The 144,179-nt window shown below is 43.2% G+C and overlaps 2 protein-coding genes across 3 annotated transcripts; one reads left to right on the top strand and one right to left on the bottom strand.

The window, feature by feature from the left end:
• Positions 1–3,337: 3,337 nt before the first annotated feature.
• SERTM2 (serine rich and transmembrane domain containing 2) lies at positions 3,338–3,616 on the bottom strand. Its single transcript, XM_075161820.1, has one exon. It carries the CDS (start codon positions 3,614–3,616, stop codon positions 3,338–3,340), a length of 279 nt encoding a protein of 92 aa, XP_075017921.1.
• Positions 3,617–41,438: 37,822 nt separating this feature from the next.
• Positions 41,439–119,731, top strand: DCX (doublecortin). 2 transcript variants are annotated; one of them, XM_075161819.1, is made up of 7 exons: positions 41,439–41,540; positions 43,088–43,478; positions 54,044–54,384; positions 99,222–99,324; positions 103,293–103,415; positions 113,878–113,972; positions 116,567–119,731. In XM_075161819.1, exons 2-7 carry the CDS (start codon positions 43,115–43,117, stop codon positions 116,621–116,623), a joined length of 1,083 nt encoding a protein of 360 aa, XP_075017920.1. In that variant the 5' UTR covers positions 41,439–41,540; positions 43,088–43,114; the 3' UTR covers positions 116,624–119,731. The 2 variants fall into 2 exon arrangements, with proteins under 2 accessions (XP_075017920.1, XP_075017919.1); XM_075161818.1 differs by having other exon boundaries at positions 41,473–41,540; positions 103,293–103,430.
• Positions 119,732–144,179: the final 24,448 nt, after the last annotated feature.

The raw sequence follows: 144,179 nt of genomic DNA, 5'->3' as shown, positions 1-144,179 counted from the left end.
ACTTGTCATTTTTGTGTTAGAAGATAGGGCTGCCTTCCTTTGCAGTATTATATAGAAATACACAGTCTGTCCAAAGATACAATGTGATATAATGTAATGATATATAAAGTGATTGCTCTTTTATTTACAGTATATTTACTGAATAAGTTTTAAAGGGTTGTGAGACTCTTCTGAATTAACATTCTTTAGTATGAAGGAAAGAAATGCAGTCTTGACACCTACCTCTGGGGGGCTTTTCAGCTGAGATCAGAGGAATCAGAATTTGTGTCCCAACTCAGGTTCTGATACTGTCTTTTTCTGTTAGTGGATCTGACGTTTTATGTCAATATTTGAATCTGTCCTGCAGCTTCTTGGAAATAAGGCTTTTCCACAGATAGTTGTGCTGGAAGGCTAATGTGGTTTAGTTGCTGATTTAGTATGTTAGAACATTTATGGTCTAAGTAAGTTGTAGCTTTCGAATGGCACATCAAGAAAATTGAGAGGCTGTACAGGGCAAGCCAGATGTTGAGCCTGGGCTAGTCTGCCTCATGATGGCTGAATGAATGACACATACCAAGCCAACTTGATCTGCATAGGTTTTTGTTAAATTTAAATGTCATTGACTAACTCCGTAGCAGTCTGTCTTAGTTGGATTAATGTCCAAATGATCACACAGAATTTGGGCTCTTGTGCAGTACGGAGAGTAGCACTCCTTGAGGAGCCAATCTTTAGATGGTGTTGTGAAGCCACCATCCTGCCTGGTGATATCTGTGTGTTGTCCCCGTGGCAGAAAGCTTGAAGGCAACCTGCCTCCTGCTTTCTTTTCCAGGTAAACACAGCCAAGCATGGCATGGGGAGATATTGCTGAGAGTGTATTGCTTGCTGTCACCATGCTATTTCACAGATTAAACCTGCTTATAGAATCATAGAATTGTTTAGGTTTGAAAAGACCTTTAAGATCATCAAGTCCAACTGTTAACCTAACACTGCCAAGTCCACCACTAAACCATGTCCCTAAGCACCACATCTACACGTCTTTTAAATACCTCCAGGGATGGTGACTCAACCACTTCCCTGGGCAGCCTGTGCCAATGCTTGACAACCCTTTCGGTGAAGAAATTCTTCCTAATATCCAATCTAAACCTTGGTGCAACCTGAAGCCTTTTCCTCTTTCCTATCGCTTGTTACTTGGGAGAAAAGACCGACTCCCACCTCACTACAACCTCCTTTCAGGTAGTTGTAGAGAGCGATAAGGTCTCCCCTCAGCCTCCTTTTCTGCAGGCTAAACAGTCCCAGTTCCCTCAGCCACTCCTCATCCACGCCCTTCACCAGCTTCGCTGCCCTTCTCTGGACACGCTCCAGCACCTCCATGTCCTTCTTGTAGTGAGGGGCCCAAAACTGAACCCAGTATTCGAGGTGTGGCCTCACCAGTGCCGAGTACAGGGGATCACTGCCCTAGTCCTGCTGGCCACGCTATTTCTGATACAGGCCAGGATGCTACTGGCCTTCTTGGCCACTTGGGCACACTGCTGGGGGTTAATGGAGTATAAAAGGTGCTATTCAATATAAGGAAGCAATTTTAAAGTAGTTTTGTACTAAATATATCAGTGAGAAAAACACTAGTCCTGCCCGTGGACCAACTGTATCCAGTATGGATGTTACTTGTCATTCTGCTCCCCCCCGCCACAATCAGCTGTAAAAGCCATATTCCTAGTCCAAATAGCTCACCCATATGCAGACCTTTAAAGGTAAATAAAGAACCTGTTGTACATGGAGCATTTGAGAAACAGTTTCCTGTTACTATCACGAATCCATGGAGTCAGTGTCATCTCTAATTTTAGCACTGTTTTTGTATAGGGAGTTTACACTTTCCAAGCCCTTGGAGAGAGGAGAATTGGCAAGTAAGTGTATATAAATGTGGAAAGCACCAGGGGATTTTCTTGCTAAGCTAGAATTAGACTGTAATAAAGAAGATAAGCTGGGTAAAATTCGTGCCCCTTTAGAGATGTAGCTGAAACAATCTCGCTCAAGGTTTTTCTGTAAGAGGCAGTGGCTGTCCCAGAACTGATATGCCATATTTGATTCCGTTTTTCCCATCCACAGAAGCAAAGTCTATCTCTGTATATAATTCATAGGTAAGAGGATTGGGTCAGATTGTTGCTCCATAAATTTAAGTAAACATTTTTTTCCTTGCTGTTCCAAATGATCCACTAGGATATTTGAATCCAGTCCTACCTTTTAGTGCTCAGCGAGTTTACTTTCTGCCTGTTAGTCTATGTCCAAAGCTGTTCACACTATTCATTATTGCAGTGCCAGGCTCTGGCATTTCTTCAACTTTCTTTGGAATAAAACAAATGAAAAAGCTTTGGAAGAACTAGTCTGTCTTTTGAGAAAGAAAACCCAATATGGATATGAGAGGAAATGTTATTATGAATTTGAGTTTGTTAGGAGAACAGTGTCCATTTGACTCACAAACTTTACACTGCATTTTAATTACTGAGTGATACTGGGAAGGCTGAAAGGCATGAACATGTTTGTATTCCGCTCAGTTAATGTAATGGAGAACAAAGGAAGAGAGGTAGAGTGTCTTTTAACATTTTTTGCCTCCTGCTGCTCATTTCCTGCTGATGCTTTCTTTTTATTTTAAACCTTTGTTAAATTTTATCTTTATTTTCTTTCCTCTCTTAAAAGTTCTGTCTCTTTCTGATATCTGGAATGCAACTATCCACTGTATGGTTTTTAATGTCAGAAACCAGTAGTTCCAGCAGGTGATGAAACATTTGTATACTTCTGAAACTCCATTGTGTAAATCTGCCGTTCAAGTGGAAAAAAGCAGTTTAAGGTTTCCCTTCTTGAATGGGAGAAATGCCTGAGAATTTCCAAACCACTGATAATTTCTGTATGTGCCCCGTAGGCTTTTCCCACTTACGCCACTTAACTTTGTTGATTCAACTCTTTTCACAAGCAAGGAATTTAAGGGCAGAGAGACAGGTCAGCAAATACAGGCTCCAGGACACATTCTGGTAAGTATCTCTTTGGGGTTTTGGCTGTCATTATTGTGGCTTTTACCATTTTCTGCAAGGGCTTTTAGAGGGATATGAGTCTTTCTGACAGCAGTAGGTTTCTGTAATGTAAATTTTACTGAGGGTGTTGCACACATGTTGCCTATAGTGTCAACAGCCAGTGGGTCCCAGCCAGTCAGTCTGAGTTGCGTGACACTCTCCAGATGCTCTGTGCTGCTGTTGATGGTTATGCAATAAGTTGTAGGGCTCAGTAGGCAGGCAGAGATTCTTTCCACCACCATTTTGCCAAACAAAATGTGCCTCATAAGCACAGAGCCCTCTTTGCTTTGGGGTCTCTAAGTGGTAGGAATCCTGCTGTGCATTTCCACATCTGTGAACTGCTGGACGTTCTCAGTGCTCTCTGAAGACGTGGTGATTGGGGAAATAACATGCTTCAGGCGCAAGAGCATGGAGAAAAGCAATATGAGAAGGATAGCCAGAAATGTTAGGAACAGTCCCACGTACATGTAGAGGTTGGAAAATTTATCTGCTGTTGTGTCTACTTCTGTAGCCAGAGTTGGAAAGTGGACACGGTCAGTCAGGTTTCCACGGAATTTGAAATAAATCTCAGTCATTGCTCTCTGTCAGCTTTGGTCCATTTTCCCTATACCTACAGATTTCCTGTCTTCCCTCACCAGACTCATAAAGGAGGTCAAGAGAGGAAGCTTAGGACAGATGGCATGATAGCTTCAGCAAGAAATGCTCCATCCTCTTGGTCTCAAGACTGCTGGTTCACAGAGTTAAGCAGACTGCATGAGACAGGCCTTTGCAAATCATTTTGCAAGTTGCTATTACAATGACACCAAGCATTAGACTTGTGTTTTACACTGCCATCTGGCTTTTATTTTGTCCTGAAAATGCTTTGGTCCTTCTTTTGGTAGGTCACCTCCTTTGGTAGGTGAAAAGCTTTGGTCCTTCTCTCAAACTGAGCTGCAAAGGTTAGCACAGCTTTGGTCTTTGCAAGTGTTGTTTTCCAAACAGAGTCAGCTTTCTGTCAGCTTCTCCCACAGCAGGTGGTCTATCCTTGTTTGAGCTGAGGAAGGTTATTTTCTGCTTTGCCAGACTGCTGGGGGTTCTCCTCTGTCCTAATCCAGGGCTATTGATACTTGCTTAAAGAGTATGGAGTTTTGAGTTTCTCATTAGGAACAGTCAAAAAGTCAGCTTTCTAAAAGGAAAAAAATGAGAGAGAGAGAGGGAGAGAGAGAAATGAAACCAGGTACCAAAATGGCCTAGCCTAAATGTGGTATCTTTAGAACAAATAGATAAGAAAACCCTTGTCATGCTCCTGTGAGACACCTTGAGATCAGGAGAAGCACTGAGTATTTAACTTTAGAGAAAGACCGTGCAAATGTAATTGTTAAGGTCTCTTCTGGTAACACCCACTACTTACTTATAGGTAAGAGAAGGCCCCACAATCTATGGAATTAGATGTCACAGGGGAAGGAAAGATACGAATCCAGCCAGTGTCTTCCACCATGTGTCTCTCATTTATTGTTTAGCAGGACCCTCTGTTTCTGAGGCGGGATGCATCTGGCAGGTGTCCAGAGCCCTACCTGTCCCACTGGGGCAACTCTGCCGCAGGGTATGACACTTGACTCACTTCTTGGGAGCAGAACTTACTAGAAATGGGGGGAATCTTAACGTTTTAGCATTTTCAATTATTCTGGAAACAGAAGACATAAATGCTGAAATTTCACTCTAAATGGTGCATCCGAAAGCATCATGTTCTGCTTTGATAAGACCAGAATTTTGGTTTTAGCTGAAGCAAAAATGATAGCACTGAAACAAAGTGAGGCAGTCATTTATAACATTCACTACATATACACCTACATGAGATGTAAATAGAGTAATATTAATATGGTAATATACTATGGTAGTCAGATTAAAATGAAACATTAGGTCAAAATGATAAAAGCTCTGATGCTTTTAGATGAAGATTTCACCTAAAAGACATATTGCTGCAAAACATTTTGACTTTCATGGCCCTTCGATTTGTAAAATGTAGCTGGTTGATTGACAATGTTTGGTTATGTTCTCCCCATGCACCAATGGGAACAACACCTTGCTGTTCTTCAGAGAGAGGTGCTTGAAATCTGGAGGCCTGAGTCATCAAGGAGCGGATATTCAGGCTTTCATTACAAGCAAGACAGACCTACTTTGGCTCACGTGATGGGGAAACATCTGACGTGCTGAGTTTTTGGAGAAGGGACACTGGGGATTGTCTACACTTTACCTCCCAGCTCCTGCAATACCTTCTTCAATATCAAAGCATTTGAGAGAACAGTGATCTAGTTTAGGGAATGTTGGGCCAGATCCTGCTGAGTAATAGGCTGGCTAAGCTGGGCCAAATTGCTGATGGAAGAAATTGCCTGGGGATTTGACTTCTGCAGTCCCTGCGTGAGTAGTGGATTCTGTGCTGTGCTTCATGTAGGAGGGTGTGGGCAAGCATGGTAGAAAAGGGCTGCTCAGTATTTTTCCAGGCGCTGACCCAACCCCTTTGGAGCCAGTTATTCTGGCAGCAGGTGTGGTGCTGATGCAGAAGCATGGGACATGAAAGTGAAGGTTGTGTTGCAGCCAGGCACTTCTGCTCTCAATTATAGGGCAATAACTGTGATTTTCACACTTTGAACCTATAAATGGAAATTCTTCCCCCATGAAGAATATTCTTATGTTACACAGCAGGTGGGAAATAGAGGGTGTGAAGGTCACTGGCCATATTAAACCTCTGTTTTTACAATATGATTTCTCTGTTGATAATGAAATGTAATCAGTCTGGAATTTGACACTTGTGTGAGTTAAAGTACAGAGCAATGTCTTTGCCCATCTCATCTGCTATCTTACTGAGAGCAAAAGCCAGAGCTAGTTTCTCTCCTTTAAGGAGCAGAGAACCTAATGGCTTTACATACTTCATAAAATTAGACTGCAGAATGCTAAGGACATTAGTCTGAAGTTCAATAATTAACTACAAACCAAGACGCTGAATTAACAAAGCTCAGCTGGGCATTTATTGATAAAAGAGGCAGATTAATAGTAATAAGTATTAGCGATGGGGAGTTGGCACAGCTTTTTTTTTCAGTCTCAACTATAGAATTGTCAGGAGCAATCAACTATTCAGACTGTTGAAAGCTGTGACATTAACTACATCTTTTCCAGAAATGAGCCAGAAATAATTCAGTAGCTCCAGGCAACCCCAAAGATTTTTGCTTTTCGATCTACCAATTACCTCATTGAGCACATCTTTTTGGATATTAGTAGATTTAGCTTTGCACACTCCCCTTTAAGGAATAGAAGCTTGAAGACCTTGTAGAGACCAAGGTCATGTGAAAATAAGTGGTACACAAAGATTCTGAAAAAACTGTGTATAAAGCGGGTCAGCACTATAATTTTGTATGACTCAGATTACAGGAGGCAAAACCTCACTGGTTACCCTGAGAAACCCTCAAGTCCTTAGACAGAGATAGTAAGTAGAAGTTTGCTACAGAGCAGAGCAGCATAACTAGAGCCCACATTCCCTGTGATCTAAGTTGTTGATCAAGGCTTAGTCATTCTCTGGCTGGACAATACTCCCATTTCTGAGAGGTGCGAAGCACCATTAGTGTTCACTGATGCTCAGTGGGTACAGACTGATTCCAAGCAGACACTTCTTTTTTTATCAGTTTGTGGTTGTTTTTAAGCAAGGATTGAAAAAAAAACAAACCCAACATATTTCATGTAATAAAAATCAGTAATGAAAATAGAAGCCTCATACAAAACAACAGAAAGGTTTATTCTCAAAGTGTGTCACTGAGATAGGAAATTCATGAGCCAAAACTTCATGGGCACTGAAATTACCATCCTTCCACTGCAGCTATCAGGGTTTGGGGAGCTTCAGGTTTGGGGAATTTTTATGAAGCCTACATGACCCTACTCTGCACCTTTGTAGGTCACAGAGAAGCACAGAGAAAGAAAGATTTTCCCCAAAACCGTGCAGACAGACAGTACAAATTGGATCTCGCAACTGCAGTAAATGTCTTGTCTTGCCTACTTGCTTTCTTTTACTCCCATATTCGGTTTAAGTGCCACTTGCCAGCAAGGCATCTCTGAAAGTGCAAGCAACTTTTCTGAGTTCTCTTTTGTTTTTCCATCCAATACTCTAACTACTACAAAGAGGTAAGTGGGACAAAATAGAACAATTACTTGCGTAGCTTCTCCAAGGCTGTTAATTTAAACTGCACTGAACTGGCTGGCAAGCGCAGAAAGGTTTGGTTTTGAACACAGACAGTACCAGGTGTATTCTGTCTAGGTGACCTTTAGAGAAAAAAATAGCATTGAAGAAATGCAAACAAAACATTAAAGTATCAATTCCATCCATGGAAAGGGGGGGTGTCTCTTCTTTCAGTGGCGGATGGTATTTTTTGTTCTTATGCTGAAGTGCAAGATAGTATGTCAGTGTCTCAGCTGTGGTAGTGCATAGGAAGAGAACAGAATAAAGCATAGTTACCTTTCAGAGCAGACAGGGGTGTTGGGACTAGGCACTAGAGCAGCTGTTCAGACCATGAGCTTGCTGGTGATTCATCTAGGAACATCTCCTCCCAGATAGTGGGATTTGTGCAGAAAAGATTTGCTGTCTTATTGCTGGAGCCAGGATATTGTCTTTTCAGCAACAGGCATGCCAAGTGCGCTTTCTTCTCCTCTGTTATTGAATTCACAGGTTCGCTGACAGGGATGACTCTTACTCTCGGTCTTGAGATGTCAACTGACAGTCTAACTGAACAGCATCACTGCTGATACCCTTCCTTTGCAGGCAATAGGAGAAGGGGGCGAGGAGCCTTCTCTTCATGAGCTTCACTGCTGGGATGGAAACAGCCAGTCCACTCCCTCAGCAGCGGTAGGCAACAGTTAGAGCGGAGAGGATCGGTAGTGCTCCAACGCTGCTGCGTCTCGGCAGCAGGCAAGGAGGGAAGGGAGGGAGGCTGTGAGCTCAGCTCGCAGCAAAGTTTGTGCAAGGTTCGTCTTAACCCTTTCATGCTTGCAAGTGGTAATCAAGACTGAGCTGCCTGCTAATTGTGGAGTAAGACATGAGCCAGGAGGACAGGTTATCAGTTTCTCTCTCTAATTTTCTGGAAGGTGTAAACATTTTTTGTTTTGTGCCTCTTGGGAAGGGTTACCTGGTGAGAGCTCCCAGCTGGGTTCCTGTCTGGAACCATGGACAAGTGGTCACTTTTCAGCTGAGACCCTCAGGATAGTCCTCAAGCATTGCTCTTTGGTATTGGAGCTTTTGATATATTTTTGTCCCTATGCTTACTGTTTGGTGGTTTGGAAAGGGCTGTGTGGCTGGTTTAGTTTACAGGTCCTCTCTCCCCCGAGTAATTTGAAACTCTGCATGAATAAGCATAACCCCAACTTTGCAGTGTTGTGGGCAAAAATTATTTTCACCAATTTATGAATGTGTGAAGCACAAATCTACCTACAAGGCACCACAGAAATGAGGCAGAAGGAGCCAAAGTTGGGGTGAGAACCCAAACCATCCTGATCCCTCTGATTACCACACCTCTTGACCTGCATTTCTTAGCTTCCCCCTGGCTGACAAAGTAAGGATGTTTTGTGATCCTGTTCCAGTTATGACACAGATTAGGGTAAACTGTATCAATGAATCATGTGTATGTTTCAGAAGTGTGATGGGGAACAAGATTTCCTTTGCTTTACACAGGGTGGCTCAGTCTGTTGGGGATAGATGTCAGTTTGGGATGCATTGCAGCAAGCCCCAAGGTTTCACCAGCAGTGGAGCACAGCTGGAGGTGACCAGCACATAGATGGAGTAGCTGCAGTGTGGCAGCTCTAAGCACTGAGCTGTGTAGATGTATTTCACATGTCCATGTCCCTTGTGCCCCAGCAGGTGGGTTGGCTGGAGGCACCTCATGGAGTGAACCTGACCCACAGGCCCACACTGGCCACTTGACCTGTGGTAGTTCCCAGTGTCTACAGGTTGTCTTTCATGGCCTGCGTTTGGGACACTGGGCGCAAGATTCCCCTCTGAAAAGTGGGTCCCACACAGGGGGTTGGGAAAAACAAGTTCATTCTCTCTCGGCGGCTTTCTGTGTGACAAAATCGAGACATTTAATCTCAGAACTGTCTCCTTAGAATAGCTCTCCCTCTCTGGTCCCCCATGGCCACAGCCTGAGCAGAGGGGCCAAAGGGTAATGAAAAGCAGAGCTGCACAACTCTTTCATCCTCCTGGGGTGGAGGGCTGTATTATAAATCCATCTCTCTAAGGGCTTCAACCTCTGAAGCTCACAAGCACAGTGTATTATTGCAATGCAGCAGTATTTAGATAAATAAAACATAGTCCCTGGAAAAAATACAATTCCTCCACGCTTCTGTGGTGGGATGAACTCTCTGAAAACCAAGACTTATAAGGCAGCTTTGATTGCTGATTTTATTTCACATTTCCTTTGTCATAATATCATGTGCAGTGCCCAGTATTGCAGTCTATGCCGCAATTCACTGCTAGGCACATAGGAATGAAAGTACAATGATAAACCAGAAGGAAGACTATGTGTATTTTTCCCTGGAATCTGTACAATTACTGTTTTACCAACAAAGCACCTGACAGCACTTCCAAACCCTGGGTACATGTCCTCTTATTTAAGAAGAAACAAGTGAGAGCTCTATTTAACCAGGAATTACATTGCTGGTTGAGTTATGAGACCGGGAAGAGACAGACGTGTTGAAATCCTGCAACCCTGCTTTCTGTGTAATGCTAATGAGCAGTGCTGAAATGAAATGCTCTCTCTCCCTGTCCATGCAATCCAGCTTCTCTGCTCAGCTTTTTTTCCCTTTGTTGATTTTGCAGTAAATTATCTCTCGCTTTTGTAGGACCAATCTGCTGTTTGCTGGATGGGTACACTTAGATTTCTTGTTTCTTTTGTAGCAGGGTATAATAAAGACAGATGAATTTTAGATAATGCCACAATTTATACCAGCTGAGGCTGATGAATGCTTGACTGAATGATTGCTGAATTCCTGAATTGTTGAGAAGTATGTAAGGCTTTCTCTCTATGTAAATTTTTGGGCCAATCAATGACAAATTTGTGCTACATAAAATGAAGGTGTACAAATTCCCTCGGAAATACACAGAGATATGAACCCAGTGAACGTAATTTTTCAAGCAGCCATTAAGAATTTGGGGGCAAAAGACCAGGGAGCTTGTTAGGTTCTTTCCTTTGCATTATTTGACCTGTGCCTCAAGCTTTGTATCAGGTCATTGTACACATCTTTCTCATAATGGTCCCACACCAGTCTTAGAGTGAAATTTGGATTTAACAAAGAGCAGATAAGATCTCTGAATGATTGTTAGTGAGTATAATCTATATGTTCCTATAAGGATTCTTCTGTTATCCAAATTCATGAATCCTATGAACATAGTAAATGCATACTTTGGGTCTTTAAAAATTGCTTTCGGCGTAGCTGCAGTTAATGGAGAAAGAGCTGTGCACTCCTCTCCCCCACATCCCTTTCATAGCAGACACATCCCAGAATGGTTTATTCAAGCCCTCATCTGTAAAGACCTTCCATCATTTGGGGCTGTTTGCATGTGGGAGGGCCAGGGCCAAGCAGAGATCTCTTTTGCTGATGTAGATGCTGTATATTGAACTCAGGAAAGAGCCACAACTTGGTAGGTGCCCATGCACATGTCAAAGATGACAGAGAAAACAGTGGCTGAGTGTTCAGTATTAAGGGCAGAAAGTGTGTTAAATTAGAGCAGACTTTTAACTCAGAGCTGTTAAGTCTGAAGCGTATTCTGTGTTTGGACATATTTTCCACCTGTTGTTTAGAGGTTACAGTTAATACCAACTCACCATTTCTCCATTACATCCTTCCCTTTCCTCCTGTTAAAACAATTTATCTCCTTCGCCTACGTGGTTAATCCCTGCCTGGATGAGAGTTTGGCTGACTGAGCTGTTGTGCTGAGCCAAGGCAGCCTGGCTTGCCTGGAGTTTCACTAGCTTGCAAAGGGCTTAGGGGGAGTTCACCCACTTCTCCCCTGAGAGCACTGCTAGAAACCTGCACCAGATGGCTTAGAAATCAACTCAGCACTGTGAACTTCTAGTAGTATTCATTAATTATGGCAATAATAATCATACTTAGCACTTCTGTAAAGACACTTCACAGTTACACAGTCCCTCAGTGAGGTACAGTCAGACAATGTTGAAGAGGACTGCCAAGCATCTGATTTTTAACAGCTTTTGTGGCTGTTGCAGGTTTTGTAGCTGTGCAGTGTAGCTACCCATGGGACACCTCTTGAAGAGGTGCCCAGCCCCTCTCTAGCCTTAGAGGCCACAAGGTCCAACTCCCGAGGTGTCCAGCTGATATTAGACATGTTACATGGAAAAAGTCCTGTCCTTTACCTTTCCTGCCTTCCCCACCCCTGCCCTGGCCATCCACAGAAGTACTAGAAGGCCCCTTGCTGCTATGAGGAGAGTTAGACAACTGGAACTGCCTAAGGTGGTTGCTTGGGGAGTTGTTCTTCCAAAGATCAGGATGGTTCCTAGTCTCCACCTAGAACTGTAAAAGTGCTATGAACAAGAGGGTAAGTCACTCTGGAGGAGATGCTGAAGCAAGTGACAGCACTTAGTGCTGTTTGTCTTGGCAGAGTGGAATCTGTTGTAAATATGGGGTTTTTTTAAATATGTTTTGTCTTTATAACCATTACTGAGTGGCAGACGATCTGTACCACAAACAGGCTTGTGGAACACATAAAAAATGTTTCAGTAGGTTTTGAATCAGGAGTCTCTAATGAATGTTTGGACTTTCAAATATTTATTGCTTATTCAGATTTGTGTGAAATAGGTCTAGCTGCCACCAGCTTTAAGGGAGAAATACCACAGTCCGTGGGATGGCAACCTTGAAAGCAAAGAAAGTTGCCTGGAGCATGTTTCTTGCTTAGACCACTAAGGGCCTCCCCAAAATGTACTGACTTCTCTCTGTCTCATTTCTTTTTCATGAAAAGGGAAAAATTATTAGTACCTCGCCCCCCATAAACAATCTGTTGATACTAAATGCTATGCAAATGCATGTGGTCATGTGCCCACTGCAGATCTGAGTGCCTTTCCCTCTGCGCATTCGCACACAATCTTGTTTTGTCCAGTACAGCATGTCTGAAAATGCTCATGTGTTTGGACTAAAAGAGTTTTGTTGCTTTGAAAGGCTTTGGGCTGTTTTGACAATTTGGCTTTGTTTTGAACTTCCTTCATCAAAAATACTGCAATGCTTCAGTTTATTTATATAAACTTATTCTCCCACAGATAACTGAAGAAATTCAGCCTAGTCTGATGTTACTGCTAATTTTTAGGAACATTTCTAATTTGATTTACTGTTGTCAGTGAAGGGCTACATTGTCCTGCACGGAATTCTGTCTGAAACAGTCCTAAGCTTCATTTTTGTGTGTGAGCTTGTGAAGAAGGCATTGCAGGTCCCCAAAATAGTGTTAACACCACTCACAGAAGAGACTTCCAGTGCTTTAGGTAAATCAATGAGAGCTAGCTCAGGTAGGGCCAGCTGGCAGTGAGCAGGGTTGTATGGACACCCCTTGGAGCAAGGGATATCTAAAAAGCAAGTTCCACCTGGATCCAAACTGCAAGTACATGTCAGCCACCCTCCATCAAGGTCCCACACAGCTCCTTGTGGGCCTTGGCAAAAATTAGTTGAACAATGAGTCAGGGATAGAACTTAAAACAGATCCTGTGTTCTCCAGCCCATGGTTCGGAATATTATTATTTCCTTTGAAGTAGGACAGTTCTTGCAGCAGTGCCTATTCTTAGGGAGTTCAGCACAATTTCTAGACTCAAGAGCTTCAGGTAAATCTGGAGAACCTTTCAGATATGCTGATCGTCTGGTTTTGGCTATATTCTCAGATACAACTTGAGAGGTGCTCACATGACAGTGAGCCACTCTGTTTTAATCACCTAAAATGGGCGCTTGGTTTTAACACTCAAAATCAAGCTTGTCTTACAGCCCATCTGCACTGCTTACCAGATGATCTTAACATGACTGATGACAATCCACAATAAATACTAACAACTGGGCCTTATTTTAGCAACAAGATAGCAGGCTGGCTTCCAGGAGAGTAGGTTGTTTCTCTGCATGATGGACAAATAATCCATGTGGACAGTGCAGCATTTGCTGGAATTGGGTTACTCATGGAATTTTCTTTTTCCCGTCTGCATGGCAGGGCTGGTGCCCCAGGGGAGACTTGGCATGGACCTCACTATCAAAACCAAGTGTGTATATACATGAAATGTGCATGGTTTATGCTTTGGTGCTCTATCTGTTTTTTTCTGAAACTCTGGACATTGTTGATGGAGCTTGAAAATCTACTTGTTCATTTTTTATTCCCATTTTATTTCCCCACTGCCTGGCTCCATGCTCTGGCTGTGGACAGCATTGCCTTCAGTGTTACTTAATATTGGTCCATGGGCAAGTGGGTGAGTCACTCCTGAGCCACTGGACACGCTGTCACCACAAAGCCCATCTCAGCCCACCCGGAGCTGGGCCTGTCTGTGTGCAAAGAGCCCTTTGACTCCTGTGGGCTTCACACAGATTTCTGCCACAGGAACAGCTTGTAGGGTTAAGGCTTAGATGTGATTCCCTGAAAGGTGCTTTTCACAGCACAAATGATGTGAGGAAGGTCTCAGATAAAATCACACATGTTAAAACATGTGCCTCTTGTCCCGTTACAGTCAAAGGTTCCACCTGAACTTGCCAGGCAGCACTGCGACTACAATGCTGATCAGTAAAAGAACTTCTTCAGAGTTCAAATCCTGAGCAGAATTGTCCTAAAGCTGGAGTTCACTGTTATGCAGGATGGTATTTTGGTCTGAGCCCAGAGCTCATAGACTCAAGTATTCATTAACTCACTACTGGCAGGGACCCATGAGGCATAACTTCCAGAATTTTAAAAATATGAACAGACAGTCCCTGAATTCTAACCAAATCCTCCCAGCCAGACCATAAAGCTGAATGCACAGTGGGTAGAGTATGGGGAATGCTAGCTGCAAAACAGTTAAACCCTCCTCTGAAGTCTCCGATGTCACATTATTTGCGTGATTCACAGTTAACAGATGGGCTCATGCCTGTATTGAGGGGGGACCAGTTCTTCAATTGCTATCATTAAATAATAATTATGACAGTTTATACTGAAAGGAAAACAATTTTGTGATGACCCCATTACATCACTTTTTGTTTCTTTGGTTTGTTTGTTTTAATTCTGGTCTTAAAGAAGAAAATCTCTTTTCTCAGTTCTCATTTACAAAATATGCTGCTGAGAGAAGTCTGCCCACCCACACACTTCGGCATTTCAGATATCAGCATTTCCATCCAGGGTTGAATGAACTCTTTCTAAACCCCTTTGGAGGAAACATGGTTGAAATCTTCACAGCAGGAGAGTGAAAAACAGTCATAGATGCAAACACTGCCATCTCTGCTCTGCCACCAGTTTTCACTGCAATTTTGATGAAACCTTCCCTTTGGATGTATCTGTTCTGTACAGGAATCCTCAGCTGCTGCCAATTGTATTAAAAGAGTTATCATAGTTTAAACTAAAAAAATTCTTCAAGTGATACAGAAGCCCATGTTGCTGTACCTGACTAGCATGGCATTGGATTAAATCTTCCAAGGGTTCAGCTTATCCTGCATCCGTCTGCTTCAGAGCTTCTGACACCTTCCTCAATATGGCCTTGCTCAAGCAAGGTACTTGATGTACCATGCGTCTGAAAGAGTGTGTTGAATCAGTGCTGCTCAGCCCCATTGTCTTTGGATGGATGGCTGTGGTTACCTGTACAACATAGGAAAATTCATCTTACAGCTAAGATGTTCCTGATGGCCTCTGTCTGCGTGGGGATTCTGGTGCAGAGGGGCATAGTGCCTCTTGGGACAAATACCAACATCGCAGATGTGTCTGGGAATAAGACCTCATTTGTATTTAACCTGTGGGTGGGCATGAGAAGCCACTGGTGCTTATCACTGAAATAGTCAGGGACATCAGAGTGGGAAAAATAGCTGCACTTTCTTCCTTCGCATCATAAAACAGCCATTCAGGTGTTTCTCTTTAATCTACTTCCCAGGAGTGACCCTTCCCAGTAGAAGGGATCCCTCTCTTGCCATGACTCCCTAAGCACTGCTTTTGCTTCTACCCCAGAGCATTTGTGCCTTAACATCTGCCATTTACTGCCAAAGAGCCCCATAGTTCTGTGCTTTGACGTAGACCCCATACATTGCCCTGACCCTGTGCAATGCTATCCCACTTTATTCTACTGCAGTGAGGGAGTGGGAAAAGAGTTATGTCACATAAAACAATTTTGAAATCCATTGTGATTCATTGCATGAAAAGATGCTACACTATTGTCACTCATCTCAGGTACAATATTTACCAGTGAATTCTGAGTAGAGATGGATCTTGAATCCTAGTTCCAACCTTTAACCCCCAATTGGCACTTTTAGAGTGCTGAAGAGGAGGAGAGCAGACAGTATCAAGGCAAATGAAGAACAACTGCATAGTATCTGTGTTTGAGTTCCCACTCTGTTTCACTGGAGGCTTCTTTATACAACAACTTTTAGCATCTACTGCTTTCCACCAACAGTGGAGACAGAATGTCAGCCTAGACAGACTCTCAGTCTGAGTCGTGACAGCAGTTGCTATACATCTATGGTAAAGCCAGGGGTGATTCCATTTGATGCCTTTGTTTGTCTAATAACAGTCACAAGTTCCCTCTTCCCCAACCTCTGGGTCAGTAACAGAACAAGCTGACTGGCCAGTTCCACTTAATTATTGTTCATTTTTAGTGAAGCAAAGAATAAATGTCACTATGTGACTGTGCTTAACTAATGTGCCTGGTTATTAATAGACAGTTTTGTGCCAGCCTGTGTGCCACAAAATACATTTCCCTTCTGCCTCTAGGATCAAGTTGTCTGGGAAGATACTGTTCTGTGAAGAGACTGGACAAAAAGCTTATTGAACTTCCCTTCCTTTTTATCAGAAGACTGATCTCTCTTTTTATTTTTAGCATGTTATCAACAAAAGTTGCTTTATTGCTTCACTTTGCATAGATGAAGACATGTTTTCAATACGGACAAAGAGCTCTACCCAGAAAAATTCACCACATGGTTCTCCTGCATGACAGACATGAAGTCCACTGCTTGGTTGCCTGGTCCTTTTTTTCTCAGACCTCAAATGCACACCACACCATGCCTTGCTCTACACAACCTCACTTAGTTCTCACTGAAAGCAGGAGGTTTTATCCATTTAGGATGAGAGGAAATGGCCTCAAGTTGCACCAAGGGAGGTTTAGATTGGACATCAGGAGAAATTTCTTTACTGAAGGAGCGGTCAGGCGTTGGAACAGGCTGCCCAGGGAAGTGGTTGAGTCACCATCCCTGGAAGTATTTAACAGACGTGTAGATGAAGCGCTTAGGGACAGGATTTAGTGGGCATGGTGGTGTTGGGTTGATGGTTGGACTCGATGATCTTAGAGGTCCTTTCCTATGATTCTGTGCCCCAAATTGACTTTGCCAGCTTCTCCCAGCTTCTTAAACCGCAGGCTTCTCTATTGCCTAGGCATCAGCTCCAAACACTGACCATTTTGCCACATAGATCTTGTACTGAAATCAGGTGATGCTCTTTTGAAGAGAGAGAGGCTTCTTGTCCTGTGAAGCAGTAGGAAGCCTCCTTGCTGGGCAGTAGTGGCCAAATGAGATGTGCATTGCTGCACGGGAGGATACTGAAAAGAGACACCTTATAGATGCCATGCTATTGCTGAAGACTAGCCTTTTCTCTGGCAGGTCCCTGTTGTTATTTGAACAGCAGTTCCATGTTTAAAGGACATTTAAACATTCTGGGCCAGGTCTACTCTCCATACACACATGTGGCTCCCCACTCGAGATGCAAAGGCATTTGACCCTTCCCTGGCAATGGCTTTAGGAAATGCTAAGTCTGTGTCAGTGCTAGTGCTGCTCTCTGTACAGCTTTCAAATGCTCTATTTCCACTTCTGGAAGAGATAGTAATTTGTTATCTTACCCGCTAATGCCAACAAAATCCCTGTTTCCATTTCCTAGGATTTTAGTCCTGTGCAATAGGGAGGAGAAGGCACATTATCTGCTTCTGCATACAATTTATTATCAACATTTCTTCCTGCTTCAGCTCTACTTCTAATGACAGGCTCAAAATAGTCAAGAAAGAGTAGCAAATGTAGCAATAATGCAATAAGCTGCTGATCTCTTTCTTAAGCTGTAACAGGAGCATGTACAGTGTGTGTGTGATGTTCTGGGACTCTCAGCAGGGGTCAGTCCTGCAAAGATTATCCTGGGAATAAATGTATGCATTTAAATGGGATGACAGTGTAAGAGATTAGACCGCTAAGGGCCACTGCTTTAAAATGAGGAAATCTCAATTTCCATGAGCTTGGAGCAGACCCAAAATCATCAGCTCTAAGATTTTTACACTACTCTGTAGAGATTTCTGTATGTGGACCCTACCAGACTGCAGTGAGTGGTCTGCCTAGTTTAATGCAAACAGTTGAGTTAATCAGACAGATAACTGAAAAGATCATTCACATATTGCCCAGATGCAAAGTCTCTATATTGATGATTGAAGCTTGTGATGGGAATGCTCTGCTGAGCTGCACTACAGTCACTCCTTGGTGAAGCCATGCTTTCCCCAGGCACTTTCCTACCATTTGTGTGCTCACTTCCCAGAGCTGGGCTCCTTGGAGGAGCTGTTTGTGAGTGTGATGTTGGCAACTTCATCACTGACATTGCAGCTGACTCCATACCCCATCTGCGTACTGAGAGTGCAGTCCTGAGTGAGTCCTGAAACAAACTTTGCTGCACAGTAACATCACCAATAGGGGCTATAGCTACCCTTCTTTAGCATCTTCTGCGCATTTGGGCTGATGTTAATATAGGCACTGGTTCTTTGAGTACTAACCTAGCCACCAACGTTTGATGTACTCCCGGTCCCTTGGTTGTTTGCAAAAGCTGAATTGCTCAGTTGCTGGAGGCTAAGAGATGGCTTGCAGCACCTAAAGATGCTGTGTTCCCTTGGGGGCTGAATTTGCCTACCTAATGTCATGTAGGTGGCAGACCCTCTGGAATTCACCGTATCAGTGTTGGACGTTACCACTGCCAAAGCTCTGAGCCTGCAGCCAGGAGTGGGCTGGTGTAACCCACTGACAAGTTCTTGTTGCTCAGCACAGAGCAGAGATTGGTCTGTTACGTTTCACAGAACCTGGCTTTGTAGCTTAAAATATAGAATCATAGAATCATAGAATCATTAAGGTTGGAAAAGACCTCTAAGATCATCGAGTCCAGCCGTCAACCCAACACCCCCATGCCCACTACACCATGTCCCTAAGTGCCTCATCTACACGACTTTTAAATACTTCCAGGGATGGTGACTCAACCACTCCCCTGGGCAGCCTGTTCCAAGGCCTGACCACTCTTTCCGTAAAGAAATTTCTCCTAATGTCCAATCTGAACCTCATAGCAGCTCATGCTTGTGACACTGGAGAAGCCTTGTTCAAAACCTGCTGGCAGTCAAGATAAGTGATCTTACAAGAATGGAGACACCTTTTACAAAGTCTAGAATTTGGTTAGTTCCTCAAGTCTGAGCTACCCCTCGCTGCTTTAGCAGTATTTGTTTCTGCAAATACAGTCCCCCGCCCACCACTTCAATTTCTTTCCTATTCCTTATGGCTCTTTCTGTACGCTGTCCATCCTTGTCCTTCCCAAGCCATCCTCCCCCACCCCCAGCCCACCTCAGGCTCACAGAAAGCTTGCGGGAGCAAAGCCAATTCATTGCGATGTTCATATTTCAGTGAGTGGGTCATATTGGACAGGGCTGCAGTGGAAAAGCAGCAGTGGGCAGCTGTTTCCCATTTATTCACATGTAACCTCCACAGCGCTGTCAGCAGAATATTAAACAAGGTTTTAGCATCTGCTTTTTTGGTTGGTTGGGTATCAGCCAACTGCTCCTGAATTTTGAGATTGACTAAGTGTCTGCATAACTCATTAGCAGGGTTAGCTAATCTTTATCACTCACTGCCACAGCAAAACCTCAGCAGCCCTTAGCTCCTTTGCAGAACATAATTGTTGTCTGCAAGTGTTTGATTCTGGTGACTTCTATTGCCAAGGCACAGCATGGGTTCTCCTCTGTTTCATACGGACTGTAGGAAAGCTCCAGGCTGTACTGGATGAAAAGAGCTGGTCACTCATAGGAAAATGAATGGGCCTTTTCTCTGGTAAAAAAAAAAAAAAGATTTAGCTTGCTTCTCTGCTAGGTTTTAAATTGCAGTACAGAATTGAGGACAGTACAGAAATTTACTGGCTGATTCACTCTTGCTGGTCCAGAGTGACATCCAGGTATTCATGTTGTATTCCAGGCAAAACCTCAAGGACATCCCAAGAGGTCACCATTTGTGGTGGGTTGCAGCTCCCTGAAGCTTTCTCACACCAGTCAGTTCATTCTCAGCTCTCTCACCCGCTGTATGTTCTGGTGAGCAGAGGCTATTCCAAGAGGTCAGCTAGCAGTAAGGAAAAGCGAGTGTTAAAAAACAGAAGGGAAAGATGCAGTCTTACAAGTCCCACAATTAAACTGGCACCTTCTGTCTGCACCTGGTTGTGTGTCCACCCAGCAGTGAACATATTCCCTTTTCACCAAAAGCAGTGTTGTTAGGAAAGGAAATATCTCTTCTCCCTGTCACAGTGAAGGCTCTTCCCTGCAGTACATTTACAAGTACTTCACCCAGTCTACTTTTAAATAATGCACTTGCCACCAGTTAAGAGGAAATAGCAAAGGTGAAGTGTATTTTCTACGCTGGCTGTGATTTTGCCTTGGAAGGTTCCTCTGATCAGTCTTTCTCCATTTCAGTGATGTAGCTTAAATTCCACTGGGGGTGAGTAAAGAAGAAGATGATCATCATATGAACACCCTGCAGTGTAATCAACTCTGCTAATTTAAATATAAGTTCTCTGAAGGGAATTTAAATCTCTAAATCTTCCTGGACTAGCTGATCTCCTTTAAAGTAGCAGGAAAATTTGTACCACTACTTTTTCTAGCTGTAAAATTTCTCTTGCTCTTTCATATTTTGAGAGATTTCATTTTCAGTGGCTATAATTCCACAAGCTACCTTCATGTTGTGTAAAACGTACACACAGTTTGCAATGCATGACTTGTGATATAGGAGCTATCTTCTCCCATCAAATATTTCCTGTAGGCAGGACAACATTTTTTAAAAGAAATTAAGACAATAGATTTCTTTCCTGCTCTTTATCACAGAAAAGCACAATCTCAGACCTAATGGTAAGACAAGGTCCACAAATGAGTAACTCTTTTCAAAGGAAACCTGTGTTAATAAAACTTGGCACATTAGTCTCTACATTCATACATTCCTGTATGCAGAAATCAGGACTGTCACTTTTGGAGACACATCCTGTTCTTTCTGGTGGGACATTGAGGTCTTTCTCAGATCTACTGACATTTAATGATTCTCTTTGTTGCCCTGCTTGTAACTGTCACAGCATATCAGATTCATTGCCAGCTGAGATAAGACTTGTTTTATGAGTCTGACAAGGAATGTTAAAGTGTCTGAGGTACTTCAGATAATTCATCTGAGAAAGAGGGTAAGTTCCTTGCACAGGAAACATGCTAGCCTGCTGGAAAGAACCACAGAGAAGCAACTGAAGAGAGTGCACATGTACAGAAGAATTCCAGTGCCACTCATCCAAGCAGCAAAAGCAGCATTTCAGTTGCCTCAGCCTGATCTTGCTCAGGTCTCAATACACTGAAATACCTCCCAATGTTCCTAATGACCTGAGCACCGTTTTCATTTCCTAATGTACTGCTGAAGCTTCCTTGCCTTCTGCTGCAATCCTGAAGTGAACCAGTGTGCCAGAGGGGATGAAGCAGTTAAATTAGTATCCCTACTGGCAATGCTTGGCAGTAAAAACAGAAGCCCATTTAAATGCCTTTCTGTTTGTCTGTGTCCAAAGTTACAGGGTTTAACTTAGCAGTTATAAGGTTTACTCCTGATTTGCACCCACAATGCTTTAGCAGCACAGAGTGGGTGCAAGGCCAAGCCAAAGCCTTTTCAAAAGAAAGGGTTTTCTAAAATTATGCAACAATCCTCAACATATCGAGGAGGAGGATAAACTGGGATTAAATTTAAGTGGTATGCTCATTATTGCCTGCTAAAGCTAATGTTGTGGGAGATGGATGCTGCCTGGTTTCACTGGTACATGAATCTGAACTGAGCTCAGTTCCTGATTTAAGATCTGGATACCAGGCCTGGAGCTAGTTCCATGCAAGTAATAGCAATGGTAACAAACTCAGACAGTAAGAGCTGAGCTGCTGATGCCTGGGAATTGTAACTGTGTGTTACTAGGTTTCTATGCAATATGAAAAATACGAGGCTGAAAATCTCTGGGCATGGGTGAAAGAAAAGCACCATAGAGTTGGTCATTGAGTGTCAAAGATCTGGTTGATGGTTCATGATCTATTTCCCTATAACGGGATGAAGCAGGCTGGGGCGTATGCTAAGAGAGAAAAAGGTAATGTTGGGGTATCCATCATTTTCATCTGTTATCTACTTAGCACTGCTGTTTCTCCCAGAAATCCATAGGATGCTGCTAATTTTCATGCAGCTATGGTTAAATGGTTTGAATGTATTTTTTGATCCCACTGTTTTTGGACTCTGTGTTGCTGCTAGGCTGGTGCAGACCAGCTTGCCTACAACAGTCTTCAGCACCCTTCATCTTCCCATGATGCTTTAAACTGGAAGTTTGGATGCCTTCTAGCTAATCTTGCAAATATCCACTAAAGGCATAACATTTTTTTCTAGAAATGGTTCTATACTTAGTGGTATGTTGAAGATGAGGCCCACTTCTAGATGCAGCTCCGAGCATTGTCCTAGATTTCTCTCCTAGCACTTAGTTTTCTGTGACTCAATTAACCACTTGTGAAACTGGCTTAATTCTTTGCTTTCCCATCTTTCTGTATGATGTGGCTTTAATACGTATGACGGTGGCTGACTGTCTTTGTTCTGGGGACAAAAGTGGCCTTCGGTTCTGTTTTCACTTGAATACTTTGATTTACATATTTATTTCTACATGGCAATATATATGCCATGTCATGGAAAAGCTGGTGCTTGGCAACACAAACCATCACAAATGATTGCAACAAGTCACCTTCCCTTAACAACGTTGACCTAACATCTCCAGGTAAGGGATGCAACTGGCAAGCTGACATTTCCCTCAGGAAATGCTCTGTCCCTCCTCCCTTCATTTGGAAAATCTTTGATAATTAAATCACTGCAAAGGCAAGTGATCTGTTGTTATAATTCATTTGATACGTCAGGCGAAGCCCCACGTTTCTCTTTGCACAAATGAAATTTGCTCTGTTCACAAAAGATCAGCTCCTAAGCTACCTGCTTACTCACACAACCCCCTTCTTAATTAGATGGCTGAAACCAGCAAAGCATAGCCTTCTTCCCAGCACAGATGACCTTAGGGAAACAAAAAAGGTGCTTTTCATTTCTGGAAGAAGATATAAAGGTACAAGAACTCCTTGGTCACTTACTGTAGGCAGCATCTCCTGTTCTCAGACAGGATTGGGGGAGCAGGGAGAGAGGAAAGGGGCTCAGCTGTTACACTGGGGACTCCTTATCCTGGATTCTTACCTTTTTTTTCCATCACTTACCTATGCTTCCTTTTGCTTTAGCAGGTTTTGCCTGAAAGAACTGGATGAAGTTTTAATAAATGTCTTCTTGGACAAGAAGAGCATCCAGGTTTGGCCTGGAAAGCACAATCTTTTCCCCGGTAGCTGGAAGAGTCGCTCTGTAAGTGCCGCTAGACACTTTTTCCTATTGCATAGCCTAACTACTCTAGAGGGATGGAGCAACTGCAGGCACAGTGCCACCTGAAACAAAACCCATGGACATGATGCTTTCTATTGATCATGTCTTTAGATTAAGCTTGGATATTTTTCTATTAGAAGTCATAGTGGTGTAATGGCTATTGGCTCTACATCCTTACTGAAATGTTACACTAAAGATCCAACTAAGGACTTGAGGATCTCACAGTTCCTTTTGGCCTTCACTAACTACCAATCTATTCGAAGAGAAATTCTCCATATCCAGGACATCAGCTCTGTATTACCAGAGGACTGCGTGCCTTCTTTTGTACCTGGATTGGGATAGGCTTTGTATTGCCTAGTAGGGAGGTGGTGCAGCCTCAAACCACCCCCAACCACTGCAACAGTGCCCAGTACTCAGCACTGCCATGAAAGCTGTGCCAATTGGAGAGTTGAAAGCAGGAGCAGAAAAGGAAGGAGACCATATACAAAAGGCTCAAAGAGAAAAGCTGTTATACACTTTGATTACTGCAACAGACATTTCTTTGCCAGGCCCCCTTGGAGACAACTGGAGAAATCTCTGCTGAGTTGCCCTAATGACCTATACAATGGGCTAAAACAACTTTCAGGAGATTTTACTTTCCCATCTGTAAGGGCTGGAGATCATACTGATGCCCTTCAGTAACATTCCCTGCAAAACAGCTAGCTCTCAGCCATCACTCTCCCTTCCTCAGAGGCAGGTGATATCAAACTGCATTATCCAACCATGAATCTGCAAATCTCTCTGGGACTGCAGCAGTTAAAAGCAATCACCTCTGTAATTAATAAGTTTGATGAGTAATGGACAACAAGTTAAAACCCATGAGATGCAAGTAATGGCAGAACTAGCTGAGGGTGACAGCGAGAGAGTGGCAGAGAACAAGAGCCAAGCAGGGATTAGGCTGGGATAGCAACTGCTTTTACCTGTCTTAGTGCAGATTCACTGAGACTCTTCAGCAGAAATTGCAACCAAAAACCAAGGCCCCAAAAGCTGGTAGCTGACATAATAAAAGAACTAACAGCAACTGCCAAGAAGTTATTAGGTCATCAGGAGGAGAGAAGTGGCTAGAAACGTGCTTTGTCTTGGCCAGTCCTGAAATTCTATCTCCAGTTGGGATCATTGTTCCTCTGAGGGCTTTGCTTATTTCCATTATCTACTTTTTTCTTTGAGATTGGACTGATCCTCAAATTTACCACCTGCAGTCATGCTTTGCCCAGGAGATGACGAGCCGAAGTAGGTGGGAGGTGCAAAGGTGGGATATAAAGTACAAAGCAAAGTCATCATCCTGCCCTTATTCCTTTGAAACACTCCTAATCCTCAGTTTTACTTGCCTCTGAACTCAAAGTACATTTGGATTCATAACAGAAACAGCTGTGAGTTTTCACTGAAGGTTTCCCTTTGCTGTATCCAGAAGCTTCCCAGCTTCCTGAACCATATGATCAGGTTCGTGAGTGAGACATTCGAATGCCACGGCTCTTTTTACCTTGCCACCCATCTTTTTGTCCAGGGCAGTTTCTGGGGTTCAGAGGGTAGAACATTCTGTTTGCATTTAGATCTATGAAATCCCTGCAGTGATAAAGGTTTGTTCAGCTCTTACTGAGTACATGATCTGGCTGATATTTAACCCACAGCAATAATAATTTCATTACCTTTGAGATTTCTGTCACTGAAAAAGAATGGATTGGCATGCTAGAAGCCCAAAATATCATATTATCCCATTATATTGTTTTATTTGGTGTCAATATTCATTTGTAAAGAGCAATAGACATCAATAGGCAGTAATAAACAGGAGTATCCAGTGACAACCACTTTGTATAGTGGATGCTAGTTGAAAGTTTCTAAATAACCTCTACAAGTCATTGTTTCTGGATACTGTCAAGGTTCTCAGGGCTCCAGAACATTTAGGAAGTTATTTAGACAATAAATACTACACAAGAAGTATTTATAGATTTATAAAAGAGTAAAAAAAATTTTTTTGTGTGCAGGTTCACTGAGACTCTTCAGCGGAAAGTGCAACTAAAAACCAAGACCCTGAAAGCTGGTAGCTGACATAAAAGGGTCCTGCTGCAGCATCAGAAACTACCAAAACTTTACAGCATAGAGCAATCACCAACCATCTGGGGCTGACAAACAACCTGGGGTTAGGTTATTGCCCAAGCGTTACTCCTCAGGTTTTACAGCAGCTTCAGAAGCAGCTGTCTTGCTGCATCTGTGACAAACAAAACCAGATGAACCCTGATCTGACCTAGCTTCCTAGTTTGTGGCTGGCTAAATCAGTGGTAGCTGCTGGCCTCTTGATTGTCTGGTGATATAACATTTCCTCCCTTTAATCAGCCCAAACTAGCACATTTTAATTTGGGGGAAAAGGGCAAAACTCTTTGTCACGTTTCACCTAAAAAACAGCTTGCCTATCCTTTACAGGGAAAGCTTTGTTCTCCCCTGCTTCCAGAGAGAGGGATCCCAGCTCCACAGCACAGCAATATTGCATTAGCTCTCTGCAGGCATGACTCTCACATGCAGTTTCCTAAACAGTAGAACAATTTTCTTTAAGGAGCCTGAGGGATCAAGGAAGGAAAAACGGAGGAGGCAGAGTAGTGGGAGACACTAGAGACCTTGACTTTTCAAGAGGAGAGTGCCACAGGCTGATTGATATCCTTGCATCAACAGAAGGCAAACACAGCTGCCCTGATTTCTATATTCAGATTTTGACTATAACCTCTTGCAGTACAAAATGCTCAGACTTTAAGGGCCCATAATGGCATAAGAGAGAAATAGGCTGCTTATATAGCAGGCTACTATGAAACTTATAGATTGTTGAAGTGTTGCAGTTTCTCTACCATAGCCTTACCTTCCCAGTATCAGGAAATACTAGGAAAAGGACAAGGAAATCATCCTAGCCCATTTCCTTTAATTACTCTCAATGGCCACACCTGGCTTTTGCTTTGAACCAATCCTTGCCAGCGAGCCTCTATTTAAAAGCTATGTAAACCCTTACTAGAGGGTGGGTTGTTTGGTAAGTTCTGGTGGGGTTTTTTTTGTGTGTGTGGTTTGTTTGTTTGTTTGTTTGTTTGTTTGTTTTTCCTCTGTTAAATTCACCAGGATTTGGTACTTTGAGGTCTCTTTCTGCATGTGTTAAATAGTGATTCTTTTGGGTTGGTTGTTTTTTGGGGGGTTTTGGGTTGTGGGGGTTTTTTGTACCTATGTTTCTACAAAGTGTCTGTGTGTGGTTGGACAGCAGCTGTTTTTGTGCTGATAAACTAGTCATAGTACTGGGTTTTAACCTGAAAAGGAAAAAAATGCTTTGGGCTGTGCAAAATACCTGGTTTCACCTGAGTGCTTTTTGTGCTGTAGTGTCAGAATAAGGCAAGGAAAGCCTGTGTGATGGCTTGTGCCAGACACCAAGCAGAGTCCACAAGAAGTCTGTGCACTAAATGTTACAGACCCTGGGCTCCCTTAGCAAGGGAGACAAGCTTAGTGTCTGCAAATATGGCAGAGAACTGTGTTGTGATGCTGCTGCTGTTTTTTGGTATTCAGGTCATGGTATTTTCACTGTTTGGGTATTTCCTGACTCAGCACAGTGGGTTAAGCACTTTCCTGAATGGCACTCTATTTTTTTTTTTTTTTTTCCTAATCTTGCTCTCTGGTTAGCTCACCTTTTCCCTTATCTTCATGCTAGCAAACAGACTGGAAATAATCTTGCTTCCAACATCTGCTTGCTCTTAGTTAGACGTTAATTACAGGCTCTTTAAGAGTAGCTTTCTCTTCCTTAGTTTTTTCTTACATGTTCCTTCCCTTGTTCTTCCTTCTGTCTATGCTGTACGTGTACTCATTGCTCTAACTCACCCCTGCTCTCCACCTCTTCCACAGCATCAGAGCTATGCTGGCAATGGGCCATCTAGCACTCCAGATGGCTGGCACTTGCTGCTTCTGCCACAGGCTGAAGCAATGAGCTAGTTATTCCAGAAACAAATCCAATGCTATTTACTTCAGGGAATAGTTATGCTAGAATGAGTTATTGCCTGCTCCATTTCTGAAGGATGCGTTCCCTCTTAGTTAAGACATCTTTCTTTAACATCACTCTGAATCTACTCCAGGACTTTGTGACTGAGGCATGGAGCAGACTGTTTTTAGCAAAGGTGTAGTAGCAGCTCTCCTCCTTGGGGTTGTTATTCTGATGATGACTGTCACTTTAGGATGGCTCACCGTTAGTTTTATTCACTCTGTGGCTGTTCTTTTCCAGCTGGTGTGCAGAACATAAAGGAACCAACAGCTCTTTTGGCAATCTGTGTGATGCAGCCTCTCCCAACTTGTGAGTAACTTACGGGTGGTTGTTTGAAATGGTATTACTTTACTTGTATTGTGTTCTTTGTTTCAGTGCTCTAGAAATCTTATTTCCTTGTATCCAGGGCTTTAGTTTGTATGTCATGATTTTGCTCATGGATCCCATTGTATACCCTCTGGACACTTCACAAACACCAGAGACTTTATAACAGGACAGCCAAACCAATTAATACTTTGCTTCTGCTGTGGCTGAAACTGGTTTGGGCCAGTCACAGGGAAAAAGTTTTCTTATCCTGGAATCAGTTCTTATCGATGGGAAAGTGAGTGGAAGCATGTGGAAAGGTCAGTAGGTGGGGGTGTGCGTGGGGAGAGTCTAGAAAATTGTGCCACTTCTGGGATGTCTATATTCAGCTGGATTGTGGCTGAACTGGAGAGCGGAGTTTTGGTAGGGAGTAGCAAAGTTGAAACTGTCATGGGTAATTGTTTCATATTAACGAGTATAGTCTGGGTTAGAGCTATCTACATCCCTTTGGGGCAAAGGGATGTACAAAGGTGTTTGGGAAACACAAGACTGAGAGAAGAGTTGTTATGTGAATGAGAGACTCGGAAGTAGTTTTGCTGTGAGAGCCCCTGAAGAAGCATAAGAAAAAGCTGAGATCTGCCTTCTCTGTTAGGAGCAGTAACTTGAAGTTAGTATGAGAAGCCAGAAATATGGGAAGCCCAAGAGACTGAGAAAAGGACTGCTGCTTATAAGACATCATGTGTGCTTGTCCTGGGACTTGTCCAGCTCCTATCACTGTAGCAGAAATACAGATATGCCACATTCCACATCACACAGCTAGTGACTAGCATCCATCCTTGTCACAGCATGGGCTCACTCCTGCCCTGAGACCCACGTGACCTAACACGACCCCTGCTCTGCAACAAATCCAATGTGCACAGTGACACAGCTGACATCCACAATCTACTAAATCCTGCAGTGGATTAGAAATATTTATAGGAGTGAGATTAATATTAATAAGCAGTTGCTCTCTGAAATCTAAATGCATCCCCTAAAATTACTAGCTTTTCAGCCAACATAAATTAACATAAAACTACTGCTAATCTCTATCCTGGGTGAAGGGATGGAGAGCAGCCCTCTGACACAGCAACTCCAGATCCTAATTAAAAGTACCAGCTCCATCAGTAGTTCAATGAATGGGACCTCCTGTGCCCTACCCTTCTAATTAGCTAGATGTTGCTGTAATCTCCTCCCTTCCTAGGCAGCTCACTTGTATACCCTTTAATGACTCCAAAATGGTCACTTCAAGTAGTCCTTCCATATGTGTTCATCCTGCTAGTTATCACCCTGTGTAGGGATATTTTTCAGTTTTTCATGTCTTCTCAAGAAAACTCATGTTGGTGAAGCATGTGCCTGGGTTTAGGGTTTATTCAAGTGCTAGGAAGACTGAGCAGTCTTCACAGTTTCAGATCTAAAGTCTCCCCTTTGTAATTGCAGAAGCATAGACTTGAGAATAAACTGGACTCTAATCTCGAACAGATAATTCCTCACGTGGTCTGTGTAGGCCAGGCTGGTAAGGCATAGTGAGCAAGCAGGCATTTTGAGCTGGGCTCTTTCTCAGTACAGAGCTGAGCTATTGACAGAAACATGGATGAAGAGCATTGTGGCTTTTCTGAATTTGTGCTCTAGCTTCAGACCTTGGGGTTCTGACATGTCCCTGGGCACCCTGGTCCTGTGGCTTTGGCCAAGCGTTGCTCCTTCAAAAGAGGCAGTACATTAACTCTGCAGGGAATATTAGACCTGCTACCTAACAAGCCTTTGAAAATCCAGGAAGACTCCGAATCCTTAAAGCAATACTGAAAATGTTTTCTGCATGTAAACCCTAACCACCTAATACCAGGAGTTCTTGAAGGAAGAGGGAAATGAGCCTGAACAGAAATTCACAGCATCAAATAGGAGTTCTTCTAGAGCTAGCCAAAAAGAAATCCTGGGCATGGGGACTTGTAGAAAATGGGCTGTGTGCATGTGGTTTTATGCTGCCTGAAATGCCAATGTGTGTGAATTCAAAGCTGTGCTTCAGATGGTGCTGCTCAAAGGAAACCACTTGCATCTAATCTTCAAGGGTGTGGAAATAAAAAGGGAGACTGACACTGCTAAGTCACAGCAGTCAGTGACCACACGCATGTGGTGTGAACTTCCCATGTGTTAGCACTGAGAAGCTAGTAAGAATTTTATGGAATGAGTTAAAGGCTGTCAAAATGGGTTGTTCAGGGAATACCATGGAGGTGTCTACTGCAGAGTGGTTGGCTAGAATCTAAAACACTCAGATATTCTCTATGGTTTCTGAGCTCCTTCAAAGATTTAATTACAATGACACAGAACTTCTTCTTTGATCCTCTTGCTACTTTGCTGAGGCAGGAAAGCAGATGCTTTTGGCTGCCCACGCTGCTGGCCTGCGTGGCTCAAACAGCGGTTATAAACAGAAACTCTTATTTAGTCGCCATCTGCTGGCACTGCATTTAACTGCTTCCTACTGGAGGTAGCGAAGAGAAGGACATCTACAAAAGGGGGTCAAGCAAGCCTGAAGTGAAAGTGCCCGATAACTTTTTTTATCAAGTGTTTTATAAGTCCTTCAACCAATTGTCTGCACTGGCTTAGCAGACCTTGCATTAAAGGGAAGAAAGCTGTGTTGTTGTGTAGGGAGCCTGTTCCTAGTGTCTGTTCTAATTTGAAATGGTTTCTTACTATCATCACCCAATGGGCCACATGAAACAAAACAATAATTAGCTTCCACAAAGCTTTCATTTGGTCTGACTTGAATCAAGTAAGTCACATTACAGCTAATGTTTCAATGCAATATTGACTAAGCTAAAATACCATCTCTGGGGCTTGTTTTCCCTAGAAATAGCTCAAATGATAAGCTAGTATAGTTTAAGGAAGGGCCATTCTGCTTTTGATGATCCTGTAAGGCAAAAATCAGAGTATGTCTGTGTTCCTTTTCCACTTTAGGGATGATAAATCCCAATGTGCAAACTGAAAGGTGTGTATAAATCTATCTGCATCATTGCCAAGAAGCAGTGGTCCAGGCCTGACTAACCATTCAAAATTATTTGAGAGAAGCTCAAACCTCATGGGCACGGGTGAGCTTGCTGAGATTGAGTTTGCCTTGGTTTTAGGTTCTTGGAAGTGTGTGCTTAGTCTATTGTGGTGGGTTGACCTTGACTGGATGCCAGGTGCCTACCAAGCTGCTCTGTTGCTCCCCCTTAACTGGACAGGGGGAGAAAAATATGACAAAAGGTCAAGATAAGGACAGGGAAATCACTCACCAGTTACTTTCATGGGCAAAACAGACTTGACTTGGGGGAAATTAATTTAATTTATTACCAATTAAATCAGAGTAGGGTAATGACAAATAAAATCCAAATCTAAAAACACCTTCCCCCCCACCCCTCCCTTCTTCCCGGGCTCAACTCATTCCTGGTTTCTCTAACGCATCCTGCTGAGCGGCACAAGGGGATGGGGAATAGGGGTTGTGGTCAGTTCATCACATGTTGTCTCTGCTACTCCTTCCTCCTCACTCTCATCCCCTGCTCCAGTGTGGGGTCCCTACCACATGAAACAGTCCTCCAAAAACTTCTCAAACATGGGCCCTTCCCGTGGGCTGCAGTTCTTCACAAACTGCTCCAGCGTGGGCCCTTTCCATGGGGTGCAGTCCCTCAGTACTGCTCCAGTGTGGGTCCCCCACGGGGTCACAAGTCCTGCCACCAAACCTGCTCCAACGTGGGCTTCTCTCCATGGGGTCACAGGTCCTGCCAGAAGCCTGTTCCAGTGTGGGCTTCCCATGGGGTCTCCATGGGTGCATCCACCTGCTCTGGTGTGGGGTCCTCCATGGGCTGCAGGTGGATATCTGCTCCACTGCTAACCTCCATGGGCTGCAGGGGGACAGCCTGCCTCACCATGGTCTTCACCACATGGGCTGCAGGGGAATCTCTGCTCTGGTGCCTGGAGCACCTCCTCCCCCTTCTTCACTGACCTTGGTGTCTGCAGAGTTGTTCCTCTTGCATATTCTCACTCCTCTCTCTCAGCTGCTGTTGTGCAGCAATTTTTTCCCCCCTTAAATATGTTATCACAGAGGGGCTACCACTGTTGCTGATGGGCTCAGCCTTGGCCAGTGGTGGGTCCATCTTGGAGCTGGCTGGCATTGACTCTATTGGACATGAGGGAAGCTTCTGGCACCTTTTCACAGAAGCCACCCCTGGAGCCCCCCCTGCTACTAAAACATTGCCATGCAAACCCAATATATCTATGCTGAAACTTGTAGGAAGAATAACTAAGTTATAGGAGTTGGATTGATAAGAGGAAGTTGAAACACAAGACTATCAGTTCCTTTGAATTAAATCCATTATCATTAAATACTAAATGTCTTTTCAGCTTTACCTGAATTTCTAATCACAAGTGATCACTTCTAGCAGGATATAATGTGATGCTGAACAGACACTGCATGTTGTGATGATGAATAGCCATTACACGGTTCTGTAGCTGGGTAAGGGTGAGACCTATGCTGCCACTCACTGGGTTGGGGGGCAGTGGGTGTGCTTCAGAGCTTGCAGTGTCCTTGCATATCACCAAGCCAAAAAGCCAGGATCTTTCCTTTCCTAGCTTCTTGCTGCCATGCCAAGGGAGTGGAAGGAGAGGTGACTCATTTCTTTCTTGCCATAGCAGTTCATGCAAAAGATGGACTAGCTGTTGTTCCTGCAAGTCCTTCCTGGGATTTCATGTCCCATAGCTACAGCAGTGCTGCTACTAGAGCATGGTAACTGCTCGTTGTCTCCCTGTGTCCTTCTTCTCCTTTCTAGGGACCCAACAGCATGGTCGTGAGCAGCAGTCTGTCCAAACTGATCAGCACCTGAACAGGGATCACGGTTTCCACTCCTGATGCTCGGTTTTACCACAGGGTGGCATCGTTGTTGTCTTACAGACACCCATGGCACGAGGAAGTGGCACACAGCGTGGATGAGGGTCCTTACAGTGAGATTGCTGGCCAAGCACATGAGGTCGAATGGGCGCTCTGCAGGTCTGTGCTGCTTTGCAAGGCACAGTGGAGGTACTCTTGCACATCATCTGTGCCTCGCAAATATTTCCTGTCACATCTGCCAGCCTCATGGGGAGCCAATATGTGCTGCTGTTACTACATCTATGAGAGTGGCGTGCATACGATGTGCATTGTGATTAGCACTACAGGAAGTACTAATAGACCTCTCTCTGCAGGTCTTCCTTTCACACATCTGTGGAAGAGGCAAGGAGAGAGGCCTAAAATGGATATCCCAAAGTGACGTGAGGGAAGAGTGCCATAAAGAGGAGGATGAGAGGATCTCTGGCATGACCAGCCTGGAGATGACTGGGCTTGTGTGGGCTAAAAGTGAGACAAGCGCTGCCTTTCATAATTCTCTTCAGGGTGTGTCTACAGACTTAGCCCACAAACTGGAGATCTGGGCCAGTCAGCAGTGCTGTGGGCTGGATCGTTGCAGGGTGACCACAATGAAACAAGTCATGACCGTGCCCAGGAGACATGCAAAGGCTATTCACATTGTGGTGTGGGCCTTGAATTAATGTTGAGCAAGAGGTATTTGAGCAGAGTGCTCCATGTGCTTTCAGGGTTAATAACTGTAAGGATCAAACTGAAAATATTTGTTGGGTTTCTTAGTGAGTGGAAGTCACCTAATCCAACAAGCAGTTTGGATTTCTAATTGGAAATAATAAAACTTTAACTCGGAGCAGCAAAGCACTTCATGGGTACAAAGAACAAAACAATGGCCTGTTAGTATTTATGGCTGTACCCTGTTTCTGTAGTGGGGCTGCAGTCAGCTGATCTGCCTTTCTCTGGTGGTTAGAATAAAGCAGGAGATGGACAAAAGTAGTGGCTGTAGGAATTATATAATAATATCATAGAATCATAGAATCATACAGGTTGGAAAAGACCTCTAAGATCATCGTGTCCAACCGTCAACCCAACACCACCATGCCCACTACACCATGTCCCTAAGGGCCTCATCTACACGTCTTTTAAATACCTCCAGGGATGGTGACTCCACCACTTCCCTGGGCAGCCTGTTCCAAGGCCTGACCACTCTTTCAGTAAAGAAATTTTTCCTAATGTTCAATCTAAACCTTCCTTGGCGCAACTTGAGGCCATTTCCTCTCGTCCTATCGCTAGTTACTTGGGAGAAGAGACCAACACCCACCTCGCTACACCCTCCTTTCAGGTAGTTGTAGAGCGCGATGAGGTCTCCCCTCAGCCTCCTCTTCTCCAGGCTAAACAACCCCAGTTCCCTCAGCCGCTCCTCATAAGACTTGTGCTCCAGGCCCTTCACCAGCTTCGTTGCCCTCCTCTGGACGCGCTCCAGCACCTCCATGTCCTTCTTGTAGTGAGGGGCCCAAAACTGAACACAGTATTCCAGGTGCGGCCTCACCAGTGCCGAGTACAGGGGCACGATCACCTCCCTATTCCTGCTGGCCACACTATTTCTGATACAGGCCAGGATGCCGTTGGCCTTCTTGGCCACCTGAGCACACTGCCGGCTCATGTTCAGCCGGCTGTCAACCAGTACCCCCAGGTCCTTTTCCTCTGGGCAGAGGAATATACCATATCCCATGGTATAAATGTGGGATAGTGACATTCTGCTGGGACTTAACAATGTACACACTGAGGCCTGAAGCCCACTGCTGCAGGAGGGCCCTCACCTTTGTAGTTTAGCTGATGCTAACGGAGGAGAGGACTGTGGTTATAGCCCCCAGGGCCCTTGGTAAAGCCAGTCTGCTACTGATATCCTTTTCTTGCAGCTAGCCAGGATTGAACCTGAGGGTTTTTGTGCACTACTACAGTGTTTCATTAGTTGATTTTCTGACTTGAGCTACTTGTGCCCATGCATCCCATGTAAAGACCATCCTCAAATTCACAATGAAGGGAGAGCAGGTCCCATTTACACACTCGATAGTAAGTGGCTCTAGGGCTTGTTTCTCTGGAGTTTGAGGTCACAGGAAACATCCATATTTCCTTGTGGCTTGCAAGTAGCTGCTTTTTGGCTCTAGCTCTGTGGTGATCAATAACTGCTTAGAATTGAGTCTAAAATGGAAACCTGCTTTATCTGGTGCCTGAGCTCCTACTATCCTTGCTCAATTTGAGTGTTTACATAGCTGGTATTGGGTAGCCCGTATGAGAGTTCATTGAGTCAGAAGTTGACAGCACCTTCAGAAGAGACCAGGAGTTTCTTCTGATCTGGTTCTTGATCCAAACTTCGGGATACTAGTCCTGATGTTCTGGTATGGTTCTGACTCTCCTGTTCATTTATACTGTGATTCACAAAGTTTTCCAGACTGGGAATTTCATCTAATGAGGAAGAACAAATAATCTGAGCAGTGTGTAATAACTTTTTATCTTATATCGGGAGGGTTTCCTAATGAACAGAACTTGCATAATCTGAAGATAAAATAGGATTAGAATCAGCACTGTGGAGTTTCTGGTGTCAGCTTCTAGCCCAGTAGCTCCCAAATCATCATCTAGTACTCCCACTCCCCTATGATGTTAAACAATGACCTAGTTTTCAGCAAGCTGCAGATGTTCAAAAGAAAAAGGGTACTATTTTTTTTTTTCCTAAAAAGATCAGCACCAAAGCACTAATAGTCATTGTCTCCCTGCTGGATGAGATGCTTCTCTCCAGTGAGTCTGTTCAGGGACATTAATGGAGCAGGAGGATGCCCTGTGCTTGTCTCTTGATGGGTTACACTGTAGACAAGGAGCAGAGCTTCTGCCTGAAGCCATCTCTCACTTGTCAGCATAACTCTGGTATGCATAGAGGGAACAGGAGAAGAACTGCAGAAGTTCAGATCAGAGTTTCAGTACTTGAAATAGAGCTATTTAGAATGCAGAGTGTCTTACAGTGTTTCTATACTGTAACCTTTGCTTTGAAGATAAAACATACATGTAGCTCTATGTAGGTTCTCAGGAGGTATCTAAAATCCTGGATACATCAATAGCTACTAGGGACAGGGCTTTGCATGTCAGCACGTGTTTGGAACCTGCTTCCAGTGCTCAAGGGTGCCTTGTACTAGAAACAAACAGGGTATTTCTGGCTGCTGCATGCAAGACCCAGCTTTTCAAAGCCTGGTAGTAATTCTGGGAGAAGAAGAATCAGATTTGGTTTAGTTTAGGATAGAGTTTGCAGTGTGGGCTCTGGTTGCTGGAGAAAGGGAACTGAAGATGTCAGTGCTGACCTTGTATGTTATAGCGTGTTTTATTGTTTTTCCATTCTGCCTGACTGCGATAAGTCTGTGTCTTTCTAGAGTGAGAGACTGCAGCTATGCAAACAAGAAATCTCAGTTCATTGATGTTTAAACAATGGTCTTTCAATGTGCTTGTGTATTCTAATTTGTATGAGACTGAGCAGATAAGCTTTTCTTCTAATCTAGCTAAATGAGTTTTTTATAAATTAGTTTTTTTAATTGCTGTATCTACCTTTAAATTTCAATACAGATGCAAAGCAATGATTATCAATATTTTACTATTATTACAGATAAATTATATGTGTGCCTGAAGAACAGTAGCAAAATAGCTAAGCAGTATCTGCAACCATGAAAAATCTCCATTTACTACAGACTCCATTTTAGGATAAAGCAGATTTGAACCATGCCCTGAAAACAATAAAACACCAGCACAAAAGCACGCTTTCCCCACTCTGCTCTCTTCTTTCCTGGAGAGTGTAAAAACCTTTGAGCTGCCTCTGTGTCTCAGCTGTTACTGCTGGTAGAAGGAGGTGAGAAGCTGAATGACAACTATTCCTACTATGTAGCTGACAGCTCAAAGCTTCTACACAACAGCTGAGCTCAGCCAGAATCCACACTTTAAATACTGATTACTCATCTCCTGCCAAGAGACAGGTTTCCTTAGAGCTGTATAGCTAACCTGGGAGTTTTCCAGCACCCGTGCTCTGCTGCCAGGGGCCAGATGTGTTGGCGTCAACACAGGCTGTGCCAGAGCGTGAGCCTTCTACCAGTAAGGGGAGTGTGCTCCAAAGACGGTGTGGGCCTGAATCAAGACTACCTGTGGGCAATGTGTTGGGGTGCATGGACCTGACAAACGCTTGTAATACTGCAGTTCAAAATGAGACTGAGATAGGCTATGAGAACTCCAGGTTGGTGTAATTTGCCCTCTTGTGACCTCTAGTCTTTGTCCTATGTCATGCTGAATATCAGAGTTCAAACGCTCTGAATCTCATAAGGCCACTGAAGGCATTTTTTTGTCTTCTATTTAAAATGCTAGTTTTGTAGATCACATGCATTCACTATTTGATAATGAGAAGGTATTTGCCTAGGACACTTATATGGCTAATCCTGCAGCCTCTGTTGGGCTTGGTCTGGGATGACATTGAGTGTACCGAGTGGAAATCTCTTGTGGAAAACAACTTCTGAAATGGTCTGTTGTTGTGATTTCTAAGTTTATAAGATGGGCTGTTAAGGTATCTTTTACAAATGCTCCGTCAGTGTCACCTGACTTCACTGTCACTGCCTTCAGAGTGACAGAGAGGATCTATATTTGAAAGGAAACATCTTGTATTTCCAACTTGAATGTGACATGATCCCCCATGATGGCTTTGATGGGATTTTCCTTTCCATCATTTAATATTCCATCAGGAAAGTCCCTCAAACCAATGTTACATTCAGCAAGCATTTTGAGAGAGGCTGGCAATCATGTATTCTGTTAGAATTACTGTATAAAATGAAATTATCAAGAAGTTAAGTTCTTGGTCATGAGTCTTCTAACTACTGTGATGCAGCCCGTGGACAACGTCAGAGAAAGGAGACATCTGGATTTCTTGTGGTTCCATTTGTCATGACCTTGGCTGGGACTTGCAGACCATATATCATACATAATTCGGTCAGCAAAAATGTACTGACAACTTCTGTGAGGTTCTGCATGTCCTCCAGGGTACAGGCAATGCATGTGGCAGACGTTTCCATGGCTTTCTGCAAGCTTTGCAAATTGCTGTTAAGGGAAAACACTGCCACTGAACTGCCACCAGAATTTGGCTTGTGGAACTCACTGGGTCTGGCAGGATTTACCCAAGATGATATGGGGTGTGTACTGGGGTGGGGGTGCTTCATTTTCTGCTATCAGGGAATTTGTTTTCAGGTGGGAAAGATTTATTGATTGTGGTGATTTGCTTGTAGTAGGGAGGGGATGAGCCAGAAAAAATCTAGTGCAAAAGGTATTTTTCTTTTGGATGACTGTTGTGCATTTTAATGCTTTCTCATATCTGGATGTGTTGGGAATGTCTTGAGTTCGTTCGTTGAATAACTCGTTATGAGCTGCATTGTTTCCAGATACTTACAAAAGGCTTATTAGCACAGGAAATGGCCTTTTCACTTGAAGCCTGCTTCCTGTTGATCCCTCAGAGGATGTAAAGGCCTCTTTCTCCCAAATTTCAGCAGGAGCTTATCTGAAGCCAAAGTCATCTACTGAGATTGAGGGGATCTGCCAAGGGTGCACAAATGCACTGACTCAGTACAGCCTCTGGGCTCTGGAGGAGTGACAGGTCTCACCCAAGAGATACTGGTGCTGTGGAGCACAGGTGAGGAGCCCCACATTGGCCAGCTGCTGGAGGTGGCCTTGGAGGCCAGCTTCTGCTTCCACCCTCTCCTCCTTCCCCAGACTGAAAACTTTGTCCCTGCGATTTCCAGTGATTCAGGCTGTAGAAGGGTCCAGCCCTCTGACTTCAGGGTCTGAACAGCCTCTGCAGATGGTTACAAGGCTTGGAGTGGTGAAACTATGCTCTGGAGGTATTCCTCCACCCTTCTCTCCCCAGCAGCTGAGCTGACTTTGGCTTACTAGCATTGGTATTTAAAAGTCTTTCAGATGTGTGTGGTCCCTGTAAAAATAAATCTCCAAAGGAAACAAATGTTATGTGGTGAAAGTCTGCCAAGTCCCCGTTGCATATTAGCTCATAATATTATGTGGAAGAGACTTAACTCTATAGTCTGATATAGGATAATTCTTCAATGAACAGTCAGGTCTTTTGAAGATTTAGGTTTAAAGCCTATTGCTGTATAGGGTCAAGACTGAGCCATTGGCTTTATGGGCTTTCAGTTTTGAGTGCCTTGACACATTTGGCAGAGCCCTGACATAGTAATTTGTCATTTCAGGGGGTTTTGGTGTGTAAGTTCACATCAAGCAAAGCTTTGAAAGCAGTGATCAGGGATGACATTTTCAAAGCAGTCCAGAAGAACACAGATTAAAATAAGAAATGTAATTAAACATGTGCATCTAAATAGACTGACTTGAAAATGTCGATCCAAGACTTCCTTCAAAAGCAGTGATCACTTGATTTAAATTTTTCTAGAATTCTCATCTGTGGTGCAGCCAGATCTCAGCTACTTATCACTCTGACTTACATCCTGATCAGAGAACATGCTGTCCTATCAGATGCAATTTTTATAGAAGTCAGGATGTTGTATAGCAAAGCAATTGGGCATTGACACAGAGAGTATTTAAGACTGCAACTCCTAATGATGCTAGAAACTGGATTTTCTAGGTGTTTGTGAAGAAGTTAGCACAAAGCAGCCACAAAATCCCTTTTACCTGCAGTCTGTCCCTTTCCAAAGTATCACAGTTGCTCAGCAATGTCAACAAACATATCTTTATACAGATTTAGTTACACAGGCAAAAGTCTAAATGTTAGCTTCCTGGAGGAAAGATGATTCACCTGATTTAAAGCAGATAATTTAATCTGAAGAGCTAAATTTATCTTTTCTTTTTAGCTAGATGAAATTATTGATGGGAAGAAGAATTTTTTTCCAATTCTCAGTCACTCATGCTGCCTAAAATGGTTTAGATTATGGAGTCTCAGAGGGTGAGTCTCTTCTGAGTAAATAGGGTTTGACTAGCATTAACTCCTTAAGGCCAGTGAAGAAGCTTTTGTGACTGGCCAACAGAAATGAAGTCAGGAGCAGGCCCTTGCATTCATCAGGAAAGAGCTGTTTATTTCTGTGCCTTATTGCATAGCCCAGCCAGTATCTGTAGTATGAGCTGATCCTGTTCTCATATGTAGAGTGGTGCGATTCCACTGAGAACGTGTGAAATCAATCTGGCTCCAGGGCTCTTCACCTCCAGTGATACTGGCTGCTGAGATCCTTCTTGCCTTGTGGCAGGATTAAAGGAGGACAACTGTACTGAAGGTGATTTGGGCACCTTTTAGGAATAACTTGATGTTTCACCTAAGATGAACATTACCATCATTTGCTATAGAAACCTTATCCTTCAGTCAGGAACAAATACCAGATACCTTGCTGGAGTAATTCTGCTTTTAAAAGGAAGTGCCATGCTCCGAAAAGCTTCTGGCAGTGTCCTGAGCAGACATGTCCATATAGACATGCATCATCTTCTCACCAGTGGGTATGGTCTCGGATGTGGAAAGAAGTCAAAAACCATCTGTTAATGCTGTTTGAGACCCTTTGCTGTCCCCAGGTCTCTCCATACAAGTCAAACTTGGGAGATGAATAAGTTGTACAATTCTACTGATTGCATGGGTTTTACACCATCCTGCCAGGTTACCCTGGGGTAGTATCCAGATCCTTAGACATCATCCCAAACAGTCTGCCTCTTGTCTGTCAAAGCTCTGTGCACCACTGAAGACTGAATTGGTTTCCTTTATTCTTGTTGTCACTGTACTTAGCACATGCATAATGATTTGTATCTTTGGCACATTTTTGAAGTATAAATAAATTTGTATTTACAGCAGTATTGTGGTATAGGGAAGAATTGTTAATCCTGGACAGATTAAGCACACGGTAATGAATGGCCAGGTATTATCTAATTTGGAATGGGATCTAAAGGGAAGGAGAAGGCTTAAAGTCCCACCTACATCTTGCATCTGCATCCAGAGACCTACTGAAATATGCCCTGGAGAGCTCTTTCCTGTCATCCTCTCACATGCTAATTCCTGAGGAAGGAGAGCAGATCTGTGGTCTCCTCTGTAGTGATTCCACCAAGCACATAAGGGAGCAGCCAACAGCTTTAGTGGAGGATGCATGGGACCCTTTGATGACTAAAAGGATGGTTTCAGGGAATATGAAACTTTTTACAAATGTCATGTGTGAAAGTTGCTGGCAAAAAAAGATGAGCTTTCAGTGGGTTCGTGTCAGTGTTGCCTGAACTATCATGTACAGGGCAGACAAAGCTGGAATAAATACTAAACTTTTCTGTGTAAATGTGATAGTGCTGTGATGTGCCAAAATGACAAAAACTGATGTTTTCATTCAAAACAGACTCAGCGTTGTTAGGAGAGATTTCCTTCTACAGATGGGAAGACCCTCCCATTTCCAAATCCTGTTCTTTTCTAAAATGAAGATGGGACCAGCACCAGTGGGGTTAGTGTGCTGCTCTTCTAACTACAGGATAGAAATCTCTATCCAGAAAGCAGGTGAAAGATTTTGCTGTCAAATTAAAAGAGCCCAGTACGATTTTTGTCACAGCTGTGTCCTGCTGCAGTGGAATCAGAAAATAAACTTCTTTTAGTTTGGGATATGAGCCAGGTTGAATCTGTTGGGTTAAGCTTGTGTTGAATGACTCCATCCTGAACCCCTTGGGGATTTGAATGAACTGGGATTCAGAGCTCTGGCTTTGGCTTATGTCCAATGCTAACGGAGAAAAATTATTCAGGGGCACCGCATGCAGAACCATCAAGTGAATTCTCCCTTTCTGCTTGCCAGTGTAAACCATGAATGCTGTGTAAAACCAGTACAGTTCCACTGGTCAGCTTTTTCTTAGTTGTTTTTCTAACGCACAGGAGTCTTGTGCCACATTGTAGGATTGTAGCCATGACCTCCCTGTACTGATAGTCCTATAATATTGGTGCATCAGACCAATTATGCTCTTTTTTTCAGTGGGGCCAGATGCTTTCTTGATGAAGCTAGAGCCAAAGGGAAATTTGCATTCTTCAGAACATCACCCCAAAACTTGTCCCTTTAAACTTTTTGTTTACCAATCTGTTAACATATCCAGAGCTGGAATGAACACACCCTTTTTTTTTTTTCTCAAATACAGAGAAGACTACAAGAAGACGACTGATGATGAGAGTAAAAACCACTGAGGCAAAGTTACCGTGAAGGGATCGAACAAGGCACTAGGACCTAGGAGGCGTCTCATCCACCCTGGCAGGAATTTCTTGCTTGGAGCTCAGACAACAAAGGCAGAGTGAGCCTGGTTTTCTTTCTCTCAGCATCTCCACCCTGCACGCTGAAAACCGGTGAGTAGAGCTTTTTTGAGTGACTTGCATGCAGAAAAGTAACAGATGTCAGATAGAAAGGAGGAATCTTTCTCTTAGTACCTTACAGCATCTGCAGTTCATTTTAAAATCAAAACCCCCTGCATCCTCTGATTCATTCCCGAAGTTGCTTGGATGTTTCATTGTTCACTGCGTGACACCAGATTGAATCTACCCCAACTGGCATCGTGGGGAAAATGTTCCCAACTTGGGGTTTCTGTGCAGATCGCCTGCATTGTCATCATCTGCTTTATTGCAGACTGGGGATAATGATTTTTCTTGCACAGGTCACGCTGACATTGTAAAATACAGGGAAGGAGCTTCATTCTGGCAAATGTAAGGGCTGGGGAAGAGATAGCAACAGCTTTTCTTAGATTTATACCTGGTTGCCAAGTGCTGGTGTAAATCCCCTTTCTGCCCTGTGTTAACATGCAAGCAACATACGTGAGTTGCATGTTCCTGGTTGTGCTGGGGGAGTGGAAGGGTCTTTCTATTGCAGGGTTGGGGGTTCCTCCTCCTTTTGTGTTGGGGTTTGGTGCAGGGGGGGAAGGTTGTTCTTGAGCATAAACTAGAGACCATGCAGAAATTCCTGCTTGCTGGGTGTCAGCTCAAGTCTCAGCTTTTCTGTACTAGTCGCTTGCGCTGGGAGCCCCCCGTGCTCAGAACAATGAAAGGTGAGCTAGCAGGGGTGGCGTGTCCCTTGGGCAGGGGCACTTCCAGCAATTACATCACTGAAGGCTGGAAGCGAGGTGGAAATAGCCCCTTTATTTTCTCCCTCATTAAACGGGAGCAGAAATGCAATTCCGAGGAGACTCAGGCTGAAAAGAGCTTATCGAAGCCTCGTTTCAATGACAGATTTTTCTTTCCAGTCATTTCTTCTTAGAGATGTAGGCTGGTCCTGGGAATTGATTGATGGGCTAGGAGGGGGCTGCGGATAGGGGGAAGGGTGGGCTGGATCTCATTGCTAACCCTTATTGAACAGGCTGTCACAAAGAAACTGCTTATTCCCCTGTGACCATTCTTTCATAAATGCCAGTTTATTCTAATGTTAAACATTCAGATGCTCTGGTTCCTTCCGTGATTCGACAGCTTGAAGGGCTGACTTACTGGGATCTCCTTGTTTTCTGTTGCCAAAGGAAACCTCACAGGGCTCAGAGGTTTAATTCATTGCCAACTGGTGTTTGGATGAGTTTTTTGGGGCTGAGTTGTGATTGCTATGTGTGCCTTTGGCCCCAGGTCCCAATTTACGACACTTTGAAAACTCCCAGGTGCAGGAGCAGACAGCTCTCTAGAAACGTGTTCCCTGCCCCCAGTAGTTGGATTCCTTTCAAAATGCGAGGACCCCTCCTACCCTCAGTCCCCAGAATCAATACAAATCTGGGTCAGGGGAGGGGGTGCTTCCCAAATGCATCTGTCCTGCTCCAGACACAGCTCTTGCATTAGTGTCGTTTTTCTCTCTGGATTGTGGCTCTGCTTGGCTCTAACCTGTCCCTTTGCACTCCTTCTCTCCCCATCTCCTTCCTGCTCAGCTTCAGATCTTTAGGGTTCACCAAACTATGGAACTTGATTTTGGACACTTTGACGAAAGAGACAAGGCGTCCAGAAACATGCGAGGCTCACGTATGAATGGGTTGCCCAGCCCCACTCACAGTGCTCACTGTAGCTTCTACAGAACCAGGACCTTACAGGCACTGAGTAACGAGAAGAAAGCCAAGAAGGTGCGTTTCTATCGCAACGGGGACCGCTACTTCAAGGGGATTGTATATGCCGTGTCCTCTGACCGCTTCCGAAGTTTTGATGCTCTCCTGGCTGACCTGACCCGGTCCCTGTCCGACAACATTAATCTGCCTCAGGGAGTCCGTTACATTTACACCATCGATGGGTCGCGGAAGATTGGGAGCATGGATGAGCTGGAGGAAGGTAACTAGCATCGCTGTCTGGTGCAGTGAGGAGGCGGGGTAGGAAGGGGGCTGCACCACTTGGTTCTGCTGTAAGGTCACATTTGCTCGGGCGCGTGGGGATGCTTCTGCCCCGCTGTGCTGAACCTGCCCGTTCGCCTTCCCCTCCAGAGAGGTGTGGGAGAGGGTGGCAGGGGCTGGCAGTCCCCGGGGTGTCCCCCAGCACGCTCGCTCGGGTGCAGAAGTGGAGCCAGAGGGGTGTGTCTTACTCTTGACTAGACATGGCTGTGTCCATCGGTGGGGGGGCTGTCTGAGGGCGTCCCCACATCTGTCCGGGCTGGGGGGGCGGGGGTGTCCTCAGATGAGTGCAGGGGGTGGCTGAGGAGTGATGGGGTGGATGGGTATGAATGGAAAAGAGACGGGTGCTGGGGGATTCATGTAGTGCGTGTGTAATGGGGGTGGGAGGGATTTGTGCTCTCTGTCTATGGGGGGGTTTTGAGGGGTTCGTGCACAATGTGTGTGTGTAGGGGTGTGGTCAGGGCTGTGCAGGGACTTGAATGTGTGTGGAGTGGGGTGTTGGGGGTCCATGCAGTGTGTGTATGGTGGATGAGTGGAAGATGGGATGTTAAGGGTTTTTACAGTGTTTGGGGAGCGTGTGGAGGGGTACGTTGGGAGTTCACGCAGTGTGTTTAGAGGGGGGGAGCTAATGAACAAGGTGTTTGTATGAAGAAGGGTGTTTTGGGGGGGTTGCACTTGGTGAAATTTGGGGTTTTATACGTGTGTGTGTGGAGGAAGATGTAAGGAGGATTAATTGCAGAGGAGGTTTTGGGGTCCTTGAGGGGGTTCATGCACAGGGTGTGCCTTGGGTTTGTGCTCAGGGAGTGTGTGGAGGTGTTGGGCTGTGTAAGGGGGAGTGCTGGGGGGGTGTGTGTGGAGGGGGCATTGGGAGTTCATGTGCTGCGTCTGAATATGGTTCATGCAGGGTCTGTATGGAAGGGAGGTGTATTGTGATGTTCAGGTGGGGGGTGTGTGTAAGGGGGTGTATTTGGGGAGTGTTTCTGCAGGAGCTGTGTGTGGTGGGGTGGGTTGCTGTGGTAGGTCTGTGGGGGAGTGTGGGAAGGCATCCCTTGCGTGGCAGGTCTGAGTGTGCGGGGGATGCTCAGGGCAGGTCTGAGTGTATCCCTGTATCCAGAGAGGATGTTGGTGTGCCTGTTCCTCGAGTGTCACTTGGCTGTGAGAGGAAGGATGAGTCAAAAATCAATCCTTCTGTCCGGAGGGGGTGGCCTGGGGGCAGGCCTGCTCCCATGGAGCTCAGCTGCCAGCCTTGTCTGTGCCTGGGGAGCTCCCTCTGCAGCAGTGGGCTGCCGCCATGGGTGCTGCCTTTCTCGGGGAGTGTCAGGAGGACCCCCAGGATGAAACTGCTACATGGCCAGTCCTGCCTCCTTGCCAAGGCATGGCTGTGGGCAAGCTCTGCTGGCGGCGCAGCCTAAGTGGGGTGCACAGAGGATACCCACAGCCACCCTGCTTTTCTCTTCCCTGAGCAATTCAGTTTTTCTATTCTTTGTTTGGACCTGGTATATCCCGATACTCTGTTGCAAAAGGGGAGTTGCTCTTCCCTGTTCCTTGATGTTTTCCTCCAAGCATTTGACCTGGCTGATTTGGTGACTACAGAAAATCCACAAGGCTTCTGCCTTTAATAAAAGACAATGGATGTGAGCGTGTGAGCCACTGAACTGCAGGGGCAGCCTCAGCAGTGAGTCATTGTGTGACCTTGACTAAAGCATCTCTCCCTAGAATTCCTTATCTGTCAAGTGGGATACTCATTTCCCCAAAATACTTTGTGGGGACAAGCACGCAGAATAAATATTGGTTTCCACAGAGGAGTTTTACTGGGAAGAAATTGCTGCCTTTCAGAGAGATGATGCAGTCCTAGTGGAGTTATTCTCAGCCCAGCTACAGCTGTCAAATGGAGGTGTGGCCTCCCTTAATTTTAGAGATTCTGCCATGTTTCATTCTGCTCTCTTAATATGGCCACAGCCTTTCTCTAATGGCAGCTCTCAGTCCTGCTTGTCCTAGGCTTTACATAAATCTTCAGGAATAACTCCACAGGAGAAAATGCAGTTCTTTATCCTCCTTTTATATTCTTCCTGCTTTTTATCAGTGAAGTTAAGAAACCTTTAGTTGTTATACCTGCTTTACACTGGGTTTTGCTGCAGGTAAGAAGGTACCTAGTTCTTGAAAATATTTTTAAGTGGTTAAGGTACAGGCAGGACATGCTGGCATTTGGGTTCTGGCTTTGTTCTGCCAGAATGATATCTGGAAACAGCACTGAAGAAGTAGCACTAAAACAAAAATAGGATTGTATGTGTGGCTTTGTCCTCAGCAGAGCATCAGCTAGGAAAATACAATCTGAGCAGAGTGAAAACAAAGGAATCCAGTGTTTGATAATGCAGAAGTAGATCTGTATGCTGTTACTGACAGGTTAATGATAACAATATTCCCATATTTCTAGGGATGACCTACGCATCTGTTGTAGAAAAGCAATTTGGGAAAGACATTACTTTTGATTTATAATACCACAGTTGTAACCAACCTTGTGGTAAACTATGCTATTAGCTTGGGTATTTGTATAACTGCGTACTAGGTACATGCATGGAAAAACAGAACTTCAGAGTAATTGCGCTGTGACATACAAGAACAGCACATACACAAACAGTATATGTTTGCCATATAAATTAGCTTTCTGGTTGGAGACTGAGGGTAACTAAACCAGTGCTAGTTGCTATAATGTGACTAATTTATTATTGTAATTTCCAATAAACAAGTAGAACCTAGGAAAAAAGTCATCAGAGAGGCTCATCTCAGTAGTTTGATTGCAAAAGCTGGTGAATTACTGATAATAATTCACATCACGTTTTAAGTACTTGATTACTTCTGCATGATTTAAAAATGTGCTTATGTGGTGTAGTCTGAATGTACTTCTGGAGGGTAGAGAATGATATTGCACAATATCAATATCCTTGAGGCAGACATTTCAGGTGAACAAAAACCACTTGGTGTGCTGCTAATTAAATGGGACTTGGAATTAACCCTTTTGGTCCCCAGACTTGGTAGTCTTTTCTTCCTTGGCATTCAGGGTCATTCTCATAAGGTTCTGGATGGACGTTTTACTTCCCAGTCTGTCCAAGATGGAACAAGTGAAAACTGTCTCACTATTTTGATCATATCCCTCCTAGCTGCCTGTTGGGATGTGCCTCTTGGTCCTTTCCTGTACCGAACCCTAATGCTTCACATTTTGGAAGCCCACCAGTAGTCTGTCTCATAGGTGCTTTTTGCTGCCTGCTGAGTTCTTCCTCACCTGTCACCGGCTGCTTTTTCCATACTGCCTCCTGTACCAGAGAGCTGTCTATGACCATGTCTCCCATGACCTTCTCTCAAAATCCACCTGTTTGATGATTTTTTTCTCCCTCCTTTCACTCATAATGGCCATCTTCCATCACTGTAGTCATTGTCTTAATCTTGACTCCCTATTTTCAGCATTCAGTTTTAATATATTTGTAAATAATACACATGCTGCCATTGATTAGGACTGTATTCCTTCTTAATCTATATGTTTAATGCTGTACAGCATCCTATTACTGCACTGTTGCAGCTGATCCTGACTACAGGTAAATTGCTGACAGCATCTCCCACTTGCGTATTCTCTTGACTGAGTCAGGAGTGGATATTGGGCCCAAGTGTTACTATCTATCATGGTTGTTTTAGTTAATAAGTGAATCTTTTGGAAAAGAGCACAGGTGATCTTTATTCCCTTTCATATTATAATTGGTTCTAGTGACCAAGGGTTTAGGAAGTCAATATATGAAGCTGCCTTTATAGATTATTGGTGAGCCACTGTTGTAAGAGTTAATCCTGTGCCTTGTGCTGTGAGAAAACTTGAATATGAAAGATACTAAAAAAATAATGTGCCATCTTTTCCAGCCTTGCTCAAGCTGATGTTAGAGCTGCTCACATTGTCACCCAAGTTTCTACTAAAATCTAGTTGCCTTTGACATCTCGACAACATGGCTTGTTCCTTGGTTCATTCTGAGCCTCTGTTCTCGTAGACCCATTGTGATGAGATGGCAAATTCTCCCTGCCTCAGCTCTGATTGCTCTTTTTCTTTGAATGGAGGGCTCAATAAAGGTGGAAGCTGATGTTACGCATTGACTTCAGCAGCAAAGATGGCTCAAGAAATGCTGTTCTTGGCCACATGTTCCAAACTCAGGTTGCAACTTGCTGTCCCCATTGTCCCACAAATGAGCTCTTTGTGGGACAGAAGATTTTTGGGGAGGAGTGAGGGAAAGGCACAAGGCAGACTCCTGGCTGCTGAAGACACTGCAGCTCCAAGTTAACCTCAGTAGTGGTGGAGACTGGTTTGTTTGCTCTGGAGGGAGGGATGGCACTTCCCCAGAAGCCAAATTCCCCACTTGTAAAGATTAGACATTTGTCACAATGTATTTAGGGACACCAACCAAATGGGGCATCCTACTGTGCAAGGCACTATTTAAACATGCAGGAAGAGAGAGCTCTTGCCCAGGGAGATTATGGTCTGAACACATCAAGGTGGAAGAAGGTGTTATTACTGACGAGGAACTGAGATGCAGAAAAGCAGTCTGACTTGTTTGTCCAAAGTCCATAGATGAGACAAAGATGGAAGTCAGAGCTCTGAGCTTTCTTGCTCAAGAGCTTTCATTTCCTTCCTGAGACTTTTTCAGGGCCCAGTCAGTGGTTTGGAGGTACTTGCATCTTTGAGGTTTTTTATTTTAAATGGACTTTGGACCTGCTTCTAGTCAGTGGCTGATTTCATGTGAATTGTGTCCTTTGCTGTGTATGGTCAGGGTCAGAAATACATGTGAAAATAAACCCATCAAATACAAATACAGCATGGATTAGACACGGTCAGTAAAGGCAGAAATGAAGACATAGATTAAAACTAGAACTTGAGAGACTCTGCACTTAGTTGAAGCTGTAGAGCTCCTTCCTTCTGAGCTCCTGGTAAGTGCAGGCTATTAGGCAGGGCACAGCCCTCTTGCATTGTGGTTGGAGGGCCCATCCGAGGGTGGATTTATGCCCTGAGCTGGGCTATATGTCTGAAATTTGTTCTTGCCTCAGATTAACCACTAGAAAAAGCTGAATAGGATTTTGTTTTGCTCGGTGGGGTTTCATTGCAAATGTTCTTGGGCTGTGTGAGATATTCCAGAAAGTGTTTCCAAGCTTTTTGTATCCTGTCATGCCCTAGGGAATTTTTTCCAAAATCTTGTCCAGGAGTGTTTAAAGTAATCATAGGAGGAGCTCCACCCTGGAGCTGTACAGAGCCTGGTGTGTGCTGGGACTGAGGGTTTTATAAGAAGTATATTGAAATCTCCACCCAATGTGTGCGTGTTCTAGTTTGCCTGGAAAACTGAAATTCATGTAGTCCAATACTGAAGTCTTGGTAACCTGTGGCATTGTTTTCTATAGCTGTTGTCCTGAGAGCTTGGCTAATTACATCCTATATAACAAAACTTATCCTTGTGGTTCTGTTTTATTTGCTTGCTCCTCCTGGCTGTCACACTAGGACTAGTGTGGTGCCATAAATTCTTTATGGGCATCATGTGGTTTTGAAGGTGATTTGGTAATCATGCATTTCTTTCACTTCTTCAACAGAACAAGAGGTGCTTCTCTTTCATGGGAGAGCTCCCTGTGGAAGAACCAAAGGAAGGAAGCTCTTCCAGAGTTCATTTTACCATGGTGGAATAGGTCTTGAGGCAGAGGAAGATCCTTTTTAATGTATAAAGAAGCAGGAAGTTCATGCATTTGTAACTAAAAGCCTACTTTAAGACCATATGTAATGAACTCTGCAAGGTGTTAAGTCCACTTAATTCTTATTGAAGTCATAGTAAATCCCATGAAACGTGAAAGCTGGGCACAGTAGCACAATCTTAACTTTGCGACAGCAGAGCTAACAACCAAAATAATTTACTGTAGCCCACAGAGACTGTTTTTGGAATAACTGTTAGCAGTTAAACTTTCAAAAGGGCCTCAATCCAGCTTTCCTGATTTTTCTCGCAAGACTTCTGCCCACAGTTCGTTATACTTGAAAACTTGCTGGTGCATGCAGAGAAGGGATAACTTTTTCTGAAAGCACAGCCTGTCATTTTTAGTATTGTAACAAGGAGCTGCTATAAGAGGGTTGAAGGATTAGCGCTCATCTTGAGCTTAGATTTTTCTCTAAGAAACCTTCTCTAAGGCAAACTTTATCTTTGCTGAGATCATCCCTTCTTTAGGAGCTGAATAATCGTCTTGTGCTTCTATCAAACTGGTAGCACAATAATGCATAATGGACTTGTAGCCAGAGTAATTCAGTGCGATACAAGCCATGGCTTTGAATAGCAGATACGCTGATCATGACTTAAGGTCAAAGGTCTACAGTCAGTCCATCTATTGCTAAGGGCAGGATAGAAGGAATAAATGCATGCCTTGGCTGGTTTGGTGGCACGGTAGAAATTGTGACAGCTCTGGAGCACGCTAGCATGATGACAAGTGCGCATCATCCCGCAGGACTTTGGCTTCGCAGTGCAGAAAGGGCATCTTGTACTGACCTGGCACTGCACTAAAAAAATGCTGTCCTTACCACCGCTGGTCTCATGCCCATAGTGTGGTGTTCAGCAGCAGACTGGATCTTGTCAGGATGATGCTTCTCACTCTTATGAAAGCTCCCCACCCCCAATGCATGAGTGTGTCTCTTTGGGGCTGCCATTTGGGGTTTTGTTTGGAAGTAATGACGTGGCTGTTCAGCATACCTTCTCATGGCTTATAGTTGGATTTCTGCATATGTACACAGCTGCTTGCTGTCTAAAGACGTGTTCCTGAAAATATTTGTGCACAGATTTTTACGCTTAGGGCTGGGGAGCAATATACTTCTGGGAGTTGTTTCTTTTGATTTTGACAAAATCTCGTATCCACTTCCTCCCCTTTCCTTCTGTTATGCTGTGCACGTCTTCTGCAATATCAGTTATATTTCTTTGACTGGCATAGTTGTACACCTTGACTTCTCATTATAGGCTTAGCATAGGTAGATGTAGCAGAGAAACCAAGAAACCATTCCTCTTTCTATTCCCCGTAAGATTTCTCTCTTTTGTGATCTTCCGGCCACAGTATGCATGTTCAAAGCTGGAAAGTTCACAGGTCGTCAGCCCAGGCTTGCCTGATCCTGCTGCAGCCTCATGGTAAGGTTTGGGTAAAACTCAGCTGTGGGAAGTGAAATAGCACGTGTTCCTGGCTGGCGAATGGTAAAAAGGATGTGCCTCACTGAAGAACTTGAATGACAATTTTGCTATTATTTGAAGGCCATAAACTGAGTTTGAGAAGACATCAGTTGAAGCGATTTTTAAATTAAGTTAAAGCTTCAGGTTACATCTTTAGGGAAGAAGGAAAGAAAAGCTCTTCTTCCCTGGAACTATACTGCTATAACTGCAGAAATGATGCTGAGAAGAGCTGCTATTCTGAAGTGTTACTCCAAGTAAATTTCTGTCCAGTTTTAGAATTCAATAAAATATTTGCTAGGGTTTGGGTTAAATGAAACAAAGTGAGAAAGGCCAGATTACGTTTTCCATTTGTGACTGTGAGCATAACTTTAAAGGCCAGTGTATAATATGCACAACTACTTAATACCACATTTGTGGAAACACAACCTAGGAGAGGAGTATCGCCTTCATGCCACTATTGCCTTCAGTGTACGCTGTTGTAAATACACGGGACAGCTATGGTGTGCAGTGAAGAATTTCAAACAATTCAGCTGGAACTAAGAGAAATAGTACTCTGCCAAACAGACCAATAATCTCTTCTGCTTACTTTAAAACATGGAACTTCTATTAATAGAAAATATGCTCCAGGACCTCACATGTTTATAGAACACAGCGCAAATATATACTTTCTTTCATTGCGGCATCTTCTACCCCAAAGTATTACATAAACACAGATGAAAATCTTGCAAAGCCTGGCAACACTTCAGTGGCAGATATGGCTACTTCTGTTTTTCAGATAGGGAAGTAGAGGTGCAGGTGAGGTCAAGAGCTTCCACAGGGAGGCCTGGGGCAGAGGTGAGAATAGTATTCAAATCACTTATTCTTAGTATTGCATTTAAACATAGAAATCCCTTTTCTCGAAGGATAATGCTACAGTTCTGTTGAGCACGCTTATAAAGGCTCTACTGCCCAGGGATTATGGGCTTGGGAGGCTCAGGTTCTGAGGAGGGCTAATTCCCCCTGAGCATTTCAAACTCCCCTTGCTGCACTTCACACTCAGTTGTGAAACTGGAGAGAAGCGTGGGCCCCCTCTGTGCCAGATGTTGCTTGGCTGAAGCAGATGAATAAACCACAACTTATCACTTATTAATCAGAAAGATTTAAAGTATTCAATGCTTCTGGAAAACAATCAGTATCTCCAGTGGGAATTCTTTATAATGTATGGTACTCTGTGGGGTATCTTTATGCCTCTATTGAGTCAGATTCATGAAATGTAAGGAATTAAGGAGCTTCAGCTGTGGGTACTCATGGTCAGTTTATTGAGGGGGTTTGCTGACAGCATACATGCCTCAAATATAGATTTGTTTGTTTATATTGTTTGTTCAAGCCAACAGAACCTCCTGGTGGGATTATTGTGTTAGTTTGGGGTACACTAGTTGATAAAGTGCCCATCTGACAGTGTTCATCGTGAACCTTGTTAGCTCTCTTCTGCCTTCTGTATTTCTGTTCCATCTTCAGAAGGGAAAAGAGAGTATCTGCTTCCTATTGATAAATGATTTTGGTCATTTTATGCAACTGGGGAGATGGAGAAAAGCTGCAGTTGGTGATGTAAGCACTCTGAGTACACATCACTTTTTGGCAAACTGGGCACAAAGTCAGGGTTAAAAAAAAAGTTAGCATCCTGCATCTTTTCTATAGCTGATTATGACATCAAACACTTAGCAGTAATAAGGATATAAATACTACACAGATCGTAGTTTTAAGCCTATTAAAGCCTTCTGTTTATTGTGTACCTGTGTTTATGTGTGTTAGTGGTCTTGCCATATGTTCTATAAAGGGATCATCTCAGTGCCTCCATCAAAAATGCAGTTTAGTCAGCAGAAGGATGACTATATGAACGCTATACTGGATATGCTACATGCCTGGACCATAAAATTCTGTGGAAATCAGTGGGCTGTTTGGAAATCCATATTTACACCTTTGCCAGTTGGATGTCAAATCCTGCCCTAGAGATCCTGTGATGGAAAGCCAGACTCGGATGTCGGGTAGGCTTTTCAAAGATGTCCAGGCCCTGGAATTTGCAGTAGGGAACAGATAAGGAAGTGCAGCCAGTCTGTTCATGTGAAGAAGGACTTTTTTTCTTATTCAAAATAGTTAAATCTATATTTTGATTTCAAACCTATCATGATATTTGAAGAACTTTATTCTGCAAGATCAGCCCAATAAAACTCCGTAAGAAACTCCGTAAGATCCTACAGGTACTCATGTTATGCCTGCAGTTCCTATTAAGATTTTATCTAATGGTGAGACAAAAACTTCTTCCTCTAGCAATGACTGACTCTTTTTCAGTGCATCCTCAAGTGCTCAGCAGCCTGAGTCATTTCGCACTAGACAGCTACACTCCCTTAGGGGTACTGTTTTACAGGCTCATTCTAGTAATAACTCTTCTAGCATCCATCAGATTTGCAGGCCCAAAAGAAGATCTGACATTCTTTAAGGTGCTCGTAAAACCTTAAATAGATAGGATCCTGTAAATTACAGACAAAGCTTGAAACCATTTTTGCATGGGAAGGGCTTTTTTGTGAATTACTAGCAAGACTGTGTAACCCTTCTCTACCATGTCTAAATTTGGATTTAATATATTTTTGGTTGATACCAGCCATATAAAAGCAAGCACTGGTATTTGGTGTAGTATTTTATCTCAGCTGCCTCTAGGTCTGTCCTCTAATATACCACTGACACTACAATGAAGCATATTTGTTATGCCTGTTAAATTTGTCAAAGCTGCTTTTGGTAGAGACTATTCAGTACCAGATTTTCATTATTTTTCAGACGTGACAAAAAAGGTACTTTGTGGATGAATGTTGATATCCTCTTGGCAGGGGATGACAGACTGAAGTAGTAGCTAGGTCTGAAAGATGGAGAGTAAGCTGGCAAATTTACAAAATAGTTTAGGTGATTAAATGAATTTGGTGTTTTAGGAGCTTTTAGACAGCTTAGTGGCATCTTCAGGTACCTAAATACTTTTATAACTCTCAACCTTTTTAAACCCCTGGTGACTGAGTGGTAGTATGTATTTGCTGATGCAAGCTATGGCTGACTTGCTTACTTTGGGGAAATACTAGTCATATTTTAAATAAGCATAAATATAAAATTAAAATAAGACAAAATGTTTTAATAACAAGCTGTTATGGAAGTGCTAATGAAAACAATGATTACTGATTTACATGATTAATGGGGGGAAATGTATAGTCTCTGTTTTTCAGCAGTCTTATGGTAGTAACTGTAGAATTAGACAAGTGTTCATTTCTTTCAAAAGGGGAGAGTTACGTCTGCTCATCTGACAACTTCTTCAAGAAGGTGGAATACACCAAGAATGTCAATCCCAACTGGTCAGTCAACGTGAAGACATCTGCCAACCAGAAAGCACCTCAGTCTCTGGCCAGCAGCAACAGCGCCCAAGCAAAGGAGAACAAAGATTTTGTGCGTCCCAAGCTGGTAACCATCATCCGCAGTGGGGTGAAGCCCCGGAAGGCAGTCCGTGTGCTCTTGAACAAGAAGACTGCCCATTCGTTTGAGCAGGTTCTCACCGATATCACTGAAGCTATAAAACTGGAGACGGGAGTGGTCAAAAAGCTGTATACCTTGGATGGGAAACAGGTAGGAGATTTTACAGATGTTATGTCTTTTTCTTTCTCTTATCTTGAGGCTTTGCTGACTCAGAAGCCTAAAATTAACCTGAGATGATCGCTGCCATCTGTTCTCTTAGAAGTCAGACTTCTCGTGCCAGTGGTTAAGTTACTAAATTTTCACTGATATTAATATCAAGTAAAGAATGTAGCCAACCGTCTGAGTGAAACAGATGCTCCGTCCTGCACGCCAGCGTGCAGTGCGTGTCTTCCGGACTAGCTAAATAAATAACGTGGGGAGTTCGGCTCAGAGCCACTAGTTGATTTGGCTCTGAAGCAATTGCAAGAACTCTCGAGCTTTGGATTCACTAAGTGAAAATGTGTTGCTTGACTTTCCTTGCCCTCAGATGAAGGCTTGCTAAGACAAAGTAATTGAACCAAGCATGCTCTTCTGTCTGGCTCAGTAATTAGCAGGAAAAGCATGGAACTGTGTTGCATTTTCTTGACTAAATGCATGAAGAGATAACATGCAGAAAGGGATTTGGGTCAAAAATATTTAGTGGGTCGTCATAATGTGCTACATGTCTACATTTTCCTGGAACTGAAGGAAACATCTGTCTCTTGTTAGCAGCTACACAGCAATAAGCCATTTCATATTGCTGTATCTATGAAAACCCTTAAAGGAATGTGGAGGTTAACTTTGGGGACTGGGAAGAGCTAGATTCTTCAAGGAAAATTCTGAGCTTGATTTAACAGTTCTGTGTCTTCTGTGACTGAGGGATGATCTTATTTTTGTCACTATTTTTTTGCTCCAGATTCTGCAGTGAGGCAGCACAGCTCTTGAGTGGGGTTGGACGCTGGCTATTCTAGGGATTGATGCTATTGCTTTAAATTAACCTTTCCTATCTCTGGAGAAAATTATTCAAATACGGGCTCTTGAAATACCATGCCAACCCTAGGCAATGCATCTAACTAATATGCAGACTTTACGTAGAAAATGTTCATCCTTCCAACCCCAAATATAGGCTCATAAAGTGTCCTGCGCAGTCCAGGTGCAGTGTCTGGGAGCTGAAAGTAGCATGTCGCTCTAACCTGTCTGATATTCTTGCTTTGTCCCAACCTCTGTATCTTGCACATTAGTTAGTGGCTCCTTCTAGCTTCAGATACACAAAAATCTCATCTGCCTGTCAAAGCTTTTCTTTCCACTTGTCTCAACCTAGCGCTTTTTTTTCATAAGATGTATAGTTTATACATGAGTGGGTGACTTGCCAGCTAGATATAGATATAGTAGCATGTCCATAGATATAGTAGCATGCTGTAAATAAGCAGTGATATAGGGAGTGATGCAATGGAAACCTTAGAAGTGGCTGGGGGAAGAGGAAGGAGAGAGTCAAATGATCCGTCCTCATTGAGGAAATCATACACGGGCACAGGACTGTGCGTTTTGAATCACAGCAGCTTTACAAAGGGTTTAATAGATGGATCTGGCCTGAAAGCAGTTACCTGCTCATGCTGACACAGAGAGTCCTGTTGCTCTCGCTGTTGTGAATGAGGATCTTAATCTGAACCTCTTCTCTCGGTTCTTTGCTAACAGCCAGCATTTTGGAGGTGAGATGTTGCTTTGGATGGTGTGCAGAAATAGGGATGCCCCAAGAGCTTCCATCAAACTGTTCTCTTCTCCACCTTTTAGCTAGTTACAGGAGTAAGTGTTGTTTCCTCTTCCACCTCTGACTGGAGAGCAAGACCAAATCAGCCCATAAACTGAACTGAGCTTGTGGCCTGGTGACTGGACCAGCCTGTGAAATTGTGTTAATCCCTAAGTGGGCAATTGAGAAATGCTGCTTGCTCTCAAGTTACAGGTGGCCTAGAGTAGTGCTGCTGTGGGGTAGACTGCAATCTGTTGTTGGAGCGGCTGCCTTGCATGGGGCTAGAGTTGAGCAAGGGGCACAAAGATCTATGCAATTTAGCAATTCCTACCGCAAACTGTTGTCCATAGCGGACACCATACATGACTCTTCTTGAATCAAAAAATAAAAGGCAACCTTGTTTTCCTCATGTCAGGCTCTGATAGCTGTACAGTGACTGGTGCCTTAATTTGGCTCTGTTTTGATTGGGGCAGTCTGACAACTTCACCATCAGTTTTTGTTGCAGAAATGTGATTTCTGTAAAGTCTTGAGTAAAGATATCACATTTAACTTGTTTTGCTGGCTTTATAATTCACCATTTTATGAAATGTGATATTTCATTGTGTGTTAGAGACACTACTGGGAGTTTCACTGTATGCAAATGTACATGCAGTATTGCAGTTATTGAAGAATGAGATTTTGTGATTTGACAATAATGGAATGTTTGATATTTGTTTGCAGCATCGATTACTGTTGAAGCTTCCTGAAGAGCAAACCTGGTTCACAAAGGCTTTGTTTTTATTGGAAGGTTTCCTTCAATGCTTCGGTTTTTTTTAATCTAAGTTTATTTGAAATTGTCCACCTATGTGCGTTCTTAGCATTGAAGCTAGAGCTAGAAGCTTCTGCTGTGGGTGCTGTGTTTGCTGTTAGGGTTTCCATGACTTACTGCTCCATAAAATCTGACCTTCTGATGTGATATTAGAGGGTTTTGCATGTCTGATTCTGACATTAGAAAGAGATTCTTGAATGCCTAATTCTGACAAACAGTACTTTATTTTCAGGAAAAAATATTCATGCAAAACTGCAAGCTGCTCAAAGCTGAAATACTGACAAGAATCCTGACAGTCTGTCTCTTTGAGTGTCATCAGCGGCATGTTACTCCCTCTGTTGTGAAATGATAAAATTTACAAAAGGAACATACAAAGGAAAATCACCCATCCTCAGTCCATGAGCCGTAACTTAATGAGGGGAGATGATTATTTTATTTATAGGCATTTCTATGGTGCTCATCAGTAGGGTAATCAAGATGCTATAGAAGTAGAGAGAGTAGTGGCAATGATAGAGTGGTGTGTAAACAATTACATTTCTATGCACTGCAGACCTGCTCCATTTGGAGTGAGAAAGCAGTTAATTGGGAGCTGGATGGAGTGTGTTTGAATAAATGTAACATTCAAAACAACAGTGAGGTTAGGTTTTTTTGAGGAAATTTTATTTCTTTTTATGTCTTGGGTTGTCTGTAGAAATATGGCCCTTTTGAAACTGCTAAATTGGCATCTCGTGTTTAAGTAGTTTATTTAACTTGGTCTTGCATGTATTTCTAATGCCTCGTGCCTTGTCTGTCTGTGCTCAAGCTCCTTCCCTCCTTGGAGCATATCATCACCTCTTGATGGACACCCCAGAACTCAAAAGGGGTTTCAAATTGTTGACCAAAAATGAGTCGTGACAGAGAATCACAACAGAGATTCAACTTTTGAACTTTCATGGCCATGTAGGAAATGGTATAGGTCAAAGAATTCAGTGCATTAAACAAATACTGCAGTGGATCAAATTCAGCACTAGGTTTCATGACTACAACTGCTGTTGTGTTGAGATGTGCAATATATATAATTCATATATACATATGCAGGATTGAATTTGGTTTGATCTTTTTGGATCATGTTGGAAAACAGTTGTTTTGGTAGATTCTTTCTCTTTTTTTAAACTTTTAGTTATATCCAGTGTCCCAAATAAGTCTGGATTCCTGGGAGCACTGGCTATTTTATAAACACATGATGACTGTTTCTGCCTCGTGTCATTAATAAACCAAATTAGAAAACAGACTTTGAGACTGTGGATGAAGTTGCATTCAGATATTTTGAATGCAATAGTCTGAACTAGACTTTGCAAATGTATAGATTTACTGTTGTGTTTGTGCTTGAGCTTCTTTCTCACCGTGGTGTACAATAAGTAGGTGTTTTTCTGGAAAAGAGGAGGCTATTTCATCACTGACAGCCCAGTGCCCATCTGCTTTCTGCACCTTGCTTTACAAGTGGTGTCTGTCTGCATTCATTCCTGCTTTTAAGACGTGACCTGTAAAAGCTAATGTCTTCTGTACATACTGAACTTCTCTTTTCCTGCCCTGTCTTATATTCCAAAGTCTGTGAGTGTTTCACCAAGTACATGAAGAGATGTAGTAACAAAAATCAGCCCCTTTTTTTTGTGATTGGCTGAGTGGGTGATACTCTGGAGTGACCAGAAATTCATCAGGCATGTTCAGTTGTACTTTAGCATTAAGATATTTTCTGTGGTATGGAATTCCTTCTGCTTTTTCTCCAGCTCATGTATTGCCATGTCTTAATTAACTAAATACTCCATTCTGTGACCCATCAATTAGCATCACCAAATAAGCAGAATAAGGTGCTGTTCAGAGGGGGGAGAGCTTGTACACTTTAGTTCCACATAAATGTAGATATTCTGGTCAACAAGCAGGGAACTGAATGTGTTTTAAGCCATAATGACATGCGATGATCTCTTCTGGACTTTGAAATCTTCAAGCACAGGGAGAAGTCACACATGTACTATTTATTGGCTTTTACCTAGCCAGACAAAGTGCTTCTGTTCCATCTGAGTGTTAGCTGTCTCATCAGATGAAATTACATACATTTTCATATGTCAGGGCATTTGTGACTGTGCTCCCAAAAGAATTTCTAGTCTCAATAAAATGATCCCCTCTAGCAGTCTTTACTTTGATAAGGATTTCATGTGGCAGGTGATGAGTGAAGTTCATCTTTGTTTGCAAAGCTGATGCAAATGCCTAGGAGGCCAGCCCACCTCTCCTGTCCAGAGAAGAAGTTGCCATTTCAGTTCAGATGACTTGCATTGAGGAAGGGCAGCAGCCATAGAGGGAGAAGCAGGATGACTAAGGTCACAGCAGGTTAAAGGTTGGGACTTTGAGATCAAAGCCAATAAAGTAGTTGATAAAGCAGCTCCTAGTACTGCACTACTAGTAAAAAGCTACCTTAGATGCATCCATACAAGTTGCACTGGAGAAACCAACCAAACTTTGGAGATGTTGCACTGACTACAAGTTGGTATTTGGAAACAAACTGGTAAAAATTTCATTGCTCAAGTGTCAATGCTAGCAGCGGACCAAAATCTGCCGGATAATGTAGCTCTATTGATTATATTAATGAAATTGTATCAATGTGACATAGAACAAGGTTTGTACCAAAATATCCAAATGCCTCCAGCAGCTGTCATCTGTAATTGATGCTCAAGAAGAAGGTGAATACCTCCATGACGTACCTAGTAACATCTGCATTGCTGAAAGATCAGTGAGAAAATAGTCCCTGGAGAAAGTTAATTTACACCCCGAGGCATGAAGTTCATGGTTACAAAGCAAGCAAATTGGTTTGCGTTATTACACATGTCAAGGGATAGGATGTCAGAAACTCCTCATCCTTCTGAGACTTCGTAATTGGCTGCCCTTTTGGGTACTGAGAAACTGCATTGAAGTAACCCCAGAACAAAGCAGTTTTCATGCACTCGTGTAAAACTGGGATCTAGCCCCAGAGCAAATGGGAGGGAAAAGTAGGAGATGGGTGCAAGTGTGTCTTGTATCCTGCCTCCTGCAAAAGGCTCTGCAGCAGCTGGTGCTAATAGGGGAGAGGCAAGTCCCATCTTCTCTCCCTGCTGCATAAAGCTGTAACAATAAAACTGTGTCTGTTTTGCATCTTTTTCTCAGTCCTTTATTCTCAGTGCTTCTTGTTAACTGCTGAGTTTTGGCAGGCCTTGCATCAATCTCCCATTTTGATATCAAGAGAACAGGTCAGGATTGCAAGCACTAGCAGAGGAATTGTGCAGGAATTGTCCATAGCCACCTCCCCTGATAGATCGCTCAGGGTGAGGATTAAATCCCAGCTTCACTCCTTTTCACTGCTTTTGCAGACTACTCTGACTTAGGGTGTTTGCATGAGATTATTCCTCTCTAGCAACCATGTGTCATGCAAGGAAGGGTAGTAATAATGCATGGGCTGAAGAACTTCTGAACCCAAGTCACTTACGCTGCCAGACAACACGGCCTAGTTCTCTATCTTTAGGGAGCTCTTAGTCTAAGCTGGAAATCCAGCATTGCCTGATTCATGCAATGACTAGACACTAACACAGACAAAACCAATTAGTCCACAGGTATCCCTGAAGGATTTTATCATTCGCTAGAATGAATAAGCTAAGCTTCCATAAATGTGTATGTAAGTACTTATGATAAAATATTCAGAAGACTTTCTGAGATGTTATTCGGAAACCTTATGCTTATTAATTTCTGTTTACTTAGGTCTGTGGGCCACAGAATCTGGGTGAAAAAGGGCCTATCCTAATTCCAGTACTTATTAAAGCAGAAGCAGTCTGATCTCAGTGGCTAAAGTCTTGATCAAATCGGTTCTCCTGTGAGCATTGAGACTGACCCGGTTGCCATCAATGCGACCTCCAATCGGCTCCCCAAGGCATGTGCAGAGCAAGGGGAGACAGCAGAGGAGACCATTATCTTGCAAACGTTGGTGGATGTTTTGCCATTGCTTTGCCTCAGCCTCAGGTTCTGGAGGAGGTGTCCTGCTCCCGCCTGCCATCCTGCAGGGCTTTGGTGCTGCGTATTCACTGGCATTTTGTTGTTATGCAAATGCTGGCTAAAGCTGTGGTGAATCTATTGTCCTCTTAAGGCAGTGAGGCTCCAAGTCCAGAAGCAGGCTCCAGCAGTTCCACTGCTGCTTGCTGAAAATTGTTGATTTTCTAGAAACACAAGCCTTGCTAGTAGACATGTACTGACCAAGTTCCACATGAACATCTGCTACTTGTGTCACAGATGGCAGGCTGTCAAAATTATTGAAAGATGCAGTCAGATCTGACCTGGTGACCTAGGAGTACGTGGCCCCTGTTACTGAATCCTGGTGCTATTCACACCCCAAAAGAGACGTATGCTAAAAATTCAATCCTCGCTAGCATCTTTATTTTGGCAGTTCTTTCTGTCATACAGGGTGACATGTTCCCTTTTCACTCTGAATCCCAGGAGAGAGGGGGATTATTCACTGTAGTGCCAGAGGGCTTATCTAGGAATAAATGGGCTGAAAATGAGCAAGGAAAGTTAGGCTGAATATCAGGAGCTGAGGCAGGCCGAGAAAGCCTTGTAGTTTTTTCCATTCTAGTTTGTAGCATCACGTGAAACTAAGTTTCTGGTTCCTTTTTGGTGCTTCAGTAGAAATCCCACCAGGATGAATGGGAGTCCCTCCTGCTCTGAGAGGGAGCAGGTTATGCTGAATGTATTCTGAGCAAGTATCTACCTCAATGCGTGGACTCCAGTAAACTTCTTATTTCTTTTGATCACGTAGAATAATCAAATACATGTATTCTCCCTGTTTGTAATGGGGAAACATCTTGCTTATTCTGGTGCGCCAGGGTCCTTCATCTCAGGCTGTGAGTGGCATCATGTATAGTATGCTTGCTCACATCTCCCTTCCTGCAGTAGCTCACCAAGTATGGGAATGCTCCCCTGAGTGCGAGACACCTTGAGAATCTGATGGCAGTTGGCCATATTCCACATCTTGTTGCAAGTTCTACCTCCTCTTCTTGTCTGCCTGAAACTACTTCTTCCCTTCCCTTCTGAACTCTTACTGGCCTTAGATCAAGAGGCTGTTTTCACTCAGTAGCAGGTAAGTTATGACACAGCTCATACTTATGCTTTTCTTAAGGAAGAGCCTGCGCTAGATGTGGGTAAAGGCATACAGCCTAATAACAGAGGCTGGTGAGAAATAGTGCAATAGAGCTATCACCCAGCACAACAGGATTGCCTTCTCTCTTGTCCCTGAAACTGCACACGGAACTGAACCAGTGATTATTCTTTTTTGTATGTAGTATGTGTATCTTGATGGAGCTTAAGCGTTAAGGAAATGAATCCGTGTTGCAAAGGGCCCAGACTGAGCGTGAGAGGTTGTCAAAAGCCTCCTCATCTTGTCTTTTGAATGTGATGCCAGTGTCATTCAAAGGTCTCTGTGTGGGACAGTAAGGGAACGAGCGATAGCTTTGCTCTTGTGCAGAGGATAACAGCTTCCATCCACCCTCAGGTCTGCCAGAGATGACAAAAGATATTGGCACAGAAATGTGTGTAATAAAAGTATGTCTAAAGGAGTTGAGGAGAAAAAAAGTTGGATCTAATCCATCCAGATTTTCAGAATTGGCTAAGGTAGGTCTGCATATGTGAGGAAGTGCAAAGGCAAGCCATGAAAGCTGAGGGCTATTCCAGCTTGCATTCAGGGCTTCTCAGGCTGCGGCAAATTGATTAGCATATAGAGCTGGAATTGCAGGCCTGCTCCTAGAGATTTGCATAGTTCTGAATTTAAACTGAATAGGGAAAAATAAGCAAGGGTAATAACCAGAGCATTCACTGCTCCAAGATATAAGACACACCCTCTCCCCTGTGAACGTACAGCCAGTCCTTTCTGAATTAATAGACATAGTTCTAGTTTCCTGGTTGACAGCAAGCAGGGTGTGTATAAGTATATGCCTGTGTATCTATCTGTATAAATACATTTTACTAAGTGTCGCAGAACACAACTCTGCAGCTCAACTTGCTGTCTAAGCAATCTAAACTCTCCTTTTAGTTAAAGGATCCCAGGGACTACTGTGCTCTGACAGTGATATCCTTGAGTTGTGTTACTGTTTTTTCTTCCCTTACTCTAATAAACCAAAGGCATTTTACTGGAGTCTTTAACTGCACTTTGAAAATGTTTGCTTACCTTTAAATTATTCTTTGTGATAAATGCAAATCTCGTTGTCATTAGCAGTTTTTAAATTACCTACACAATCTAAAATAAGTAGGAAATTTGTAAGTATAGGCCCATGATGCTTTTCTCTCATTTTTTATCTTGAAAAATACTTCAGATCAAGGACTTTCCAACTAGAATGGGTGTAAGATATAGTCTGCTTTTCATTAATTCTTTTTTTTTCCCCCCCAAATGGGGGACTTAGTTATGAACAAAATGGACAAAAACCAGACATGGGGAAGATGAGATAATATGCCCTATTCATTAGAAGGATTTTTCCAGGGGATTTTGCTTCAGTCAGAATTGGCGTGAGAGGTCAGTCCTTCCAGTCCTCCAGGTCTGAGCTCTGTTATCTGGAGGACAATGAACATAACGAGCTTTATTGGCTCTACAGGAATAATTATGCAGCCAGTGAGCCTGCAGGGCAGCAGGGGAGAGCAGGACTCTGGGCTCTTTCCCCGCGCTCCCCTGCCCTCACCATCTGCTCTGTGCTGGTTATCTGGTACTCGGTCCCCTGCGGCTGCCAGGGCCCACAGCTCTGGTTCTGCTGCTGCCTTGCTGTGGACATCGCTCCCTGGTTCTGATGGACCAGTTCAAGGCACCGCACGAAACACCTAGCCATGCTAACTGTGCTAGTGGGAGAACAGCTTATGGCTACAGATGTCTGTCTTTTATTCAGGTTCTCTGAACAGGGAAGAATAATTGGTTTAGGAAAGCATCATGGTGCGTGCATGCTTCTGTGAAAGAAGCGTTTCTTCAAGGTATTGCTGTACCCCTGCGCCCTTGACATATAAACTCTTGTGCCCTTCCTCGCTCCCTCATGCCCATAATATTGCTGAAAGAGGAATAGAGAGGCCAGGAATGGTGACTAATGGGTGTACCTGTTCTCCTCTGTATGTCTGGTGGTGAAAACACACTAGGAAACTCAGCTTCTGTACTAGATAAATCAACTGAAACGAAAGTTAAAATTGTGAAATACACAACATGGCATAACAAGGTGTGAATAAACGTAACTTCTGCAAGAAAAACTTTCACCTTGATGACCTATTAATATAGAATAATAGAACAAATAAAATTATGGATTGGGGAGAGCCAGTGGACATTTGGACTTCAAAAAATCATAAGGAAAGGCTCCTCCAAGAACTTACTGAGGAACCTGAAGTAGTGATAAGAAGGGAAAATACTATCACAGATGGAAAACAGGTTTAGAAAAAGAAACCAGGATAGAAATAACTTTTTATCAGAGTAAAAATTAAGTATCAACATACAAGTGGTTTACTGTCATCTTGAGTGATCTGGAGGTGGAAGTACTTAGTGAAGACGATAAAAGAATTATTGTAATAAAGAAAGGTGGGGACAAGTGAGAGACTTACCGAGATGAACAGGCAGTGTAATGGATGCAAAGCCGCACACACTGGTAGAAATTACTCTTATACTTATCTTTTAAATTAAAAATAACTATTCTGCAGAGAGGATTGGTCTTGATGAGGCAGGCTAGTAAAGAATATGTTAGCACAGAATCAAAACAACATGCTAAAGCATATGGTATGTATTCAAAATTCAGACAGAAAGGAACAGCTTTTTAAAATACTGCTGTATTCCATTTACCCTTCCACTTCACCTCTCCGCATTCACAAATGTGTGTCAGAATATGGAAGTAAATAAGTTTCTCCAGTGACTGTGCTGCACTGCAGCCCTCTGCAACTTTCCCATCTTCTCTTGATGCAGCTAGAAGGGGTGGGGTAGCTTATGCAGGTGCTTGGTAACTCTTTTGTTAATGCAGTATGTTATAATTGGGACTTCGGTGAAACACAAAGTAGGTTACAAATGGTCAGAGCGTGTATACTGTGGAGTGTTTAGTGCTAAATCACCCAGGTTTACATGGCTCTCCATGGCTGCTAAGTCTTAGTATGGTTTTGTGCCTGCAAGTATGAGTTTGTCTGTGGCTGGGGTATCAGGGTGACCTGGCACCCAGTAAGTTAACTTCCTTTGGAGGTCCAAGGTGTCTAGTTATGCAAAGATGTTGAGAGAAGCTAAAGCTGTAGCTCTGCAGATGGGGAATACCCTAACTTTCTATAGACAGGTGACACATGTCATCCCACTGCATGGTGGAACATTTGAAATGGGTTTGTCAAAACTGCATGCAGTGATCCTACTCTTTACTTTAGGGGCACAAAATATAGTGCATGTAAAAGTCTTGCTCTTAATGTGTATGTACTTGTCCATTCTTCAGTCAGGTGTGTTGTATAGCTGTTAACTCAGGATTTATAATTTCTGTGAACCACTTTCTTGATACCTCTAACTTTTGCACTGTCTTTATATCTACAAAATAGTATTGTTGGAGTGGAGAGAAAAATTATGCTCTTCACCCTTTTTTCCATACTACCTAGCATTTATAAGAGCCTGTGAAATATTTTAATAATGGAAATAAGAAAAAATGCAGTGCAGCCATTTCAACTTTGTCAAGAATTTTAAACCTAGCAGATAAATTATTTGGGGACAAATGCTGAGAAGCATTTGCAGAGAACCAAAAATCTGTTTGAAACCTTAAAACTGAGCCTTCCATCATGGAGCTCAGCTCTCCAGAAAGGTAGTAAGAGGACTAAACTTCTCTTTCTCAAATGTGCACATATCAGGAACCTTATCAACTGCTGGCAGGCTGCAGGATTACATGCAAATTAAGCGTATCAAAGAGTCAAGTTAGATAGCCAACATTAGGAGCTAAGAATGTTATTCTTGCCTACTTGAAAGCCCTTCATAATGGATTAGAAACAAGAACTTACATCTCTTAATACCAGCTGAAAACTGAGGCATCTTTTTGCTTCTAGTGAATTTTAATACTTTGAGAGTAAATGGTACTGGGGATTTCCTTCGTTTTAGCAAATCTAGTCACAGAGGGTTGCAAAATGATGTGTACGTTTCACAATCACAATGAAAGCCATAAGGCTGGCTGAATTTTATATAAGAGTCTCGATAGAGTTGTTGGCGAATGTTATTTTTAGCACTGTAAAGCAACATAGATCTTTACAATCTTGGCATTTCTTGCAGTTTTAAAATGGAGAACAGCTTTTGAAATGTCCGCTTTTCCTTGCATTTTTATCCATATCATGAGCTGCTTCATAAAGTTTTTGTACTGCTCTTGGCAGCAGGGAGTGATTTAGTGCCAAACAGTGCAGAACTGCTTCATTTTACACTGTTTTTGCGCATGCTTTTTCTTCCAGAAAACAGATGCTGGAAAAAATGCCATCTGATCCTGACATTCGTTGTTTGGGTTGTTTCCAGTTGCACGTGTGAAGTGTTCAATTTAGTGTAAAATGGACAATGAACAAGGAAGAATAAAGTTGGGCCGAAAGTGGATACACTGAGCACTAATTTAGAGATCTCGTAATATTTAATACCGGTGAAAACCAACTTGTTTTTTTCTTATAAGCATAGCTCATCAAATACTTACTTTCTCTCAAAAACAGGAGGTGGTGGTTGCTGCAGGAAATATCTTATGTCACAGATGAGAGGCAGTGTGCTTCAGGTATTCAAGCAGTGGGTCTCGGGGCTCCTGGCATCAATCCTAGATTCAGCTGCAGCGTGTGACCTAGGTTAAGGCAATTAATGTGTTTTTTTCAGACACGTGTGCCTTGACACATTTAAACTCATAGGGAGGCTGAAATGAGTTTGTCAATTTGTCTTTAATGTTCCAGTTTGAAAAGTTTTCACACATCTTTGTCTTAGCTGTTTTTTGGTAAAATTGAAGAGACTTCTTTTAAAAGACTTCTTGAACTCCTTTGTCCTTCGTACTGCCAAGAGCTGAAGGGATGATATAGGTCAGAGTTTCTCAACCCTTTTTTTTTCAAAGGACTGCCTAGATTCTGTAGGAAGAACGTCTATTGCCCATTTCTAACAGTTTTCTAACAGCTAGCATTGCTAATACCAATCAGTAAAACATAGAGCACAATTTGTATATTCATTTATCTCTCCATTTTTTCTTCCCTCCCATTTTATTCATTCCCTGCTTGTGTGCATGGGGATTTGCCTGTTTGCTTTGCTTTCCTTGCCATATTGTTTCAATTACCAGACAATCTTTTTTCACCTCCACTTGACTTATATGTGGGTTTCACTTACAACTGGGACAATATAGTCATTCTGGCAGCTGTATTGTGGACCACCTTCTGCTGCTTTTTGGACCACCAGCTAAGATTGATGAAGATACTAAGTCTCAACATCATCATAACAGACTCAACCCTCCTCTTTTCATTGCATCCAGATATCACGTATGGGATACCTGGGTTCAGTACTCCAAGGGTCTGGCTTCTAAAACAAAATAAGTGTCCGGGTTCTGCCCCCTCAGCGGGTGAAATCCATTGAGGGTGATCTCTTCTTGTATCTGGTGCCATATTTAGGCAGGAGATGAAGCGGAGATTGATTCAGTCCCAACCTTTATCCCCTTCACATGTGCTTCCTCTCCATAAGTCATGCTTCCACTTCTTTTTTGTAGTCTGGCAGCTGCAAGGGCTGGTTGCTTGGTGACGCTCTCAGCAGCACAAAGAGCTCTCAGCTGGGAGGCCAGGTCTGTCAGCCACAAACAGCTGGGATAATTTTATTTGTCTTTCTCTTGTTCCTGTTAATTGCAGGGAGCTGAATCAAAGTCAACATAATAGAAAAGGGAGCACCAGCAGATACTATTTATGGCTTCTTTAACATCCACCTTTTTCTCCCTGAGTCAGGGAAGTGACGGCGTGCGCCAGAAGCGGCCTGTTATTTCAGAAACGCAGGAATAAAATTAAAAGGCATGATTTTCACTTCTGGTTCAGGCAGGCTCTTACCAGGTCCTATATAAAAGCAACATGTGGGACTGGATTTTGGATTTATGAATCATTGTTCCTTAATCCAATGTGTGACTGCCTGCCTGTTCATTCTTTGTAATAATCATATGCTGCGCAGGTGCCCTCTATGAAATAGCTATTAATGACTTTGCCTCAGAAGGATACACCACTGCTCAGATTTTGTGCAAGATAAAAACAACCAATAACTTCCAGAGGTGAAAGCATTGTGATTTAATGATCTGGGCACAGGCCTTGGTTTTATGAACTCCTGGTTTCTCATTTCTGCTCCTATGTAGGCTATGTCATCCTAAGTTACATGGTGATTTCTAATTAGGGTCAGACTGGCTGGACCTTGGAGTAGCAGGACTTCTCAAGCCAGAGCCAGCATCAGTCACGTGTTGGATCTCAGCGCTACCAAGCGCTGAGCGCGCCGACTCAGATGCGTCAAAGCATTTAAGCACGTGAATAGCTCCCTGCAATTTAGCTTGTGTGGAGGTGCATTGCAGAGTTTGAGGAGCAGTGTTAAGCACTAACAGAGGAAAAGCAAGGAAACTGGCCATGCCTGAAGCTGGACTCTTCTTATTAATACTATTATATTTAATAGTGACCAGTGACTCTATCCCTAAATGAGTGAAGCTGTAAGCTCTGCTTTTGCAGGGCTTTTTTCTTATTTCAGGTATAAATCATAATATATTGATTCTAATCAGTTGTTAATTTTATGCTTTTGGGTAGCTTAATTATGCAAGGTGCTATGCAGTAACCAAAAAAGTAAACCCTAACATTAATATTTACAGTTCACAGATGAAATGCCCACTAACATGGATAAACTGATACATGAATATACTAAAGGATCTGCTGGTAAACTCGAGACCAAAAAGTGTTATTGGTTTGTGCATTTTCTTCCCTGAACAAAAGCCCTGAGGTACCAAGAAATAAAACTACCTTTTGAGAGTTTAGGCCACTCTGTTCCTAGGGCTAAAGTCAAGGAAGATTGAGGAATGCGAACTGAAGGGGAAAGGTACACAGTGCTAAATCGAGCATGCAGAGTCACTGAGGGAACGGACTAAGTTGGTGTGATCTTCTGATCTCATTATGAAAATGAGGACTCTGAATTTTAGTGCCTCACATTCATGAGCTGTAATAGTAGGTGTTATAGGAGACGCTCGGGGGTTTTGGACCGTTTTTTTATGCCCACGTGCCTGCACAGGGCCTTATTACATGAACCTTTACAGTGAAGAGACAGCAACCCAGGTCGTATTTCTTTGTTAAAAAACATGTGCTTGAGCTATAGCCTCTTTTTTGATCTGAAAACATTTTGTTACTCTAATCCAGGTATTTGTGGCATAGTTTTCATCCCTGAGCTGCTGCTTCGCAGATATTTTTGTGTGCATGATATTTACATAGATTTTGTTGATTCCAAATCTAACAGTTTTTCTCATCAGTTACTTTCCAATTTACTACTTCAGATGTAAATGTATCGGGACAATAATCAGTGCAATCCTGTAGCTCTAGGGTTTAGAGTGATCACTGAAGGGATCAAGAAGGAATTGGCCTTTCCAAGGAGCATCATGCAAAAAGATGTAAGTGCATTTGTGTAGGAGAAGCTTCCCTCTCTTCTGAAACACCAGCTCTTACAGAGGCTGTGCACCGACCGATGAACTGATCCTCTGTATCAAATCCTTATGTAAATGCAACAGCCTAATCCCCTTGCCCTAATAGGAATTTCACACCTTAATCCTTGCTCTGTTCAGGGGCAAAGTCATTCCTACTAGGCAGTTTGATGAATGCATCCTATTTTGAGAAAAATCACGGTATATAAGTTTGTGGTAGTAGGGAAACTGTAGTCTCCAATTTGTATGGAAGACTGAAGCATGTCACTAATAAAAGTGAGGGGATTATGTTCCTAAATGGTCAGTGGATTTCAGAGGATTTGCCACACCAAATGAGACCATGAGCCTACCAAGTCCTTCGTTTTGCCTGTGGCCAGCTCTTTTTGCTTTAGCTGGAAATGCTCCCTGGGCAATACAGTTGAGTCTATAGGAGCGGGAGGAAAAGGATCCCCTCCTGACCCCTGCAGCGATCCAGGTTATGCCTTGCAGCTTTGCACCGCTCATTGTGTACTGGGCTTCCACTGCTCAAGTTGGAAGAAGCATCAATCAGTGCGTGTGATGTCATTCTGAATAAACCTGTAATTTACTTTATTATTAACCTCGAAGAAGTATTAAAAAGGCTGGAGTATAGCACACGGGGGGACCTGGGCAGTGCCTAGAACTCATCCTTTTCTATATAGATATGTATTAATCTCTCAGTCATGGAGAGATGAGCTGCAGAGCCTCATCCAAAGCTCACTGAAATCTATGGAAGACTTCCACAGGCCACGACCTCAGTCTAATGGTCCAATGTATTCAGGGCCTTCCATGACAAAGGGGAAGGCCAGCACTGTTCCTTAATTGCCACCTCTGAAAAGAAGGATGCACCAGTGTGTTTCACATCCCAGCTGAGAAGTAATTGCACACACAGAGGCTCCTTTCCTCAGACTCAGAGGGACCATGTTTGTATCTCTTGTGCTCCTGGTTGTGAAGATAATTGTAGGTGCAAATCCCGCAACTAAATGTGCTGTTATTAAGCATCATTCCCCCGGTCTGTTTGCTAGATGCCTCTTCATGCACACACAGGCAGGGTGGATCTTAATCAGCTGTGGATTAACCACTAACACAGAACACAATGTGTGCACAGCTTTACAAGCAACAGTGGTTAGCTGGCCATTTGGAAGAAATCTGTGTACATGTGTCCTGTTATTTCCACTGCCAAAGCTTTTCCAAACCAGCCTTTTGTTTTAGTTTATTTCTCACTGCAGAAGCTTGTTATTCCATGCCCTGCTCTCTTGTTGCAGCTCCAGTCCCTCTTGGCTGCTTTTTGTTTGCCGCGTTGTTATTAGACGCTTCAGTTTGGACTTGCTTCTCACCGGTGCACGAATGAGGCTCTTCAACAGTCAGGCCTTTATATCTATTCTCTGCAGAGTCCATTCTACCAGTGCCACCCTTTAAGCATTTGCATCCAAAATGCCAGCGCACTGAGTCAAATCTGCTACTACACAAGAGAGTCTGCACAAACTAAGCCTTGATTTTTTTTTTCCCAGGCCAGCTGGCTGTGGAAAGTTTCGTTCTTTGTGACTCTAAATAGTTTCATTGTTTTTAATCAAATTTACTGTAGCTCACTTAAGCGTTTGTGGCTTTTTCTTAGAAATGATGTCACTGTCCCAGCTAGCTCCTATGGAGCAGGGACTAGAAAATTTACTTTATGACAGACTATAATTTAAGAGTCAGCAATGTCTGATGTAGCAAGAAATGCAGTTTTGCAGGGGAAACTGTTACCCAGTTATTTAAATGCTTCTATCATTTAGAATAAACCCCATCTGTAACAGCAAAGGTCACACCATCCCCAAGAGCTACTTTTTTTTTTTTTTTAAGTCATCTCTAGCACAGAGTTAGTGACCTGTGTGCATTCAGCGCCATGGAAGGGCTGTCCCCTCATGCAGATGTCCCTGTCCTACCTGGGTTTAGTTTGTGACGTTGAGAAACCCCTTAGAAATCTAGAAGCAGCTGTGGCAATAGTCAAGTCTGTGTGTGGATCCCCTGCAAATGCAGCCTTTTCTGCGTTTTTCTAATGGTTTTGATAATTGCATGTCATTTTTGCAGCCTGACTAAAGCAATTCTGGTAGTTCCTGGTTTTGATGCCTTGTATCAGCATTTTCTCGTACAAAAGGTGCCTAAGCAGATCTGTGTTTATCTCCACGCTCGCCATTTTATATCTTTACCACATACCTAAGCCAAGAGTTTGAAATAATTTATTATAAAAATTATAAGGAAGGAAAACGTATCTCATTGCAGTTCAGGCAGAAATGACAAAACCCAAAGGTTTCTTCCAGCCTCCCTGGATCATGTGTTGAACAGAGCTTCAGCTCCTGTGTCCAACCTGCCCCATCAGCCAGCGCGTGGAGGGAGAGGGAGCAGAGCAATGTTCACTCTCTCCCTGCCTTTCCAGCTCTGATTCCCCACTGAGCACTTCACCAATGTCGTTCTGTGTTGCTCTGTGCTGTCTCAGCACTTTCTACTTGTTCTCACACAAAAATAGTGTATCTTGTTTGCAGAAAAGTATATGGCTGTTGTCTCTTCCCTATGTCATTGTACCAGATTTTAAATGGTATCTGCAAGAGAGAAAATATCCTATAGGGCCTGTAAGCTTAGGGAGAGGCTAAGCTCTGTGACACTCTGCGGACTGAGACCTTGGCCCCAGACTGGGAACATCCCCACTGCCGCAGTTGAAACAGCTACTCTGTTCACAAGTGTAGTCTTAATTCAGCCACCGGCCAGGCTTTCTTAACAAACGCACGTACGAATAGCTGGAGTCTGCTGCAGCCAGGCTAAAGCTTCCTACCTTGCCTGTCAAATGGAAAGTTACACCAGTTGCAAGTGCTGATGAATATAAAGGAGATTGCAGGTAATGCATAACTGAGCGTGTGTGTGTGTGGGTGTACTAGCATAGATCAAATTGCAGCAGTTGCTCAGCATTGCTTCTCTGGACAGAAATACGGAAAATGAACACAATAAATATAAATACCCTCAAGGTTTTTATTGTTTCCATCAGGCTACGCTGCAGTAGTAAGAGTAAAGGAGGCTGGAGGTGGTGAGCCAGACTCTCAGCATATACCCATTGGCCTTGCTCTCAATATAAAGCAGTTTGAGGCACCATCCTCACGGGGGGATCGATAGTGGTGTGTGCACTGACAGTAGCTCCCAAGGGTGTTATGCCCGAGGCAGGTGCCATGTTTCTGGGATCACTGGGGCAGCAGATATTCAAATAGCCACTGCTGCACCATTTTGTGGGACTCGGAGTGCATCTCTTCTCGTGCCTGCCAGATGGTGCGGAGTGGGTCTTCACCTTGCCCTCACCATACTCTCATCTGCTTCAGCTGTCTCCTGCCGACCTGGGGGTGCTGGATACCCCTGGTCTTTGCACATCAGTAATGCTGATGTAGGTCACATTAGCTCTGACTGGTGTCATTTGGGCACCATGCCTCAATATTTGAACTCCTTCCTGAGAAGGCTAGCTATTTCTGTGTTGCTAACAGGGCTAGACTTAATGTGAGACACAGGAGGCTGCATCCTCAGCTACCATCAATTACCAGTTAAGTGGATTTGCAACAACTAGGCATGATACTCTAGGTTTTTATACCCTTTTCTCCTTTTAGCTGGAGAGTTGGGAGCTCTCTCAGTGGAGAGCTGTAAAAGAATTACTTGTGGGTAGCACCCATGTAATTCTCCCTGAGCTGGCACAGTGGTAGAGATGCTATTTCTGACAGCACTCAAAAATATTCCCAAAGCACAATACATGCACGTCTTGAACTTGCAGAAATCCATTAACAGGGCTGGTATGGGACTTGCCCAACTGTCACATTTTGGGTTATGTTTGCAAGAAACCTGTTAGAAAAATAGATCCTTCTTGAGAAGAGTATCCCCAAAGCAAGATTTTGAGATGCTGTAAATGGGAAGGTCTGAGGTGCTATTTGCAGAGTAAGAACTGATGTAAGCCTGGAAAGCTCTATTAAAAACAGTACAGATTTATTGATTTACACTAGCTGATAATCTGTTCCTAAAGCTGCTTTTAAAATTAAAGCAGTGTAGTTCTTATTGCTTGCCCTTGTCCTTCCTAACACTGTTACTTCTGTCCCTTGCTTAAGTGCTGACAGTTTAAAAATCTATTTGGAAAGGGTGTTCAGAGGACTTTGAATATGATACTGTTAATAGGAGCATTATTCTACCAGTCTCAGCAATTACCTAATTTCCTCTTAGAGCAAATCTGCCATTTTATCCACTTAGGCACCAGATTACCACCTTGTGAAACAATCTTTACTATTTTCTCCCTGCCAAATAACACCCAGCATCTGAGGCAGCTGCAAGCAGAGGTTTGCTGTTTGTTCTCTTCATTGCTGCAGAGGAAAGAAAAAAATATGCAGAAGAAAAATCTCTCCTAATTTATCTGACCCAAGCAGGTCAGAATGATTTCTAAGCAACTGCATCCTTGTGGCCCACTTCCTTCGCAGAACAGGAGCCTAGTGCAGTCAGCCTGCCTGGTACTGACCATTCAGCATCTCCGCTGATATGGAAATCGCACATCCTCCTCAGCAGCCTGCCGGAGCCAGCAGCAATGATGTAACCGAGCTCCCAGCAAATCCTTTGTTTAGGCAATCGCTTCAGCTCAGTGGAAAAGCTGAGCAGCTTGGGCTGTGGCAAATGAGCTGCATTTAACAGGAAAGAAAGGAGCTCCAAGAAATAACTTCTCCTGTTCGCCTTAGAAGGGAAATTTTCCTCACAGGTGCTTTCCTAATTATCTTGGTTTTATTCTGTTTGTGCTGTTTGCTCATGTCAGAGATGGACTGTTAGCCATCCAAGCTCCTGCTGTTCAAAGGTTTCCCTAGCCCAGGATACAGCCCCTTTTCCTCTGCTACATCAGCGGGGGGTAAAAGAAGTAGCTTTAAAGATCCTACTTTGGCTCAGTAATTTACAGGGTGTTAACAGAAATGTAGTAGACAGACAGACTGGACCAGTGAGGCAATACCGCTGTATCCAAATCTCATCAGAGAATCTAGTAAGCAGAACTGGACTTGATCAATCCAACCATTTCTCTGTTTACACTGCAGAAGACAAAACAGACTTCTGATTCCAGGTTTCCTCCATCCCTATGGAGGTAATTCACAGACTTTTACTTACTGAGAAGACATCTGCTCCATGTTGCACTTGGCTTGTCCGCTGTGCAGAGGCCGTTAGCAAGCACGTGTCATCAGCGTGGTAGCAAGTGACAGGCAAACTGAATGAGGGGGGTGAGGTAGAAATCCACTTAATGTGCTGAAAGAAAAATAGGAAAATGGTTGACTGGAGAGGATGAGGTGCTAGCTTGAACTTCCAAATGTGAATATACATGTACCAAGAGGCTCAGTGGTTACCCCAGAGCTAGCCGTCACCTGTAGCATCAACTGCTGCAAATTGAGGGCTTGGCCCCAATCTGATTATTTGTAAACTTGACACACTTGTAATCCAGCAAGAGATTTAATCCTATTAGCAGAGGTGCTTGTTTATTGCTCAGCTGGCCATAAAGACCCTGATTTTCTGCCTTCCTTTGCAGTCTGCGCTCCCTTTATGTTGGTGTAAATGACTGAACAAAGCCTCGGGCTGCAGGCAACGTGGTCGAAGAGCAGCTCTGGTGTTGTGGGTTCCCCAGAGCTACAGCAAATCAGGAGTGAAGTGAATATAGGGCTCTTCTGCCTTGCTATGGTAGTATTGCTCTGGAGACAGCCTTGGTTCGCACGGGCCATTGCCAAGATGCTTCACCAGTTCATATTAGCATGGTTGGCTGATAGGTGATGAACAACAGCTTCCACATGCGGCTATGGAGGGAGACTGGTAAGAAAGGATCCATTTTTGCAAACCCAATGGCAGAGAGGTCAGTCTCTTAAAAGTAAAACATATATCAGCACAGGTGAATGAAAGGGTGCCTGGGGGATATGTTGCTTCCTTCTTGCAAATTTAAATGTTTATGAGATGTCTTGTTTAAGAGGTAGCTATGCTTAGAAACGCAGGCAGTGGGGGCAAAGGGGCTTTAGAAAGTTGTCATAGAAGACCAAATCCTCAGGTGGTCTAAATCCAGCATAGCCAATGCATGTGTGCTAAACTGGAAAAGTTTATCTTACTATTTTGCACAGGTGGGGCATCAGTAAGGTTCAAAAGTTCGTTTGCTTGGTTATAAGTGGTATCCAGTTTGATTATTATTTCAGCCTTATCAAATAGCATTTGCTTGCTAAGTTGATCTCAAGTCTAAAGGGACTTACGTAAAGTACCTGCACTTGCTCTGCCAGGGATTTGCTCACTGAGCAGTAAGGAAAGTAAGCAGTGCTTTTTTGCTTGACATCTGTGCTGCTCTAAGAATTATCACGGGATGAATCACAACAAAGATCCCAGATCTTGGAAGTTACAAAAAAAATCTGTAGGAGGCAAATATCCAGTGCTTTGTTCACCTAGTTTAGTGTATTTGGCCAGCTTCTCCTCCCTCTTACTCCAGCATTTATATAAAGTTGGTGGACTAAAAAGTAAGCTCAGGCAGGATTTGGCCCTTGAACACCACTAATGTAGTTCAGTTATATAAGGCAATCAACATTTGCCTCATGGGGAGATGTTATAACAACTCCTCTTGCTTTCTATCCCTCTCTTTCTCCCCTACAATAAGAAAGGATATGGGTATTTAAGTATGCAAGTTACCAGTGCATGAGGTTTGGATGCTTTTTTTTTTTTTTTTTAATATCTGCCCAGAAGAAAGAAAGGGTGTGGGGGGGTTGTAAGTGATATACTAACTTGATGCAAATTAGTCTTGTTTATTTGCCTCGTGTAATGGAATAAAAAGAAAGCCATGGAAAAGGAGCCAAGTCATTTTCTTGTAGTCTGCAGGAGGGAAGTTTAGTGCATCTGGAAGGCAGCAGTGCAGAGAAAGAGTATTTGTAATTGAACTGGCATATGGCAAAAGAAGTGTTATGGCAAATCTGCGTCAAAATAAGGGTGGTGTCAAATTGGGCTCAAATTCAGTAATCGCAGGTGCCAAATGGATGAATTTAAGGTCAAAGTTTAAAATTGTTGTGATTACTGTGGTTATTCTGGGTTCCTTTTTCAGATTGTCCCAGCAGGCGGCATAAAAGATTAAAAGTTTTAATGTAAGGACACTGACAGAGAAAGACAGACTCTCTGCTGCAGGAATTTAGAGTGGGAAGTTCAGGAAACGTTGATGAAATGAAGAAGTACTTGCGATTCAGTCCAATATAGGACACTCTTAAGTTTTCCTGTCCTCCAAAGCTGGGTGGTAATTTGCATAAGTGGATTTATGCCTCAACAAAATAGGATTACTTTGGCTAAGCATACCTTTTAATTTGGGGGGAAAAAGAGCACCTTCCAAAACAAGCAATTAGTCAAGCGTAAGAACACTTTAGGCACCTCATGCTTGGTTAAGTTATTCAAGAGCGCGCAAGACCAAAATCCGGGGAAATCAAGTACATTTGGAGGATGGCATCAAAGAGATCTTGGTGTTGGATGCATGAGATAATGCTGCATCCTCAGAAAGCATGTTACCAGTGCAGCTCAGATACATTACAAAAGAAGCATGCGTTACTGTCCTCATTTTACAGATAGGAAAAGCACACACTGATCTTCAAAGTGGCCAAGTACCCTTCCCTCGTTGATCTGTCTTTGCCTGACACCCTCAGTCTGCTTGGCTTGTCAAGGTCACCCAGCAGGTGTGACAGCTAAGAGATGATTTCAGCATTCCCCTTCTCCCCCTCCCCAGTTGAGTGATCCTTTCCCACACCTCTCTCACCTCCCCCACTAACGTAGCCTTGTTCCCCACAGTACTTGGGGGGTTTATTTCTATTTTTCCTTGTCAATTAAACTAAACTCCCAAGTGCATTGTGCTTAACTGCTACGCTATGTGCACTCCACACCTGTTCAAAATTGCCCTTCCTGGACAAAGCGTGTAGGCAAACTTCATTTATCAAAGTAAGGACTTTGGGGAGAGCTCAATTAATCTTCACATCCCTGGAGAACTGTGAGGTGGAAATGGGTCTGTAGGTGTGAACAGCTGAAATAACTTGATTTTTTTCACAGCCCCAAAACGAACAAAGAATTCCTTGTGGGAAAGAGGCGTGCATGGAGAGTAATACAAGATGAAAGAAGAGGGCAGCAAACAGGCTGGTGACCTAAGGCTTGGGGTCATTACTTGCCCCAAGTGTGGCTAGATAGGAGAGCCTCTTTCCTACATCGTTAGTCTGTCACAGGCAACATAACAATTTGAAAGAGCAAGAGAAAGGAGAAGGGAATTAGCTAAAATGGAGTCAGTAGTGCTTTTTCAGCATCCTTTGCAAACATCGAAGCTTACTATTTATTATAGAAGAGTATAGAAGATGCTTTTCAAGCTTTTTTTGCTGCTTAGATAAATGGCCTTACCTGTTACTGGGAGTACTTGGATGCATAGGGAGTATCCTGACCCTCCTGCTCAAGTCTGCTGGCAGCGGGCATGGTTGGACGTCTGCACTCGCCTGCCCCAGGCTGGTACTCAGTGAGGCACTGTCTGCTCACCCACACGGGGCGGTTGGGGGATGCCGCTGCTCACTGCCTTCATCCTTGTCTTTTCGTGATAGATCTATGGAACTTCGTTTGTGTCAGTCCTCCTTAGTGCTGTGTAGGTTAGGATGTAGCAGTGGATGGTGGGGAACAAGCTGGGTTATGTTACCTTCAGTGAGAGATGCTTTATTTTAGCATTTGTTGACTATTCAGTCAGTTTAGTATCTGTCCTTTGCTGACCAAAGAGCAAACTGGCTGAAGCATGTCCAGACAAGCTCCTGGTCTGTAGTAGGGTCATGGGAAGGATCTCGACCTGTTCTCAGCGTGTGCTTGTCACAGCGGCGAGGGCTTTGTTCCTTGCTTTGCCCAAGAGGTTCAGTGTCTGTGATATGCAGTCCCAAGGGACTTCTGTGGCCATCTGCTTCTGGTGAACTGGGTCTCAGTACGCTAATCCATCCCTGTGTAACCTGTGAATTTGGTCTTTGTTGCCTTGTTCTGCTTAGGGAACATCAAGAGGGGAGGAAAAAGAAAAGTGCAAGGCCGTCGCTTGTTAGTACACCTTTTTTTTTTTTTCCTTTCCTTCCCTTTCTTTCTTCTTTTTTTTCTTCCCCCCCCCACTACATTTGGAGTGCAAATTTGGGGTATTGACTTGGATTTGCAAAACTGCAGATAGTTCGGGACATGAGTTCCTAAGAGGGCTCCTTTTACCTCGAGTGCTGAGACACCAGCTAGGACCAGCCAGGTGCCCTGAATGCTTCCTAGATCTAATACCTCAGTGATACCTTTACATCGAGGGCCCTCACATCTGGAAGCTGCTTTCCCCAGTGGCCAGTCATGCCTGAATCGCTCAACATTGAAGAAGTGTCAATAGCGCTGTTCTCTCTTGTGTTTCCCTGGGCATGGTTGGGTGACCACAAAGATGGTAACTTTTCCCTTTGCATAGAAGCATATATATTTATATATGCGCATACGTGTGCAGATTTTTAATTAGTTTGTGTAAATCTGCCCTGAAGTGTGTTGGGAAGAGGATGCATTTTGTACTGCTAAAAATACATACATATGAAATTTGTATATTAGATTTCTCTTAGGGAAACAGGCTAAAATTCATGTGTTAAATTTAAGCGCAAAAAGATAAATGGAATTTGATTAAAAAAACATAACTCTGCAAGTATACTGTTTTTTAATGATTTTGATACATTCATGGAGCTTTTTTAAAATGCTTTAAATCCTAACATGAGTCATTAAAGCCACTAGCGATTTCTGTAGACAGTGAAGCACTTCCTTACAGGAATTAATTTGACAGTGTGGTAACTTAAATAGCTGCTTTAACCTCTCGTCCTTGAAGATCTGATGGTGAAACCATTTCATCATTTCCTCTGTAATATTGTAAAATATTATATTGTATGTTCTTTCAAGATGTTAAATTATCTTTGTGTACATGTACATAAGTGTACAAACATACATACACATATACAGCTCTGCAGACATGCACTTGTATGTATTTTCAGATAGTTCTATATAGGATTAGCTTGGACTGTGGAATGAGACAGCTGAATCATCAGACTATACTATATGTTCTTCTTACAGACCTCTCAAAAGCTAGGAGACTTCTTTCGCGGGTCAAGTAACGTGTTGGAAATAATGTACTTCACAAATGTTCATGGTTACCATTGCCTAATTTTTCAGAGTACGGTGCACTTCTAGCAGTGGCCACCCCATAAGCCAGTCTCTTATGTCAGAAATAGCAGCTCAGAAAAAGGTTGATGATGAGCTTTGGTTTATCTTTTGTGCAAATATGCATTTTTCTTAATATTTTACCAAATAATAATCTGCATTTCTATGAATAGAACTTATTCCAACCAGGAGGACTGTGGGTGAAAGTAAAAGTTACAAGACCTGGTTTATATGGGTAGAGTGACCATAGATGTTACATCTAGAAAAGCTGAACGGTGTAAGTTTGTAGGAATGGCTTGAGTGGAGCTGGGAAGACGTGATATGGAGTCACTCTTGCTATAACGGAGAACACGTGGGCTGAGAAACCCAATAAGAGAGAACTAAACTGGAAGTAGTACATAGCAAGTATAGGAGTCTGGAAAGATTGGTCCCTCCTAGGGACAGGAGGGAATCGCACAAGTCACAAACATGCACACAGGGCTATATGCAATCATGGGTTATTAGGCATCATTGCAAAAGCAAAATGCTAGAAGAATTGGTACAAAAAGTACAATAAAATATGTATTAACATGATGAAATATGTATTGGAATGAATACTAAGTGGGATAAGCATGACTCTCAACTGAAACAAATCTGGCAGGCTATAACTTTGGCTTATGGAGAAGCCCCATTGCATGTTAGCCCAGTGCAGATGTTGGAGAGCTTCCACGCTGTGTCTTACTGCACAAAACACTCCTTCTCTATGTTGAGACTATGCTTTAAAGGGGAATTGAGCACCTTTTGATTTCCCCTTCTAAAGGAGGGTAGGCAGGGAGCTGTCACGGCTTCCTGGGGAAGGACAAAGTGCTGATGTGGGCTTCAAGCCACGGGGATGTCCAGCCTGGAGGTGAAGTATGTTGCATGTGTGCAGACAGTGATGGTCTTTTCTATGACAGTCTCTGACAGAAAGAAGGGAGGAGAGATGAAATATTTTCCATAACTCATTCCTATTCCGACACATTGAGAGAACACCGTAGAAAGAATGAGGCAGACCCCAAAAGGAGAAGCCCTGGGCCCAGTTCTACCCTGACTTATGTCATCTTCCATTTTACCAAAAGCATTAGAGTTGCACAGGGCATAACGGAGGCAATAACTTAGGAACCTGCAAGACACTGCAATTCTGGGAGTGCAATGCAACTCCAATGCTAAGGCCTCTTATTACCAACTCTTCAACATGATGTTAAGGCTTGCAAAGGTCTCTAGCACAGTGGCCATAGTGATTCAGAGGACCCAGAGCTCTGAATACATCTCCACCAAACAAGATCTCTTTGGGAGTGATACTCCAAGGCTCCTGTGGTCATGTTTCTTAGTAGCTGTTTATGGTTTTGGCCATAATCCTATTGTAACTATTACTATTAATGATATTACTATCATATTCCTGCAATGCATCAGGGAAGGTTTTCCAGACAGATTAATCACTAATGAGTTTGTAATCTGGCTTTGATCACTCATTCCTTTTGAATGCTGGTAGGTGGAGTTTACATGCCAAGATTTTCTGAATAATGAAGATGCTGCCTCTAAGGATCCTTTGGAATTAATTTTTCAAATTTGGATCTAATATGTATGCTGGGCTCCCATAGTTGTTTTTCTCCTGATTTAACATCGAGAAGAAGGGACTTTGGCAAATTGTACAGATATGCAGGCCTCCGCATGCTCCTACTGAAATAAAAAGCAACATTCTCTCTGGCTTGGAGAAAGCTGGAGCAGACAGGTAGAAGTACTTGCAATCATGAAGGCAGATGGAGAGTTATCAGAGGAGTTTGAGCAAATGGCTCGTGAAAGTGATTGACAAAAGTTCAATCTCTAATCCTTCCGCACTGTGGTTTACAGCACTGAAACCTTTTGCAATGTCAGCAGCATCTGACATCAAATATCCAGCAAATAATTACGGTCAGCTTTGACACAGCGAAGTATAAATCTCATTTCTGGTGAGGCATAAATGTCAGAATACTGTCTGCACAATAGCCAAAGGCTGTGTAAATTGTAATTAAAAGCATTTAATTTAAGTTAATCTTCATTAGGAACATAATTATATCCGCACACAAATTGCTTCAGTGTAATTGTCACAGTTGTAAATAACTAGTTATATTAACCAGCTTTTCTTCAGGATAAACTGGCTAAGAGATTATCAACTGTTTTAGAGCAAAAGCAGAGGGTTTCTGTCAGTGTATCTGTAACATGTGCATGTGTGGAATTAGACCAAACTCGCCATCCTTGCCCTGCAGGTGCTGCAGAGTGGCACCAGCTCACACATCCCCCGTGGCTCCAAATAAGCTGTTGTGCAGAGATGAGAGGATACCGTCGTGGGAGTTTAGTAATTTATTAGAACTTGGTTGTAGAGAAGCAGAGCAAAAGGTCCTGGCCCCCCAAAAATGAATCAAACTTGATTTTCCAAGGGGTGTTTTTGTCTACAATGGCACTGGCTTCAGCCTTGTCCCTGTCTTGTAGGCATGAGAGTATATGGGAAAAGTCTACCTTCCATAAAGTTGTCATTTTCTAATCAGATTATCAATTAAATGTATATATGGACTTTGCTGTCCTCATGCCCACAGGAGAACTGCACGTTGCAGAAGCCTGGAGCTATATGCTATCAGCAATATTCCTCTGGTGGAGATAGGCCAAATTCTTCCACTGGTCAAGTGGCATCTACCAATAGATTACTGTAATTCTTTCCTTCAGGTCTCTTGATTGCTATGGGGATTTAGGGCCTGATCCAACGCGTGTTGAAGTCAGTGGGCAATTTTCCCACTGAGCTCTGTGATCAGAATCACGTCTGCTATAGAGGAGTGAAGAATGTAATACATGTTGGATTCTGCTGAGAGCAACCTGACCTGAATCCAAAGAGGTTGAGAGTAGCTACTGCAAGACAGCTTAGAAAAGGAATGATTTAGTCTTCTTCACTGCCTCAGGAAACAATGCCATGAATGCACGTAAGAAATTAAATAGCACTTGGGAGATGAGCAAAAATAGTCTTATAAGTGGACATGAACGCTTGAAATGGTTGTCCTAACAACATAGTTTAAAAGTAGAAGGAGCTTTTAACTGTTGTCAGTGCTCTTCCCAAATAATCTGCACTGTTACTGCTAATTGGCATAAATCTTGCTTATAATACCCATAGCAGAGATTTGCACTGAATCCATTGCTAATCCTATAAACTGGTGAGTTTGATAAAGTGGGTTGCTCTGGGCATTGCTAATTTTATTTTCATGCTTCCACTTGCTATCATTCATTAACCCCCAAATGGCAATCTGGTCTATATACACAAACAAGAGAGCAATAGTCATCTTATTAGTGGCTATAACAGTGAGTGGGAAATGACAATAAAATGAATACATATACAATGTAAATAGAATGCCTTTTCTTGTGTGTCGGTATGATGCTACCTGCTAAAAAAGGGCCAGGTTCTCATCAGCACATGCAAAATTAAATCTAGTGCAAGGAAATTCTATATCGAATGGCATTATTTTTCACATGGCTTACTACTATACCCCAGACACCACAATATGTAATACTACTGCAATTTGTATCTCATTGTCTTACTCACTTAAAAGTACGTATGTCATATTGTTTTAGTTCTGCACCACATAGAGTTATTAGAGCAGCTATCAAGCATTGATAGCGTATCTAGGGCTCAAACCTGCCCATGTGTCTCATTGGGTGTAGTACTAACCAGGTTCAAAGACCAAATTCTGGTGTTACAGTGGATGAGACATCCTGCACCAGTATTAAAGGAGATGTGAAGGACTGAATAAGCACCCCTAGGGTCTCTTCAGACGTGTCCATTTAAGGCAGAGTGTACCACTGGAGCAGAGTGGAAAGACTTACAGTATTGACGCTTTATTTTTAATTCAACATAGGTGAGCTGGGTACCTTAAAGAGGATTACAAAAACAAAGGCTCAGGTCATGAGATAAGACTTCCCAGATTTCCATTTACATCCTGAAGAGATGAAAAATCTGTTCAGGAAAGTTTTAAAAAACCACTTTTTCTTGCGAGTCAATCTCTTATTGTTAGTTATACGAACACCTGGTAGTCCTTAAATAATTGTATACTAATACAGTCTGGGTTTGCTTCCAGTGGAGGAAGTTTGGATGCAAAATAGCATCTCGCTAAACTAGTAGTGACCAGAAAAGTTTGGTTTGCGTACAACTACCAGGAAGCTCGGCGTTGGAGAGCTGCCCACTGCTTCCCAGTGATCCGCGGCTCCCGAGCAGCACGGTCCTGTGCTCGGCAAGAGCCCCGTACAGAACACGGTGTGTGTGCCAAAACAGTGATTGCCATGGTCAGAACTCAACCAAATAAAAACTGAGACTTAATGCAACAGACTAGAGGGACAGTGGCTGGATCTACAGAACCAGATCAGATAACTAGGGAAAATGGACAGCATACTTCTCAGTAAAACTTTTTACATGTAAGTCAGCTTGGATAAGAGAATTTAATACTTGCCTAGGTATTATAAAGAAGTGAAAAGCAGTTGCAGAGAAAAATATACCATTCATTATCTAAGGCTAATTTTCTCCTAGGCAGCCAGAGCTAGTTTTTCTTTTTTATCCAAGAAAGCTGCCTTGGAACAAAAACAATACAATGGTGTGGATTATGTATTCTCTTGAGGAAAGAAACAAAATATTTAGCCTGGACTACAAAGGAAAAACAGTGTCAAGTTTTTAAAATTACTTCGGCATGTTTGAGTTCAAGACAGCACAGCAAAAGCAAAATGCTTGTTAAATAGTTCTAGTGTGCAAGTATCATGGTAGATTCCAAGAACTGACTGCACCAGCATGCTAATTGTCAGGATATGATTTTTAAATTTTTTTAAAGGATGTTCATGTGTTGCCTTATTTGGTCACAGATGCCTTACTGCCTCTTGGTACAGAGGAAAAAAAAAGAGAAAGAAAAAGGGCAGTTGGTTTAGTACAGTGACATTTCAGTGAACTCTAGCACCACATTCCCTATGGAAATAGATATTCTGGACTGAATAGTATTTCTTCAGAGACACCAATGAAAATAAAGCACTGTTCTTGTTACAATTACCTCTCTCTGCTACTCCTGCTATCCCATGCTTCAGAGATGCTGTAGTTTTTATTGAACCCAACTGGAATTGCAGACATTCAACGTTTCTTAAAAAAGCTCAGCCCACACTGTCTGCACTAGATGCTTATTAGCGTGCTGGAGCAAACCGAAAGCATACCACTGTGGGTAGAGAGAAGATCTCCACAGGAGAGGCTGATATTGCTGGATTACCTGTCAAAAATGATCTGGGATGAAAGGGGAAGGGAGCAAAGGGAAACTATAAAACATTTGAGGGGGGAAAAATAAAAATACAAAGTTTTAGAAGTGCTGTCAGTATCATCAGGGAGTAAAGTCAGATTGATGCTTTGTATAATTCTTCAAACTTCAGTAGATTTGTACCAGGGGGCTTGTATGCCAATACAGATTTGGCCCTTTTGTTTACATTTCTTTTCATAACTGTATGTTCAGTCTTTACGCAGTGTCTACATATGAGTTTATGTATGAGCAGCATTTCCACCATGAACAGACAGCAAGCCTTGTTTCTTTCTTGGCATCCAGAACAAAATTTTAAAAAAACCCACACCGCCACCACCAACAAACAAAACACCTGCATCTTTTAACCGACATTAAGGTATCAGCTTTGCTGAACCTAACAAAGGGTTATTTAGCATCCTTTTGTTTTAACTCTAGTTGCAAAGTTACTGATCTCCACAGTCACAATGAGGACTTGGAACTGGTGCTTCGACCCAGGGTTGTTGGGTGCATAAGTGAGACCAGAAGCTGACTCAAAATCTGCAAGGAACAAGAAACACTTTCTTTTCTGCAGAGGTGAGGATTGGCAGGAAGGGTCGGGGCAGGAAGGAATCTACAGACTACTGCAAGGTGCTATCTGTGCTCATTATTGTCTCACACCAGATGCCGTTGAGAATTAATAGCTCAGTCCAGTTCCTGTTAGCGGCAGCGGCAGCAGAGGGAAGCCCTGCGTGGGCAGATGCCAGGCTTGTGTTCTTCACACCAGCAGAAGGGATCCATTTATCATGGAAATGACACGGTCAGTCTAGAGGGTTGAGGAAGAGATGAAGAGTGAAGGGTAGGTGAAGAGCTGATGAATTCATGCAGCAATGGAGAAAGGAGGAAAAAATCCAGATGTGTTATTTCTGTGGTTCAAATAAGAAAAGCAGTACCCAATTATCCTGGAGACAGTGCACAAAGGGAATGTAAATGTGTACAACCCTCTGCAGCTGGCTGATCTGTGAGCTCATATAGTCACCTCTGCACCTGTAGAAGTGGAATTTGCTATTTCTTAGAGATTGGGAAAGAAACAGATACAGTTCTGCTTGTAAGTCTCTGGCCATCTCCTGTTTCTCTTATCATATATCTCTAGGGGGAATCTCATAGCAATTAGTTTCTAATTGCTTCAGTAGTCTACAACTTATTTTATGAGAAATGCCATCCAAATATAATGGTTCTTGCATGTTTCACAGAAACAGAAATTAATTGCATCATAATTTTTAAAACTCCTCTTCTTTCTGTTCCCCCTTCTTCCATTATTCGCATAATACTTTATATTTCAAAAGGAAAGGTAAAATATTAATAAAGAATGTGGTTTTTTTTTAATCAGGTACTCTTCTGCCACTGCTCAATGGCAAATATTCACCCTGATGTGCTGTACATTTATTATAATGATGTAATTTGAATGATACTCCCCAAATTAGTGTGGACCCTTTAATACCTCTCCCAGGTGCTATTTAGTTGGGGCAAGAAGGCTTTAACCTTCTGCCTTTCGGAATCCTCCTAGTAAATCAACTGCACCTTGGGATCATCTCCAAATGAAATTTGCTTGCTACACAGCAGCAAGGAGACGTGATAGGATTATAAAACAGGACTATTTTTCACTGCAGAAATGCTTGAACTCACTCCAGACAATTATGCAGCCTGCCATTTTACACACCATCTATTTCAGTATTCCTGCATCAATTATTCCATTAACATTACTGCATACTAAGCTAGAACTTGTCGTTGGTCCTGTAGACATGGAAGGGATGGGATGTAGTTCAAGTTGAAAAGAAAAGGCATCTCCATGTGAGAGGCTTTGGGACATTCATTTTCAGCAGCCTCGCTGCATGTTCTGTACAAAGTATTTTTATCTCACAGCCTGCTTAACATTGTTAATTTCTACCCTAATATGGTTTAGCTCAGGACATAATGCTGAATTTTCCATTACTCTGTTAGCTGTCAGCTGAATTGAAAAGACCTGTTAATTAGAAAAAATTAATAGCTTTATTCAAAGATTAACAGAAATTAGGGTGAAAACAAAATTGTTCCGATAGGGAGGGCATATGCATTTGCTGTAAATTCAGGAAATCTCCCAAAACACAAAGAACATATTCAGAATTATAATTACGGAAGAAATTTTAACTCCCTGAAAGAACAGCTTGATAGCAATTGTTACTTTCCTTTAGATTTAATGTAGCATCTGTTAGAATTTAATATTTAAAGGCCACCATTTTTAATTCCCATTAATCTCCAGAATTACAGTGTAATAAAGATCCTTGCAAACATTGATATTTAGCTAGTCAAAATGCCTTTAGGAGCCTTTACAGAATATTTTAGCAATTGAGCAACAGCTTTGATGCTATGAGTGGGGTGAAATGCAAAGCCAGTGTTAATTAGATACAGAACTGGTTGCATCTGCTCGTCTTCTTCAAGAATTAGGCTGACTTGGATCCATAGGCTGCAAATGAAGTTACACTGTTGGAGGACAGGACGGTTTGTTCATTGTCGGGTTTGGAGATGCGTATTAGGAAGGATGACTTGAAGGTTGAATACTTCACACTTGTGTCTTTTTTCCACTAAAGTTGATAGCATGAAGTAAAAATGTTAGCTCCTTTGATGAGAGAGTGTTTTGGATTTTGCAGATGTTGAACAAAACAGAGGGGGACCTGTACAAAATATGAGCCCAGTGACACATCCAAGAACTAATTAATAGAAGTAGTATCTTTAGATATGATAAAAATAGCAGAGATGTTTGAAAGGCTGTGTAGTTGGAGACCTAGACCCTGAATAAAACCAGTGCAGGCTTAGATACAAGTATGTGCATAAGCTGAATTGACAGAATAGCCTTGTCTGGTCAAAAAAGGTTTTTTAACTACAAGTGAGTTAGAGTGCACCTTCCCCAGGAAAATTGTGGTAATACATTGCCATAATCCTAATTAACATATGCAGTCTACCACAAGTGCCAAGGAAGACAAGGTTATCCGTAGCGAAGTGTGTTAGTGTGCTGCTGTGCTAGGGGAGACACGGCCAGTACGAACCATGCTGCCTTCAAAGCCAGTGCCGATGCCTGACTTAAACTGAAGTGTCCTCAAGCTCTCCTGATGCACTAATAATAAAGGCAAGTCTGACACTGATTTTTCCCTAGCACTTATCTTGGAAGGAAGTTACTGATGTCAGCAGGACTCACAACACTGTCAAATAATTACATTTCTTAAAGAGAGACTGCCTCAGTGAGTAAAACACATTCACTTGTTACATGGAACCCAAACCTGTTCATATTTAATATAATTTCCTTTGTCACTCTGGGTGATTATCAAAGACAGAATTTCCTCTCTTATGTCTCTTTACACCACATCACAAAGAAGCTGTAGGAACAAATCCTGCTATTTCGTACAACTGTGTAATCCTCTTCATTTTGCCAGAACTTTATTCTGCACTCTGTGCAGGCATGCTGCCCTCTGCTTCCATGGCTACACGCTGGGCAGTGGTTAGGCAGAACGGGTGGGTTGCAAGACAGTGGACTTATCCCTGGAAAATGGAAATGCATGAATAAACCAGTTTTGTCCCCCTGTGAGGGTTCATCTTTGGCCACCGCTGTACTGGGCTGAAGTCCATAACTGTACCCAGGTGGGTGAAAGTACAAAGGGAGCTCTTTGGTAGCTGGCCAGTGTACTGTCCTTTGAAATGTTTGGGCGGAGAATTAAGTTCTTGATGCATCTGACCATGAAGTAATTAACTGAAGTATTTTTACATAATACTGACTAATAAGAGAAAAGAAGGAGCAGGAGCCAGGAACACCTGTAAGACATTGAAGAGGGAAAGACTCTCCCAGGGCACCCTTCTAGCGGGTGAGGAAAGCAGAGATGTCATCTTAGTCTTTTAAGCAGACAACACACGCTGCATGTGGGGATGAGAGGAGTTTTACTTGTTTTTATACTGGTTTACAACCACAGTTTTACTTCCTCCCTTCCTCACCATCTTCCCCAACCAAAAGTCAGCAGGCAGAGGGGTGGCTGTGGGGACGCTGGTTCTGACCTCCTCGTGCACCCGGCGGGTGCTGTCGCGTGGGGCACAGAGATAAGGGACCAGCCATGGGACAAAGGGTGTGGCTGTTGGTCTCCTCCAGCCCCTTAGAGCTTCCTTACAAGCAGTAAATGCTTGGTGTAGCTTTTCACCCTTCTGGGCCCGTTGGTCAGCTAGTGGTAATATTCTTTCTGTGCTCCCTGAAGGTGGAAGGGGTTGCTTGCAGGCACGCACCAAACCACTCAATCCTGGTACAGGGTGTTTTGTTTGTGTTTTAACCAGGGTGAGGATCTATTTACCATCACCATCAGTACCATTGTTACAGTTAAAGAAAAACTCGCACAAAGCTGAACAAAAGCCTTTCTCTTTTATGAAGATACGCACAATAGGATCAGCAACAGCTATAGGTTTTAGGATCTTGTTGCTGGAAATCCCATTAACTGGAAATTCCAGCCCGTTGGTTCTTCAGCCTTGAGTAGGTTGATAGGCTGCCTGTGCCCCTACTTTCAAGACTCCCGTTTCAATTAGTGTTGCTTGACCTTGGCCGAATAGTCACGCTACTTCCAAAGTCTCTGATGGTCTTTTGTAATCCAGCATTACTGTTTCCTCTCAAGAGTGACGGGGGGGGACGATTACAAAGAATGGTTTGACAGTTCTCTGAATTCTTAAGTGCTACCTGTTTTGGGGCAATTTGTGCTGGAAATCTTTCCTTTCATAGTCTTAATCTGTTACCTAGAATTTCTGGTTTTATGGTTTTCTGACTGGAGAAAGGGTAATCTTTTATATATTGGTGTTGATGGCTGTGCTCCTTATGCCCCCAAACTGCACAGCACATTTGTCCTCAGGCTAATACCCCCATGAATGCAACAGCAAGCCTTTCTTCTAGGTAAAAAGAATCAACAGCCTGAATATCTGTTTCATAGTCCCCTCCATATGTATAGGGATTGGGGATAACAAACTAACCTTTCTTCCAGAGGCTAATTGGATTTCACACAGTTTGGAAGCACCACTAATTCACCAGATATATTAAATTCAGCTTTAACATTCCTATTGGGTAGCTTGGCTATTGACCTTCCTCCCCCTTGCTTTTTATTCTATTCTATTTCAAACTTACCCATTTCCAATACTTAAATAAACAGGCACCTTGTTCTGCAGCCTTTTTGAGATGCATGAAGTCTTACAAGCTGCTGTGCACATGCATGCATGAATATTTCTTAGTCCATTTAAAATAAGCATCAGAAATGCTAATTACAGAAATAATGCACATTGGTTAGAAGCTGGCGTCCCTACTCTGGTTTAGTCGCTTTATAACAGAATAGTCCAAATGGACATGAAGCACTTGTAATCAACCTACCGTAGTTATACAGCCTAATTAAGAGGATCTGCATTTTTCATCAATAAAAAGGTGTAAAAATTCCCTCTTGCATCAAAGAAAATACTTGATCATGCTGACTTGCCCAGAATTTTCTCTTCTGAAGGTGAAAAAAGAAGAAAAAAATCTCTATAGAAGAGTGGAATTTGATTGTTTCAATCAAACTATGTAGGCTTAAATGTAAGCTATGGCTCTCCATGAATACAAGAAGTTGTTGAGATCTCTGAATAATGTTTTAAAGAATGGAAATCTCACTGCATGTTTCTATTGAGAGGTCAAATTATGGTAGAGATGATTTTTCCTACCCTTCACAATGGCTCAAGCAGTGAGGGGACAGCACGATCATGGTCTTCCCAGGTTTCCACATGGATGTTTGGTGGCATAGGGGAGCAGAGATGGATGAGCAGAGGACAGAGTCCCCTTCCCTTACTGCTGGGTAGCTCAGAGAAGGGTCCCCCAAAGTGTGATTGCACATACTTCGATGGTATGGGCTGGGCATGCAGGAGTGCTCCAGATCCATTTTTGAATGTCATCTGTGCTTTTTCTGCTCATCTTTCTATTGCTTATTCATTTTAAACAGTATTTTTTCGTAAAAGTGGATAAGTAATTCTCTTTCTGTGAATGCAAATGTGGAATCTATTGAGTGGGTGTGTGCATACTTTAAAGAAATAATTCAATCCAAGCATCTCTTCTTTTTAAATGCAGGAAACCAGAATCTAATAAAATGTAAATCTATTCAGTGTCTGCTTTGGGCTTGCAGTCTTCAGACTGTTAAAAAAAAATTTATTACGTGCTGTGCATTCCAATATCAACATCTTTATTTTCCATCATATCCCCTAAACACCTTAAATCTTCTGAAATCTTTTTCTTTCTGGACATGGGGTGAAGAGCTTGTCAGAGATGAGAAAGCAGTTCACTTAAAGTCTCCTCTGCATGTTCATTAATTCCCGATATTCACTCTGGCGCATGACCTTGCTGAGTCTTCCTGTGGACAAGTCTGCATGTGTTTGGTTTCTGTACCGTGCTTTATTGATTGCAAACACCCAACTGACTAATTGTAAAGCACAGTTGCCTTTGTGATTTAGGACTTTGGCTCCTCAGACCTGAAATAAACATACCACTGCCAATTTGACTTGGAGTACAGGTGTTGGAGTATAAATAAGTCCACTGGATTTTTGGTTTGAGTTAAAACAGAGTTTAAACAGATTTTAGTTACATTCTCAGTTAACTCTCAGTGCCTGTCTAGCTGCTAGTCTGACTTCCTTAGCTCCATCTAGCATCTAGTGCTGAAAGAGAAAGGACATGAGCAGGCAGCTAAAATACGTTAATTGTCTTTAGCTAACAGATGGTCGGATCTGTTCAATTTTACAGTATTTATCAAAACAATTTAGAAAATAAGAGTGTCTTAATTCAGTTCTGCTCTTGATTTTAGGTTTTATGTGTGTATGGCATGCAAATTGTTTTCTGTGGTCTTTTTGGCCTTAAAGGAAGCTGTTTCTGAAGACAAGCTTTCCCCTGTTCTGAACTCTGGAAGCCTACAAGCTGAAGAAGTATGATGATTTAAAGAAAGCAAAAGGAAATCTCTTTTCTTTGAGCAGAAACTTAAGGAACAGTTTGAAGCTACCTATGTACTGGTATCGCTTTCTGTTCTGCTGTCTGAATTCTTAAAGAAGAGGGATATTACAGAGAGAACAGTTAACAAAGTCATTATGACTAAGGGAGAGAGGAGCAGAGAAAGAAGCCTTGCACTGGCCCTCACTTATCCTAAGACTTGTGCAGAGTCAGGCAGGTTAAAGATGACAGTCCCCAAGGTGGAAGATGTTCAGCCCCCAGGTCGAACCTGTGATGGTGTTATTCCAAATCTCCTTTGCCAGACCTCTGCTGGCCATTTACGCAGAGGTCTTTCCTCATTCCATGACATAAGGAAGAGATGGAAAGTCTGGAAGCAGGACTGTGTACATAAATCACTGGTCTGAATAATCACTAGCTACAGTGTCTGATCATTTATCATTCAGCCTCACCTGGCTCCATCAGCTAAAAATAGGAACCTCTGATAAAGACATTTCTCAAAAGGTGAAAAAGACAGCTCAGTTAACACTCCTGGTGATGTATTCCTCTTCAGAGACGTGCTCTGTCATCTTCTTGGCAAACAGTGATGGCCAGTCCAGGCTTCTGGAGGCCTCCTGCTAAAGTGGCAGCCACAGGAGCTGCAGAGCTCCATCCAGCAGTGAAAGCAACCGAAATGTGGCTGGAGCCTGTTACTGCTGTGACGATGTTCATACCTGGAGTTGTAGAGAGTGACAGTGAGGGCAACCCATTAGTCAGGCAGACACAGCGAACTCTGGGACTCTGCAGATTATGACAGGGAACAGCAGGAGCTGGTTACTCATAACGCCCTTTTAAAGCACAGGGGGTTCTGCACTGGTAGGTGATTCAGACTAAGGCTTAAGTCTATAGGCTTTTGATTTCTAATTCTTTTAAATTATTTTATTTATTAATGAATTACAGTTTTTAAATACTGCTGCTGCCTCCTGGAGGATGGTAGAAATAGCCGGTTATTCACTGTGCAGGTATATATCCTGCATATTTACTGCTCCTTTTCCAGGTGAACTCAGAATATCTGTAGCATCACAGATACTTCAGCTCACATCCAGAGAGATGCTTAAGGCAAGCTCCATTTTGTCAAAATCCTGAAAAATGCTTAGTTCTACAAGTACTGTATTAAAATGAACAAGAAGGCTCAGCATCTCTCAGAAGGCCGTCTCTTTCCTTTCTGCAATTAAAATTGCTGCAGCAGACACTAATGGACTGTCACTGCAGAAATCCCCTCTTGGAAATCCTAGCTATATTGTCCTCTCAGGGAAGGTTTTTCTAATACAAGCAGGAAAGGATTTCATTTAACGAGAAAAGAAACCACACTTAATGAAAACCTAAGGAATTGCAAACAGTTTTGTATTCCCTAAAATCTCTGTTAATCTCTGCCAACTTCTATTTCTTCCATAATATATATTATAAAGTTTTTGAAAAAACAAACCTTGACACAAAGAAAAATGTTACCGTCAAATCTATTAGAAATAATTACTTTGTAAGAAATAAATTTGTGCCTCATCGACTGGAGTGTGAAGATTTAACTTCCTTCACTGGAATTGCTTAAGCTACAAGAATTGGAGAGAAAACATTTCATGCAGTATGATCCTTTTTAAGTCAACATTGTCTTTTTAATCCTGAATTTCAAATTAAATATTATCCTCCTTTAAACAAAGGCATGCACATATATCTTGGAAATCAATGCTATTTATCCTGTCTATTGTAATTATATACACAAGTTTAATTTTTGTTATAAACAAAAATGCTTTTAGACTTAAAAATGGGAAAAGACAAAATCTTACTCATTTGTTGGTTTCCAGTCTCATTGCTAAGGGTGCATAACAGTCACCAACAAAATCACCATTTTCAGGTAGCAGCACAGGTCCTTGCACTAGCAGGCTACTATCAGGTTTTGTCTGGTGCTTTAATAAATTTATAGCTAAAAGCAAAATGCAGCATTTAAAAACAATGGTTTTCAGGTTATCAGCTGGGATGAATTTTTGTTGATATGAACTTCTTTCAGCGTTTTCATGGTGTTCCAGACTAATTATTGGATATAATTAGAATAGTAGATCAGAGTAAGCTAAGGCAGAACATATACTTTCAAAACAGTCCAGACTGCCTGGGGGGAGACTGGTAGTGTTTTGTTTTTGTTTTTTTTTCTTTTTTTTTTCTGAGAAAACATGAGAAAAAAGTCTTTTGAAGAATGGAGATAAGAAGACTTATAAGGTTATTCTGGAGTCACTAAAAACCCCTAAAACAATTAATGCAGGGTAGAGGTTTGGCCTTTCTTGTCAAGAACAACCCTGAAATGTTCCATACTGGCTAACAAGGTCTTGAACCAGCTATCCCAGCAGAGCAGCCCGTGGTCCCGCTTCCAGCTTGTGTCCTCTTTAACTTCATGTCCTTCAGGGATGAGCATGTCTAGGGCTTTCTCCTGGCAGTTTTCTTTTTCTAGACACCACTTAGGCAAGCTGGCTCCGGTGCGGTAAGATCCAGCACTTATGTCACATGTTTTCACAAAGAAAGTTTACTCCAGCGACTTTATGTAGACAGCAATACATATGGGGCATGTTTCAGGGACATACAGTAATGATCAAGGATTTAAGTAAATAGAAATAGGATTTAAGGTAAATAGAAAATACCACACACGTGGTGAACATAAGCAACATAGCTAAAACTGCATAATATGTGACACCTGTTATTTTCTGAATTTTGCAATGGTTTGCACTATTTAATGAGAGTGGGATTGGTTTTTGGCTGTCTTTTTACCATGTTGTGGCGAGTACTTAATAGTGGAAGTTACAGCAGGAAACAAAAGGGAACAAGTAAAGCAAATACAGAAGTTACTGTTTCCTGAATATTAGGAGCTCAACAAGTAGATTATCCAAATTCTTTACTAGCCTCCAGTACCCACCCAGCCAGCTGTTCATAATTATAAAATACACATAATAACCTACTATCTGAAGGGACAAGAATGCAGCATAGTGAATTGCAAGTATCTCTGCTTGACATGTAACCAGGTTTCTATTCTTGTGCATGCTGGTAGTTGTCCATCTCATTTGGACCCTTGATCTGAAGGCTTTCTTGGTTGCTTGGGCTTTCTTTTGCTTGTGGTGGTTGCGGGGACTTCAAGGGCAAAATACTTTGACTTACGACCTGGAGCTTTTTCTGATTTCATCTAAAAGCCTGGGAAATTTTTGAACCCTTATGTTACGATTTAGCTTTGCACTATGTTTAACTGCGCAGTGGTTTCTGTACTGAAGGGTGAGCTAAGTAACCCGTGAGTCTTTTCCATGGCATTCAAATGTGAACTGGTGTATTTGAGCCAAACCCAATTATTTGCAAATGAATCAGTGCCACGCATCCTCAGGGGGAGGACTGTAATACCAAGTGCTGGTTTAAAATGTCATCTTTTCTGTGGGAGAATTCCATATAGGTAACATGTTAATTATTTTCAACCTCATTTTAGGCAAACAGAAATTGGAATTCACTGAAGTTTGCAAAGAAAATTCTACCTTTGATCAAAGCCATAGCAGATTTCAGCTTGTTCCATTTTGAAAGTCATGCGGATGTGAAAAGCAAGCTTTTCACTAATGTTTGGCATCTTAACCAGAGCTGGCACTCTTAGGCAGTGCTTTAATTATACATTATATTAACCAGTGTGAAATACTGAGCCTTATTAAGATAGCCAAAAGCCTTCTTTATAGTTGATTTATTAGAGCTTGAAATTAACTTTTCACAGTCCAGCTCAAATGGATCGTAGACATGGAAATTCAGCTCTGTCTACAGTAAGGTTCCCCACGGTTATCTCCACTGCTCTCCAGCCCCTTGCAATGCAGCTACCCTCTGTAAAGACCCCAGTGCCCAGACATGCCAAAACACAGGGCATCAGCTGTCAGCCTGATACCTCCATTATAAATGTCAGTGCCAATCTTGCAGTCACTTGGAATGGTCTCCTGAAGAAATGGAACTTTAAAAAAGTCACGTTTACCCTGGGCTCACCAGGGCGATCAGATATGTGGCTGGTGGGCTGCAGCAGGCTGGCTGATGCTGGAGATGTTCCACTCTGGTGTGTTTGTAGATAAGCATTTTTTCTCCTCCTGACACAGTACTTAGTCAGTATATGGCTGGGATGTCAGGAGCTCAGGCTGAAGTTCTAGACAAAGTCAATTGGTTAGAGGTGCTTTGTTGTCCCTCTGGCTCTTGGAGGCAGGTGCGGTGCTGAACCTTTGCCTCTTGAATAGCTACACAAAGGCTTTGAAGTTGGGCCTTCCAACATTTTCTCAGTAGTGTTTTTCTCCTCTTCAAAATAACAGTGTTACCTTCTACTTCATATGAGTTTTTAAAGCATTTTCTGAAGATGGGAGAGCGTCATCTTTCTTTGCCTCAGAAGAGCACCTATCAGCTTGCCAGGAGCCTGAATAAAAGGCAATTTTCTAGAAGATACTGATGACAAGTCTGGGTTTTTATGAATCTCTCCAAAGAGCAATGATGTGCACATTTTCCATTAGTTGTTGCACTGAGATGGTTTGGATTAACTTTAGGTACATGGAGATAACACAATAGCATTATCATGAGTTACTGTGTGATTACCACTGGTTCCAGTGGAGTTACCATTGGCATCGTTATCTTGCTGTTGCTGTGTAATTGCATCAATTATTTCACTGGTAACTGTGTAAAGACCTGAATGGCTAATTACTCACACTGCAGCACCTAGAAAAGTGGATGCTGAACGGTCACCAGCAATATTGTCCTGGCTGGTACAAAAGATGCACAGCAGTGCTCTCAGCTTTGCTGGCCAACCCCCTGCACAAGTGGTGGAGGGGAAGACAAGTGGTACTAAGGTCTCCTGCCCCTAAATACCTGCAGGTGCAAAGGTATTTCCTGCTTGAAGTGCTAATGGTGTTAAGTGGAGACAACTTCTGCAGGAATGTGTTGCTTTTCAGCCCTTCTTGATATTCTCACTAAAATGAGCAAAGCCATTAATGTCCTCAGCAGACACCTGGAGTCTGCTGGACTTAGTGTCTTATTGTCTCCCACACTCATGTGGGTTGGGATCTGGAAGGCAAGGTCTAATGAGACTGAAGCCGCAGTCTTTTTTCAGTCAGCAAAGCCTGTATATCCTTTCATTTGTCAATATTTAATGCCAGATAGCAGAAGACAGGAATAAGAGATTGTACCTCCTGCAGCATGCTCCAGCTGAAAGTGAGCTGCAGCAGAGCCAGGCCCATTACTTTAGAAAGGCAGCACAGAACAAGAGGTCTTAACATGCCCCAGAATATCTTCATGGGGCTTCAGTTCTCGTTATGATGGCAACATTGGACAGGATGCGGTGGCCCATTTCCTTGCAATAGCATGCAAGTATGAAGTAGGTGTCTGTAGTCAAGAGGCCTAGAGAATATCCATTCCGTGTACTTGCGCGCTCCACAAGAACATTTCCTAACATGACATAAGAAATCTGAGTCCTATTTCAAACAAACCAAAATATAATAACCCAGGAACAATGCCTTCAAGTATATTATATTGCATAAAAAGGAGCCAGCCATGGGCATCACTATTGTCCCAGGTCACTCAGATATCCCTATGGAGTTTGTAATTCCCACACTATGAGAAAAAATTAAATAGGACCCTCTAGCTGTATAGAGAGCTGAATTGTCCACCAGTCAGTGAGATGATATTCTTCAGCCAGCTGGGAGGACAGTGGCAGATGGTAATTTAACCTTGTACTTCATCTCCCAGCTAATTACAGAGAAGTAAGAGGACAGAAGACAGATGCAAGCCTGATGCGCCCTTGTGTCCCAATAGTCAGCCCACGCTTTGAATAAGATCTATTGCTAGGACATGCGTTTCAAACTCTTTAGAACTTCCTCCATTTTCCTTGTTCCTGTACCTAATCAGATATTTTGCTTGGTTTTTGTGATGAATATTGGTTGTTCACCTCTTGATTTTGTTAAAAACATTGTTAAAACAAGTCCATCATCTGTAGAGTAGTAGGGAGAGTTACAGATGTCTGCCAATTGAATATGGGGACTAGCTCCCACCGCGATGGCGTTTTAAACTTTTCTCCTGATAGTATGCTTCCAGTGACCTGCCACGCATTTTCAGATTTCCAAACTCTCAGATATCAGGTCTCTGATGAAATCAGTGGATCTGGAGCTCCCGCATCTTGTGCTTTGCTTCCATTTGATGCTGCAAGGCAAGGCATGGGTTTGGAGCTCTAGGTACTGCAAGATATCCTTTCCCCCTATTTAGGAGGACAAAAAAGAGAAGCAAAGTATTCAGAGCCATTAGCCAGCATGACCACGTCTTCTGTTTATCTCAAACAGCTTTCTACATCCTGTTTTTGTGATGTCCCCAGACAGGGGTCTTAGTTTTAGGTGACTGAAAGCTACTGCTTTTCCGTTTCCCGCAGGGCTGTCCTCGGGCAGAGCCCCCACACTTGCGGCTGCCGCACACCTCCCCTCCGCTGGCTTGTGCCTTCCCCCCTTGGTAGCCTCCTTCCCCACCACTCGGCCTTCTGTGGGATGGGCAGTTCTGCAGTGAGGAATGGTGCTTTACCATCCCATGTCTGAGTGGCAAAAGCAGGGAGAAGGAGACACAACATCTGGAGTAGATCTGTGGATTTAAATGATGCTTGGGTGGGAAGGGCATCCAATGATACTTTGGGCCTCTCCCTCAATGGCCAAAACCTTTTGGCTTTAAAACCTATCATCACGATTGCCTGCTCAGGAAAAGTCACATTTCTGCACCTGTGCTGTGCCCAGCAGCTCTTTTGCCTTCTTAGGGGTCCTTTGAGTTTTTAGGCTCTGTTGGTACTAAGGTACTCATCAGCATGGGCAGTGGTGTCACAGCCTTGCTACCAACGTGGCATCGGGGGGACCCTGCTTCTCATGTTAGAAGTAGCTCAGGAATGCCTGCGTCATTCTTTAGGGTGACTAATGTATTCTGTCAGCTCCTGAACGGATTGGAAATGCCATACCTCATAGAATTTGCAAGGTAGTTGGGACTTTTTTTTCTCTTTTTTTAATTACACTTTTACACTTGACTTGCCCAGAGAAGTTGTGTGTTGTGCACTGGGCTTACGGGAAGTAGGACCAAATTAGCGTGGGACAGGGGGAACAGCGGAGAGGCAGCTCCCTCCTGTTTAAATTAAAACTAAGCCACATCAGAATGTTGCCAATTAAAAATAAAATGAATGACTTTGCTCTCTCTGTAGGTGACCTGTCTCCACGATTTCTTTGGGGATGATGATGTGTTTATCGCCTGTGGTCCAGAAAAATTCCGCTATGCACAGGATGACTTTTCTCTGGATGAAAGCGGTAACATCAAACACACACTGATCTCTAGTTTGTGTTTTTATTTGATTTCCATTCAGTTGCAGTTCAGATAATAATGCTGCATGCTTTTGTTCTGTTTTTTAAGACCTAGTACATGGAATTTAACATCCTTTTGTGATACTTGTACAGTCAGTGGATATTATAATTGGGCAAATACTGACTGAGGTAGCCCAAGTCAGAGTAGATGGTCTCATACACTATTTGACATTTACTGCAAAATCTGATAGTGTATATCCTTTCAATTTTATCCAGTTGCAGTCAGATAGATACATTTTTCTTGAGAACTAAACAGTAGAAGATTCTTGTCCTTAAGTGAATATTAAAAAATGGGAACAAGCACAGTTAAAAAAAAAATCACTCTCTCCACTGCTTTCTTCTGCTGATTCAAAAAGCAGGACAATAATTCCCTTTTTGGGGGGGGGACGACTGGGACAGCACCATTCTTTGTCCCTGTTACAACTGCAAGCACAGATCTGTAACAATGTGAGTCTCTATGATCAGTTAACCCATGAAATCTTTGATTTCACAGAATGTTCAGAGCTTGCTTGTAGGAGTTACCACCTACCCCCACCTGGCAACTGTATACACTAACAGCGCAGGCTGTCTGCTGGTGCCAGTGACTGCAGCAAGAGTAAATTAATGTAAATTTGACCATTTAAAGCAAGGAGAAAATGTGGTCTCCAAACATTCGGGCTCATTTCCCGAAGCTCTGAGTATCCTGTATAAGGAACAGGAGCCCTATGATGTCTTATATGCTACAAACTGGCTCGGCACTGAAGACTGAAGAGGACTTTTGCTGTATACCAGGAAGTCAAGCAGCCTCTAATCTTCAAACACTGTATTTTTATCACTCCTTTTCAAGTCTGATTTTATTTGATGCTGGTACTTTTGACCTATGTACTCCAGATGAACCCATTTGATGGTCTTGGGTAATTCAAAGAAAGTTTCCAAGGTTCAGTTGAAACTTTGCAGGCAGAGAATAAAGCCAGGCTGGGGAAGCAATCTGTAATCTGAGCTTCATATTTAACACTCGGCAGTTGAGTCAGCTCCACGGGGAGTTCCACACTGTAAAACAGTTTGGATGCAATCCTAGCAGAACAATTTGATGAGAAGCCCAGCTCTCTGCCTACACTCCTGGTTACTACTGATTTTTCCAGCTTGGATTTCTGTAACAAAAATAAGCCAAGCCTGCTGTTGGGAAGGCACCGAGTAACTGCACCTCTCAGTGGTATTTTCAGGGGAGTAGGGATGCCCTGCACCTCTCAAGAAGCAGATGAGGAGCTATTAGCCAGCAGCGTTTTCCCATTATAGACCCATCATCCTTCGTTGTTACGAGTCAGATGCTGCAAGGAGAACTATGAGTCCTGAGTCTTGCAGATGAATGTCACTTACTAAAATCTCCTCTGTCATGGGGTACTTTTTCTTGCCTGTTTGGATGACGTGTGCTTGGATTACTGGTTATTATGTTCACTCTGGCAGGACATCAGGAAACAAAATGAGAAATAGCATGAGAGGATTATGTCATCTTTTTCCTCCCGACTGCCCACCACAGCTTCCGCCCTATAATCCCTGTTGCTGAGCACCTTCCAGATGATGTTGCTCTGTCTCATTCGTAGCAGCTGGTTTCAGCATCAGCCCAGGGAAATGTCACGCCTGTGATGTTTAGAGGCCTGTTTACACGAACTTCAGCACAGTCAGGTTTCCACCTTTAGAACCTTGTTTCAAGATGTCCAGGTGCTCAGTGATTGCCTCTGGTGTACTGACACTTGGCAGCGGCTGAGCTGGAGGAATTCCTCAGAGCCAGCCTTTCTGTGCTGGAAAATGCAAAGCTGTGTTTCTTTTCAAGGAATTGCTCCCCTGGGAAGAAAATAAATTTGAAAACTCTTGAAAAGACACAATATAAAGTGTTTTCACTTTTTAGGTTTGTTTTTTTAGGGAGTAATTCAGGTGACTAAACATAGATGTCTGACACCCTTTGAGACCCCTTTGGTTTCCGAGATACCCGCGTGATACATGATTGACAGATATCACACAGGGGCACCAGGAGACCCACGCTGCTGCAGGGAGGCTGCACTCTAGTGTATCTCAGATAGCATTTGGTGCCTATGGCTGGGCAAACGAATCGTGCTCTAAGATCGAAATGTTGCACAGTTTTTGTTAAACAGCTATATGTAAGAGCCTTGAAAAATACTACTTCTGCAGTGACTGAAGATGATTTTTCCCCATGTTTTGGCTTGGCTGGTTAACCCCAGGAGCAGTTATTTGCACACTCTCCCTCGTGGCTATTTCACAGTGTCTCATCAAACACTATATTCTTTAGTATCGAGGAGGGATAGTCTATCTTCCATACCTCCCCCCCGCCCCAGTCATTACTACTCTTCATGTATAAAAAATGGGGCTATATCGGTGCTGGAGCCCTACATGCCTTTCTGTGGCATCATCTGTGAGAAGTGAAGTACCTTTGAAAAAAAAAACACACAACTTTTTCTATCCCTGATTTACAGTTTCCAAAATCCATTTAGCAGGAGAGAGAATAAACTCACTGTAGGTTTAATTATCGCCATGCAGTATCGCTGGAGCACAGGGCATCCTCTCTTCATATTCTTGTACTGCTTGACCCAACAGCAAACTCTCTCACAAACCATCTGGAAGAAGAGACTGACTCTTGACTGTCTGAGAGGGAGGAAAGCCTGGGGAAAAATTTAAGGCAATTACATTTTCATAGATATACTGATATATAAATAAATAACACATACATTTAGATCAGACAACTTGTTTTCGATTGACCAATTATTTATCCTCTATGTGCTGCCTTAGTTGAGTCCCATTAGGGAATCCAGTCAAGGGAGTCCTCAGTCCAGCCCATGCATGCTGAGCTGAACTTTTCCATAAAAAACTGTCTGTATGTGGAACATCTAATTCACGTCTGTAAAAAAGACCTGTTTTTCACATCATGGTGAGGACAATCTGTTGTAGGAGATGAGGTGAGAGCAGTCAGCATTTGACAAAAAGGAAATCCCCTTTTTATTGCCTTCTTCTTAACTGGGTTAAGTTAATAACTTGAGGGGTGGAAAGTGCTTCTTCTGTTCGCTTTCAATGTAAATAAGCCTCGGTTTTGAAGATCTGGCATGCCTGAAATCCTGGGATACACAGAGGTTTGTTAGCATTTCAGTTCCCTTCTGCAGGACACTGTAGATCCATTCTTCCTGGCCTATTTATTTTTTAAGAAAACACAGTTGGGGTTCTCATCTGCTCATGTCTTTAAGTACATAAATCTACTAGACTTGTTTATACAAACCTTTCTGAAAGGGATGAGTGGCCAGGACAGAGGACGTGTTTTGTAAAACCATTTTGTCGTCTTTGCTTTCCACATCTGAAAAGTTGCAGCTTGTTGAAACCACAGAAGAGGTTGATTCAGGCTGGGGGAAAGCCTCCTGGGGCAGATGTCCCATCTGCCACTTAGAGACCTTTACGTCATGCCATGAGCTGTTTGCTGGCTTTTTGCACCTGCATTCCTACTACTAGGTCTTCATGGAAGGGTTACAGCAAATTAACTGTTTTTTTGGCCTGATTCTTCCCTCAGTCAGTGTTGACCATTTTCATTGTGCTCACTAGTTGGTGAGAACCAAAGCAAAGGGAAGGGCAGAAAATCTTTGGTAGGACACAGAATCGGAGGTGGGCTCTGCTAGGGAGCCAGCCTGATCTTGACGTACACTGTCCCAGCACCTCCTCTAGATGAGCAAAGCTGTTCTTCTTTTTGCCCTCCCCCTAAAAAGTCTCTTTTCTGCTCTGGACGAAATGTGGAGATACCAGCTTTTCCCTTGCCGTTGATGTTTTCTACAGCTCTTTGGAGACAAAGCGCTAAGCTGCCCATGGGTGTTTCATACCTGATGTCTGTAGGCAGCAAGAGTAGGTAGGGACATAACCACGGTTGCTATCTGTTTCCTCAGAGTGCCGGGTGATGAAAGGGAGCCCTGCGACTGCCACGGGCAGTAAGTCATCTCCCACCCCTCAGAAGAGCTCAGCGAAGAGTCCAGCCCCCATGCGCCGGAGCAAGTCTCCAGCCGATTCAGGTAACCATCAAGATGGTGAGTGATTGTTTTCTGGTGTCTGAATATTAACTGTGCTCAAAAGAAAAACATGTATTTTGTGCCTTTGGATACACTGACCTTGGGTGTTTGCATATGAAACTTTGGCATTTTTTAAAAACAAGAAGCTGGTGCTGGTCTACAGGGGCACTTAATAAATATTGGAGAGGAATTCTCTGGTCGGTTAAGTGCAGTTGTGGCTTTAGGTCATACCACCCACAGTCTCACAGCCTCCTGCCCTAACAAAATTTTAAAATACGTTTCCATTTCACAGGAAGGAAATCAAGACCCACATTGCTCCCGTATGTTCCCTATAGATATAGACTGATTTAGAATAACCTCCTGTGCAATGCAAATGTTAATTATTGTACAGGTCAGAAGCGTCCCCTTCTAATCATTATTTAAAGAAGACCAGTGACCTTGCAATTGGAGAACTGGTGATGGGTTTATTGATGTGACACTGAGACATTCATTCAGTATTAGAAGAGAAGGAAAATGGGAATCCTGATTTGCTGCAGCAGCTTGCACCACTTGAAATGCCTCCCTCCCTCTTCAGTAGCAACTGGATTGGCGGTGTAGCACACCTGGAGAGCTGCAGAGCCCTTAAATTAAAGGCTGGGTTGAATATCACACTTCTGGTAATTGATAGTTTCTAGAGTCATGATGGAGAGGGTGGATCTCTAGGTGTGTCGTCTCTCTGCCTGTTTTTTTCCAAGAGAACCAGACATGGCCTTTCACTAAAATGGCCAAATCACCAAATAAGCACTTCAGGATTCCAGGGAGCTTCATAGCTTAAATTCAAATGACCTATTAACACAGGTGATATAAAACAGAAATTGCTTTTCACTTTCACGGTAACACATTGCATATTGCATGTCAACACCACGCCACAGCCGACCATCAGTAGATACTGGATTACTGGATATGTCTCCTGACAGTATTCAGAAAGATTTTCCCCAGGAAGCAGTTAATTTGTTTAGGGTCTCTTGATGTTCTTCAGCTACTTAAAGAGACAATGTGAAATTGGTTGGCACATGCCAAGACTCTAATTTTTAAAAAAGTTATTTCTCTGTAAGGGACTCTGCATTCATAGAGTTTTCTTTCAAGATTCCAGTGTTGGCTATTCTTAAACTCAGGCTTGCTATAATCTAAAAAGCTCTTACAATCCCAAATGCATGGTAAAGTTGCATAGGTACATTGAAGGCATGATGGAAAATATGTTGGTGATTTAAAAAAAACCAAACAACTCCCATTCAATGATCTGGGAGTCAGTTCATGCATGAGTTGTGAAACAGCATTTAAATCTTCTCCATAAGCATCAGGTGCTAATTACCATCAGAACTAGACTTTTTTGCATGAACATATAGCCTAATGTGAAGTGGCAACTATTGTGTTCCTGATTTTAACTGATTGAATGACTCACAGGAACAAAATGGTGAGTCATCTGATGAAGTTTAATGAACACAGTTAGTAGAGCCTTTCAGAAGGAGATTAAAATAACCAGAAATGCTGAACAATAGCCAGCTCCTGGAGTTAAGGCCAATAATGAAGGACAAATCAGGTTTCTTTAATCCATCTAGACAAGGGTCTTTCGTACTTTCCTGTGATTTCAATACAGAAAAAAATGGCAGCCTGTCCTACTTAATGAGAATAAAAAATGACTGAACTCTCTCAGCGCTGGAAAGGTAATCAAAGACAGTTGTCTTCTCAGGACAGAGAGAAAAAAAAGAATACCATCTTGTGTTCTTGTTCCTTGAATTTGTAGTAAAGAAAGTGGGTCTACACATTACTTAAGAGTCAATATTTACATAAACAATCAACAGGCTTAGCTGGATTTTGAAGTTACCACATTAAAAAAGCAAGGAATGCTGAATGAAGCCTGATTAATAAAAGATGATCTGACCCATTTTTTTTTCAGCATTCTCACTTATTTCATTTGTGAAAGGATTTAAAAGCAGTTTTATTTCAAGTATATTAAATATTTTTGCTATGTGTTTGATCTCCTACCCATTTGTACCTTCTGTCTTTGCTGTCTTTCACTCTGCTATGGTTTTCATATCAGAACTTGGAGTTTCCTTGATTCTACATTATTAGTTTCTGTTCTTTTCAGTTCTTTTCCGTGTAGGTTTCTGTATCGTTTTTTCCACCATAGTCTGTAAGGCCATTGTGACATATCTGGGCACTGATGTAAATGCAGATTCTGAAGTAAATCTCCATGCTGCTTGAGTGAAAGAAGTCTGAACCCTCCTCATTACAAGCACACCGCAGTTACAGAAAAGGACATTATTTTCTTCCATTTCTCATCCTAATTATTCCATTTCCCTGTTAAAGCGTATGGGGAAATGGTACATTATTTATCAGCAGCAAAAATGAGAATGCAGTGGATTTACATGTGGACAGTGGTCCGCATGCATCACCCACAGAGGCAGCTAAGGCTTAAAGCATATTGTGCATGCACAACTGTGCCTCGCTCCTTGGCAAGAGCTTCTATGCTGCCAGCAGATAGTGGACAAAAGTAGTGAGTCACTGTTATAGCACAGAGAGAACAGAAAAAAATGCTTCAGCAGAGCCTGCTAGTGCTAATTCTGAGGATTAGTGCTAATATCTGAGGATAAAGTTGACAGCATGCCAACACTGCATCCGCTTTCTCTACCATTCACTGTAGGAATGCTTCCGATCTTTATGTGTCAACATAAATAAAACAATTCTCATTCAAAGCTGTGGAAATGCTTTGTGCCCGAACAGCAGCTATCCTCCACACAGGCTGGGGTATTCGGGGAGTCGTGTTTTATTTCAGTCTCCTCCACGGACTCACTCCGTGGCTTTGAGTGCATCATTTAAGCTGTTCATCCCTTCTTTCCCAATGGATCGTCCAAGACAGTGATAACCAATCTGTATAGAGAGCTCTGTAATCTACCCATGGAATCATGCACAGGAGAGAGCTTTGAGGCTCTTTATTTGGGACTTTTTGGGTATTCTGCAAGCATTTGGAGAATAATATTGCTAAAACCAAAGCTATTATCTCACAGATTGCCAGAGACAAATGACATCTCCAGCAGCAGAGTGGCTGCAGCATCTGCTCCAGACCTTCCAACAGAGGCAAGCCGCACTCTAGCAAGGCCACTTTCTCTACTGCAGTGGATCAGAGGCTGCTCCAGCAACCTGCACGCTCTCTAACGCATTCAATCCTGCCGCAGTAAACTGTCAGGATATGCAGGTGAATCATCATAGACTGTGTAGATCCCCATCTAAGTAGATTTGTCAGCCTGGAAGGTTTCTATGTAGGGATCTGCCTTCTGTGCCAAATGATCTCCATTCATCTTTGATATCCTTTGCTCCTTCTAGTTTTGGCTGTGGATTTAGTGATCTACTTCTCAATGAGAAACATAGATCCAGGTATAACTAGCTTTCTGGGAGAGACAGAGAGAGCGTACTGCTGGCTGGAGTCCAGTTTCCCCTGATGGCATCCAAAGCTTTGTTCCCGACTGTGGTCTCTGGGACCACCTCTGAGTCAGAACAACAGCAGAATACAGAAGGAAATATATGATATAGCATGTCTGTAAATCTAACACTGAAAAGAAAGCAGCTTCTAAGCCATTTAATTGCTCCTATCACCAGCTAGATGTGAACTGTAATGTATTCTTTGACTGTCTTGTTACAGCAGTCCGGGTAGTCAGCCGCCTAAGTAAGGGGTCAGCTCCTATTCCAAAATAACAAGTATTAACAGGGAGCAGCAAAGAACACATAAACAAAATATTTTGTTAAAAAATGTCAGGACAAAAGGCCACGCACAGAAGTGCAACCGCACAGAGAGTGCCAGCTCCCAGCTGCAGCCATTCGAGTTCACTGGTTGAATTGCTACCTTCTGCCAGAGGTAATTTGCCTCCTGCCTAGATGTGTCATGGCCTCACTGTGAAAAGCTCAATTCCCTCTAGGCAGCCAGAGCCCTTCAGCTCCAAGGATATTAAAAAAATGAGATAGCTAATCCACAGAAACATGTTAAACACTGTTTTCTTGGCACGGTACTTTTAGCTCTTTATTTACTATACAGTCATTTAAATGAATGAATGAAAATTAAATGAATGAATGAAGAATGAAGAAGTGTCTTGCTATAAGCAGATGGTAACAGACCACAGTCCTTATATTCCCAAGGGGAATCCTTTCTTCCTTCTCTCATTAACCCCCAACCCATACATACACCTTCTCAGCAATGCCAGTGTATTTCTGTTTTGATCCGGCTATTCCTCCAGACACGGTGCTGATGATTCCATCATGGGGCTGTTTTCACCTCTTGGTTCAGTTTGACTAGAAGGCCCTGGCTGCTTTGCCAGCAGTTCCCACCGGGCTTCCAATATATCCTTTAGTTTCCCATCTCTTTGGTGCTGGAGCTGTGTCTTTCGTCTATATCCTCCACCTAACTCCCCCACCATGTTGCTTCCAGCAAGGTGCGGTTAGCAAAATACAGCAGGATTTTACTTCTCCCTCTGCAAGAATGTATCCAAGTGCCTTTCTCTTCTCTGTCTCCCAAATGTTAGCTAGTAGAGCTGAGCTAGTTTCTCATATATTGGGTGTGAATTGAGACTGGAAGGGATTGGTGTCTCTGTCCGGCCTTAGTTGAGCTTGGGTTGTTGTGTTTTAGTATGGACTGAACATACTAAGAAAGACATGGGCAAACTAGGGAAAATTCAGAAGAAATTCCCTAGGGTTCAGAAACTGCTTTGGGAGGAAAGGTTGAAGGAAATTGACTGATTCAGCTTAGAAAAAACGAAGATTGAGAATTTAACACTCTTCAAATAAGGATCAATTTTCCAGGGATAGGACAGGACATTGGTTTAATCTTTAATAAGGGACATATAGATCAGATATTAGGAACACTTTTCAATTATAAGCATCTTAATCACTGAAGCAGGTCTCCTAGGGAGCCTGTGAGTCCCTGTCAGATTTGGGCTTTTAAAAAATAAGATCTCTATTGCGATGACCCAAATATATCTGATCCCAATTTAGAGCACAGAATTGGAGTTACAAAGCTTCTATGGTTATTTCTAGCCTCTATTTTTCTTTCTATGAAGTCAGCTTTGCTAAATGACATAGCTTAGAGCAATAAAATCCAGCCTAAACTATACCTGCAGTATACCATCCAATTCCTTCTCCTAACATGACAGAGGAAAACTGGGCATAAGGAGATAAGTCTCTGTGCTGCTGCTATGGTCCATGAGATTTAAATGAGGCAGGGTCAGCATGAGGTTTGGCAAAATTTCTTTAACAGACCATTCCAATAAGAAGTCAAACCAAACAAAAGACAGAGTTAAATCTCAGGGGAGAAATAGAGGGGAGAAAATAATGATGTCATTTGCCATTACTTCTTTGTTATAAAAATACGAATTTATCTTACAGTAACTCACATAACAAAAAAGGGTTCGGTTGTATAAATACGTGTGCTGTGATAGGAGACTTTTTTTAAAACCAGCATGATTTTAGTCCTTTGCAGTACAGAGCCACAGGTACCTGAGCTGAAATCTGAAAATGTCTTTCCCCAGCTTTGCCTTGATTTGGCTCAGGGAGCCTATGAACAGGGCTCTGAGCCACTGCTGCAGGACTTTAATGTCTCAATCCTCTAATGGAAGAGTTTGGACAGAGGGACAAAAGCATATTCACAAGTGTCGTGGTTTAACCCCAGCCGGCAGCTAAGCCCCACACGGCCGCTCGCTCACTCCCCCGCAGTGGGATGGGGGAGAGAATTGGAAGGGTGAAAGTGAGAAAACTCGCGGGTTGAGATAAAGACAGTTTAATAGGGAAAGCAAAAGCTGCGCACGCCAGCAAAGCAAAACGAGGAATTCATTCACTGCTTCCCACTGGCAGGCAGGGGTTCAGCCATCCCCAGAAAAGCAGGGCTCCGTCACGCCTAACAGTGACTTGGGAAGACAAACGCCATCACTCCGAACGTCCTCCCTTCCTCCTTCTTCCCCCAGCTTTGTATGCTGAGCATGACGTCATATGGTATGGAATATCCCTTTGGTCAGCTGGGGTCAGCTGTCCCAGCCGTGTCCCCTCCCAACTCCCTGTGCCCCCCAGCCTGCTCGCTGGTGGGGTGGGGTGAGGAGCAGAAAAGGCCTTGACTCTATGTAAGCACTGCTCAGCAGTAACGAAAACATCCCTGTGTTATCAACACTGTTTCCAGCCCAAATCCGAAACATAGCCCCGTACCAGCTACTATGAAGAAAATGAACTCTATCCCAGACCAAACCAGCACACCAAGGCAGCAGCAGTTAGCAAAACAGATACAGAACGTCAGTCTGTCCTGACTGCAGATCTGGCTCCCCAGGGTCATTATATATGAATGTGTTAAAAAGGCAGCAGATGTCTTTTGGATTGCACACAAGATAGAGCAGCTTGTTATCCCACTTGTGCTTACTTATGTTCTGCTAGCTGACAATCCACAGTACGCATCCAGCAGAAAGATCACCCTCACAAAACGTGATGAGAAAAGGGTGCCAACACTGCAGAACTGAGTGCTTGGAAGTTAGGAGGTGCCTGAGTGAAGTATGCCTGTGCAATCTGAATTCTTCCTGAATAAACACTACAATGACATCTTATTTTTCCCACAGGCTCCTCTGTCCTGGAAGGCAGGATGGCTTGTGCTCGCTAAATGAGCTGCTATTTCTACATTTGCTTTATGCTGTCCTTGTTCTGGTTGTTGCCTCTCTTTATTTTCTTGGTGACACTTCACACCCTGACCTGGAGACAAAACTATCCATGTACTTCATGGTTCTTTCACTTTTGTGATGTACGAGCATGTGTTCCTCTAACTAGGAACTCATCTGCAGAACCCTGGGAACCCCAATGGAGCAAGGAGTATTAACCTTATTTTACAAATTGATAGAAAGAGAGATATGTCCACACATTTTGAGCACTCATGGTGATCCTTGGGCCCTGCTTTTTCCAGTTCTGTTCATTGATAGAAATGTGAGTTCAAAAGATGGACCTCACTAACCTCATTTACAGGTCTCAGTGCTTACCATTGCTGGAAATTCAGATCCAGAGTCCCAGTCATCCAAGCAAACCTGAGCAACGCTCAAGGCACAATTGCAGATGAGAAGTTTGGCTAAAGTATCTGTGGGAGAGGCAGGCAGAGAATTTGGTTTACCTGGACCTCTCATAGCCATCTCAAACATGACATTATGCTATGTTCTCCATCCTCCCTCTCATTTGCTGGACAAGCCTGATTTATCTCCCGAGTAGAAATGGTGTTGTGCACTGAAGGAGGTAAGGATCCTATGAAACAAGGTAGTGCACATGTTCATGCAATTAGAGGATGTGTCATACGCACAAAGGGGCTTTAAGGTAAATTGAGGTTACAAAGCAAATACAATGACATAAATAAGACATAATACACAAACAATAACGCCGTGGAAAAAAACCCAAATTAATTAAAATGAAAGGTGGTTATAAAGAATGGTTTCCAATAGCCGATCTTATGTGAGATCCTTAGCTACTGTAAGTCATCAGCAGATTTTAGTAGAGCAGCAGCATTATACATCACCTGGGATATGCTCTTTGCCTCTTGTTATTTTCTTGCATTTGAGTTCAAAAGAAATGCATGCAAGTTTGATTATAAACACTATTCTTCATTATCAGACACACAGAAAATTAAACTGGGCTTCTTAATTGTTGCTCCTGCTGCAAAAGTCTTTGTGAGTATTTGTAATGATATACATCTGTCTCATTGGATTTCTGATTTGGATGTCACATCTGTTTTTTCATTGGTGCTCATAAAATATTAACATCCCTGTTGTAGCACTTAAAAGTCCCATTGTATTAGGGAATTTATGTCTTTCCCTACAGCAATTACATCTATTTGCTGAACACCGACTGTTAGCCGTTCTTCCAGTCTTCCTGTTTGTGGAAGGGAAATTTGGGTTCTTTGTGGAGTTGTTAAGTGGCATTCTTCGTCTTAGGAAGGATCAGTGACAATTGGAAATAAATAAAGAAAGAGGCATTTTAGAAATTAGAGGTGGATTCTAGCTAATACAGATTGTATTGGTACTATTGTAGCCCACAGTTTCTTTAACAGAAAACTCAAAGTCACTTGGTAAAAAAAAAACTAAAAGAGATCCAAGTTCTTTTTTTCTGAATTGCCGTCATTATATGGCATATAGTTAGTGAACTCTACTTTTTCTCCCACCAACCTCGAAGGCAGCTCACTTTGTAGAACTGGAGCAAAGTGAAAAGTGGCATGTCGCAGTGCAGGGACCGGTGTGTGACAGTTTCTGGGTTTCCATAACTATTTTTTTCCCCCCACCAATAAAGAACGGTCTGAGTGGAATGGGGAGGTAAAGGGTCACTCTGTTCTCCAATTATCTATAAATCATTATTTCTACCACCTTTTAAGAAATACCTATTTCCTCAGTGAGGTGCACTTGTAATGGGAAAAAAGCTATCTGTGATGAATAGCCTCCTCTTCCCAATAGTGCCTTCTGCGTGGAAATGATGGGTCTGAAGACAGAGGGCCCACATCACCGTGAATCCACAGAGTCTGAGCTGCTTTAACGTGCCGGCAGCTCCTCCTTTGTCCTGTGGCTTAGAGCACATGTTTCTCTACAGTTACTTGAATTCACATGTATGACCTCTACATTTGGGCCGGTGATACTACAAACCTTAACTGCCCCCCTCTTCCTCACAAGAAGATAACAAAGAGGAATGAGGCCGTCTTAGGCATTAAAGCAAGAGTTATGCTGGTTTTGCTCTTAAAAATACAACACTCGCACACCTTCCTCTTACTGTATGATACTTTATACACTTCTTAGGTCTCCTCCAGACACTCAACTACTTGCTTAATTTTAAGTAACTGATTTGCATATTCAGCTATTACAATTGAAAGTGTAAGTCCCATATGCTGAAATATCCATCCTCCTGTGCGCATGCCTTTACAGGGAGAGTAATGGTATACGGAGGTATTGGGCACTTAGAGAGCAGGACAACAAGCCTGGACCATTATATGCTTGTCTTTCTCTCTCCGTGTGAAACATCAACACAATTAAAAATGCTTTCTTTCAAAAGGGTAGGGATTTGTATAGTTATCTGGAGGGCTGGCAACACTGTTGCCATTTAAGGAAATGACAATCAAAATATTTGGGGTTTAGTTTTGTGGCTTGTGCTGAATATGTTAACATCTGGAGTAGGTTTCGGAAATGTCACTTTCTATAGACTTGATAGGGATATGTCGTTCAATCCCATAAGGCCCCCAGCTTGCTGCTGCTTGGATTGCAAAAAGAAAAGGCCAGAAAAGATAATATACTTGGACACAGCCAGCATGAGTTTGAATTTCCTTCCCTCAAGTAATGCTGCTTGTGCTGATGGAGCTATGTGTTTACAGCCCCTGGTAACAAGAGGGTCTGTATCCCTGGAGCTGATACACAACTATGCGTAAGTATGTCCCTATGAAATACGTATTGTGACACCTGGCAATTATCAAAGACATTAGCTTACTTCAAAGAATGTCAGTGGTAGGAAAGAATTAATTTACCCTTATTCCATTTTGTTTCCCTTCATTCTTCTGCATAATATGGTATTTACTTTGATTCCTTTTTAGTCCAATAAATGCATAACAGCTTGCCCTGACATAGTCCTGGGGGCCTTCACTTTAACTAAAAGCCAGGTCTGTGAAGACCTCAATGAACAACCCTTCCAAAAGCCGTTTGATTTAAATGAATCATATTTTTTAAATGGAGAATAATTACGTTTTCTTCAAAGCAACATGAACAAACAAAGCAACCCAAAAGGCCAGACTTTGATCTTTGCCAGAGGATCGTCGCTTGATGCGATTCTCCTGTTCCTCCCCCTGATGGCCCATGGTCAGTTCTGTGGTGCAGAGAAGAGAGCAGAGCCAGCTCCCCAGAGCGGTGAACAGGGACATGCCACCCCGCGCTAACACCGGGGCTTCAGAAGGGCTCTTTTGGTCGTTTAATCCCAGCCACAGCTAACTACTTCCAGGGCATTCCAGGCAGCTTTTCGTCTAATTTGTAATGTGTATATTTGACATCTAACATTTCTTGTGTAGGATCCAGGATACGTGCAGCCTCTGGTTTCCCTCATGCCCTTAAATGCCATGTGGTTTCAATTGTGTTAAACTGTTTGAGAACATAGAAATTGTTTTTCTGTTTTTCTGGTGATGTGTATCTTGGATCCATTCAGTGAATATTTGTAGTGTAAAATATTGCTCCTTCGATACATTTTGTATTTCACTGTATTTTACAGTCTATTATCCTGAACAGCTGAAAGCCTTAAGTTGGGTGAATAGCCATGCCGTTCGCTTGGTTTTTTTCTTCTAACATGAATAAACTATAGCATTTCTGTGTTAAATGTTTGAATACCTTTCATCTCCCCAAAGGAGAAAGAAGATCTTCCTCTTGCTTGTTTGATTGCTAGCTTCTGTCTTGTCTTCTGACAGCAAATGGGACCTCAAGCAGTCAGCTGTCTACACCCAAATCAAAGCAGTCCCCGATCTCCACACCTACCAGCCCAGGGAGCCTCCGTAAGCACAAGGTATTACGTTTCTTATACCTTACTACATCTGTTTCTTCCTTAGTCTGCTCAGATTTGTACGACATTTAAGTCATGGCCATATTCTCTGGAAGCACAACTCCTTATGTAGAAACAGTGGAGAATCTGGCCCATTACCTAAAAGAGTTGTCACTTGGGGCTCTAGCAAGATGATGAACAACAAATCATTGGCTTGTTTCTTCCACTGGAGTTATTAATGTGTGCTGGAGATCATCCATATGGATCAGAAGAGATAACTTAATCCTGAGCTTGTATCACTATTTGAAAAAGTTCACGGGTTATTGATGGATATGATCTTCATATAAATCCTCCTCTCTTGAAAAGCCTGAAGTGTTGGCAAATCTGGTCCATTAAACAGCAGAAGAAATGCAATGTTACTGAAGCTCTAAGACGTTACTTTAATGATGCTTCTCAAGGATTTTTTTTTTTTAATTATTTAAGGCCTGCTCTGTTTTACAGGAAATAAGTGATTTTTTTACAGCTGGTGTAGTAATTGTGTTCTGGGACAGTAGCTGTCTTCCCTGGTAACAAACAGGGTGTCTAACACTGTTAGCACGGCATCCTAGTAGAGATCAGTAAACCTGTGCTGTCTCATAGATAATTCATGTATTGATTTATTTAAAAGGTATAGCAGCAGTCACAGCTTTTTATGTTCCTGTTATTCAGTGCCATTCTGTGCTGAGTCCAGTTTGTCATTTCCATGGGCTTTCTCATTTCTGGAATAGCCAGTGTTGCTTCCAACAGTCATTACTTGATACAGAAATTGGAACTTGGACATAAATGTAAGTGTGAGAGGAGGTCAGTGGGATTTCTCTTTAGTAACCAGAATGTACCTCTCAGCCCAAGTATGACTTTAAAAGCATTGACTTGAAATTCTGGAAAAGTAATTAAAAAATTCTGATAGTGATGAGGTTTTGCAGTCAGCCAGCCACACGTAATCCACTGTGGTCTAGATTGCACAGGTTGGACTCATTTTGTTTGAGGATTATGTTTTTTCTCAAAGTGAGGAGTGGTAGCAGCAGCTGGACTACAGTTGTTATGATGGTGGAACAGAGCACAGAGAGGTTGATGGGAAGAATCCCCAAAAGTCCAACAGGCTTTGGATTACACCTCTAACGTGTAAAATTTTGGATCGCAGACCTTTGGACACAGAGGTGAATGGTACTGGGGGAGGCTGGGGTGGACTTCTGGCTTCTCAAAAATCAGATCTTTAAAATATTCCCAACATATGGAGAGGCTGTAGTCACCCAGCTTTATTTGAGTTTCTTTAACAAAGGCATAGCTGAATCCAAATGAAATCTGTGTTTTCCTCAGGACTTCACTCTGATCACAGCTGCTCAGTCTAAGTCTGAGGAAAGGCACCAATTTTAGCACAATGGGTCCAGATTTATTATTAATTTATAATTGAGAACAGGATCTGGCCCATAGTCCGAATTCAACAACTGCTTGTGTGTATTTCAGCACAAGTAATGCTGTAAACTGCATCCTTTGCTTCAGCCATCAAGAACCTAAAATACTTTCCAAGCACTATCTCATTTAGGACTTTGGAGATGAGTATTTGCTTCCCGGTAAAGGCAAGTAAAACTCACCTTCTTTAATGTTTTCTGTATGTTTTCAGCTGGCTGATCTATGACCTTTCCGGTGAAGCCCCTAGAATATTTGTAATAGATGGCGACTGCTGAGGGCAAAGCCAGTCCATCTATGAGCTTCTCCACTAACTTAAGCCAATCAGCAAACACGAACGTAGCACTTTAGGTTACCAGAATATTCATGCATCATTGTCTTCCTCCCAGGAACAATTTCCTGCTTATGATGAAATCACTTTTCTTTTTTTCCCTAAATGATAAATGCTTAGGTTGAGTTTACCACAAAGTCGTATTTTACCTCTTCTTATATCAAGATTATTGTGAATTTCCTTTCTGTGTATTTGGGCTTTTCTTCCTTTTGCTCACAGTTATTACCTGTGTGTGGGTCAGAGTTCAGAAAGGTCCAAGGACAGCTTTAGCCCTTGGGCAGGTTTGTGTACCTACTTCCATGCAGAACTTTAAGGAAGTGGAATAAGATGGTTACCCCAGAAAGGGACCCTGGAAAAGCTTGACATTCAGCATTTGATCCAAATAATAAACTTGGGATTATTTTCTTAACCCTTCTAATTGATCAGAAATTACTTAAAATAAAGAATAAATCATGGAACATGTGATTTTCCTAAAGATTGGTAGCTGTCAAATCAAGGTAAGACTCTTCATTGTGGACTTAGGTTCAAAGAGACCTGTTTAAGGAAAGGTCCTGCTCTTTCATGCATGTGCTATAATGGACACATTGATCCAGAAGCGATAAAAAAATACTTCTCAAACTTACCACTGAACAGTCATCTTGCTCCACTGTGCAAGTAACCTGCCTTGATTTTAGCCTTGAACGACCTGGACAACGGGTCAGCCCGTCCAGTAACCAGTGCACAAGCCTCCCACCCTGTCCCTACCAACTGCATGGAACTGGACCATTCGACTGCTTCCTTGCACATGACCAAAGGTGGAAACTGATTGTGTGAGTTAACATTTATTTCTTTCTTTCTACAGGACTTGTATCTGCCTCTGTCTTTGGATGACTCTGATTCCCTTGGAGATTCCATGTAAAGCAACACGAAGCTAAATGTCCATATTGCAAGCTTTGTTTAAGATACAGTAGAGTACTTCTGCCAAAATAAGCAGATAGGTGACTGGTGCTTTCAAATCAAAGGACACACAGTTATATGTCATTTTTTTTCTGTGATTTATCCTCCGTGCCACAAATCAACACCTACCAGTCTATAGAGATAGAGGGATACCATTCTTCCAAGTCATAGGGATGCAAAATGGACATTGCGAGCAATTTGGGGCCAATATGCCAATGATCCTGTGCATTTCCCATTTTCTTCTGTTATTTCTTCTTCTGCTGCAACTATGTAATTTTCCTAGTGTAGTCAAGTAGCTCCCCCTGGAAGTGTGCAAATGGATCGCTTGCTGACCAATTTGCAAGCTCAAGTAGAGCAAATTATATTCTCCACCTGTCCAAACTGCCAACATTTGCCAGCTCACCTGCTCCTCATTTCCAGCCCTGATTTTAGCACCTGCATACTAACGAGTATTGTTTTTATTGTTGGAGGGCAGGAAGGGAAATGACTTACTAGTTTGATGCTTCATATGCCAGCAGGAGCTTGGATGAGATTAGGAATGATTGCATAAGATGCTAAGTAAGGTTAGTACAATAGTGATTCAAATACTGGGATTTTTTATTAATGATTAAGCAAAAAAATGTAAGTCAGCTGAGTTATCTGGAGTGGAACACCTTTCATATATGATCCAAAGATACTGCTAGCTGGTAACAAATTTTTATACCTACCCTATGGTATCTCTCTATCTCTGTAACAGTAATGCCTTGTGAACAGCCAACACTGAAAACACTGTGAAAATTTGTTTTCAGGTTTGACACCCTATAGGTCACTTTTTATAGCAAAAAATCAATACACTTTTTATAAAGGAAAACCTTGTATCTGTGTTTTGGGAGTAAGGATTCAAGCTCCTTCTTTTTTATAAAAGCTGGTAATTTTCTTTTGTTTAAAAAACACATTCAGAAAAATGTACAAAAAAAACCAACCAACAACTGCAAAACAGTAATAACAACAACTCAGTTTAGAAATCTTGTCATCGCTGCCAAAACAGACACATGTAGGGGGGAAAAAAGGTCAATTCAAAATATTGAACGTTTTGATAGTTTTTGTAATGTTTAAGACTACATATTTGGTTTTTTAGACTTCAGTATTCCTAACTATGGCCAAATTCTCTACTTACGTAACAAATGGAATTTTGTGGTGTTCAAAAACCCGTATTTTAAGAAACTCTTCTATCTGACAAAAACAAACTTACTGTATTTAGAGAAACCTTTTGCTTTTATTAATCAGTAATGACTCCTACAGAATGCAAAGTTCATCTATTCACGCAGGGCTGGTGGTTTTTACTACGCCGAAGTTTTGTCATAGGCTAGCTGGCATTGCCTCCCTTTCTCATGGAATAAGCTTTTGACGAAACTGATTATTACAGAACTTTACCTAAATGAAATCTGTGCAATCAAATCTTTCTTTGTTGCTCTATTTGCCTTCTTTTCAACATACGCACCTATTCCCTATGCCTTGCAACCCCTTGTGATTAGAATGAATTGTAACGTTGTGATGTTTGATGTTACATGAATGCTGGGTTGTTCCCAAAGCCACTCCACGTTTTGTTTGCTTGCATTGCTGGTATGAAACAATCTGTGCAGGCTGCATCTTTAGAGGTTCATGTGATGATACATATAATGCAACTTAAAAAAGAGATTTTCTGAGAGAGGCCAGGATTGGGAATTATCAAGGGGTCACAGTTATCATGCACCAAATTTGCACCCAGTAGTCTTAGTGCATGATCATTTACACCCAGAGTTTTGCACAAGAAATCCTTTGTTCCCACAAATAACTTCATTTAATTGAATAACTCTCTGACTATGCGACTGCTAAATGATCGTTTCACCTATTGTATATAGAATCCTGGTTTTAGTTCAAAGGCTAAGGGCTCATGTTGAAGGTTTGTGGGGGAAAGGATGGTAGCGCGGACAAAGCATAGGTGCAGTAGTCAGGACACCTTCATTCAGCCCTTGGCGTTGCTAAATTTAGTGTCTGAACGGGAGCAGGTCTCTTAATAACCCTGTGCCTCAATCCGTCTGTCTGTCCCTAGAGGGACAATACTGTTCTACCTCACTGGGGGTTGTGAGGCCAAATGTTGGTTAACATTTGTAAAGTGCTTTCAGATCCTCTAACAGAAGGTGCTGAAGTATTCTGGGTGCAGATTTGGTTATGGGTGCTAATTTTTGGCTATTTAACCCTGTGGGTGCTACTGTAGACACTGGTCATGAGAAAATAGGACTTTTTAAGCATAAGGATGTCAAAGGCCATGGTTATGCTAACAGTATTATTCATCAGAGCTTTTGTCTTAGTAAAAGCTTTAGTGGGACGGATAATTTGACATGCTTTTACCCTCTCCTCTGTTCTGTTGGTGGAAATCTCAGAGTCCCTCCCCAGGTCTCTGCCTTTCCAGGGACCCTGACTACTAGTCATGACCCTGCCTGTTAGAGATGATGGATTTGGACGTCAGTCGAAGGTGTTGCCACTGCAGTGACACAGGCCGTTCCTGTCATAGTCAGGGTTAGCATGCCCTGCCACCTTTCTCTGCGTCTCTGCTAAACCAAGAGACCAGCCATGAGATCACATCTAGGTTCTCTTGCTATTCAGTACGGGACACTCACCACAGATCCACCAGGAAAACCGAAATCTTTGATATCCATAAGCAGACTGGACTGCTAGAGCTGATGGTGGTAGGAAAGGCGTCCGAGATGTGCTTTCATCCAGTATCTGTGAGTTCAGTTTGTGTAAGATAAAGAAGGATCCCAAGGGGTGAATGAACCTTTGGATGGATGGTTGTTGAGGTAGCTGTTGAGAAGTGGCTCCTTTCCTTCCTGCCACAAGTAGTGTTTGGTTATTTGAAGATGCTCTTCCTGGTGGAATGTGCTAAGGAATCACTGAGGCCTTCTTCCCGAGCTGCACCTAGTGACACTTCGAAAACCTGATTCTGCAAGTGCTCCCTTGGGAGTGGAGTTTTGTTTGCATGAGGATCATCCTGGGGTGGGGCTGAGCCCAACAATTCCTTTAGGGAATTAGGGGGACCTTGAAAAGGCCTAAAAGAAGAAAAAAAAAAAAATTGTTCAGTGGGAAAAATAGCCATTCAAACCAGTAGAAGCCACAAAGAAAACAGGGTATGAGGTCAAACTCCCAAGTTTTAAAAAACGATTTTCTAGGTAGAAATGCCTGGGCAGTAGAAGTCAGTGAGCATTTCAGCTGTATCATATAGTTAAGTCTGTATTAATGCCAATATTGCATGAGTTCTTGTACAGAAATGCATGTGGAATGTTACCTACATTCAAAACTAGTTATCTTTGGCTTTGTAGGATCCCTAACATAGATTTGAATACAAAGAGAAACAATGCACAGGCATCGTACCTTAGTCATTTAAATACAGGGACAGCCCTGATTCAGGAAAGAACTTAAAGACATGCTTAAATTTTAGCACGTGCTTTACTCCTGTTGATTTTTCACGAGATATAAGCTTGGGTTTGGTCAGAAAGCTTTCCTGAACTGGAATGAATTAGTAATTACTTTCAATAGACTATAATAATTGCAGACCCTAGGAGATCCTGGAGCAGATGATAGTAATTCCACTATATACTCCACAGAGTTTACCTTTTTTTTTTTTTCCTACTTTTACAAGCACATAAAACTCCACAGGATATGAGGATTTGCCATATTAATTCTGCTATAAAAACCCTGTCTAATTTCCCTCATGAGGCTGCCTTTAGTGTTTTCAGAGACTAATTGAATCACTAAGACTATATTGTTTTAAAACAATACAGTATTTAAAAACAAATCGGAGAGACTCTTAAAGTACTAGCGCTTTGTTTCTTTGAAATCTGCCTTTATTCAGTATCCAGTACATTTTAGCAAATTTGCATATACAGTAAAAATACCTGTTTCAGACACACAATCATTAGGAAGGAATTAGAGCGATCCTCTCTAGAGGATTGATACATTTCAGACATTCCAGTGATGGTCTTGGCTTTAGAAGATCAGGGCAATGCAGCAAAATCTTCAGCCTTAGGATTTCTGTCACTTGTAAAGCATTTATAATCCTGAATTTTCTGGGTTAAAGCCTCATCTGTTACAAGATTTGGAGCTAGTTCAGTTCAGTTCAGCTAAATAGCCAACCAAGGCTCTACACCTTGAAGCCATTTTGAAAGAGTTTGGTAATGGGATTTTACCTTGGTCCACTCTGCAGTGGGAGATGGAAATAGCTTTTGCTTACCATTGTCTGTGTTTCCTATATCTGCACATTATTTACAATCTTCTCAGGAGCTAGAAACACCAATTGTGTTATTTTCAGAGACAACAGAAAAATAATTCTGCTTAGAAAACAACTTCCACATCTTTCTTTCACATTTAGCTAACGCACACGTATGCATGCAAAAAATTGCACACAGTCTAGCTGTTACTTCTCTCTCATTTGCTTGAACAGTACTTTTGAAGAGAAAAAAGGGAGGTAGGACCAAAAATTGTAGCAAAGAGCAAAACAGTGTTACACCCAGGCATTTTTAATAGGAAATAATGGTATAAAAGTGTTAGTTTCTCTTTATCCATATGGATACTGATGACATTTTCTAGGATGCCTTGTGTTTGCTTTTTCATGCCATGAGGTCAGTGCTGGTCTTCTTGCCACTTCACAGAACACCTTGTGAAATTGCTCTGTAAGGCCATGCTGAATCCCTACACAGATGCTCTTCCAGCGACAGCCATCCCTGGAAGTTGCATCCTCTCTGCAGGGGCATGGTATGGACTTTACAGTATGAGACTTCTTTATTGCAGTGAGAGCACGAGTGTATTTTGTCATTGACTTCAGTGGTACCCCACATCCATTCAAGGCAGTTGGAGAGTTGTCTTTTACGACAGTACAGGCAGAATCATTTTTAGAGAAAGGAAGAAAAAATAGCCCAGTAAAGTAGGTATGAAATTAGTCCAGAAAGTGTCTCCTCAAGCTAAGACAATCCACAACCAGAGAAAAGCTATATAGAGGTGCCTTTACCACACATGAGGTGCTGATCATGACTAAGACAGAACAAAACAGCTTCTTTTTTCTAGTGGTGATTTAGGCTTAAAGTTATTTTTCTGGTTGCTGATGGAAGCAGGCTGGAACAGTATTTGGGACTGGTGAGGTTCTTTGTAGAAGCAAATGGATGGCACAAGGTAAGACCTTTTTCTGTCTACCTAGATAAAGAGTGGGGTCAGTCCATGCAACAGGATTAGTGCTTTACAGGAGATACCTAGATGAGATCCAGCCAAAACACCACCTTGGTGTAATGAGACCAAGAAGGTTAAGACTTTAAGTGCCTTCCAGCATGCTTTGGGCTTCAGAAGCAGGACTATACATGTGCCCACCAAGGCCTAGGTAAAAATGGCCTTGACAAAAGGGGACAAGACAGACTTTGATTCTTGAGATACTTATCCCATCTTTCATTTATTCAACCAGCTCTTGAAAATTACTGTCTCCAGAATCACAGATTTCTTCTGGCTGATGCCTCTGTCCCATCTGTGTGAATCTGAGCAGGCCTCTCCATGGTATCTCAGGAAATGTTAAAGCCGAGTCTTGTGTCTCACAGTGCAGCAACTCCTCACTGATCGTGGAGTGAACTGGGCTGGGTTCTGCCGCATTGGTTATCAATTCTGTTGTTCAGATATTCTTCACCCTCCTTCTTTGCTCCTGGCTTGAGATACGGTGTCTTTCCTTCTGGATGCCTCCAGGTGAAAGGCTGGGGCCAGCAATGCGTATAGACCCCTCTTTTTGTTTTGTTTTGTTTCCTCTGGAACAGATCTAGTCATTTGGTGTTTGTCTGAAGGTTTAGGGCCAAGCTGACAAAAAAACATATTTTAATAGGGAGAGGGGAGATGCTTAGAGGCTGTAACTGGGTGGATGGAAAGGCTTTTTTTCAGCAGTGCCATTGCACAGCTGCTCTGACAGAATCCCAGTTGCAGGGTGGAGTATGAGTACTATGTCTGCAGGTGAAAATGCGTAGCTTTGGGGTCACAGACCACTATCCATCCCTCAGGACACTCTGTTTAGAGAAGGTTAAAAACACTGACACCAATTTTCGGTTAAAAACACTGACACCAATAGATGAGGTTCTGAGCAAATGAGAATCAAACCTAGTGGATTCAGCAGTGGCATTTCAGAGCCATTGGGATTTCAGAGCTATTGGTCTTTGGCATAACTGTGGACAGATCAGTTCTCCTTGTGCCATGGTGTCCCAATGCATAAAGAGCTGATCACAATACTTACCTCCATCGGTAAGGTCCTTTGGGATCAGCTGATACAAAGAGCTATGGAAGAGCTTGCTCTTAAGATTTATTCATTACTTAGCAAAGTCTGAAAACCTTATAGAAGCAAACTACGGTCCATTGTCTTTGGCAAGTCTTTTCAGCAACTCTGGCTCTCTCAAAACTATGCTGTAAAAATGCTTCAATATTTTACTGATGATGAAAAACAGACACATCATTTTTAGTTCCCCCAAAACCCATGGAGGAGCCAGCAACACCCCTGAGAGCAAGGCCATATCCACATCCAGCAACCCAATTCCCTCATCTGGAGTTGCCATTTCTGGCCTGAATACAGACCCCTGCGCCCCCTCTTTTTGTTACATGTACATGTAATATTGAGGGCAATTTGCGTTACCGTGCAAAATGTGGGCCTTGTATTTGTAAATGATGAATATGTCTAATGATTTCGGTGGCCTTCTACCACGAAAACAGTGGCCCTGTTGTTGAGAGCTTTCTTGTTTAGAAAGTGTTCGTGGCCAGATGGCTTCATGGGAAGGAGTTGCCTTTCAGTTTCATTTCTTAATGCACTTAGTTGAACTATTCTGGCTCTTGCTCTGTATCTCAATGAACTGTAACTCAGGACTCTCGAGCCAGTTTAGAGCTTCCCCAGGTCTGACAGTTTATCACTCAAACAACTGAAGAAGGAGGATGTCCAAAGGGAATTAACAAATCTTTGCAGTAATTACGAGTCTGTCAGCTGAAAAAAGAAGGTTGGCATCATTAGAGAAAGATGCCATGATGGCCAGTGTCACGGGAAACAAAGAAAAAAGACTTGTTTCTAAGAGGGGGTATTTGTTAGGAGATACTGACTGTGTGATGAAACGAGCTTGAAACTTCACAGAAAATCAAATGGAAGGGAGAGCATGAAGCAGAGCACTGCAAACGTCAGTGCCATTGATGTGTGGGAATAATAAAAGACAAAAGCCAAGAAATTCCAGGGAGAAACAAAAGGAGAGGCTGGGGCTAGCTGAGGATCTACAGCTTGGTTCTGGACAGAAAAGCAGCAGGGGATCCTGGCTGCCTGTTGAGAGAGTTATTGCCCCTGCAGGTATCTAAGCCAGGATGCAGGCTATCTGCCACAACAGTCTCTGTCCCACTCCCGATGGCAGAAATAAGGTCACACTTGGCCGCAGGCAGGAGAACTTGGTTTGAAGTTCCTCCCCTGCTCCTGTTTTACTCTCCTGCCAGCATGGGTCATCCCTAAAATGGGGAAGAGAAGATCCAGCCCTTTGCTGAATGACAGCACCAACCTGCGGTTTGGTTTTAGTTTTATTCCTCCCTATCAGATCAGAAATAGAAATTCATCAGCATGCCCTGGCTTGGAGAAGGACAGGCCTGGCACACTGGGGAACTGCAAGACATGCAAGAGAATAATGAGGGCACTTCTGAACCTCCCATCCCTTCCCATGGAGCTCAGCAAACTCCGAGAAAAGTAACAACCCCCTTGCGCCAGGGTGAAAAGCCAAGACAGGCTCCTGGAGGAGGTTACCTTGATTTGCTGTGCAGGCAGAGGGGCTGATGATGACCTTGACCATGAAATGCCTAGCCGCCTGTGTGAGAGCTGCTGCATTCGATAAATCAATGGGAAGTCTGTGCTGAACAAGGTGATCTGTGTTTAACACCGGTTTTCTCAAGAGATCTTTTTTCTAAATTCAGTTGAGTTACAGTGCTTGTGAATTTAATCCTAAAAGGCAAAACAACCGACTTATCTGAACACATTTTTTGCTGTTTAGTCTCAGATTTTTTTTTTGCATAAAGATTGCACCTCTTTGCTTCTGTAGATTCTCAGATGCTCAATGTAACACAAGTGAAACCAAATACACCTAATTCTCTGCTGCTTTAAACAGGCAGAAGCTCCTCTGTAATTAAGGGAGCTGAATCCATTTGGTCCAAGGTTGGTCTCCTATTTCAAAGATTGATTACTGTCAGTAATTCTTGTGTGATTGATTACTTAAGTGCAGATTCAGTTTCCTGGGTGACAGCTGCAGACTTTGCAGAGAAAACTTCACTGACCACAGCTATAAGGTGATCTCTTGTATGAACCTCTAATAGCAAATTATATATGGGAGATAGTTTGTATAGTTTCATTATAGTTTCATTATAGTTAATGATACAGCTGAAATAGTTTTCTTTGTTAAAATATCTTAAAACTTTTAGAATTGAGAATTAAACAAGGAACCTTAGCAAATCAGGGTCTCCTCTATATTTTCTGGTTCTAAAGAGTGTTGGCTTGATCTGACTTTACTCTCACTTCAGTCCACCAATAGACATGCCCTGAGCCCAGCAGGTTTATGGAACAAGAAATAGCATTTCTATTTCTTCCAGTATTTTTCTACTCTAGTCCCAGCTAGTACCAAGCAGAATAGAGATTTATAGTTGGCTTGGTTTTTAGAGAAAAATATTACCAAATGTCTCTGAACATAAAAAGGAAGGTTCAGTTCATTTTAGGTGACTCATCTAAACTCAAGGCTGCTTTTGATTTTTATCCAAGCTGGTTCTTCCATCTCTATTTGCAACAGTTATATATAGGAAATGGAGATTAATTTGAGTCACATTTGAACAGCGGGGTTGTTGCAGAGCAAAGTGATTCACCTGGCACGTGCAGTCAGAATGAAACATGTTGGTGGCACTTGGTCAGGGTGGACCTGAACCAAACCCTGGTTCTGAACCCCCGAGTTTCTGAGAAACCCACGTGCAGAGTCAAACTTAGGAAATGTCTGTAAGGGACCAAAGGGACCCTGAGCTGGGGTCCAGGCCCAGTTCTTGAAATGAAGAATTTTACCTTTGGAGGATCCCTGTGAAACATTTATTGGGGTTTTTTTCATTGTTGTTTGTTTTTTGGGTTTGTGTTTGGGGTTTTGTTTTGTTCTGTTTTAAATTCCAGCATGGCTGCTCTTCTCCATCTGCTTCCAACCATTGCACAGCAGATATGGATGGGTTTTTAATTCACTTCCCTTTGCAGGTGGCAGTTGAAATGTAGTGATATTCCATCTCCCTCTCATGCTGATCACACAGTCACTGAGGGGTTGCAGAACACACAGCTTTTTTTCCTTTTTTTCCCTCTCTTTACACAGAAGAGCTTTTTCCAGATTTAGTGTGATGTCTAATGATGCGTCTCCTTAAAAAGAATGTCTAGGGAATTAATTGCACTGCTAATTGGTGTTTATAGATAAGGTGAAGCAGAAGTATTGAATGTAAGAACGAGAAAGCCTGTGAGTTATAATTACATGCTGAATTCTGACATATAAAATTGTTGTTAGTTTGCTTCTTATTTAAATGATGTGTGATCCAAGCAGCTTTATCACCGTGGCAGTACTAGTACAGCTGCTAAATTATCAATTTAGAAGACACCCGGGGTCTTTTAGAAAGAGGAAACCTGTCTAGCCAAATCTCCTTCTATTCTCTGAAATGACGACAACATTCCCCTCCATGATACTCTGTATTTTATGACACTGTGTAGTCTAGAAGCACAGGAAAGGAGTGTCAGCTTGCTGACTTTGCTGTTACTAGCCTTTGCCTATTTTCTTAATCACAAATATAACCACAAGCTAGGGTTAGCGGCTCTCATCGCGTAAGCCCGAGTTCTTCACACCACTCTTCTCTGAAGAGCATGAACTGCCTTCGCTCACGGCCCTGCGCTCTGCGGCTCTCTCTGAGCTGCAGACCTGCCGACAAGTTGTTGAGGGAGGGAGATATGCAGCTGAACTGGAACCTGATCATGGATTACTGTCTTAGGTCATTCATTGAGTTTGTATGATTTCATCATTAATAACAAAGCTGCAATATAATATAACTGAGAGGCCACGATGTATTTGCGATTGTCATTCAGTGGGTGGGGGTTGGAGGGGCAGCCGGGTTTAAAGTTTAGCTGGTATACTTTAAACTCTGTGTACATAACCTTGGAGGACACGTGGGTGGTAAGGGTTCAGTTGTTATTTTGTTGGGATTGGTAAATTTCAGTTTGTTTTTGTTTAAATAATAAGGTATTTAATTAATGACATTGTACAAAGAGCTATTAATTTAAATGGTGCTTTTGTTCTCCTAAACCAGATCTGTCTAACCTTTCTTTTTGGCAAGCCTGCAGCAATGCTAATCACGTTGACTTTTGTACCTTGGGGGAGTGCGTGGAAGGGGAGGAGAAATGCTTTTCTCTTCAGACAAATAATGTTGCCCACAGTTAACTTTCTGCTTGGATATGTATCTTGAACTCCCTTTACGCTGAATTTTTATGTGAAGTTCTCTTAAAGGGACAGAACAAGCAGAGGTTATTCCAAAAGATCTCAACTGTATCATCTTGTAATATATTGCAGCTTTATGCCAATGATTCCTTGCTTACCTGTACACAGTCCATGCATGTTTTGAACTAATTTTGCATTCTCCATTTGTGGTGAGTTATTTAGCATTTTAACCACCTTTTGTGCCATTCAACTTGTACAGAAAACATTTTTATTGACGTTTTAAAGGGAGGGGGAAGAAAAGAAAAAACCCCCTTCTGCTCCCTAGTTGTAGGTAGAACTCAGTTACTTAGCAAACAGATGTAGATGAGTGGTTGTAGTGTTAGAAATGTTAGCTTGCTCGTGAACAAGCTTTTGAGAGTAAATGCATGGTCCTGTACCTCTCTCTTCTTAATTAGCTCTTCCTTTCCTCCTGGAAAGATTCTCTCTCTCCCCCTCTCTCTTATTCTGTCTTTGTCTCTCTCGTGGTTGTAAAGTACAGATTTGGGCATAAATAAAATGATATACAACGAGGTTTGAAAAGCAGTTCTCAACAGGTTCTCTCGGAGAACGAACTTCTCACAGCGCCTTGCCTCGGCACTTTGATTAGACTCTAACTTTCAAGGTAAAACAGATGGAGATCACTCATCTGTTGCCTCTGCTTGCACTGGGGAACAAGTTAAATCTTTGGAAGTTTGCGTCACTTGGTAAACGATGAGATCTTGCCGATCCATTGCAGCCGAGGCATGTGGCACGTGGTGTATTGGCCGTGGTTGTCCTACATGGGACTAGTCCCGCGGCCCTGATTTGCGGAGTTTGCACACACTTTTTGATTTTCCTGGATACACAGCGGAAAGGGGTGGGGGATGGTATATAGGAATTATGTTGTTAGGGGTTCTGTAGACAACTCCTTCTCCACGCTCCCAAGCTCTGAGTTGAGGACGCAGGGCTTATTGTTTAGTAGCTGTGGTTCTGTTGGCAATGGAGGACAGAAAACAGTCAAAGCCTTGGAAAAGAGGGGGTCACTCACAAAGATGGATTTTGTAAGAAACGGACTTAAAAAAAACCCACAAAGCCCTGCCACAAAACCACAAAATGTACCTAGATCCACACATCTATCCCCCATGCCTCTTCTCCCTTAGCAGAATTTCCTTTTGTTAGAAGATTTGACTTTCTAGAAAAAAATTCCATTTTCGTGAGGTGTTGTGAACTGTTTTTACTACTTGTAATAACCATCCCAGGTCTGAGTATTCTTGTAATGCAATGCCATGCAGCAGAGAACCTGTCCACTTTATAGCTTTGCTCTCAATATTTGTTACTCATTGTTTTCTCATCTAAATGTACATTTGCAAGATGTGTGTAATGTCATTTTCAAAAAATAAAATTTGGTTTCAATATTTAGGCTGATAAAAACCTTTCCGATGCTTTTATTTGGCAAGTATGTGTTGACTATGACTTGTGAATTATAGCAGTACTCGTTCAATTTGATTCATCAACTTTCCCAAATCAGTCCCACTTGTACAAATGCAGAAAAAAGACTGGGGAGGAAATTTGATGGCCCTGAATTAATTAAGCCCCACATCTGCCTGACTGAAACAGCCCAACCTGTATAAGACCCATCCTTTTGACCTAAGGGACGAGCTCAGTGTGGGTCCCAGCGTGGGAGATAGGGTGCAGGGAAGGGCAGCTCTTTCCCTACCTGCAGCACTTCAGTCAAAACCGTGGATTCAAACCAGCAAGATCTGGCCCCCATTTGAACTCTGCCTTGGCACCAAGGGCCTGGGCAAGGCCTCTTCGGTCTCACATTAGCTTCGGGAAGTTTGGTGAGATTTGAGAGACACGCTGTGTTTGTCCTGCCTTCCCACACAGGCCTGAAAAAGGTCCAAGTTCTTCTTTCACAGCTACCCTGTCAGAACCACAGTGAAGACAATAACATTCTTCCTTGAAGCCCTGAAAAATGTTAATAAGGCTAGACCTCCTCATTTAATTACATAGTACAAGCCACTTTGCCGTTTGTTTCTGCTTCACATCTGCAGAATTAAAAGTGAATGTGGTGAGTCAGCTCTGGCAATCCCTGCCGTAAACCGGGCTGCTGTGAAAGAGCTCAGATTCTTCCCAATGTTTCGTGCTGGGATGGAGCCCTTTATCCCCTTTTTCCTGTGGTCACCGCGCGTCAGCCCAGAGAGGGCTGTGCTCTTTGCCCTCTAGATCCAGAGGAGATACTATGCCAACTGGCAAACAGCATCGGGGCTACCAACACATCGCCCCGCTTGGCCAGTTACTGGCTCCCACTTGCGATTATCGTGCCATGCTTGGACGGGCCAGAAGCAGCACAGACAGTACAGTTCTGTTTGCAGTGAAAGACCACGCTAAAAAAAATTGCAGTTCCCAGAATAAAACCAGTAGAAGAAAAAAACGCTAAGAACAGCCTTTATCTGAATGTGCATGAACTGAAACTGAAGCAAATGTTACCAGAAAAGCAGAATAAGTACTTTAGAAAATACTCTGCTTTAGGCACCCCAAGAGCAAAGAAAGCACACTGGTGTCTTTTCTAGGGGCTATGTATTAGGTAAGATCAATAAAAAACATAAAAGGTTGTGCTCCTGCCTATGGAAAATGTTCTGAAAATAGCAGATTTAAAACCCTCAGCACGCTGTGTGCATCTCTCAATCACAGCTATTCCAGGGACTCTAGAGAGTGTTAAGAGGAAACCTCGATGGTGATAGCGTGGCACCAACAACCAGCACTGCAAACCAGTGGAAATGATGCTGCCATCTTAATATGAATCCCACTGACACACAGGAAATTACTCCAGATTTACAGTCATGTAAATGAGAGCAAAATTAATTTTCCAAAGTCCAGCCTTCCTGCTACATCAGCCCGGATCTACACAGAAATGTACATCAGGTATCCCTGCACATGGTGTTTCATCAGAGCAGCAACACTGTTTGTTTCCACAAGGTCTAGGTTCAAGCGCGATGGCCCTATGTGGTCTCAGTTGTTTGGACTGAAATAAACGTTTTGGCCTGGTTGGAAAACCTTTGGCTGGTCTCTTGACCTGATCGCCATTACTTGGTGCTCAGCCATTGCTCGCTGTACAATCTGGTTCCAATCAAAGAAAACATACTTTTTGCCTGTCAAGCTCGTCAGCTGCAAATGATCCAAGTTTTCTGCGGTCGCTGGCTTTGAATTGCAGCCCAAAATATGGCAGCCAGATCCATGTGTAACAGGACATTTACTGGGCTCTGTCAGCTTAGCTCTGTGAAATGCTGAACACGGTTGTAGCATCGACTCTGTGGCTCAGGGTTTATGTAGTGATGATTAACCTTATCTTTTCTGTAAATAAAACACCTTCAAAAGTCAACAAATCTAGATTATTTACATGTTTTCCCCTACAGTCTGAGCTCTATCCCTTGTCCTCCACTGCAGCCATCTGCTCCCCCACCCCAGCCTCTCTCAAATACACCTAAACTTCAAAGGTACAGCCTTCCGTGCAAGTATCACCTTTACCATAATGCAGGCCCTGCGCACCTGCAAAGAGATGTGGCTGTCCAGATCGTAGTACAGCTGTTTGGTTTTTTTTAAAATAAAGCACCAAGTCAAAAAGGTTTAATTTTACAGCCCCCAAAGTAAATGAGAACTTCAATGATTTGAAATTGCAGGCACTCGGCCCTGTATTTGCAATCTGGTCAATACGAGTGGTACCCGCCTGGGCTCTGTATGGAGCGTCACACAACGGGACTCCTCGTGCTAAGTCTCCGTAAGATTATCAACTGTTTGTGTGCGTGTAAGGGAGCAAGAGTAATGTTTTATGGAGTACGACTTCAGTTACCGTACACACTCCTTTGCCATTGAGAATAACAATAATCACTCATTGTTAATCTGTATTTTTTACTCACAAGTAAGTCTACTGACTTTAAAAATTCCCATCAATGTTTTACATAAATCTGTTTGCCCTGAGATCCCAGAAACATTCCACTTCACAATGACCATGACTCTGCTTCTCCCTAATCTGCATGTATTAAATGATGTAAACATTTTGGTTGAGTTTATACTGCTTTTCTGGGGTTATACTGCAGGGTAGTAAGGCACTGAGTTTCCCAAACTCCACTGATGTGTCTGGGGGTGAAAAGCAGGAAAGATCTTGCAAAATATGTTTATCTTTGGACGGTATAAGCAGTGATCAGGAACACAGTTACAGTGACGTGCTCCCAGCCTGAAACCAGCGGGATATTCGGAGCCTGCAAAGCCTTCAGGGAAGCACATCTCACTGAAGGAGACGCGGTGCTGGCCTGGCGGTGACATCCCCTCCCCGCTCCTGTCCAAACTCCAGTGTCTAGGCCACCAGCCACATCTGGGTTTTACTGGAGCGAATTGTCATTGTGAAGAAGCACCTTCTCCCAAGGACAGAGAAGCACCTTCTCTCTCCTGCTTTGCTTAGGACAGAGTCCTCCAGCCAGGCCACCAGTGTGGTGCAAGGTGGCGATAAACCTGAGAGCCAGTAAAAGATGCTAAACCAGTCAAATCCGCTGCTTGCTTGTGCTGGAAACCCATTTATTTTAAGCATAGGTCTTCCCACAGTTGGTGCACCCAAACGAGTGTTGGCAGTCGAACAGCTGTTTGGAAAAGATTTGAGTTGTTTCTTCTGACAACTGCGCTCCAGCCACGATGCGTGTGTCATCTTCTAATTTAAGTGTTCAGAGTGTGCTTTTAGCACCCACATACAGTCATGGGAAGGGCCATTAAGCTGGTTAGACCTCTGTTCTAGTCACCGTGAGAGAGTGACAGCCAGGAAGGCAACCGGAGCTGAGGAAAAAAATGTTACTTCCGAAGGTCCCTAGTTCGGTGACGCAGGCTGCCACTCACAGCACTGAGGTTTCACTGCTTTTAATGCTATGTGGAGACTCAGGAGGATTTTAGATCACTGGAAATGATGTTCAGCATCTGTGTTCAGATCTTGGTCTTCTTGAGCCCAGGGCAACAAATCATGAGTTTGACCGCTTTCTCAGGTGCATGCTTTCACCGTATGTCATAAAATCGTCTGATTTAAAATGTTTCTCTCAGAGGTTGTCACCACAGGCTGGCTGCTTGCTGCTCTCTAGACAACACCTCAGGCAGTGTTTGTCCACCTTCTAAAGCAGAGGTGTCCAAATGGATACGAGCATCCATAACCACGGAGAGCTACGAAAACACATTAGTGGTCTAAACACCCCAGCAGCACCACTTTAATTATATCAGCGTTTTATCAGTCCCAGTAGGCTGACCTGTGTCTTTAGTTGCCTTAAAAGCTTATGAAAATCTGGACATAGGAGACGTGACTAAGAGCCTGCGTACATCATATAGGGTGACAGGGTGCAGAGGTCTGAGCCCTGCAGCACCGCAGCACCGCAGCACCGCAGCACTAGCTTGGGTCCTGAAGGCAGCGCGGCTCCCTTGCAGAGCTGGTTGCTGCAGCACTGCACGGATGTGACCTCGGTGCCCCTGGGACACAGGGTAGGATCACTGTAAGACTGCTGAGGCTCTTGGAAGAGAGCACTAGAGCAACCAGAAAGACCTTCTTCCCAGAAGCAATATGATCTCCTCCAGTTTTCAATTGCTGGTGGAACAGGGGAACTCAGTTGCTCTTTTCGGGGACAGGAGCGGGACAAAGCTGCCATTCTCTGACATGTATGGCCCCAGCTTTGCTGAAAAATAAGGCAGCAAAGACAACCCAAGCTTGTGTTAGCACAGCGCAGCAGCCTGACTGTAATAACCAGAAAATTCCCACTGAATATGCATACACAGCCAAATCTATAATCAGTGTGTAAATTATGATTCTTGCTATACTGCCTAGAAAGGTGACCAGCATCTACAGCAGGATGCAGCAATAAAACCTTGATTTTAGATTAACAGATTACCAGCCTGGCCTTTGGAGAACAATGCATTTGTGCACCCAGGAAAGAAAATCTTTGGAAGATGCTGTTCTGTCACAAATTGTTCATGCTTTAATTAAGAAGTCCTCATCAGGGAAGAAGATAACTATGAGATACGTGAGGGGAGGAACACACTTGATCTATAACGAAATCAACTCTCAAATGAGGCCGCCCACCCATGTACTACTATGCACATGCAGCAGGAAGATGAGCCAAATGCAGTGAGATGAGGCCAAGCTTTTGTAGCTCTGCAAATGAATAGGTTGTCCTCTGGGTGGGGAGGGGAACTGAAAGGGGAGGCAGTGCAGTTACATGCTGTAGAACTTGAGAATAAGGGCAAATGTGTCCTCCCGTGCCCTCCTCACAGCTCCTTTTAAAGGGCAATTTCCTTATGCTAGTGCCTCATGACAAAGTACTGCGGAACAGGCTCCCAGGCACACATGGGCAAGTACAGCATTCCCCTCATGGCTTATTCCATTAAGGCAGAAACTAAAAAACACCTTTCTGTCCCCTTGGCACAGATTTAGATACAGAAAAACAAGCATGCCCTTAATATCCTTAAATCTTTAAATCTAAATGACTCAAGATACTCTGCTGCTGGGGAGAAAAGTAGACCAGCTGTGACTTTTAAAAGTGTCAGGCATTAGCACTAGGGAAAGAGTAATTAGACCAGTACAGCTCAGGAGAGCTGGTTGCAACTCCTGATGTGGCCACAGGTTTCTGTGTGACCTGGGGAGTCACCTAGGGCCATAGCCAAAACACAGGTCAGGTCCCCAAAGTGGGCTTAGAATTTCTTTGGACTTCAGGTGCCAGCGGAAGGATAATCACTACTCCAGACTCTGTGTAAAGAGTTTCACATGTGAAACTAGAATAGCTGCTAAGAGTTACCAGCACCTGAAATCACCAGTACTATCAGTAGCAGAGCTGGGATCTGAAACTGCAAGAAGACGAGCCTTCATTAAATAAAGAAAAGTCATTACGTGGTCAAGTGTTCAAGGTAAAACCTCACAGGCTCCAAAGCAGACGTGAATTGCAGTGAGCGGTGCTAGGGCAAGTGTCGTAACTGGGAAAACTAAAGTGCGCGGCCCTGGGCCTTTCGGCCGGGAGCGCGGTGCCGCACCGCACGCTCCGGAGAGGCTCAGATGAGGTTCCTGCAGCAGCAGCATCCCACAGACCAGGAGTGACAGAGCGAACGTGACCGAATCCCTTCCCAACTCCTCCTAATGTTAAACGAGGCTTTGACTGAAGCCTGTTTCAGAGGGGCACCGCTCCTAGAGGTCTCAGCTGCTCAGATGGAGCAGGGAAAGCAGTTCAGCCTGAGAGCTTTTCTCATGACCCTGAGACAGGAACGGCTTTATCCAAATCCCACCGTGAAACAAGAGTGCTACAGGCAATGTTTTAAATATTTAATGTTTACACAACACTCAGAATACAAATGGCAATTCAAAGAGAAGGAAACTCCTGTCTTCTGTAAGCTCCTTGGGGAGTTTTCTCTTCATGTGTGTTTTTCAGCATGACTGACGGTCTGCCTACCCAAACGGTAAATGGCAGCATATCACGTTTCCTGTGTGCCTCCGAAAACATCTGTCTCACTCCCTTTCTGCAGGGCCCTTGCTGCCAGTCTGAGCTCCACACCCCCATGGAGAACATCTGCCATGTCACTCGTGGGGAAAAACCTGCCTCATCCATGGGACCACAGGAAGGCAAAACAACTTGCTGAGGGTCTCAGCCAGCTGTGGAAGAGGACCCAGCCTCTTCCTCCAGTCCCTGTGCCGTTCTCCTCTCTGAACAGCGCTGGGCACAGCCTGCTCACACAGAACATGCCCACACCCCAGGCCCAGGCTGAGGTGAACTCAAGGGCCGCATGATGGGGCGGTCTCCTGGCCCTTCACAAGGCAGGCGACTGGCACTGCCCGCAGCACCCAAGGGACCACCATGCAGAACAGGCGAATCCCTGAAACCGGGCGCCAGCAGCCCTGCGCTTCCCCCCGCGCTCCCCAGCGCCCCTGCGCTGCCAGCACGAAAATGGCGGCTGGGCGGCGCGGGGCCGCCTCGCCTGGCGCCAGCGGCCGCTCGCGCACCGTTGGGCGAGGCCGCCACCTAGCGGTCCGCGGCGGCGCCGCCCGGCCAAGGGCCCCGATCCGGGGGCGGCCGTGTCACGCTCCGAGGTTGGCCTCGGGGCCGGGGGACTCGGTCGCCCTTTGCGGGCCGCGGAGCTCTTCCCGAGCCCCGGCTGCTGGGCCGCCCTAGGCAGAACGCCCTCCGTGGCAGGGGGTCGGGCCAAAGGAGCGGCTGATGGAAGGGACTCCTCTTGCAACCCCGGTACGGAGCGCTCTCGGGCAGGAAGGTGATGAAGCTGCAAGCAATGTCCTTGATTTACTCACAGCTGCTCAGGGTTTCCCGCCGGGAAGGTGTGGGGTGCCCTACCCACCCAGCCACCGACCCAGCTGAGGGGAAGCCCCCTCAGCTCACCCCCTCCCTGATCCTGCTTCCAGCCAGGGCACTCAGCCCCCGCCACGTCCCCTCACCTCCGCGGAGGAGAGAGCTCCCGCGAGACCTTTCCCGCTCGGAGAGGTGGTGTCGGTGCACACAATGGGCTGTGCCTCTCCCTAGGGACTTGCAGGCGTTTGGAGGATGCGGCCATGGCGCTCCATCGGCGAGCGGGAAGCTGGTTTTATCACAGCTCTGAGCAACTGGTTTGTTGCTGGGTCTGGGGGAGAGCTGGGCTCCGAAGGGCTCATAGGCAGGTTTGTGTCTGTTCAGGGAAGTCCTGGGGCCGTTCCCTCAGGCTGTGTCTGCTCTGGAGCCATGTTCCCCTGCTCCTCTTCAGTCTCCTTTCCTCCCATCACCAGCCTGCCTGAAAAATAACTCCCAACGCCCGCTTCAAATCTTGCTCCTCCAGGGAACCTGAGAGATGGCGATGCTGCATGGTTTTTCCCCGCTTCTGTTAAAATTGTTGTTGTCTCTGAGTTGCAGAATTGGGCCTTTTATTTCTCAAGGTTTAGAAATTTTTCTTATGATTGTGGTTAAGGTAGTTGGGGGATAAATCTTGCCCTGGACACTCAGTGGGCAAAAAGCATCTCTGACAGCTGTAGCCAGGGGCAAAGCACAGCCCCTTCTGTGCTCTCTGTTTTAGGGGTTGTCTTCCTTTTACTCAGTGCTGTGCCAAAGGTTCACTGCCAGAGAACCATCAGTCTGGGACCGATCCCTTACTCCAGTCCCTCCTGTCATTTATGCTATGGAAGAAAGTATGAAGGAACCTATTATCAAAATCCCAAGATGCAAAGCATGAGTGATCCAAATTCAAAATGCTGTTGTTGCGCAGAATCAGACCTTGGCTGGATACACAACTCTGAAAGTTTTTCGTAAGTCTTCGTTAGTTTTCAGATTCTGCCTCTTGGGCTCTTCTCTGTACAAAACTGCTTAAATTAGAAAGAGTAGAGTAAACATGTAGGATTTAAGTAGAATCTCTGCTGGAAACCACCTAATGTATTATTAACAAATTGCCCCATGAAATTAAGTGAATAATAGATGAATGTAGCTCTGGTGGGACACGAGAACCTGACAGTGGAGTGTGTTTGCAAGGTGATGGGCAGGTTGCAGACTTCTGTGATAAGCAGGCATGAATGGGGCAAAGCCACCTAGACAACTTGCAGTAATAGCTCTTCTGACAGGCATGAGAACAGCTATTGGAGCAAAGCAATCTGGAACTGGACTGAACTGTGAAACCAAAAAGTCCTTTGGCGTGAAGAAGACCCTGCTATTGCATCCTTCTTTGTGAAGAGAGTGTTTCCTTAAGAGTGGCTCTCCTGGATCAGGGTTGGGTGGAAAGAGAGGAACAATGCTTGGTTCTAGACAGCAGGATCCTGCAGATACTGAATGAATAAAATGGGGTGGCTTTGGACCATAGCCTGTTCAAATTCTGCGGCTACCACCAGCTTTGGGCATTGTTCAGGCTTGTTATGATCTTGCTAGTGTTTGCCTTGTTCAGACCTCAGAGATAAGGCAGCCCCAGCAGAACTGAACCAGATGGAAATGGGAAATGTGCCACATTTACTGCTTGGGATAAAGGGTCAAGTTGCTCCTAAAGGAACAGCTTCTTGTCTAATCACTACAGTTCATTTATTCTAGTAGCCACAATTAATGCTGATACCCACTAGCATCCTTATTTGCGACACCTCTTAACCACTTCAACAACTGCTCAGAAGTGCTGCCCATTGCCTTGTTAAGCCCACAGCTGTTCTGTGTATCCTGCTATCAAACCTCAGGAAGGCAGAACCAGAGGACGCTGCCTGGGCCAAAAGAGCCCCTTGTGGTCTCTGGCAGCCATTTAATAAACTGCCCGGTTGTAGGAGAGAGCTGTGTCCTCTACAGCTGTGAGTCATTCTGCGTTAGGCACAGCTGGCAAAGCCCTGATCAGGCCATGTGCTGCAGCCGGGGCTGTGCTGCCCTGGGGGGCCAGCGTGCCGCAGGGGGTGAGGAGGGGTTCCCATGGCTGGACTCGAGGACTGAGGGGGTGTTGGAGTTGCTTGTGGCTGCAGGGTTGTGCAGATGGCAAGGTGTCCCCTTGTATGGGAGGGTATGTATTTATGGAGGTATGGATGGGTTCTGAGCACAGGGGCAGAGCTAGGTGCTGAACGTACAGATGTGTGGGAACCACTGCTTTGTGAAGGAGCAAGTTCTGTTGTTTACTTGTGCTGTGATGTATTTTTACACAAAGGGCCAGCTCTGGGCTCTTGTTTGCCTGCTGAGGGTGCAGGCATGAGTCAGGTTTGGAAAGCAGCAAGTCTAGAGCAGAGGAGAGCGTGGTGGATCACTGCTCTGGCGGGTGTTAGCAGGCTGTGCAAGGCAGCAGTGGGGAAATCAGGGACACCTGGAGATGCAACAGAGCCATTGATGTAAACCAGCCTAGAGGAGCGTGTGATGACGATGCTCAGGACACCTCCAACGGGGAGGCTAAAGGCTGCTGGGAACATCCAAGGATTTCAGGTACTATGTTACGAGGTTAAATTGTCCATAATAGGTGAGGCTCTTTCCAGACCACAGCAGTATATGTGAGCATGTCTCTTTGAACGCTTTGGCATAGTCCCACTGAATTACAAGCTGCTTCTGCCATGGTTCTGCAGTGAGACCAGAGCTGTCTGATTGCTCTTGGTTGCTGCCTGTGTGGCTCATCTTGCTGCCCGTCTAAAGGAATTCCTGTTTCTGACAAGATTTCCAGCAAGAGCTCCTCCTCAGCCCAGGCAAATTGCATACAATTCTTGGATTACACCACCAGATTGAATACTTGTATTAAAAAGTTCTCATTTTGTTCCACGTTGGATCAAAGGCAGCTACTGTGAGAACATGTCTATATAAGCGGTGAATATTTATTATCGGCTCACAAAAAGTAGAATTTTGTTGTACTCACATGGGATTTTTCGTGTTCTTCCCTCAGCTGCACAAATGAATCACAGTGCGCATGGTATATATAGGCGGACGTCAGCTTTTTATTATGACTTAAACTCTGGTCTACTTACTCAATCATGAATTGAAAACACATGGCTTTAGTATGTAGGGCATTTTTACTCATTAAATGCTAAAACTGTAGTGGCAGTTTCCAGGGACTTTCTGTCCAAATTTCAGCGTGCCTTCAAAAGGAAGTCGGGTAAGTGCTTTATAGGAGAGCAAACAGTCCTGCAGCGAACCTTGCAGTACAGAAATTTATGATACTACTTAACACTTCATCTTCAGAGTGTTTTCTGGATGTAACTCATCCCCCGAGATCCAAACTCCTTTAGGCAAATAGGAGATTTGCTGAATAGCAAGGTCTGAGAGAAGGAATTTGGACCTATTTGTAAAGTTAGACCAGTTATGCTAAAATAAGGAGGACTAAATGGATTAAGCGAATTGGGGAGAATATTTAAAACTAGTGGTACAAATGAAATTTTGTAATGTATTTTGAAATGGTGTTTGTTCAAAAATTGGACTACATTTACTAAAATATAAATAAAAGACACATAACAGTAAAATAAAGGTGTTATAATCCTCAAATGAGAAAAATTTCATGTCAAGTTGATCCAAATGTTTAGGATTTACCCAAAATGAAATTGGGGCTGAGCAGAGTATGGAGAGAAGTTTGTTTCACCAAAACCATTTCTTAATGAGAATTTTTTTCTTATTTTGCCACAGCACAGAGAAATGTCTTATTTTCTGAGTTCTAAACTATGTTGTTACCCCCATGAAGCGATATATCTTCCTTTACTAGCACAGGGAGGGGAGCAAGACAGGATGAGTGCTTGAGTGAGGATGGGCAGGTTCGTGACGGATCAGAGATCAAGGGAGCCGGTTCACAGTGGTGCAGAGCCAGGAGCAGCTCAGCCTCCTTGGGGCTGGAGACCTCTGGAGTCTTTCCGTGGCTCTCCCCGACAGGACTTCTTCATCATTCAGGTTGTTATCCGCTCCACAAGTGAAATGGGAACAGCAAAATTAGGCAGTGAACAGTCAAGCTAGGAGAAAGCACCCGGCAGCGTGCGAGAGCCGTCCCCGAGGCTGCTACAGGCTCGCCACGTGCTCAGAGTCAAGGGCACAAAGCCACCCGTTGGGTTTTGCTGCATCTCCGGGTCTGCGCAACCCCATCCAGCCTCGAGTCCCACAGAACCCCTCTGCGACTCTTCTCTACGGCCTGGACGGGCCGTTATCGGAAGGAATACACTGAGACGCAAGCATTGATACTGGCTTTATTCGAGTGAGGAACAGTGTGCAGCCTAATAAGGAATATAATTATTTTTCATGGTGCACATTAATCTGCCCTGTTTTCCATACAAAAAAATGCCTGCAACTCTTGCCAAACAGCCTTGCCTCATCTCCTGCTTTAAAAGTTCATTCACAGTTACAGCCACAATCGCAGCTCGCGGTTTACTGGGAGTAAACAAGGCTCTGCGTTTTGGGTCAGCTCGGGAGGTTTCCTGGTGTCCCTGCGACTCACCACTGGAAGGGTCATCCCGAAACGCACCCCCCTGGTGATGTGATCTTGGTACAGTCCAAAGAGTTTCAGGTTAAGAAGCCGAGGGGATCTTTGTTTGCAGGAGTCATTTTGGAGTTTGATGTGCCTCAGAGCAGGGACAGACCTCGGCCAGGTAAGTGCCAGAGGTAGCCTGTAAACTGGTATTTACTTGATTTGCGCCTTTAGCACCAGGATGAAAACTCTCTGTACTTCTAGTAATGAGCACTTCAGCCAGCACAGTGAGAAAATGCTTTTGTCTACTGCAGTAATATACATTTCTTTCAGAAAGTCACATCTCGACTGTATGCTAACTCTGAGCCAAGCGCTCATTGTGATTTATTGCAAAAGCGTGGTTGCTCTCATTTCTTCTGGGGTAACCAGTCTAACGCCAGTCTTCTCTCTACAGGCGTCGTTAACAGTTATACCGAATAAAGGGGCCGGACTGATAAAGTGTGATTTGATCTCAGTGCTCGTATAATTCCATTCTCCATACTGTCCCTGATCTTCCAAAGTACTGTCAGTTCTCTCTGTGGATTCTTTCATCGTGAAATTCAAGTGGGTATTTTACTGGTTTTTTTGTTGTTGTTCTTGTGAAGGAGAGATTTTTATACTGTGTCTAAAATAATAGATAAGTGGATACATGAAATAATGGAGTGGCCTGATAGGGAGTTACCCATTAATTTGCAATCATCTTTTTTTAAACTAACTTTTATGAACAGTCAGAATGGAGAGATACTGGAATTCTGAAGAAAGTTGTTTCCTGTGGTTTCAGCAAAAAAGCTTGGCTTGAACAAATCAACTGACATTGCTGTTAGCGTTTTCTTTAGAGCTTTTTATGGATCTCTTGACTTGGATTAATGTTAATTGTAACAATTGGCATCTACCATACTAAATTACTTTTTTAAAATTCAGAACTGGAATTGTACCCCTCTGTAGTTAGCTGCAAATCTGCCTGGTCTTGAGGCTATAGTGGAAGCCACTGAAGGTCAAGTTTTTTGAAGTATGCAGACACCTGTGCACTTTGGAAAATCCTGTCTGCCTGCATATCCTTAAAAATGTGTCCCATAGCCACTTTCTTCACTAAAAAGGGAGACGTTATATTAGTTTAGCTAAAGGATCAAACTGTACTAAGGCTGCATCCCGTGCAATATCACAGCCCAAAACAGGACTTCTTTCACTAGAGAAACAAAGTGGCAGCATAAAATGAGCAAGTGGCAATTGCTGTCCTAAAACAGAAATGACCACCCTGAGTACTTGCTTCTGAGACCTGTTGAGAAGGTAGCACGTGCTCACAGTGCTGGTGCACGGTTGTTTAGAAGAGCATTTTAATCTTGCATGTCAACTGCAGGCAAATGTGCGCATGTTGATCTGTAGTGCTGCATATTCATCCTTGTACCACCACCCTAGTACTGCTCTAGGAGTCGGAGGCCCTCAGCGTCCGGACGTGCGGAGAGTTTTGAATTCCTGAATGCTGGCTGAGATCTAGCAAGGGACTTGAGCGTCTGCAGTGGGGACAGAGGGAAAGCGTTGGTGCCTTAAGGCTCAGATGGAGTCTAAAAAACTTGACTGAAGCTACTGCTTAATGCCTAAACTGTTAAGTGCCACATATGCCTATAGCTCGTGGACTTTGTGTGCCCTTAACTTAGTACATGCTCAGTACAACAGAGCCGCTCGGTGCACTGTGGATTTCCAGTTGTGGCTGCCAAACAAGTTGTGCCTCTGGCTGAGCCCCTCGGGGTCTTGGTGCAAGAGGCCTTCCAGCAATTTCCTTGTTATGTGCGAACAGGCCCAACAGCCACACAAAACACAGTTGCAAAAAACCCCACTTTTCTAGTTTGGTTGAAGGCAGCGGGGCAGCATGTGCTGCTTTGTGACAGCAGTAGCCTCTGCCTGAGAGCACTCTCGGAGAAGTAATTCTCTGTTCGGTGTGAGCAGAGCCAGGCTGCTGGGCTCCCCTCGGGGGACCGACCCTGGCACCAGCCGCAGCCCTTCCAGCTGCAGGCGTGCACGGCCGGGGGAAGGCGAGCTGGGAGGGTGGCTGAGCTCAGTCCCTGGTAGCCCGGTGCTTACAGCATTTAGTTGAATCGAAGGAAAGGGGCCCTGGGTTTTTGTCTCTGCTCGCAATGATCTTGAAGCATTTTAGCCATTGAAGGTTTCACCTGGAAACCGATCAGTGGGAGGCAAAAGTCTGCTCTGCTGCTGACTCCATTCCTTTTTAAATCTTTGCCTTTGCCCAACGGGAGAGAGAAAATGTTTAAAAGCTATTTCACAGGCAACTACACTGGGATAAACTCTCACAGAAAAGGCAAGGAGGGGAGAGCTGGAGTAAAGCCAGAGTTTACTCTCTCTGAGTGTGTTCTGCTGGGACTTTGAGTGGTTTTGACCATGAAACCGGCATCGTACCGCTGAGTAACCCCATGCGCACATGCGCGTTGATATCGCTCAGTTTTCAAGCTGAAAAGATCACACACACCCCTGACCATCAGCGCTACAAATTCGGCCTCCTTCTGCTCGTGCCAGATGGAGTCCTTCCCCTTTGGGCATAATCACCTGTAAGTGCAGCTTTTCTCAGCTGCTGTTTGCTCTGCCTGTCCAGCCCCAGCCCCGTCAGTTCATGCCCCTGAACATGCCCCCCGGAGCAGCTGTGCTTCTCACTGTGGGATGGGGGGGCTGCAGCACGCGGTTAGCCAGCACCTCGCACCCCAAAGGGCTGCAGACCTTTTGCAGGACATGAGCCCTGACTCCAGCACCCCTTTCCTGAAGGGTAAGAATGGGATCGCATTGTATCTCACCAGGAACTGACTGGAAGAGAGGTGGGAGAGAGAACAAACTGTGCAAATCAATGACAGGGTTCCTGGCAGAGCTCCTGCTCAGCTCCCAGGGAACAGCAGGCTTGGTCCTGAAGGGACACCCGCCCTCCTGAGCAGTTTTGCTTGGACACAGGCTTTGCAGTACAAACTGCATTCCGGTTCCCAGCTAAAGTGCTAGAGAAAGCCTCTCTGTCCCAGTGAGACCTGAAAGAAAAGCCTGGTTAAGCACCATGATGTTGCAGTACAAGTGTCGTGAGTACTTTATTGTAGTAAAGCTTTGGTTTGTAGCCAGATGATTCTGCCAGTCCTTGAAAGCAAACAGGTTGTGGCCAGTCCTGCTCCTGGTATCCAGTTAGTCTCCCCTGCATTTCTGCTCAGAAGTGATAGGATATGGGCAGATATTCTCAGATGAAAATATGTGAGTTTTTCTCTCTCAATTTTAATGCTAAGTATGGCAAAACTGCACAGCAGAACAATCTTGGCACCTTCCTGTTTCTATGAGAAGACAAATGCTTGTGCCTCCTTCCCTTAGCTCTTGAGCTGAGCTAGACAGAGAAACCTTTATATACCTATTAAAGTACTGAGTGACAGAGGCCATAAAATAGTCAAACTAACCTTATTTTGTTGAAAAATCCAAAAGCTGGATAAAAGAAGGGCTAATGCTGCACAATCATGGTATCCCCAGAGCACGCAATAAAACTTGGTATTTCATCCAAGCAGGGAGAGCGTTGGCATCCAAAACAACTGAGAAGCCCTGGGACCACGGTCATTAATACTGGACCAGGTGCTATTAAATTATCCAGTGCAGCAAATTTGATCCAAATTTAATATGCTCTTACTAATGCAATTGCATATCCACACAATTTAATGCTGACTTTATACTTTTATATTGGCTTATGCAGAAGAAGAGAGGATACCCAATCCAGCATAAAGACTCCCAGTGCAGTTACTGTGTTGAACTGTTTAAAGAATTTGAATGAGCGCATTTCTCCAGTAGCGATCCTCTGTGTTATGAGCAGTGATGCTTCTGATGTATCAGTAGCAGTGGAATAGCCAAGATCATAAAACCGCAGCATACGTGAAGTGGAGGCTTTTCAACTGCTTTAAATTCCCCCGCACTCTTAATACAAGTTTGCAAAGTCACTGCTTTATAAGGACCTGTGATCATTCCGCACAGGAAAAGAAAGAAGGCAATGACCTTTTCCAGCTGGAGCCCTGGAAGTGCCTTTAATTAGTTTTACAGAAAACCAGTTCAGAGTAATTTAAAGCTTTTGGCTGCAGGGCT

The sequence above is a fragment of the Calonectris borealis genome, chromosome 13, assembly GCF_964195595.1.
Source record: "Calonectris borealis chromosome 13, bCalBor7.hap1.2, whole genome shotgun sequence".
Classification (NCBI taxonomy): Eukaryota; Metazoa; Chordata; class Aves; order Procellariiformes; family Procellariidae; genus Calonectris; species Calonectris borealis.
Note: the sequence above shows the minus strand (reverse complement) of the source record. Positions and strands in the feature narration are given on the sequence as shown.

Excerpts from the sequence above, each read along its gene's own strand:
- SERTM2 (XM_075161820.1), bottom strand. The coding sequence starts at position 3,616 with ATGACTGAGATTTATTTCAAATTCCGTGGAAACCTGACTGACCGTGTC.
- DCX (XM_075161818.1), top strand. The coding sequence starts at position 43,115 with ATGGAACTTGATTTTGGACACTTTGACGAAAGAGACAAGGCGTCCAGA. Across the intron at positions 43,479-54,043 it reads CATGGATGAGCTGGAGGAAG|GGGAGAGTTACGTCTGCTCA; the intron begins GTAACTAGCATC and ends TTCTTTCAAAAG. Across the intron at positions 113,973-116,566 it reads GGAGCCTCCGTAAGCACAAG|GACTTGTATCTGCCTCTGTC; the intron begins GTATTACGTTTC and ends TTCTTTCTACAG.